Source organism: Protomyctophum bolini (genome assembly GCF_963924005.1).
Source record: "Protomyctophum bolini genome assembly, chromosome: 18".
NCBI lineage: Eukaryota > Metazoa > Chordata > Actinopteri > Myctophiformes > Myctophidae > Protomyctophum > Protomyctophum bolini.
Genome location: NC_137879.1, coordinates 36,073,161 through 36,216,612, shown reverse-complemented (window position 1 = coordinate 36,216,612; position 143,452 = coordinate 36,073,161). Strand labels below are relative to the sequence as shown.

General features: G+C 42.7%; 8 protein-coding genes and 1 pseudogene across 11 annotated transcripts in view; 8 read left to right on the top strand and 1 right to left on the bottom strand.

Annotated features, from left to right (window-relative positions):
- The window catches only part of LOC308333671 (piwi-like protein 1), a gene marked incomplete at both ends in the record, with an annotated part of 15,211 nt that extends 6,746 nt beyond the window's left edge, over positions 1 to 8,465 (top strand). Inside the window, 10 exons of the mRNA XM_080790126.1 lie at positions 52 to 166; positions 896 to 1,083; positions 1,542 to 1,614; positions 1,869 to 2,069; positions 3,016 to 3,119; positions 3,861 to 3,931; positions 5,563 to 5,716; positions 6,712 to 6,837; positions 7,665 to 7,812; positions 8,349 to 8,465. Coding sequence (XP_080646252.1) covers positions 52 to 166; positions 896 to 1,083; positions 1,542 to 1,614; positions 1,869 to 2,069; positions 3,016 to 3,119; positions 3,861 to 3,931; positions 5,563 to 5,716; positions 6,712 to 6,837; positions 7,665 to 7,812; positions 8,349 to 8,465 — 1,297 coding nt within the window. The remainder of the gene's footprint in view (positions 1 to 51; positions 167 to 895; positions 1,084 to 1,541; positions 1,615 to 1,868; positions 2,070 to 3,015; positions 3,120 to 3,860; positions 3,932 to 5,562; positions 5,717 to 6,711; positions 6,838 to 7,664; positions 7,813 to 8,348) is intronic.
- Positions 8,466 to 29,132: 20,667 nt separating this feature from the next.
- Positions 29,133 to 30,425, bottom strand: LOC308333669 (oxoeicosanoid receptor 1-like; annotated as a pseudogene). The gene is made up of 2 exons: positions 30,007 to 30,425; positions 29,133 to 29,829 (listed from the first exon to the last, which is right to left on the bottom strand). The product of its transcript is annotated as an oxoeicosanoid receptor 1-like (transcript).
- Positions 30,426 to 35,576: 5,151 nt separating this feature from the next.
- On the top strand, positions 35,577 to 46,296 carry LOC308332740 (uncharacterized protein). The gene is made up of 15 exons (XM_080788780.1): positions 35,577 to 36,155; positions 36,380 to 37,268; positions 37,676 to 37,956; positions 38,354 to 38,556; positions 39,025 to 39,295; positions 39,720 to 39,818; positions 39,916 to 40,083; positions 40,188 to 40,334; positions 41,691 to 41,942; positions 42,494 to 42,637; positions 42,729 to 42,969; positions 43,870 to 44,157; positions 44,509 to 44,736; positions 45,020 to 45,151; positions 45,560 to 46,296. Exons 1-15 carry the CDS (start codon positions 35,679 to 35,681, stop codon positions 45,928 to 45,930), a joined length of 4,191 nt encoding a protein of 1,396 aa, XP_080644906.1. The 5' UTR covers positions 35,577 to 35,678; the 3' UTR covers positions 45,931 to 46,296.
- A 1,055-nt stretch (positions 46,297 to 47,351) lies between these two features.
- LOC308332698 (oxoeicosanoid receptor 1-like) lies at positions 47,352 to 54,540 on the top strand. Of its 2 annotated transcripts, XM_080788718.1 has the most exons (4): positions 47,352 to 47,377; positions 51,750 to 51,851; positions 52,684 to 53,259; positions 53,674 to 54,540. In XM_080788718.1, the coding sequence occupies exons 3-4, from the start codon at positions 52,846 to 52,848 to the stop codon at positions 54,361 to 54,363; spliced, it is 1,104 nt and encodes a 367-aa protein (XP_080644844.1). In that variant the 5' UTR covers positions 47,352 to 47,377; positions 51,750 to 51,851; positions 52,684 to 52,845; the 3' UTR covers positions 54,364 to 54,540. The 2 variants fall into 2 exon arrangements, with proteins under 2 accessions (XP_080644844.1, XP_080644843.1); XM_080788717.1 differs by lacking the exons at positions 47,352 to 47,377; positions 51,750 to 51,851 and adding an exon at positions 51,894 to 51,941.
- A 2,486-nt stretch (positions 54,541 to 57,026) lies between these two features.
- On the top strand, positions 57,027 to 66,815 carry LOC308332742 (uncharacterized protein). 2 transcript variants are annotated; one of them, XM_080788783.1, is made up of 15 exons: positions 57,027 to 57,116; positions 57,984 to 59,037; positions 59,423 to 59,667; positions 60,397 to 60,602; positions 61,221 to 61,488; positions 61,722 to 61,802; positions 61,903 to 62,061; positions 62,152 to 62,298; positions 63,209 to 63,463; positions 63,843 to 63,992; positions 64,119 to 64,359; positions 64,826 to 65,110; positions 65,732 to 65,959; positions 66,139 to 66,270; positions 66,402 to 66,815. In XM_080788783.1, exons 1-15 carry the CDS (start codon positions 57,057 to 57,059, stop codon positions 66,749 to 66,751), a joined length of 3,861 nt encoding a protein of 1,286 aa, XP_080644909.1. In that variant the 5' UTR covers positions 57,027 to 57,056; the 3' UTR covers positions 66,752 to 66,815. The 2 variants fall into 2 exon arrangements, with proteins under 2 accessions (XP_080644909.1, XP_080644908.1); XM_080788782.1 differs by having other exon boundaries at positions 61,215 to 61,488.
- Positions 66,816 to 67,987: 1,172 nt separating this feature from the next.
- On the top strand, positions 67,988 to 87,291 carry LOC308332738 (uncharacterized protein). Its single transcript, XM_080788778.1, has 18 exons — positions 67,988 to 68,184; positions 69,634 to 70,009; positions 70,162 to 70,253; positions 72,023 to 73,121; positions 73,925 to 74,160; positions 74,799 to 74,977; positions 76,341 to 76,379; positions 81,090 to 81,357; positions 81,589 to 81,657; positions 81,751 to 81,909; positions 82,002 to 82,148; positions 82,416 to 82,673; positions 83,216 to 83,365; positions 83,504 to 83,744; positions 84,393 to 84,680; positions 85,546 to 85,773; positions 85,866 to 85,997; positions 86,839 to 87,291. The coding sequence occupies exons 1-18, from the start codon at positions 68,092 to 68,094 to the stop codon at positions 87,243 to 87,245; spliced, it is 4,461 nt and encodes a 1,486-aa protein (XP_080644904.1). The 5' UTR covers positions 67,988 to 68,091; the 3' UTR covers positions 87,246 to 87,291.
- A 1,281-nt stretch (positions 87,292 to 88,572) lies between these two features.
- On the top strand, positions 88,573 to 100,999 carry LOC308332739 (uncharacterized protein). The gene is made up of 16 exons (XM_080788779.1): positions 88,573 to 88,826; positions 90,041 to 91,055; positions 91,500 to 91,892; positions 92,118 to 92,290; positions 92,544 to 92,749; positions 93,644 to 93,911; positions 94,134 to 94,223; positions 94,318 to 94,476; positions 94,746 to 94,892; positions 95,187 to 95,426; positions 95,810 to 95,959; positions 96,076 to 96,322; positions 96,770 to 97,054; positions 97,642 to 97,869; positions 97,962 to 98,093; positions 98,523 to 100,999. The coding sequence occupies exons 1-16, from the start codon at positions 88,701 to 88,703 to the stop codon at positions 98,891 to 98,893; spliced, it is 4,230 nt and encodes a 1,409-aa protein (XP_080644905.1). The 5' UTR covers positions 88,573 to 88,700; the 3' UTR covers positions 98,894 to 100,999.
- Positions 101,000 to 101,888: 889 nt separating this feature from the next.
- On the top strand, positions 101,889 to 117,516 carry LOC308332737 (uncharacterized protein). The gene is made up of 16 exons (XM_080788777.1): positions 101,889 to 102,083; positions 103,731 to 105,381; positions 106,528 to 106,884; positions 107,387 to 107,556; positions 108,529 to 108,731; positions 109,704 to 109,971; positions 110,095 to 110,169; positions 110,263 to 110,427; positions 110,528 to 110,674; positions 112,082 to 112,318; positions 113,209 to 113,358; positions 113,469 to 113,715; positions 114,611 to 114,898; positions 115,492 to 115,719; positions 115,801 to 115,932; positions 117,063 to 117,516. Exons 1-16 carry the CDS (start codon positions 102,045 to 102,047, stop codon positions 117,413 to 117,415), a joined length of 4,710 nt encoding a protein of 1,569 aa, XP_080644903.1. The 5' UTR covers positions 101,889 to 102,044; the 3' UTR covers positions 117,416 to 117,516.
- A 2,481-nt stretch (positions 117,517 to 119,997) lies between these two features.
- On the top strand, positions 119,998 to 134,247 carry LOC308332741 (uncharacterized protein). Its single transcript, XM_080788781.1, has 17 exons — positions 119,998 to 120,221; positions 121,559 to 122,504; positions 122,797 to 123,168; positions 123,420 to 123,592; positions 123,976 to 124,178; positions 125,235 to 125,502; positions 125,777 to 125,866; positions 125,969 to 126,127; positions 126,563 to 126,709; positions 127,699 to 127,935; positions 128,048 to 128,197; positions 128,295 to 128,535; positions 129,171 to 129,458; positions 129,628 to 129,855; positions 129,950 to 130,081; positions 131,246 to 131,615; positions 134,158 to 134,247. The coding sequence occupies exons 1-17, from the start codon at positions 120,072 to 120,074 to the stop codon at positions 134,186 to 134,188; spliced, it is 4,185 nt and encodes a 1,394-aa protein (XP_080644907.1). The 5' UTR covers positions 119,998 to 120,071; the 3' UTR covers positions 134,189 to 134,247.
- Positions 134,248 to 143,452: the final 9,205 nt, after the last annotated feature.

Genomic DNA, 143,452 nt, shown 5'->3' with positions numbered 1-143,452 from the left:
TGCTTGGCTGAGTTTTGATCTTTCATACAAAACCTGCTTTTCTTTTTTCAGGAACCCTGAGGTCCAGACAGAGCTGAACACCTGGGGACTCAGCTTCGATAAGGAGCTGCTGACCATGAAGGGCAGAGTTCTTCAAGCCGAGAGGCTTTTCCAGGGTTCCCGTTCGGTGAGAAAGGAAAACATCCTGTCTTTGTACCGTTATTCAACTTCATGCACTAGTTCACCCATTTTGAAATTGTATTTACTATGCTCTGTAATCTTGAGTGTTGAGCAAAATAGAACTCGGAATGGTGCGATTGTTGACGCAGACAGTGGTGCAAAGTAACTACATACAAGTACAGTATAAGTACTTGAGGTAGTTTCACTTTACTGGTGTATTCAATACTTTTGCTTATACTCCACTACATCTCGGATACAAATAGTGTACTTGTACTTTTAGTCCATTATTTGAAAGCTGTAGTTACTTTGTAGATTTGGATTATTACAAAACATAAGTAAACCACTTCAGCCCTACATATATAAAATATAATATTAAATGGATGTGGTGTCAAAAATAATCGATTCAGCAATGCATTGCGATTCGCCTGTGCAGCAATGTCACATAATCACTAATGTGTGTGTGTGTGTGTGTGTGTGTGTGCACACACTTGTCTATTTGAAAATGGCCAATCTCCCATGTGTTGTGAGCTTGTAGAGCTGCTATTTTCAAAATATTTTTTTATACCTAATGCTAACTTGTGTGAAAGGGGACATTCTGCATAATGACTACTTTTACATGTGGTACCTAAAGTATATGTTGATGCCAATACTCAAGGAATTTGTATAACCTTAACGGACTTTTACTTGTAACAGTGTTTCTACATTGCTTGTATTGATACTTTTACTTTACGGGCAGTATGACTACAACCCGACTACAGCCGACTGGTCCCGGGAGATGAAGGGCATGCCCCTCATCAAAGCCCCCCCACTGCAGAAGTGGATCGTGTTCTACACCAGCCGCACCTCCAAGGAAGCCCAGTCCCTTGTGGAGACCATCGGCATGGTCTCTGGCCCTCTGGGCATCCGGATTGACAGACCTACCTTGTGAGTTACTGACAGCCGACCGACGCAACAAGCCCTCACTGGGACAGCATTTTCATGCCACACAAAAGCATAAATGTATCACACTATGACACCTTGTGGTGTGAAGACGTCATAAGATTTCTAGCCATGAGGGGAAAAGTGTCTCAAATGGGGTGAAACAAATGCTGAGCTCAGAGCTTTGACTCAAACGTAGATGTCAAGAGTGGCTGGAACTGATGTTTCCAGTTCGCTCGCGGGCTCCCCCATAGTTGGTGTCCGATGTGTCCTTGCGCAAGACTCTGAACCCCTAATTGCTCCCGATATGCAGGTTGGTGCCTCGCATGGTTTCCTCTGCCGTCAGTGTGTGAATGTAAAGCGCTTTGGATAAAAGCACTATATAAATGCACCATTACCATGTACTCGGCTTTGTTAAAAGCTGAAAGTTTTTTACTTTTTTATAACTTTTTTTTTTTATAAAGGGTGGCTTATGAGGACCGGCAGGAGTGTCTCCTCAGAGCCCTGCAGCAAAATGTTGTGCAGGACACCCAGATGGTAAGTAATAAAATGGACTGGAATTATTTTGCCCGACCACGAATATTACCACTTTACCAGAGGACACCGGGGCTCGAGGTGAGAACGTTTTGCATTCCACTAAACGATGGCAGATTATTATTACTGATCAAAATCTCTGCCGCAATGAATAATTATTGAAATTATAAGCTGTTCCCGGCTGACACTGCTTGGTGACCTGCTGTGTGTACCTGTAATATTACCATGGAACTGTTTTTTTTGGTCCATTCTCATAGGTGGTGGTGGTCCTCCCCAGTGTTAAGAAGGACAAATACGACAGCGTAAAGAAGTACCTCTGTGTGGACTTCCCGACGCCCAGTCAGTGTGTGTTGTCCCGCACCCTCGGTCGGCAGCAAGCCCTTGTGACCATAGCCACCAAGATTGCGTTGCAGATGGTCTGCAAGATGGGAGGGGAGCTGTGGACGGTCGACATCCCGGTTAGTCCCCCGTCGCACAATCCAAATGCTGATACAATGGGAGTCGAATTGGGGAACTATATAGAGCGGCGCAGTCCCTCCCCCTTTCAGAACAACGAACTGCCCCGGAAATGAAAACGCAATGCATTTCCCCATAGGCAGTTTTTATTTAATTTATTTAAAGACCTTTTAAGCGTCGTACGAAGCCAACTCTTGTCGTGACAAATCATGACGACACACACAATATTTTGGACCAAACAAATAATTACAAAGAAGAAAAACTACAAAAAAAGTGTTGTAACCTGCAGTTTTGTTCCATTTTCTAATTCTTTGTTTGGCCCGAAATATTGTGTGTGTTGTCATGATTTGTCACGACAAGAGTTGGCTTCGTACGACGCTTAAAAGGTCTTTAAATAAATTAAATAAAAACTGCCTATGGGGAAATGCATTGCGTTTTCATTTCCTGGGCCGTTCGTTGTTCTGAAAGGGGGAGGGACTGCGCCGCTCTATTGTATGCCTTGTTTCCATTGGCGTCCTTTGTACTTGCCAGCTCCTATTTGATCCGCACACCCTCCTTTACCCCTTTGCCCCCCCCCCCCCTGTGGTTGTGCCCCTCTTCGCACCCATTGGTTGCTGTTTCGCGGTTGGACAAAAATCCTCTCTCCCTACACTACCATTGAAATCAATCAATTTTCTCAATACTTATTTTAAACTTGGTGTCAGTAAAAAGGAACATCACAGGTGCAGCATGGTGACTGGGCATATCATGTTTGTTTTTTAGTTTTTTCTCCAAAAGAGATGTTTTAGCAAATTCAATTTAAACAAGGTGGAAAGAGCCTGCTGGTTAGTCAGCAAGGGACCAATCAGAAGGCTGATGAAGGCAAGGGTAAAAGGAAGTATCAAGCAGTAAACACAAATGCAGCTTCAACGTTTTAAACTTAATCACTGTTTTTTTGTTTTTTTGCAGCTCAAACAGCTGATGGTTGTGGGAATTGACTGTTACCATGACACCATTGCTGGAAAGAGGTCCATTGGTGCTCTGGTGGCTAGCCTGAACCAGGGCATGACCAGGTTAGTAATCATAGTATGCATGTGTAGTCTGAAGAACACCTCTGGCTGCAACTGGTGGTTGATGTTGGCCCCTCTGTCACTGCCTCTGTGAGCGCAGGGTAAGAGTGACTGTCAGTATGTTGACAAGTTGCGGTCACCAAAGCTAGCTTGAAGTTGCAGGTGTTGCTACTGTAGTTTGGACAAAGTAGAGTGCTGAAGAGCAATGGCACCTTCTCTGGAAGCAATATACTTTTCATTCATGTGCAAGATGTTTCTGATATCCATTTAGGGCCGTGCAGTTCAATATTGATATTCATTTTGCATCTACCGGTAGTTGCGTTTATTAATTGCCATTTTACTAGTTCACCTCGTTACGTTTATTAACGGCTATTTTACTAATTTCTGCTGTCAAAGTATGTGGCCGGTAGAGCGGCCGGATGGGAACTGCAAATTTGTGTTGGCTAGTCCTATGTATTCATGTTGACTAAGGGCCGATTCATACTCCTATTTTACCGCTGTTTCGGCGCTGTAGTGCCGAAATGATTTTGGCTCGTCAGAAATTTTCAGTAGCACCGAAGAGGCGACTTTAGGACGGTACCCGCCCCCCCCCCCCCCCGAACCTCAAATGACGTCAAATTGTAGGCTCTACAGCGCCGAACCGACTTTTATTCGGCTCTAAAATAGGAGCATGAATCGGCCCTAACTAAACAACTGCTTGATGATGTTCTTGTCCTAAAATGTCCAAGTGTCTGTGCTTAATAGGTGGTATTCCAAGTGTGTTCTGCAGGACCGAGGCCAGGAACTCATGGATGGATTGAAAATGGCCTTTGTTGGTATGCTCAGGTTCATTGAAATGTTCTGCGTTCACGTTGAAGTCTGACTGTGCTTGTTCGATTCAGCCTATAGCAGTCCGACTCCCATGCCTCCGTTCGACAGTGGTGGAAAAAGTACAAAAATATTTTACTTAAGTAGAAGTACTGATTCTCTACTTGAAAATTACTTAAGTAAAAGTACAAAGTGCCCATTAAGAAAGTTACTTAAGTAAAAGTATAAAAGTACCTCAAATAAAATGTACTTAAGTACAAAAATTTACCCGGCGTAAAATGTACTTAAGTATAAAAGTAAAAATTACAAAGTACAAGTACAAAGTACAAAATACAAAATTATTTTCAAAATGAATACAAAGAAATTAATTTCCAAAATTGTCATCCTGTCAAAAGTGGCTTTATTCCAAAAAATTAAATAGCATACAAATACTGAAAATACAGAACCCCCAACAGCATACATCGTGTTGGGAAAGTTCTTTTTTTTTTAGGAACTATAGTTCAGTTCACAGTTGTTGATTTTTAAAATGAACTAGTTCCGTTCATAGTTCATCATTCCAAATTTTGAACTAAAGTTCATCGTTTGAAAAAAACTATTATAGTTCTTTTTCGTTCTTTTTTTGCTTTAATTTTTATATATTTTTTACATTTTACAAAAATTGCTCTTTTGCAATGTGAAATGCCACCGAATTATTTTTCCTTCTCTATATGGGCTTTTGCATGCTTTTATTGTGAAGGCAAAAGTTTCTGAACGTTCTCAGAGCCTGCATCTCCGCATGCTGGGGTTGGCTGATCTACAAGCTCACAACGTGTCCGGACGCGACGAGTTGTGAGCTTGTATATCAGCTATTTTACTAAAACTCCACTACTGTGGAAGAGAGATGTCTTTTGTTGGCCGTTCGTGGCGATATTATGGACACGTACCTCCTCGAAGCGATAATAACCAACTAAGCTATTGGAAGCTATTTTTCGTGGCACATTATGTGTGTACAACAACAAGTTCCCTCAGTGTTTGTGTTAGGAGTTGGGACAGTGTCTGCTGTCTGTCAGCGTGCATGATCATGCAGTAGCTAGATGCGCGCTCCAGTGACGGCTGAGAAAGATTAGTTAATTTGTGTCGGATAAGGACTTATTGGTTGGTTTTCCGCTAAATATTAAGGCATGGGCGTAAGGCATAAGGCAAGGACAAAAATAAAAAATCCTTCTGCTAAGACTGTGTCTCGGTGAATATCCATGTTGAATGCGTGTGACAAAAAACACAGTGTGTGCGTCTTGCCGTCTTCAAAGCAGGCCAGGCAGCAGAACACAACTCCGCCCCCCTATTATCTGAGAGTGGAGCAGCCCTGTTCAATTCTCAACTGCGCATTCCTCCAGTAAGACAAATATAAGATTTTATTATTTAATTTGTAGCGAGTAACGAGGTGTCCGATTTTAAATATAGCGCATTAAAAGTACGATTTTTCCCTTGTAAATGTAACGAAGTAAAAGTAAAAATACAGCAAAAGAAAAGTAGTCAATAAAAGTACAAATTCTCCAAACTTGTACTTAAGTACAGTAACGAAGTAATTGTACTTCGTTATTTTCCACCACTGCCGTTCGATTTGGCCTATAGCAATTTCCTGAATTGAGTGTTTTTCCAGGTGCACTAAAAGAATACTACAAGTTCAATCAGCAGCTGCCTGCCCGCATCGTAGTGTACAGAGACGGAGTGGGAGACGGCATGCTGGCCAGTGTGGTGGACTTTGAGGTTCCCCAGATGATTGAATCGATCAAATCCATGGGGACCGACTACATGTAAGACCCAAACGTCTCCAAAGTTATACATTTTCCAGTGGTTTGAGTATCCCTAGCCTGGAACTCACCTATGCTTTTTATGGCATAGGCAGCTCCCGGCAGTATCCGCCGGGAGAATATATGCGCAGCTGCGCGACATGAGACTAATTACTTGGAGCGACAGAGAATTGTGTATGTCAATTTTACAAAGGTGCAGACAATCAGAAATCAGCAGAGAGTGGGCTACTCTATGCCGAATTGAAGTGGACTCAGACCCAGACTTTTTTTTCCTCTCTGGAAATAAAAACGTCTGGGTTTCCGAGGCTAGAGTATCCCTGGCTTTGCTTCTAGTTTAGTTTAGTTGCACATTTAGTTAACAACAATACTTTTATATGGAAAAGAACCAATCAAAGCCGGAAATGCAAAAAGAAACACAGAAGGGCTTGTGGAGTGGCCTTCCTAAAAAATCATTAAAGCAGCAGTACATCTACAGTATATTGGCAATAACTAATATAGAAATGTCTAATTATTGTAGTAATGCAATATTTATAGTGATGGTAATGGTTAACACTGATAAATCTAGATTTCCAACAATTGTGTCGCAGTAATATGAATAAAGCCAAATATTATCCACAACGAATAGATTATGGATATCCATAACGAAGACTATTTACATGCACCCGTGTGTATATGTGTATACTATGGGCTATCTTGCGCTACCCCTTATCCCTAAACGTATTCGCTTTTTTTTTTTTTTTTTACTTTTTTTAAAAGACATTTAAAATGGTTCAAATGGCCAATCTACAAGTTCACAACGTGTCCATGTAGATCGGCCATTTGAACCATTTTTAAATGTTTTTCAAAATGGTAAAAAATAGCCATGTTTAGGGATGATGGATAAGGACCCAGAATGTGTGTGCGTGTGCTGTTCACACATCATCATCACGTAATTATCCCAAGTAGTGGGCGTCCAATGTACTGCAAAACTACAAAGCTCATACGAAATTCTGTTCCAGGCCCAAGTTTACCGTGATCGTGGTAAAGAAGCGCATCTGCTCGAGGTTCTTTACCTACATGAATGGCAAGTTGGCCAACCCTCCCCCTGGAACCGTTGTTGACACCGAGGTGACCAGGCCCGAGTGGTAAGTTCTGACGGCAGTATCGCTACACAGTATGTTGATTTAGTCAGTCCTATGAGTAAAATTCCACTTAGTTAGTAGTCACATTTTAGTCGACTACATATCATAAGATTTTAGTCGACTAAATCAGCAGGTGATTTAGTCGACTGAATTGTATTTTGGCTGGCCTTGATGCCGTCGTAATGACTGATTTTACACTTGCACAAATAGCAGATCTACAAGCTCAACGCGTCACACTGAGACTCATTGTGAGCTTGTAGATCTGCCATCTTCAACATTTTTGTCGTTGACAAAATTGTCAATACATTGTCTTTTAGTCGTCATAGCTTGGTTTTAATTTAGTTTCCATTTAGTTTTCGTCAGTGAAAAAAGATAGTCGACGAACATGCCCACACATCTGAATCCCTAGATGACAGAGGCTGCCGGGACTGTTTCATTACCTTTTGACGCATACGCGAAAGTATTTGCGCCTTTTGATCCATGAAAATCCCCCTGAAAATAGTTCCATGGCTTGTTGTCGGACCGAAAAATATGCCACCGTTGCGATCCGGAACAACAGGGCGGTGAGAGCTGCTGTAGTTCAGTTGAAACTACCGTTCAGCCCAGAGCACGGGCCGATTTCGTCATAACGCGACGGCCTCGTCACCAGGTCTGCGACAAATCCGCTATTTCTTTTTAATGAAAAAAACGGTGAATTAAACGCATAAAACAAATGGCGGGTTTAGCATATTACGCAGGCCCAGAAACGTGGATTAAATGGCGTGGAAAGTGGGTCATGCAGTAGAACTTGTTGAATTAAACACCACTTGTTGCAATATGTTTGACTCCAGGTACGACTACTACATTGTGAGCCAGTCTGTTCGCCTGGGCAGCGTCTCCCCTACTCACTACAACGTGGTGTACGACACCAGCGGATTGAAGCCCGACCACGTGCAGCGACTCACCTACAAACTCTGCCACATGTACTACAACTGGCAGGTAAGATGCTCTGTCTGTCTCACCCACATGTACTACAACTGGCAGGTAAGATGCTCTGTCTCACCTATAAGCCGGTCCTTTCTCTCACCTAATCTTCTAGAAATGACTTGAGTAAAACAATTTTATAACCAGAGCTGTATTCACCTTTTGCAACCATTAATGGTCATTGTAACTTTAACTCTTTGTGGTGGCCGGGACAAAGAACGGGTCCGATGCCTCCCCAGGTCAGAATTCTGTCAAACCGTGGGGTGCTGCGGCAGCTTTTTGCTTAATGGGCCGGCTGCCTCATTTCAGCAGCCCCCCATGATAGTATTTCTTTTTCACAGTTACTTGAAATGGTCTGCGCCAGGCCTAAAGCTTGTACCTTTATATAATTGTGACATTTCCCAATGTTTACGCATACAACTACTACTGTACTTACCGGGGTGTATACATGGCGTGTTGGATAATATCTGGGAAAGACAAATATGACCTATAGTCAAGTTGTCTGTGGGGAATGAACATGACATCTTTCCCTGCATTGTGCTTATTTCCAGGGGATCATCAGAGTCCCGGCTCCCTGCCAATACGCACACAAGCTGGCTTTCCTGGTGGGTCAGAGCATCCACAGGCAGCCCAGCCACCACCTGGACGACTACCTCTTCTACCTGTAGAACCATGGCACTGGGCTTTGTGGTAGGGCTGGGCACTATGAAATGTTTTGCTGGGTAAGGGGCTCAATGTGGGGTGTAAAGTAATAGTAATATATATATATATAATATAACAATTTAAAATATTTTAATTTCAATTTTGAACCCAACGAAGCCCTAAGTGGGTGAATTTTTTTTTGTTTCGTGAAGCACGAGAGTGTTATATACTTTATAGGTTTTATTACGTTTCTATGTTTTGTGTTACGGCACCCAATTCTATTCATTTCCCCAATTATTGAGGATGTGTTTATCCTACCCTTTCATTTTCAAATAATTTAAGATGGTTAATTTATTTGGAGACTTCCATGCGGTGTATTCATGTTCACATTTTGGGTGAGATATTGAAGTTTATAATCACTAGTAGATTGTTAACACATTTGAGAGCTTCATGCAGTGTAGACGTGTCTTAATTGTCATTATATTAAGCCTGGCACATACGTACTCCACACGGGAATTACAGGAATTATGCAAAAGCAAGTGACAACGCCGGCACAGGCGGCCGGCCTGGTGAACATGCCGACACCAATAGTCTGCTGTTTCAGTGGTTCTCAAACCTTTTCAAGTCGACCCCTGCCCTGGGGTTGGGGGGGTTGGGGGCGGGGGGGGATGCCACTTTGAGAGCCACTGTTCTGTATTATCAAAGCGGGAGAGAACACAAACCGAATAAGACGAATGAATTCTATTCCCCGTTACTGTATAGAACCCCTCACTGCAATGCACATCATGCTTGTGTCACATAATTATGATTTCCATGTGACTCGCCCCAACGCATGAAACCGATCTTGTGTAGCTTGAGCCGTTGACGTGGAGTGTGTTTCAGGCATCGGTGCATGCTGTCCAAGCATGTTGCATGGGTATACACACACATGCTGTACAGTAGGGCCTATGTATTTTATTAGCTACTGCATATACAATGCATGCGTATACTGTTCCATGTATTTATTCTACTCTATGACTACTGTAGTAAGCCTATGTATTTATTCTACTCTATGGCATATGCAAGGTACAGTAGGCCTATGTATTTTATTCTAACTCTGATTACATTCTGTACAGTATAGGCCCATGTATTTTATTCTACTCTTATGACATACAATGTACAGTTGGCCAACTTGGCCTATGTATTTTATTCTACACTACTGCATGAATAAACGATCATTTTGTGCTGGCAAAACGTCGATTAATGTACTTTTCTTGTCCATTTTAAATATCTTATCAAGGTTGTACTTGTTACATCTTGTGTATACAGGTACATAAGAGTAACGCCCTAACCACACCAAAGGGTCACCATGCAACTCCTTGGGTCCAAACGGTTGCAAGGAGTTAACGCTATAAAACCGCCTTGACCCTTTGGTGTGGTTGGGGCTCAATTTAGTTTGGCTTCCTTCAGACAGTGGATACGTTTACATGAAGGGTGATCATTCCGAATAAATACTTCAGAATAAAATGCATCCGATGTAATGTTTTAACTGCTCATGTAAACGTAGCCAGTGCAGCAGCATAGATGACGTAACATTCGGAACAACAAAAATGCAGCAAGCACAGCAAATATCCGTTTGCTTTTGACAGACAGTTTGACATTTGCGGCCCAGTCAGTGTCAAGTTGATCTAAACTAATCGGTGCTTCTCAAAGTGCGGTCTAAAAGTCTGTTTAACCTCTTTAACTCTATATTATCAAATGTAAAATATCCAATGCATTACTACATAAAAACCAATACGATAGGTCACAGGGCTACTACAGAGGTCTAGTTAATGAGTAGTTTGGTCAGACATTGAAAATAGTTTTTTGATTACTTATACAGTTCGAATACCATTAGCTGGAATAGTTATTGAGACATGTCGGACTATGATCTGTCTAGTAATAATAGAAACGAGACTATGTAAAATTACTATCAAATCACACATGCCCAATTAGGGGCTTTTTTCCACTTAATTTTTATTGAAGAAAATGCAGACAAGAAAAAACAAACGAGACTATATGAAAAGAGAAGCAAAGACAAGGCTGCATTTTTCATATTGCAAAATACATTCACTGAAATCCTATTGCAATATCGCTATAGGCTGAGAGAGATCCCACTTTTCCCACTTTTTATAGAATTTATCCTCTTGTAGTCCAAGTATGAATGTTAGTTTTTCCATAGCATACAGTTCCTCAATGTCCATCCATTGATCTTTCGTTGGTGGGTCCTGTTGGCACCAGCGTCGTGTGATCACTTTTTTACTTGTTACTAAGAGGATCTTGATTAAATATTTATCATGTATTAGAAACTCTTCAGGGATATTTCCCAACAGTAGAAAAGAAACGGTCAGAGGTATCTTAAAACACAGCCCAATTTGTGGCTTTATTGCCGTAGTTAAAGCTCTAAAAGTAGTCTACAGGAAGTTAGTTTATTAAAAACTCAGAGGTTGCTTCAACAACTGGCCACGGTCCCTTAATTATTTGTATTTTAAAGATGAGAATGAAGAGATGAAGGGCTGCACCTCAAATAATTGCATTTGCAACCAAAGCCAGAGGCATAGAAGCAAGCTGCTGCCAAGGGTCAAGAGGGGTCTTTGACCCCTCAACCCGACCTCCTTGACTTCTCATATGATTAAAAGAATAATGTCAATAATAAAATATTAAACTACCTTGTGTGCTTTGGACTGGTTTTCTAGTGATATTTGACAGTGAAATTCACTAGCAGCGCTGGTTATAACAACTCAAAACATGCTGCTACAGTCAGACAAAAAAAAGTATTTTCCAGGCATGCAAGTAACATCTAGCATGCATCATGGCCATGTATCTCCCATCTGGAAAGAACGGGAAATACGGTAGACTCGACATTTCCCAGGCACAGGAATTTCAACACATTTCAACTAATTTCAGCTGTTAAAATTCAAAACATGCAATGCATGACCCGCTTTAAGTTTAATTACTTTAGTCTATATTAGTAGCTTAATGACTAGTAGGCCTACCAGTCTTTTTTTTATGTACAATTATATTTGCATTTAAGTAAACATAACATAACATAAGACGAATACCAATATGTTCTCAGTAGTGGGTTACATACAGTAGACCAGGGGTTCTCAACCTTTTTGGCTGGGGACCCCCGGAAATGCCTTGGTCATGTCTCGTGACATGAAAAGCATATAATGACGCTGTATGTATGTATTAGGGACAAAAGAATAATTTTCACAAACCGGCAACTTTCATTGGCTCATAAAAACTATAAACACTTAGAAGAAATGTACTACGATTATTTGTCCGTAGGCTATAGTTCCAAAGTTCACGTGTAGACGTTTTTGTGCATTTTTATCAAAGATCCTGGAAGGAGATACATTTTAACTGTTTTTCATATAATTAAAAATGGCGGGTGATCTAAAGGTCAGAGGTCAAAAGTCAGAACACGAAAGTTGTTCGGCATGAGGAGACAAATATGTGTATCAAAGTGTCATTGCTAATGGTCAAACGGTTCATGAGATATTCACGTTCAAAGTTGGCATTTTCAATTGAGTGCTATAGCGCCACCATTTGGCCAATCGTCATGGGCTTCGCATATAGTCACCGTTTGGCATGGCCCTCTACCAGATTCCTGCGTTTCACGAAAACTGACTGCACGATTCAGCCAGAACAGCTATTTTTGGCGGAAGAAGAAGAAGAAGAAGGAGAAGAAAAATAAACACAAAAACAATAGGTGACCAAAGCCACTTCGTGACTTCTCGGTCCCTTAATAAGTGACCAAAGTCACTTCGTGACTTCTTGGTCCCTTAAAAAGTGGGAAAAACATACAGTGAGGGGAATAGGCTATGGCAGGGATACTCAAATAGATTTACCTGTGGGCCACATTACAAAAATGGCAAGGGGCCAGGGGCCAGTAGATAAAATTACGACATTAATGATACTTGATAACTTCTCTCTTTCAATTGCTTTATTTTCGCAAAATGTATCAAAGTACAATGTGCATGCACACAATATGTAAATAAATAAATGTGTTACATTTTCTTGCATAAACACAAAGAGCTGTTTCCATAACTGCACAAATTATTGCACATAACATGAGTAGCTGTTATAATAACATAATAACATGAGTAGCTCTTTGCCTGCCTGCCTGCCTGTCTGTCTGTCTGTCCAAGAGTAGTTATTTGTCTGTCTGTCAATGAGTAGCTGTCTTACTGTCTGCCTGTCTATGAGTAGCTGTCTGCCTGCCTGTCTATGAGTAGCTGTCTGTCTGCCTGCCTGCCTGTCCAATTGTCCATGAGTAGCTGTCTGTCTGCCTGTCTGAGTAGCTGTCTGCCTGCCTGCCTAATTGTCCATGAGTAGCTGTCTGTCTGCCTGTCTATGAGTAGCTGTCTGTCTGCCTGCCTGCCTAATTGTCCATGAGTAGCTGTCTGTCTGCCTGTCTATGAGTAGCTGTCTGCCTTCCTGCCTGTCCAATTGTCCATGAGTAGCTGTCTGTCTGTCTATGAGTAGCTGTCTGCCTTCCTGCCTGTCCAATTGTCCATGAGTAGCTGTCTGCCTGCCTGTCCAATTCTCCATGAGTAGCTGTCTGTCTGCCTGTCTATGAGTAGCTGTCTGACTGCCTGCCTGTCCAATTCTCCATGAGTAGCTGTCTGTCTGTCTGTCTGCCTGTCTATGAGTAGCTGTCTGCCTGCCTGCCAGCCAGCAAGTTGGTTAACAGAAAATAAATTGTTATGGCTGAGTAAAATAAAATAAACACAATTTGCCTGAAAATAGATTACCCAGCTATGACCTTTTTCATGAAAAAAAAATGAGTAGTGATATGGCTGACTGAGTAAAATAAAACAATCTACCTGAAAATAGATAGCTATAAGTGAAGAGCAATTTCCGCAATTACCATTTCCGCAATTTCCGCAATTTCCATTTCCGCAATTTTCTCAATTTCCATTTCCGCAATTTCCGCAATTGCAATTTCCGCAATTGCAATTTCCGCAATTTCCATTTCCGCAATTTCCATTTCCATTTCCAACTATTAATGGCAGCTGGGTTTCATCATTCAAATAAAATAGAATTCTGTCCGTTTAGCTATAAAATTATGTCAGGGAATAGGGATACACAGTATATGTCTTTCATTTGCATTGCATCTCCCCCCCCCCCCCCCCCCAAGCTTTTATTTTCGTTCGAGTAATAGTACAACTCTAATAGTATTACTTATAATAATGTAATTAAAGATAACTTCATTCAGATTTATTTATTTTTATTTCATTTTCCAGATTTTTTTTTCTTCTTTTTTTTAGATTTTCATTGGTGGGCCAGTCATAATGGTCCCGCGGGCCTGATGTGGCCCGCGGGCCTGAGGTTGAGTATCACTGGGCTATGGTCCTGTTCAATTAGGTAGCCTATACTGTTGCATTATAGTTATACCTTCTTAAATTAAATCATATTGTGTATCTTGTCTGTCTGTCTGTCTATGCAGAGACGGTTATGAAGTAAAATAATAAATGTATGAGGAATTCAATGCTAAGATGATGTTACCACGCTACCTGCTGTCATCTATTGGAACGCCATGTATTACACTATAGGTTACTTGAAGTTGAGTTTTCCGTCAACATACTGTAATGTCATAAATGTTATCCAGTGGATGCTTAATTTACTACATTTATTTTATACATTGATTTATGCATATAGTGAAATCGTACCAAATATAGTGTACATAATGTAATAAAGAATATACAAAATATAAGGCAATGTGGCAGTAAGTTGCTAACCCGGACAAGTGGGATGGGGGGCCGGCCCCACTTGTCCCACACAAGCGATACTTCTGTCTCTCAAATGAACAGTTTGGATCTGGTCACCCTACCTTGAAGACCCCTGATCCCTTCACCTGCATGATGTATCTCAACAGGATATAGCATGAACACTCAAAACCAGAAAAACAATAACTAAAATTTGTGGGGCACTACTATATTAAAGTCTAACTCATGTTGATTAGGTGATGTAATGTTGTGTAAAACAAACGGTGACAAAACAAACATTAAATTCACCCTTTTTGCAAAAAAATATATCTTAATGACCTGGGGGTCTTTTATGTGTGTAATATGTGGTTTTAGATATTTTAGATTTTAGCAGTGAGCCCAGTGTCTCTGATGATCATTCTCTAAACAGTAGCCAGTTTATTGTTTATTGGTTATTTTTGAGAGTGTAGGAAATGTAATCTTGAGGTTCCGTAGGCTATAGACTTTAAGCATTAGTCCTATTGTTTTTAAATGGCCTGCTGTAGGCCTATAATGCATAAGTTATCATGAGAAAAAGTTTCTTGTTTAGAACATGATGCAGTGTCAGTTTATCATTTGTTTAACGACATACAGCTTTAGTCTAGATATGTTATTTGAATTGATGGTTGTATTCATGAATCCTTTGCTATATTAATCATCAATCGGATTAATTAATGCATGATGGTGTAATACTAGTCTTTGATGTTTGAACATTATATTGATTGATGAAGGTTGTAGGTTTTTTCGGGGTATTTCAAAGCGCACGGGAGGTCGTTGGTTATTTTTATTTTTTAGTTAATATAGTGTACAAATGGAACAAAGTTCCTTAGACTTTAAGCATTGGGGGCTTAGCCTATACTGTCTTAACTGGCCTGCTGCTTAAAAGAAGAAAAAAAGTTTCTTGTTTAGAACGTACAGTGTCTGTTTATCTTGTTTGCCGAAATACAACAGCATAGCCTAAGATTTAGACTCTCGTAGATTTATTTGTTCGATTTTGACTTTTTTTTTCTTTTCTATTCTTTATTTATTACAATCACATTATACAACCATTTTCAAATAGTGTTTCTTTGTTTATTCAAAAGAATAATACAAATAAAATAAAGCATATGGAAGAGATGGATGATGTGTACAGAAATTAAAGTACAATACAATATAATACTCATAGGGAGTAATTAAAACTGTGAGCCGTAATTAAAATAAAAACAGAACCAAAAAAGAGACATGAATAAGACAGAATCATTCAATCCTTGCCGCTACAAAATCTGGTCGGAAAGGAATAATATATTCCACCCAATTAGACCAAAACTTTATACATTACTCCTTCTGTAGTCTGAGAGAGAAAGTGATCTGTTCCATATTATACATATCATTTACTATATCTATCCATTATTTTATGGTGGGGGCCTCAGGAAGCAACCAGTGTCGTGCAAATACTTTTCTACATGCAGATATCAGAATACCGAATAGGTATACATCAGATCTTCCCATCTGGAGATTTGCATGTCCCAAAAATAATGTAGTAAACTCTAAGGGTAAATTTGCACCAAATATTGCATTTATGATTTTGACATTTTCAATCAGCGTTCATTTCCCTGTGGGGGGAGCACGGACACCAGCTGAGAGCTTCAGCTTAGTGCTCCGGACATGTACAAATGACAAATATAAGGTAAAAAAATAGGAATTAAAATTTCCAAAAAGGTAGCACATCCAAAAATTAAACAAGCGGGGGACAAGGTACTCACATTTCCATTTCTTTATTGGCAAACACCAAAAGGTTACGCTAACGTGTTTCGGCTATGCAGCCTTCATCAGAGCTCTGATGAAGGCTGACATTCATGACATTTTATTATAAACTAAAGTAGTGGTAGTATGGCTGTACAGCAGGTACATTATTTGAATGAGTTGTATAATTATATGGAGGGACAACATCTTGCTCTTCAATGAGCTCCGTTCTTTTATAGTGAGAGTAAAATGTTCAGAGGTCAACATGTGTCCACAAAATACACTGAATCCTGACCGTACTGTGTCTCTTTCCAAAGTGTATTGTTCTCACACACAAGTAGGCCTACACAATTATACTGTTTGTTTAAAAATCATGTACTGTTAATGTACTGTTCTCTATACAGTACTCTATATAGTACTGTTTGATATTGTGATTGAGTACAGTATAACAACAGCATCATAATAATAAGCAGAAATCTATAATGTAGATCAGGGGTAGGCAACTTTGACCATGGAGAGGGCCACTATATTTCCACACTCACTCCAGAGGGCCACTGTCATAGCACAAATAGCTGAAGCTCAAAACCTGTCGCACTGCGGCGCGTTTTGAGTTTGTAGATCAAGCTATTTTTTTTATTGAAATCCTGAATTTTCTTTTTAGAATTCAGAAAAATTACCTTTTTATTTCATTTCAAATGCATTTAATTATAGTTATGTTAACTTGACGAACTAAATCCAAATACATTGGACACAAAAAAGACTAACATTTAATACTAGTCATTAAGCATACGCGACTGAAGTAATTAAAGCGGGTCATGTTTGCATGTGTGGAATTGTAACAGCTGAAATCAATAATATATCAGTATTCTGATATTAACCTGAGGGCCACATTAAGTGATGGTGGGCCCCGGGGCCGCCAGTTGCCCATGTATGATGTAGATAGATTGATGCAATGGGGAAAAAAACATCAAAAAAAGATGGTCTCTAATAGACTCAAACTCAGGTCATCACCATACTTTTCTGTTCTAATAATTTCTCAGATAACTCTTGACCCAGTCAATAAGAAATACCACTAAAATGGATCATAATGCATGTTTATGTGGAAAGTTTCTCTCAAGGGTGAATTATTAGTGGCGTTTAAGGCGGGACATTTCAGAGACACTGATCACATCCATGGGAATTCTCTCCACTGTAATTCCCAGTATGATTTCTCTGGTGTGTTTTAAGGTGGGACAATTGAGAGAAGTGTTGTCCACACTGATCACATCCATAGGGTTTCTCTCCAGTGTGAATTCTCTCGTGTGTTTTAAGGCTGGACATTACAGAGAAGTGTTTTCCACACTGATCACATCCATAGGGTTTCTCTCCAGTGTGAATTTTCTGGTGGGTTTTAAGGTGGGCCAATTGAGAGAAGCGTTGTCCACACTGATCACATCCATAGGGTTTCTCTCCAGTGTGAATTATCTGATGTGTTTTAAGGTTGGACATTACAGAGAAGTGTTGTCCACACTGATCACATCCATAGGGTTTCTCTCCAGTGTGAATTCTCTCGTGTGTTTTAAGGCTGGACATTACAGAGAAGTGTTTTCCACACTGATCACATCCATAGGGTTTCTCTCCAGTGTGAATTTTCTGGTGGGTTTTAAGGTGGGCCAATTGAGAGAAGCGTTGTCCACACTGATCACATCCATAGGGTTTCTCTCCAGTGTGAATTATCTGATGTGTTTTAAGGTTGGACATTACAGAGAAGTGTTTTCCACACTGATCACATCCAAACGGTTTATCTCCAGTGTGAATTCTCTGGTGTGTTTTAAGGTGGGACAATTGAGAGAAGTGTTGTCCACACTGATCATATCCATGGGGTTTCTCTCTAGTGTGAATTCTCTCGTGTATTTTATGGCTGGACATTACAGAGAAGTGTTTTCCACACTGATCACATCCATAGGGTTTCTCTCCAGTGTGAATTTTCTGGTGGGTTTTAAGGTGGGCCAATTGAGAGAAGCGTTGTCCACACTGATCACATACATAGGGTTTCTCTTCAGTGTGAATTATCTGGTGTGTTTTAAGGTTGGACATTACAGAGAAGTGTTTTCCACACTGATCACATCCAAAAGGTTTATCTCGAGTGTGAATTCTCTGGTGTGTTTTAAGGTGGGACAATTGAGAGAAGTGTTGTCCACACTGATCACATCCATGGGGTTTCTCTCTAGTGTGAATTCTCTCGTGTATTTTAAGGATGGACATTACAGAGAAGTGTTGTCCACACTGATCACATCCATAGGGTTTCTCTCCAGTCTGAATTCTCTGGTGTATTTTAAGGCTGGACACATTCTCTGGTGTGTTTTAAGGGTGAGCTTACGAGAGAAGTGTTGTCCACACTGATCACATCCATAGGGTTTCTCTCCAGTGTGACTTCTTTCGTGTTTTTTAAGGCTGGACATTTCAGAGAAGTGTTGTCCACACTGATCACATCCATAGGGTTTCTCTCCAGTGTGAATTCTCTTGTGTTTTTTAAGGTTGTGCATTACAGAGAAGTGTTTTCCACACTGATCACATCCATAGGGTTTCTCTCCAGTGTGAATTCTCTGGTGTGTTTTAAGGTTGGACAATTGAGAGAAGTGTTGTCCACACTGATCACATCCATAGGGTTTCTCTCCAGTGTGAATTCTTTCGTGTTCTTTAAGGCTGGACATTACAGAGAAGTGTTGTCCACACTGATCACATCCATAGGGTTTCTCGCCAGTGTGAATTCTCTCGTGTTTTTTAAGGATGGACATTACAGAGAAGTGTTGTCCACACTGATCACATCCATAGGGTTTCTCTCCAGAGTGAATTCTCTGGTGTATTTTAAGGCTGGACATTTGAGAGAAGTGTTGTCCACACTGATCACACCCATAGGGTTTCTCTCCAGTGTGACTTCTTTCGTGTTTTTTAAGGCTGGACATTTCAGAGAAGTGTTGTCCACAATGATCACATCCATAGGGTTTCTCTCCAGTGTGAATTCTCTTGTGTTTTTTAAGGTTGTGCATTACAGAGAAGTGTTTTCCACACTGATCACATCCATAGGGTTTCTCTCCAGTGTGAATTCTCTGGTGTGTTTTAAGGTTGGACAATTGAGAGAAGTGTTGTCCACACTGATCACATCCATAGGGTTTCTCTCCAGTGTGAATTCTTTCGTGTTCTTTAAGGCTGGACATTACAGAGAAGTGTTGTCCACACTGATCACATCCATAGGGTTTCTCGCCAGTGTGAATTCTCTCGTGTTTTTTAAGGATGGACATTACAGAGAAGTGTTGTCCACACTGATCACATCCATAGGGTTTCTCTCCAGAGTGAATTCTCTGGTGTATTTTAAGGCTGGACATTTGAGAGAAGTGTTGTCCACACTGATCACACCCATAGGGTTTCTCGCCAGTGTGAATTATCTCGTGTTTTTTAAGGTTTGCCATTTGAGAGAAGCGTTTTCCACAGTAATCACATCCATAGGGTTTCTTGCCAGTGTGAATTCTCTCGTGTTTTTTAAGGATGGACATTACAGAGAAGTGTTGTCCACACTGATCACATCCATAGGGTTTCTCTCCAGAGTGATTTCTCTGGTGTATTTTAAGGCTGAACATTTGAGAGAAGTGTTGTCCACACTGATCACACCCATAGGGTTTCTCGCCAGTGTGAATTATCTCGTGTTTTTTAAGGTTTGCCATTTGAGAGAAGCGTTTTCCACAGTAATCACATCCATAGGGTTTCTCTCCAGTGTGAATTCTCTGGTGGGTTTTAAGGCTGGACATTTGAGAGAAGTGTTGTCCACACTGATCACACCCATAGGGTTTCTCTCCAGTGTGAATTCTCTGGTGTGTTTTAAGGCCGTCCAAACGAGAGAAGTGTTGTCCACACTGATCACATCCATAGGGTTTCTCTCCAGTGTGAATTCTCTGATGGGTTCTAAGGTTTGCCATTTGAGAGTAGCGTTCTCCACACTGATCACATCCATAGGGTTTCTCTCCAGTGTGAATTCTCTGGTGGGTTTTAAGGCTGGACATTTGAGAGAAGTGTTTTCCACACTGATCACATCCATAGGGTTTCTCTCCAGTATGAATTCTCCGGTGTGTTTTAAGGTCGTTTAAACGAGAGAAGTGTTGTCCACACTGATCACATCCATAGGGTTTCTCTCCAGTGTGAATTCTCTGATGGATTCTAAGGTTTGCCATTTGAGAGTAGCGTTTTCCACACTGATCACATCCATAGGGTTTCTCTCCAGTGTGAATTCTGTGGTGGGTTTTAAGGTTGGACATTACAGAGAAGTGTTCTCCACACTGATCACATCCATAGGGTTTCTCTCCAGTATGAATTCTCCGGTGTATTTTAAGTTTGGATATTTGAGAGAAGTGTTGTCCACACTGATCACAGCAATGGTGTAATTTCTTTGCCAAGCTCCTTTGTTCGTTCACCTCTGGTAGGTCAGGGCAGTCAGACTGGTGATGCGACACTGGAATGGAAACAAATACAAAGGAAAGATTGTTGGTAGGTAGAAAGACTTTAGAGAAGTAAAAGAACTTTGTGGATGTTCGACAAATCTCTGTCATGTAGCTAACTAACAGTGGCCTTAACAACTGTAGCAGGTACTTTCACCTGTTGCAGAAATTAACTAGATAAAGTGCCCCTCGGAGCAGGTTGTGGCCTCCTGGTGGCGCTATAATAGGCCAATGTGAAAAGGGTGCCATTTCTTCTCATGCCTTGGATGGCAATTGGATGATTTCAGGCATTTTTTGTTCCAAAAATGTGTTTTGCAAAAATCCACCTGTTGGTGGCGCTATAACAGGTCAATGTGAAAAGGGTGGGATATATTCCTCAGCCTAGTAGGAAAGTCAGTGAAAGATTTAACGTAAATTGCATGCTGCGTTCATGATTTCCAATGTTAGCCAATTAGGATGGAATATGAAATATGGGACAGATCCGTCTTGAACACATGACTATAGAGATAGTGTGTAACGATTTGCGTTACACATTTTTGGACGTTATATTTTTGGAAAGAATCTGGATGAGTAATATAAAAATGTGTTTTTCAAAAGTCGGCCTCCTGATGGCGCTATAACAGGCCGTTGTGGAAAATTTGGGTCAGAGGTTCATCGTTGGCATCCAAGGAGTGTGTGTGCAAGATTTGGCATCGCCCGGGTTAATGGTGCCGGAGATTAGCTGGTAACAGATTGACGGACGTGTGTGTGTGTGTGTGTGTGTGTGTGTGTGTGTGTGTGTGTGTGTGTCTGTCCATCCGTCCGTCCGTCCGCTAACAGCTAATCTCCGGCACCATTCCATGCCAAACTTTGCACAAACACACTCCCTGGATGCCAACGACAAACCTCTGCCCCAAATATTCCTCAACGGCCTGTTATAGGGCCACCATGAGGCCGATTTAGGCAAAACACATTTCTGTAGATAACTCGTACACATTTTATCCATACATCACACAATTCAGTATACACGTCACTATCTCCATAGTCATGTGATCAACACGGATCTGCACCATTTCCCATCTTCCATCCTGATTGGCGAAGATTGGCTTCCAAAGTTCACCGTCCGTTTCGAACAAAATGCCACAAATCACAAACGCAGTGTGCAATTTCCGTGAAATTATTCACGCACATTTCCACTAGGCCGAGGACGACATGCCACAATTTTTTTTCTAAATCAGCCTCACGGTGGTGCTATAACAGGGCAATTCATGTTTTTACTTATAACTGCATCGATCTGTATACAACTTAATAATAATACAATAATAATAAAAATGTATTTGTATAGCACCTTTCATGACATGAAATGCAGCTCAAAGTGCTTTACAGAGCAATGGAGAAAAAAGAAAAGAAAAGCAAGGCATAAACATTAAAAAACAAGAGCAGTAATGCAATACAGTGAGGACATGAATAACAAAAAAAATAAAAGATCAATTAAAAGCAAGGGTGTAGAAGTGGGTCTTGAGCTGTGCTTTAAAAATGTCTACAGAGGCTGCCTGTCGAAGGTACAGTGGGAGTTTGTTGCACGCCGTCTGCCCGTAGAAGCAAAAAGCTGCTTCACCGTATTTTTTTGTTGCCATTCTTTTAGGCAAAGCGAGCAGGCCAGCAGTGGAAGACATTATGGGGGCGGTTTGGTTTGGGACATATTTAGGCAGGCAGTCATGTAGATAGGAAGGTGCGAGACCATTGAGAGCTTTATAAACAAGTAAAATAATTTTAAAATCAATCCTAAAAACAACCGGAAGCCAGTGCAGTGAAGCCAAAACTGGAGTAATATGTTCTCTCATCTTAGTTCTAGTTAAAACTCTGGCTGATGCATTTTGGACAAGTTGTAATCCGTCAGTTGTTTTCTTAGGCAGTCCAGAAAAAAGACCAGAGGCAGTCAATAAGAAAGTTAAGGAAGTGAGGAAGAGAGAATTTCAGAGCAGCCAAAACGGTCAAACAAAGTACGGCATCTGCTCCAAATGAAAATTCTCTCACGTTTCCGTTGTCTCCTATAGCAGTTGTATGCATCTTTTTAAACAACTCACCACCACCACCAGGCCGCAGCACGGCCGCAACGTAGGGTATGTCTAGCTGCCACGAACGCGTTCAAAGAACGATCGTTCACGAACTCGTTCATATTTAGGGTGAACGTGAAGTGAACGTACTGTATTTCTGTTTGATGAACGTCATTGTGAACACGTTCATTTCTGGCGTGTGTGAACGTCACTTTTTCACGTTCAACTTTCGTTCAAGACTCTGTTTCAATAGAGCCTTCCAGGCGAAATCCCCGGCACTAAAACACACCCTAAACATGCCTTAATATTTAGCGGAAAACCCAACAATAAGTCCCTATCCGACACAAATTAACTAATCTTTCTCAGCCGTCACTGGAGCGCGCATCTAGCTACTGCATGATGATCATGCACGCTGACAGACAGCAGACACTGTCCCAACTCCTAACACAAACACTGAGGGAACTTGTTGTTGTTTGATTAAACAAAAATAGCTTCCAATAGCTTAGTTGGTTATTATCGCTTCGAGGAGGTACGTGTCCATAATATCGCCACGAACGGCCAACAATCTCTCTTCCACAGTGAATGAAGCGCAGTGATGCCTGATTTATTCTTCGCCGTACAATGTGTTCCGTGCTGAAAATAGCTGATATACAAGCTCACAACTCGTCGCGTCCGGACACGTTGTGAGCTTGTAGATCAGCCAACCCCAGCATGCGGAGATGCAGGCTCTGAGAACTTTTGCCTTCACAATAAAAGCATGCAAAAGCCCATATAGAGAAGCAAAAAGAATTCGGTGGCATTTCACATTGCAAAAGAGCAATTTTTGTAAAATGTAAAAAATATATAAAAATTAAAGCAAAAAAAGAACGAAAAATAACTATAATAGTTTTTCAAACGATGAACTTTAGTTCAAAATGTTGAATGATGAACTATGAACGGAACTAGTTCATTTTAAAAATGTTGAACTGTGAACTGAACTAGTTCCTAAACACTGCTAGCTGCGTCCTATACCAGGATGTTTGCCCACATTGCATACTCAGTAGAACATCTGCACCACGAACGGGCTGTAGTTGTGGCTACTGACACAGATGTGATCATGATGTGCATATATTACATCACACACATGGATGGCCTACAGGAGCTATGGGTAAAGAAGATGGATCTACCTACCTGCTCATGCCATTGTGGATGCCCTGGCAGTGAAGTATGATGTTGAAGCTTCCGATCTTTCATCCATACTCCTCAGCACCTACATACTGACTGGATGTGACACAGTGAGCTATCTTTACAGAAGAGGAAAAAGACGTGCCTACAAAGCTGCCTCTGTGCCAATACGGTGACTCTGGGGAAAGTCTGGATGTTACACAAGATGTCGTGACAGCGGCTAGATGATACATGGCTTCACTGTATGAGAGGAGTGACTTCAGTGGTAACTTGGATACACTGCGAGCCCATCTTTTTGGCAACATCAAAGGAGACATGCGTTGCCTTCCACCTACTGAAGATGCCTCCAAATTACACCTTCTCAGAGCGCTGCATCAGTTGGTTGTATGTAAGAGGGCACACATGTCTCAGCCAACCTACCCTGTGGCAACCAACTTTGGCAGAGAGCTTGTCAATGGTAAGCTGGTGGCAACAATGATGCTGAAGGATGCAAAACCTGCACAATACAAGCGCACCAAATATTGCCACTGCAAGAAAAGAAAGTGTGCCAGAGGATGCTCCTGTGCAAGAGCCGGTGTCAAGTATGTCATTGCCTGTCTCTGCACTGGGGACCCCAAAAGATGTTCACGAGTTGAACTCACACTCGAAGACAGCGACAGTGAGTGAGTTGATTAGTTAGTCGTTTTCATTTTCCTGATCATTTTCATTTTCGTGATATTAGACATGTCATAATCTTTATTTTATTCAGACAATGTTTAATTTCCTTTTTTGAGCTGTGCTCCTGGAAGGAGTATAGCTCCAAGCGTCATGCGGGAAGTTTAGCATGTATGTAGCCAATCAAGATCAAGGATAGCAATTTCATCACTATGACATCACAACAGAGACAATATATATTAGTATTCATAAATAGCACAGCTCACTTCACACTTCAAGTGTGATATTTCAACTAACATAAATAATCAGCTGTGCACATCTGTTTATTTTATAATAATAAAAAAAATACTTGTGTTGTTTTGAATTTGTTGTGTTACACTTTTATTTTGTGGGGGTACAGTTGTTTTCAAGAAAGAAAAGGCTCTGGGAATTTTGAGCATAAGGGTAATAAAGTCACCACAGTTCCTTTAATTTATTGTTGATTTTAATATTTGTTTTTGTGGAATGACTATAAAGATTGCTGAAAAGAATGAGACATTGGCTGGTGTCATAACCCATGGCAAAGTTGATTACTATTGAAGTAAAGATGAAAGTATTGGGGAAAATGCAAAAAACGGGTGCATTTTTGGTACCAAAAATGGCTATAAATCATTTGGAAAGGCTTTGTGAGTGTATTTCTGGACTTGGTGTTGTTCACATATGTGTTCTGTGTATCTGGGAATCATTTATTGACAGCCTACACAACCTACTGAGCACCTTAAGAAAATAAACCTAGTTTTTTACAATAGGCGAAAATGGGCAAAAAAATAAAGGCTTCGTTATACAAAAATGGCCATAACTTTTTTCCGCAATGTTTCCGGCAGAGCAGGCCTCTCATTCTGTGGACCTTAATGACCAAATTAATAGAAAAAACACCAAAAAAAAGTATAGCATGACATCACAGGTCCTCTAAAATTTTCGGTGACTGGATCCCCGACAGGAGCCCTCGTACAAGGTTTATTTGACTATGCATCCACCTCTTGGTACCACAGCACCTCAAAGGCCCTTAAAACAAGGCTCCAGACCTCCCAAAACAAACTGGTCAGGCTCCTACTTGGCCTCACCCCCCGAACCCACCTCACCCCTGCCCACTTTGACAGGCTGGGATGGCTTAGGGTCGACGACAGAGTACAGCATCTTGCAATGGGACTGGTCCACAAGATTCGATACACCAACAAGATACTCATGTACCTGTCTAAATACTTCCTTAATGTAAACGAAGTCCACACCCACAACACCAGAGTGAGTACAACAAACCATGTACAACCCAGATTCGGCACAAACAACTTACAAGGGACTAAATTATTTTCGCTCCTATGCCACCAAAATGTGGAACGCCCTACCAACAGTCATTAAGACATGTGAATCCCTTGACTCCTTCAAAACCGCTCTCAAAGGGCACCTACGGATGGCTGCAATTCGACACTGGCCTCTGTAGAATCTGAATCCCCCCACCACCCCCCCCCCTTTTCCCCTCACTGTAGGCCCTATATGTATCCTTTCCCTTTTTGCTTCCTATATGATGAATTCCTGTTCTGTTCTTTAACTACATAGAAGTGTCTATTTGTATGTCTCTAAATGTTTTGATGAATTGAACAATGTGGACCCTGTTGTAAACAAGTGTAATGCTTAATTGGGTCGTCCACTCACAGTTAACAGTCTTTGTATTGAGTTTGTGCTTAAAATGTACTGTCAATTCTACAAGCTGTTAATAAATATTTCAATCAATCAATCAATCAGACCTCTGAGACAGGATTGTATGGAGGCGCCACCACGCACGCACGCACACACACACACACACACACACACACACACACACACACACACACACACACACACACACACACACACACACTGTACACACACACACACACACACACACACACACACACACACACACACACACACACACACACATTTTCTGTCTGTTCTGTTTTCGTTTTGTATTCTCTTGTCTTGTTTCCTCTGATTTGTTTGTGATCATCTTGTATTTTTAAAATGGAATAAAAGAAATTAAAAACTTTATAAATATATATATACATAATACTGTTAGCCATAAGCCATGTCATTTTACTCACTCTTCTGGTTTCAGGAAATCGGATTCGGGAGGGTTTTCCACCACGGGCTGGTGAATGGATGATATTCCAGAACGATCTCTCTCTCTCTCTCTCTCTCTCTCTCTCTCTCCCCCTCCGTCTCTCTCTCTGGACAAGTCTCCACAGCTGACGGTCGACAACAGTTTGTTTTAGTGCGCCAGGTTCTAGCTCTACTGCTCTAGTCTAGACTTTACAAATATGAACAGAGAATACTTGTGCCAAGACTCGACATGTATTTCTGTCTACAATACTGTCTGGATGTAATGGATAACGTTGCTTTTCTGCCTCGCAAGTGAAGCCACAGTCAGCATATGAAAACCTCTCTTTCTCTCTCACTAGTCACTGCCTCACTTCTTTGTGACTTTGGCGCCGTGCAAAAACAAGGGCAGGGAAGCCCCTCCCCTTCCCTCTCGCAGTGTTGCAGTAGTGAAACTTCAATATAGCAGCAATCCACATCTGTACTCTACAGTTTACCCAAATACATATATACATTCCTCATATCAGAAGATAATGATTAATTTTCTTTACTTGGAGTACCTAGAGAGAGATGAAGGGCTGCACCTCAAATAATTGCGGTATTGACATTAATAATAATGTCAATAATAAAATATTAAACTACCTTGTGTGCTTTGGATTGGTTTTCTAGTGATATTTGACAGTGATATTCTGGTATATTTGGAAAGGATGAACAAGCTGCAGGGCATCAGAATCACATTCCAGTAGAATGGAGGGTAGGCCTATATGAGCATGCATAAAGTGAGTTTAATGTCATTTATTCGGGACCTTTCTGTTTGGATGTATGGGCTTTCAAGGCCAGAAAGTGTTTTTCTGCCACTCAGACGTTCTGCATAACTTCCGGGTATGATGTTGTCGTGTATTGGAGCCCAGACTTTAACAATAATACACATAAAATATAGAATAGTGGTAAAAGGCCACAGAGCCTTTGTCTATGTGAGACTGAGTGAAAGATGCCCTGGTTACCTAAAATATGTGGGGTGAAACCATTAGTGAACGCATCTGGGCTGCCTTAAGTGGGTATGCAGAAGAGACCATGACCACCCCCTGCCCTAAGCTTTTCCCCTTTGGAGAGAGAGAGAGAGAGCCTTTCATCTTTAGTATGTTATAATTGTTTGATCAAGTCATGAATATACATATAGGACACCTGTACTTACATCCACAACATAAGACCTGATTGATATGACATGTAGTTCACATCTAGTAGAAATTGTCGGTTAGGTGAAGGATATAGGTATGTCACATTAAATAAGCCATGATGTGAGAAGCTGATACTAGGGAGTTTACTGACATACGATCAGAGAGCCCGCAGGATCACTAGAACAAAGACCTTTTGTTGGGTTGGTGAATTATGACACAGGCTATGTTCCAAATAGTGACCCAGGGCAGAAGGTCTATATATTAATATGGCATCTGGCCGGACGAGAGTCAAGCAGGATAGGGAGCCAGGAGATAGCTAGGACAAAGGCTGGGTAATCAGTAACGTCTGATCATCGGTTGAGACACACACAGACACACCCATTTCTAAGAACACAAACACACTCTGACACACACACTGACACCTATACAAATCTATACACATGCACGCACATGCACGGGATTGGATGTATGAGACTCAGTATATAGGAGCCTTGTGGTAGGACGAACGGGGCTTCTCAGAGAATATTGGGTCCTGTTTGGTCATGATTGTGGCGAGCTCATTGGTGTTCTCAAATAAACTCAACATGAGAAAGAAAAGGACACTGCCTGGACCCTCTCTTTTTTAAACAACCTGCCTGGTATATCCTCCACCATTATGAACATTAATATACCACAATGTCATGTGCATAGTCTGCATACTCTCTATAGCTGAGCAATAACTCTATTCAGAATTATCTATGGGATATTGGAGCTATAATACTGCAACAGCATGTTTGTCCTAGTGAAGTCAACATGCCAAACAACTTGATGTGTCTCTAAAATGGTTATCTCCATACAACCTGTATACTGTGCACAATTTAGGCATTTATTTAGCAGACTCTTTTAATACAGAGCGATTTACAGTAGGCGAGAACAACACATTGTACATCAAATACATAGAAATGGGCTACATTGTGCACTGCACCGTAAGCCTACCGAGTGCCCATTTCTAACTGCAGACACTGGTACACTGTACAAATATCTTTGTTTATCTATAAATGCGCCACGTCTCTGTGTGTGTGTGCGAGCGAGTGAGTGTGTGTGTGTGTGTGCATCTGTAATCCATGTAACCCGCAGAGTTCAAATTTGACACACACGTTCCACACCACCACAGGGAGTACAGTGCCCGGTGTCGAGTCGGTCAGATACACAGTTGTCCAGAACCACCACAAAAGGCTCTGGTCAGGCTCTGCCAGTGGACCTAATGATCCTAAATTCACCTCACCTTTAGATTCCATGACGTCACATTGAGATTAGGCAACACACTTCATATCTGGGCATACAGTACCTGACACAACTCCATTATCGGAATAAAGGGACACAGACCAATATAGAAATCTCCATATATGGGCATATAAGGGACACAGACAGATGGGTGGAACGAGTACTCTGACACCTGAATATCTATGTTTATAAACATAGTCTATAGAGTTATTGGGGTCCGAGGCCTATAAATGCAAACCAAAGTGAACATGATTAAAAGCAGGTAAAACGTCAGGGCATGTCCTCACTTCCCCTGGCTAGTGTAGAGCTACTCTTTCATGGGCATCAGTTCATGCGGTGCGTTGCTCTGACTCCCAGACGCGGTCTGCCCCGTCTGCCCTGACTCGGCGCTCTCCCCCTCTGCGCCCGCGGCGCAGCAGCAGCAGCAGCAGCGGCGGCGCAGCAGCGGCGGCGCAGGGCCCCGGGCAGCGCGCCGACCAGCGCCTTCCGGAACATGGTGCTGGAAAAGCAGTAGATGACGGGGTCCAGGGCGGAGTTGAGGAAGGTCAGCCCGAACGAGGCCACGGTGAGCTGGGTGAGCGTGTAGAACGCGGCGCAGTCCCACGGCCTGTGGGAGCGGACGATCCACAGCCCCACCGTGGTCACCGTGCCCGGCAGGAAGCACACGACGAACACGGCCACGATGACGGCGCAGACGCGCATGGCCCGCCGCACGCCCCGGTGCGCCTTGACCATCGTCCGCCGGCGCCGCAGGATGCAGGAGATGCGCGCGGAGCAGAACAGCAGCAGCGCCAGCGGCACGAAGAACTCGAACACGGAGATGGCGCGGTGCACCGCCACCAGGACCAGGAGGCCTCCTTGTACGACGTGAAGAAGAAGCACTGCAGGGTCCCGCCGACGCTCGCCTTGACGTGGCCGTAGGCCAGAGCCGAGGGCCGATCACCAGGAGCCACACGGCGGCGGTGACCCACGCGGCCTGCCTCATGGTCATGCGGTTGAAGCGGTGGTGAGGGTGAACCACCTGGAGGAAAAAAGGAACGTGTAGATTAAGAACGAGCATCATTTTATGTTTAGAATCAGGGACTTGATTATAGAGGCTGTCGGCTACCAGGGGCCATGACGAGGCTCAATTACTATTTGGGGATCCTTGACTTTAAAAGGTCTGAGAACCAGTGCTTTAATTCTATACTATATCCACCTTGAAGTATCGGTACACCGCCACCACGGTCATGAGTCCGATGCTGGCCGAGCGGTTGGTGAACATCAGGAACAGGTTCATGCGACACAGGCCGTCCCCGAACACCCAGTGGCCCCGGAGCAAGGCATCGATCCTCAGCGGCAGGCTGACCATGCAGGACCAGGATGTCGGCGATGACCAGCTGGAAGAGGAACAGGTTGTTGGGGTTCCACGCCTTCAGCCTCCAGCAGAAGATCCAGAAGGCCACTACGTTTCCCAGCAGGCCGAGTATGACGTCGACGCTGAGGATGGGAGGCAGGATCAGGCCCTCGAGTTGGATTGCCGACCGGCGGGCAGCCGCGACCCCCGGAGGGGTTCTGGGTAGTGTAGGCCGGCGTGCCGGTTGTGTTGCTGAAGATGCTGCTGTGATCTGGAGTCATTCTGGCCGAGCAGTGAAGAGCAGTGTGATGGTGTCGCTTATATTACAAAATAATTACATGTAATTGTACTGTATGATACAATTTTGGAAATGTTTGAGTCCTTCCTCTTTTCACCACCTTCCTTATTTCCAGCTAGGGAGGTTCCTGTGCGCTTATTGCAGAAAATCTGTAAGGAACAAAATGTTGGACATTCTGTACAGATGTGATGTCACCGTTATAGAGTTCACTTGCAGTGTTTTGTATTTACGGAGATATACTATTGAGAATTGTTATTTCTTTAAAGATTTGATTTCAATATGTTCTGCCATTTGTGTGTATGGGGGAAAATATATTATGATTATTGAATGTTGTAAGAAAATTAATACTTCACTTGCAGTCCGTCTGTATTTCACTGGGTTCAAATCAGGTCAATGATACAATCATGATGCCAGTGTTATATTATGCTATTTATACCGAAAAATAGAATAACAGCATCAACTAAGACTGAATACGAAATAATTTATAAAAATAGTTTTGTACTGTCCTCGTACAGTAAGATCGTGTCTGATATTCAGCTTACAGTCAGTTTATATTTTGTGATCTTTTGTGATGATTCAAGATAATAGAAACTTAACTTTACACACCTGTAGCCTACAGTATATGCTCTGTACATTTCACCCAATCACCCTGTTCCCTATAGGCGTGCACATTTTCGGTTAATTGCATTGTTCAATTTTGAAAAAAATATAAAAAAAGAATTAACACTATACAGAACAAAAGATAAGTAGTGATTATATATGACTATTCCTTATTAATGCATTATGTTATTACACTATTTTAAAATAATATAATGTCTAATAACTCACCTGTCACGATGGATGCGCTCGTACGAAGGAACCAGCAATGAGTGAGTGTGTGAGGGAGTGAGTTTACAGTATGATATGACATAGGCCTACCTTTTAAATAACTTTGACCACTCCCATTTGGTTCGCCGTGGTGTGTAGTGCACACGTGCACTTTTGTGTGTATGCTGTGTTGTTACACTTGCCTGGCTCACGGCCATGCAACAAAAGAACACCAAACAGGGCAAACATTAAACAAAAGTTTATAATAGGATATTAGTGAGAATAAACAGACGATAACAGGTTTTAATCCTAAAGTAAATTGTAGTGCATTAAACATGGCTGCCAAATCCTCTATGCTTCATGAAGCCAATCATATGTACACACACACACACACACACACACACACACACACACACACACACACACACACACACACACACCTGGCTCCAGTGTGTGTGGTGTGTGACCAGATTCCTTATTCCATATTTTCAGTAGGCCTGGTGAATAAACCATAATGTAATTCACAGATACAATCACTTCATATTATTACTCTTATTTGTACAGCACGTGCGCAGTGCAAGAGGAAATGTCACAACACTGCTTGGCCCATTTGGGTCAGAAGCAAAAGGAAACGCATTGAACAAACGAGGTCAATTAGAAACCTCAGATTTTCCCAGATTACATCATATCATGGTCTGTTGCTATATGTGTGGTGCATTTCATTAGCAAAGCGGTGCTTTCCATGAAGCAGCAGTTTTATTGTATCGTTTTTCACAGGAAATAATGGGATCATGCTGTGCTTTTTAAAAACTGCATAATACCTAATGCTTTCTATAAAGACATTCAACTAATTAAAGTCTAACAATACAATACAATAAAAAATTGTTGAATAAAAATCAACATTATTTCAACATTCATATATTTGGTACTTTTACGTTTAATGCTCATTCTAAGATGCTATACCATTTCTCTCTGTATAAAACGTCTGGGTTTCAGAGGTGGGCTGTAGTGTGGACAGGTCAGAAATCTGCCTATACTACTGGACAGATTAAATTGGACATTGGAAACTACCGCCTTTTAGAGTTAGAACACTTAAATAGAAGCCATTGTTATTGCATGAATAAAAGAAAAATGATTGAAATATATTGTTTGAAATTACCCAAACCATGGGACATATTTGCATAATGAGTACTTTTACGTTTTGGTACTTTAAGTATATTTTGATGTCAATACTTAATTCCAGACTTTTACTTGTAACAAAGTATTTCTAAATTGCAGAATTGATACTTGAATGAGAATTGTGAATTGAACATTCTTCTTTCAAGCCTTGTTTGTGACACAGACTGGCTGGTATAGTCAGGGTGGCTGGTAGTCAGGGCCTGACCAGTACACAGACAGGCTGGTAGTCATGCAGGGTCTGACCAGTACACAGACAGGCTGGTAGTCATGCAGGGTCTGACCAGTACACAGACAGGCTGGTAGTCATGCAGGGTCTGACCAGTACACAGACAGGCTGGTAGTCAGGGTCTGACCAGTACACAGACAGGGTGGTATAGTTATGCAGGGTCTGACCAGTACACAGACAGGCTGGTAGTCATGCAGGGTCTGACCAGTACACAGACAGGCTGGTAGTCATGCAGGGTCTGACCAGTACACAGACAGGCTGGTAGACATGCAGGGTCTGACCAGTACACAGACAGGCTGGTAGTCATGCAGGGTCTGACCTGCAGTACACAGACAGGCTGGTAGTCATGCAGGGTCTGACCAGTACACAGACAGGCTGGTAGTCAGTGTCTGACCAGTATTGCTGCAGGAGGAGACACTCAGTCTGAGGTTGCAGGTGTATGAGAGTGCTTGTGCATTTCCATGCAGATTAATTGGCTATTGAACAGCAGCCATGGCAGTGTGCTGTGAGAAGCGAGGAAAGAAAAGCAGACATTAGAAACGGTAATTGTCAAATATAAACAGCCAGTAGGCTTAATAGGTGAATTAAACTAATAATTTCACACCATCAGCCATGTTTGGGACAACAGCACACAAAGTACGAAAAGCAACAATACAAAAAACAGCAAATGACACACTGTGGCTTTAATACATGAAACAAAGACCATGGCTCTTAACTTTACCATCAGCAAACAAACAAAAACAGTTCAAAGATCATTTGAATTCATAACAGAGGTGATAACTGTACTTGAAGGACCACTTCACCCATTTTAAACCTTATCTTATCATATACAGTATAGTTGTTCCTCAGACTAATGCTCCATTTATGTCTACTCTCTCAGAGGAAGGTTGTGCACATGCAGTTCGGTTTATACCAGTAGTAGGAGGTCTCCTCCACCCTCTGCACTGCAGAGGCTCGGCGGTGCTATATAAGGCAGGTCAAACAACAACTTTGTTACATTTTCCTGTGGTGCTGTGGTAGGTACAATTTACAATTTAGGCATTTAGCAGACGCTCTTAATCCAGAGCGATTTACAGTAAACAGGAACAAAAGACATGGCAATACATCAAATACATAAAACATAGTCATCATGATGAATCATACGTATGCTAGTAAGAACCTAACAGTGGTAGGTAGTACCACTCACATTGATAGTCTATTGTATTTTCTATTTTGACAGGCAGTAGGGAAGCTGAGAGGGGCGACACAGTGTTGGCGAGACAGATAAGACAGTATCTCAGAGGGAGAGAGACAGACAGCAGGACAGTTGAATTAACTGTGCTAAACAAACACCACCTAAATGGAGACAGCACATGCATGTATGCCAGGATCCTGTACCGTTTGTGGACTTTTCCTCTAGCTGCTTCCAACTGCATGCAGCCCCACAGCCTCTGCACTAAGCTGAAAGATGCAGGAGGATCCCCACATGATCCTCTGGATAATGGCTTTCCTCCTCAAAGGGGAGCAGTTTATGTCCAACAACCCCTGGCCCTTGTCTTCTGCCATCGATCACATCTACCGGTGCCCACCTCCTAATAAGGAGTAGTCTGGCGTTGCCAGACTGTTGCCTCTCGCAATTTTCCAAATGCTTCCATCATGAGATTGTGGAATAGTTGTCTGGCTACGCGAGACTAAATAAGGAAGGCTGCCTGAGACATATGGATGTTGCTGTGGCCCCTCCCATCCTTCACAGCTTGGGTAACCAGTGGTCTAAAGTCTGTGTGGGGTCCAGTCCTCTGCCTCTTCAGCATCTCTATGACCAGAGGACAGTGAGACCCAACTCACAACCTCAGCACCTGCTTTGAGGTTGTGCCCTCGGGGTAGGAGATATGGTGCCACTAAGCAGATGAAAATCATGAAATTGGCAAAAAGCAGTGGCAATTTCATCTGCTGATTCCGCTCTCCCATTATAGGCTCCCTATAAACGCAAACCCCCTAATACCTGATCCACCTCACCTTGGTCGAGCAAATGGACTTGCTTCCTCTTCCTCTATGAATATGAATATGCACATGCGCGCACACGCACGCACACATGCAGCATGCACTCTACACACACAAACACAGCAGGTGCCTGGATGAGCCAGACTGTTTGCTAATAGCTTCCATGGACATACACTATGCACACACCTAGAAGTACTTTGCTGGGTGTTTTAATTGTGACGTATATTTGTATTATATTGTCTTGTAATACAAAATGATTTTCCCTTGTGGATAATAAACACATCTAATCTAATGATCTAATCTAGACAGATGTGAAGGCTCTGGGGGAAATGCAGGCAAAGAGTTGTGGTTATTGAGTGAGACTGGTCATAACCACTATACTGTCAACATTAACAATGACAGATAGGCTATTTGCAACAACAACAAAAAAATGTTAATGTGTTAAAAAGCTATTTACGGTAACCACTTTTAACCCTATTTGCAAGCTCACATGTCTGCAGTCTGGCATTGTCTGGCAGTGGTTTGGCTCAAAATTGTGTACGTTTTGATTATTTAAAATGGAGGACCCTGATGTAAACAAGTCTTAGTGCTTTTTCTGGTTTCATCCATGCAGTTTTTGTATGGGCCTGTACCAATCAATCAATCAATCAATCAATCAATCAATCAATCAATCAATGTGTGTGTGCGTGTGTGTATGTATGTGTGCGTGCGTGTGTGTGTTTGGGTGTGTGTGTGTGTGTGTGTGTGTGTGTGTGTGTGTGTGTGTGTGTGTGTGTGAGGGGGGGGGGGGGGGGGGGGGTTGTCCCACTCCTAGCCCTGGTCCAGTGCAGCCAATGGGGGGCATGTGCGTCGATTGTTGTTGTGCTACGTCATATGGAAGCGACTCGTGGTACAACAAGCCAGGACCCTGGTTAGTTGGCGGGTTGAACCATCTAAGGGTTGAACATGAAAACATTTTCTCCGTATTTTCTCCTCCAAAACTTCTAAAAAAGGTCTCAAACAAACTGCAAAAGTGTCAATATTAATACCACCCATAGGGAGAACATGGAGAAAGAGGATTCTTCCGTCAACATTCCATCTACTTCGACATCTAAAGAGAACATGGAGGAAGAGGATACTTCCGTCAACATTCCATCTACTTCTACACCTAAAAAGAACGTCAAAGAGGATCGTGTCACCCCATCTACTTCCAAAGTCAACACGGAGGTTAGTACGAGTGTCTCGCAGTGGCCCGACCAGCAATGCAGTAACTGCAAAGCGGAGCTCAAGTACGACGCGGTGTACCGAGACGTCAACAGGGTGAGGATATCGACGCTCGTTGACATTCCGACCGCGGAGATACTGTTCCCCGACCTCTCGCCGTCCGACTTCATATGCATAGAGTGCGTTCGGGCGGTCAAGGCGAAAACCACCCTGACGGATAACGCCAAGAAGCGTACACTGCCAGGCCTGACATCAGCAGAGAGTACTTCTAATAACCGGAACACAGAGGGCTCTGCCGACAGTACACCTCCTACAGATGTAAGTCGTTACTTAAAAGTTATAACCCATCTCGTCTCCCTGGCTTTAGTTTCAATGATGTTTGTCCTAATTAACCTGTGTAACATTTGTGTTGCTTTGATGTTGTTTTATTATGCTGTTTGTGTTGATTGCATGCGTGTTTCATGTTCGAGTACAGCACTTTGGTTGACCTTCTGGTCTTTGTGAATGTGCTCTAGAAATAAAGTTTGATTTGATTTACACAGAAAGTGGAGGGCTCTGCCAACACATCAGCTTCTACACAGAAGGTTCCACATCCTAATGCCTTTAAAGTAAAGTTACTGGCTTCTGTCAATAGCAATACACCACCTGCTACTCCTAAGCAGAACACACCTTTACGCCTGGGGGTTCGGAATCCAAACGACACGCTACAGGGGCCTGTGCATTATGTTCTCGTTCCGAGGCTGGCTTCTTCTTCTGCTGCGCCCACTTCCAGTCAGAAGAAGAACAACACGCAGGGTTCCGTCGACGCGTCATCATCATCATCTACCTCTGCTCAGAACGCGCAGGAGGACGGTACCCTGCGTTGCATCGTTGTTCCGAGTGGGATGCTGGGGGATGCTACTCTCGCAAAGAAGATCCAGGCTTGTGCGACCGCCAATGCACGCTGTGTTCTTGTTCCACCAAAGTCGGGCAGCGCTGGAACGGCACCACCACCACCACCACCACCACCTACTCCTAAAGAGAACATGGAAGAGGGTTCTGTCAAGATACCACCTACTCCTACTGAACAGAACATGGAGGAGGGTTCTGCCAACATGCCACCCGCTCCCGAACAGAACTTGGTGGAGGGTTCCGCGGGGCGCTGCAGCAACTGCGATGCCATCATTCAGTCGGACAAGACGAAGAAGCACCTCAACAGGAGATCCATACGGTCGTTCTTTCAGCGATCCGACAAGCACTCTCCGAGAATGGTGTTCCCTCATCTGTCGCCGTCGGACTTCATATGCACGGAGTGCACGAAGGTAATGTGGGGGAAAACAAAGCGCGGCGGAAAGGGTGGAAAGCGTGTGTGGGCCGACCCCGAGGCGGCTGCGCCCAAACCGAAAAGCATGAGGACGGACGCATCGACTCATGACTCATCCGATCTCTCAGGTTATTATTATTATTATGTTTCATATTGTTGTTGTTGTTGTTGTTGTTGTTGAGTGCAAGATAATACACGTGTTTCCACTGCAGTCCAGTAATGAAAATGAATGCATTATGCAGTTGGAGTTTACAAATAATAGACATTAATTTAAACAACTGGTGCTGTCACAATGTTGTGACATGTCTTTCTTTTTTTTAAATTAAAATACATTTATTATTTTACATTTTCATAAACAAGTGAAAATGGCAGAAAAATGGCAAAATCTACAAGCTCACACCAATGCCGTGAGCTGGTGGATCGGCTATTTTTGCTATCGGTTAATATAAGAAAATGTGTAGGGCTGAAGTGTGTTTTTTTTAAGCATTGATAATTTGACCAGATCTGCAGTAAAACAGCCATTTCTTCCACTCAGGGTGTCCGTCCACATCAAGCGTGCAACAATTCCATCTACAAACGGTACTGGCTCCGCAAGCAGCGCCACCACCGCAAGCAGTAAAAGCGCCTCAACCTCCACCACCTCCATCGCTTGGGGCTTGGCACACCACCCGGCAGAGCGTAGCTGATAAACTGTCCGTGGTGATGAACCATTTGAGATGTCGGAGATATCGATCGGCATTAAGAAAACTGATTACCATTAGCGGACCTACGAAAACGGCTTTCATCAAAGTGTGTCAAGAACTCGTTGGCAAAGAGGTACGTGAGGGCCGAGTACTGGCAAAATCATTGTATCATTGCGTGACTCCCATGATATGTGATGGTTTGACATACTTTCAGTGCCCAATATCCAATCCATATGTACAAATACCTATATAAATTATAGATTGTACTGCATGCAACCGTCAGCACTGGGAATATGTCAGTGTGCGGGGGAGAAAGAGGCGGGGGGGGGGGGGGGGGGGGAAGGCATGCAGCAAATGTCGTCGGACTCGGGACGCGAACCCGCGACACGCTGTCAGGCTGGATTACCGGCCGATCAGGCTGATCCACACAAGCCATGCGACTGAGAAAATGTAATTTTCACGTTGAAATGTCATAATGAACGTTGAAAATGTGTTGACGACGGTTGTTTAAAAAGAAATCTTGTTCACAGCGTAGAACCTTGCACAGAGACCCCGAGGGACCCTGCAGGAAGAAACTCACTCCTGAAAACCTGTCCTCGTTTTGTTGGGAGGAGACGAACGCGTGGGTCGAGGAAAAGGCACCCGCTACCATGACGTGCCTGCGAGCCATGTTCCCGCAGGCACAGAACATCAGATGTCATGTCATTCGAAATCACGACAGCGACGAACAGAGGTGTGTGTAACCCCTCCTAATGATTAATTTATTCGATATTTAGATTTGTATATGCACTTTGACCTATACACGAGTTCCACGTGAAGCTATATGTATTTCTTTTTTTTTGTCAAATATGTTTTTATTGAACAGATAAATTATTACGAACATTAATATGAAATACTTTTTTTATGAAACAAAATGAAAGAAAAAAAAAGACAAAAAAGATAAAGAAATCCCTTAACCCTCCCACCCATATAATACTGCTCAGTGACATTGCATACTATATAATAAGATGATAGAAAGCTCATGGAAAACATCTGAAAAGAAAATGGCGTACAGTCAACCATATCAATGGTATCCTGTCTATTAATCGTTTCTACTCAGGTAATGGACAAGGGGCAGCCAAATCTTATCAAACTGTCTCTCCCTGTTTCTCAGGAAATACCTTATTCTCTAAGCTATATGTATTTCAATGTCGTTCTTAAGGATGATAACCGAAGAGGAAGCTCAACACCTGGTGGAAAAGAGGATCGCGATGGTCGTGTCCGTGGCGCTGAACACCGCCAAGCAAATGAGCAATTCGTTCTTCCAGTCTGCGATCGGCCTCGAGATGTGGAGGCAAGGCTGTCCTCCCAAGATGTTCACCATCATGAACAACCTCGGCATCTCCCAGTGCAGGCAGGTTGCAAAGAGAAACGCAGACCGAATGCAAGGTGACCACGATAGGGAGGTTAAGCTGTGGAAAGGGGAGCTTGAGGTGAGTATACAAACATACAGCCATAGAGAGAAGCAGTGGTTCCCAAACGCTTTCATAATTTCAAGGATCGCTTTCATAATTTCAAGGACCCCCAGTTTGACATGCATATTACACAGACACCGTTTAATGGGATTTCTATCTCCCTTATTGTCAAATCGATGTCAATTTAACTCTGAGAGTGTCCATTTGTACACTCTCAGGGTTACAGACCCATAAGGGTCCATTTGGTTCCAAACTATCATTTAGCTGGGGGGACCCCCCTGGAACTCCCTCAAGGACCCTTGGGGGTCCCCGGACCCCACTTTGGGAACCACTGCCATAGAGATTTCTTGTTTTATTTTCTTATATAATCACGTTGTGTATTACGGTATTGTTTTCATTCATTCAACGCGTCCGTTTCGTCTTCACTACTTTTTTTTTTTAGAATGAACTACATGCACGAATACACAGGTACAAGCACAAGTACAAGGTGTCGGCCATGGAGAGAAATCCGGCTTATTCTCTCACTTGGGACTGCGTCAAGGTATTACTTAAAAGGACATGCACATATTTGTTCATATTAGAATACATTTTGAAGGCATTGTGTCCTAGCAATCGAACCTCGTGTCTTCTCGTAACAGATAACGCACCATGCCAAACAAGAACAAATGGAACAAAAAGGAAGGAACAACAAGGCGATGTGGGCATTTCGCTTTGCCCACCAGGACCGCATACCTTTCAGCCACCTAATGGGGCCTCCGATAAAGGCAGCCGAGGTGTCGCCGGCCACAATCCTCCCGTCCAAACAGGTACACATCCTTCTTATAGAACACATACACGTGACCACCAGCACATGGTGACAATACAACAGCTCTCTCTTAGTCTCTCTCTATATATATTTGTTTTGTTTTAGACATATGAGGCACTGCGGCAACAGATGAAGATAATTGTGATGCGCATAATCGTCGACAACCTCACAGCCCTCAAAGGACTCCGAGGAGAGGTCGTGAGGCACATTCCCCACAAGTACTCGGAGGAGATGAAGGAGAAGAGCACTGTTGTGAGTCCAACCGTACAACTACTGTAACTGAATTGTAAATACAATGATATAATGAGCCACGCTCAAGCACAGAGAATGTATGTATTTTTTTAGATGCGTGTTTGCATTTGTGTGGGGAAAACGTGTTGGAGGGCTGGACTGACGCTACCCACCAGTTAACTTGACAGGGTTGTCTTTAGAGCCTAGGGATGTGCATGACTGACCAAAGTCGATTCTACTGCTATTAATTAATGACGAATATTCCATTATTTACAACCACAGTTATTTGTTAAATTCTTTAACACGGACAGTACTATGTATGTGCATCCTTTTACATTGTTGAACTAAACAATTAAGAAAACACAAACGGTGAATTTATTCTGGTATTGTTGTATGAATGTGTTCTTGCATAGCCACGCCGTCGCCTACATGACAATGTTAATGCAGAAGATAATACATATTACACACTACACTGTGGTGAGTGGCACACAGAACCCAGGAGTCAGGACAACAGTTGGCCTATATCAAGGCTCCGGCTTTGAACAGTTCCCTCTCTCTACCCCTAGGTGGGGCGGTTGGTCCGTCAGTCTCGGGACCTTGTCTGCGGCAGAGAGGGGAATTTCAATAGCGATATTATAATATAATGCACAGTGTCTTTCTTTCAACGCTGCAATATAATATAATATACAGTGTCTTTCTTTCCGTAGACTCCACTGTTAATCGGTAGTTCTGTATTTCTACTCAGCCTCTGGGGAGTCCTCTGACTCTGCCGCCGATGGCTGTGTACTTGGGTAGCGATCCTGTCACTCCTTTTCCATACTCCGTATAATTCTGGTTATCCTCTTCTTTCCTTGGTATTTTTAGTTGCCGCGCTACAGGTTGCACGCGCGCTCCGTATAAGCCTGGGGGGAATAAGACAGAGGGGTCAGCATGATAACTCACAATAGTGGCACCAGAGTGACAGTGAGTGAATTATAGTGGTTTCTCGACTCACCGCCCTAGCAGTCTATAACGACGTGCGACCTCACCCCCCGGAGTGTAATCTCCTCTGAGGCAGAGAGAGAGCTCAGTTTTGTAGCACCGGCCTCCCCTGATGGGCGAATACCTGTGACGCGCATCCCAGCTGGTCCAACAACAGGTGACGAGGTATATGTACCTGGCTTCCAAAACCACTCCCAGTGGTTGGTGTGTTCCTCTCCTGTCTCTCTCTGCCTCTGCTGGCCTCCGGGGGTACTCTTACCTGGGCGGTGACACCACAACACATACTAGGGATCCTCTGAAATGTAAAAAAGAAAAAAAAACCAAACTAAACAAAAATCTATAGTATGTGTGTGGTGTGTAAGAAAATATCCGTAATGCCCCTGTGCTCTTTTACAGGTCAATCTTGGTGCCATCCCTGTGAACTCGAGCACGGCAGAAGCAGTTGCTGACATAATGGACAACCTCAGTGAATATGTTCCAACGGTGCTGGAGAAACCCCACCCGATATTGTACTGCGGAGACGGCCTGAACACAGACAGAGTGAAGCCCAGCCGTAGAGTCGGGCCGGACGGAGCAGCAGCGGAACAGACATTCGACGGGCTCGTGGCAGCCCCGACAGAGTTTCACAAGGAGTCCCTGTGTTACCAGGTGACTTACTATGGGCGTGCTATCCACACTTTTCCTGTTGCTGTGTGTGCTCCAGTTCCTGTTGATTTCATTGGATATCATTGGTCATCTGACCAGTTTCATTGGCTTCCATTGGATCAAATCGACAGGAACTGGAGCACACACAGCCCAGGAAAAGTGTGGAGCGTCGCAGTCCCGCCCCCTTTCATGACGACGCCAGGCCCATAGGAAATAATTCCCCAATGCATTTTCCCCGTAGACATTTCAAAAAGTATTTATTTAAATACCTTTTTAAGCGTCGTACGAAGCCAACTCGAGTCGTGACAAATCATGACAACAAACACAATATTTTGGACCAAACAAATGATTACAAAGAAGAAAAACAACAGAAGAAGTGTTTTTTTTCTTCTTTCTAATTATTTGTTCAGGCCCAAAACATTGTGTATATTGGCATAACTAAGCTAAACTAAATTGGGCAAAAGAAAGAAAAATAATTGGCTACTTTAAAACAAAACTAAAAAAAACGAATGTTCCGCTATGATTGTCAATTATACTTCTCTCTTGAATCACAGGACATGATGAAAATGCTGCTGAGTAAGACCAGTCTGAGGGCGCGAGGATCTCTGTCTCACATCAGAAAACTGTTTGAAATCAAGAAAAATCTCAACTACATCAAACTGAAATTCCAACATGTCTGGGATTTGGATTTCGTCACGGTAATATCCGAGTTGTGGATTGTTTTTTTATTTTCTTCAAATTCGCATATTGTTCTGTAATATAATTTAAAAAAAATTGTGTCCCACACAGTTCGTGACCTCCGCCTACATCACTTTATACGCTGCTACCGAGTGCAACCTTGACACTGTTGATCAGCAGCCGTCAGACTTCCCCACAGACGCTGAGGCCCAAATGGAGTGGCTTAGTGGACTCGCACACAGACTGGTGGACTTGGTGTGGATGCCACCACCTCAAGAAGACATAAATACTGCTGCTGCCACTGCAAGTCTCTCTGAAGTACAGAAGAGTGATTCCTGTTTCTGTGGAGAAGGTATAGGCAAATTAAGAGCATGCCTTAACGGAGAATTCCAGACTTTTTCTTACCTTAATCTGAAGCCATTATATCCTAGAACGAGTGGCACGGGTGAGCAATGTCATAACGTCATCCCGAGTCCAGCGCAGCTCTGAGCACGCGCGGTGGGGTTTTGCTGTAAATCGCTTATTTTGATCGATCACTCTCTCCACAGTGTTTGTGCTTCGTAAAGTCTTGCGAAACGAGATTCCAACCATGATTTCAAGTCCCCTTTGGGCTGCCGTGAGTCCACTACAGCAGCGCATTTGGGACAAACACTGGGAAGAGTATTTAGTCATTGTGAAAGACTATGTCTAAAACAAATAGACAAATACATTTCGAGCGATCAAAACAAGCGATTTACCGCAAAAAGCACATGCTCGGAGCTGCGGGGGACTTCAGATGGAGAAATGAACCACTCACTCGTTCTAGGTATAAGAACATCAGCTTAAAGGTAGAGTAAGTGATTTCACTCAAAAAACCTTAGGTTTCGTTTTTGGCTGTGGGACCTAAGCCTTCGTCCAATCAGGATAGAGAGTCAAAAACGAAACCTAAGGTTTTTTGACCCCCAGGGGTTAACTGGGGACAGGGAGGAACTCCTTATATGGTCAGCACACTCTATAGTAGAGAGGATTATCACAACAAAACAAAAAAAATTGAATTAAGTGAAATCACTTACTCTACCTTTAAAGTAGGAAAACGCCTAGTGCGGAATTCTCCTCTTAAGTTATTAAGACCCTCTTCCATGGCCTGTGTGCACGAAACATTTGACGCTGAATGCTATACACATACATCTGCCTTGCCTTAGTTATATGTCATGACATGTAAAATAGTTTGAATAGTATATTCAAATTGAATCTGTGTCTACCTTCACTCTAGAAAAACCAGGCGAACCATTGGTGCAGTGCTGCAGCAACGTTTGTGGAGGTGTGTGGTTCCATGAAGGTTGTGCTCCGATGGACACGACAGCCGACCCGAGCGTCACTCAGGATTGGTTCTGCAGCCCAGAGTGTCAAGGCGACGGCACCTACATATACTGTCACTGTAAAGAGCAACGAGGGGGACAGATGGTACAGTGTGCACTCATGGACCAGTGCAGGAGACACGAGTGGTACCACAAGGACTGTCTGAGTCCGTCGGAACAGGGCAATGCCGACTCTGAGGAGTGTAAGAAATGACTCGTATATACTTCCCCAATGTCCTGTAGTGTTGTTGTATCAAACTGCTAACCAGTTAAATCGTACAAATGTATCGTTGCTATCGGGCAGAAACCTTGGATGTCCAAAACTGTTCAGGAAATGGAACAAAACGGGTCAGAAACGGTGAAAATAGAATGTCTCTACATGCTCACGTTGTGAGCTTTTAAATACTTCCACTTCTTTTGCTTGAAACTCGTGTTTAAAAAAACATAACGTTTAAATGGAGAGATGCAAGGTTTCTGCCCGATAGCGACAATGTACTGACAATGTACTGTATTCCTAAGTATATTCCCTAATACTGTTTCTTTCCCCATTACAGCTACATGGTACTGCTCAGAGATGTGCTTCATTGCGTCCGACGCAGACGACCATTTGCTCAACTACACGAAGGCCGTTGTGTGGGAGGGGCTTTACAACATGGCAAGACGAGATGTTGTCAGAGAGGGTGACGGAGAAGGCATGACCGACTTCTGGAAAATGGACATGGTTCTGTTCTGGGCTAGAAAACACCTCAAGGATTTCACCACCTGCCATCGAATGCTGACCGGTAGGTCTTAGAAGATGTAATGTGTTGCTATGTGCATTCGGTCACTGCAATACCGTCCTTGGCATTAATCAAGTCCAAAAAATGTATTTCCGCGTAGATAACGCTGGCTGCGTGGCATTGCAGCAGTTCAAACGGGACACTATATGATTACAAATATCAATATCCATAGTAGCTAATGTTCGGGTCTGGACACTTTATTTCATATTTTGTAATATCCATAGACATTCTACACGGATATACCACTGCACACGTTTGTTTACAAACATTCTGATGTGGTCTATAGGGATTGAGGGATTCTACCCGGAGCACATTAGACAAGACATGAAGTGGAACCGTGTGGCAAACCTTGAAGGAAAACCTGGAGGCAACATCGGCTTGGACTTGATCAGTGAATTCATGAATCATGAAGTGAAAGGTCTGTTACTGAACTTGTGTTATTAGTTAATTAGTTTCACAGGATGCAAATGTATTCGTAATAAGAACGTTTTTTTTTTTTTGTACCACCGCAAGGTAACTGACACTTTAATTTCTGCAGTTGTCACACAAAACCACAGACAGAGCCACATATCTACAGATAGAAAGACACACGCACGCACACACACAGGCACGATATGTGTTTTAATTGGCCACAGGTGATACAGAGTAGACATCAAGTGGTTTGACTTTCAGGCACCACCGTGTTGGAAAACATCTAGTCCAGAATTCCAAAAATTGTCTCAAGAGTTTATAATTTCATGGGGCCGCCTCGTAACGACCAGCACGACAGCCCTTGGCCCTAATTTCATAACCTCTGGTTAATAAGATGTAATTCTGTTTTTTGTAGATACCCTGGGACACGTGAAAGGCATCTACAACAATGAAAAGATGGAGCTCTGTACCAAGATGGCGGGGATGCTCGGGAATGACGTGGATCGGCTCTTCGTCACCGGAACCGGCCGCACCCTCTGGCCCGCGGTGTCTCTGTCGTCGTCGTCCCTGCTGAAGAAAAGGATGAAGGGTGACATTGCTCGCTTTGTGGTAGAGTATAAGAAGGACCACCTCTTCAGGTACATTCCCGGGAGAGCACACCGGGGCTTTGAGAAGTTTACGTACCAGCAGAAAATCAAAACCCCCAAGAAGATGGGGAAGATGATGAGGACTCTCGCACGGGACATGGACCTAGAGCAGCCCTTCACAAACTTTTATCGCATTTGACCCCCATTTGACCACCTGACCACCTAGCTGACGCACGCACCCCCACCAACGCCCAGTCCCGTTGTATTTTTGGCCCAAAATGATACTAATTACTAGTCCTAGAGATTGTCCCATATACAAATGAAAACAAGTACTGCTATTCACCTCGCATTTAGTGCTGGGACTGTATTAATACCTAAAGTTGAGTTTATTTCTATAGCACGATTTCATACAATGTAAGCTCAATTTGCTTCATATTAAAAAGACATCTAAAGTAAATGATGGCGTGTATTTGAAAAGTGTTTTTAGCTCCACTAGCCGCTCTATGGATGGCTATAGGTCAGTCAGTCCCTCTATCCATTCACCACTTTTTTCCAAAACGACATGGGGTATCCACACTTTTCCTGGGCTGTGTGTGCGCCAGTTCCTGTCGATTTGATCCAATAAAAGCCAATGAAACTGGTCAGATGACCAATGATATCCAATGAAATCAACAGGAACTGGAGCACACACAGCCCAGGAAAAGTGTGGATAAATAATAGGGTGAGCAGTTCAGTCACACGAGAGAGACTCTCGTGTAGAGTAGTAGAACCGCTGCTAGATAGTCGAATCGAGTAGTAGAACCGCTGCTCCTTCGCCTGGAAATGAGCCAGCTTAGGTGGTTTAGGCCCGGGCATCTGGTTAGGATGCCTCTCGGGCGTCTCCCTAGGGAGGTCCAGACCAAGGCGCAGGTTTGAGGGATTACATCGACTCACTGGCCTTGGAACGTCTCGGGATCCCCCAGGAGGAAGTCGCTGTTGTTTTTCTATTGGACAGATCATAGACTAACATGTGAAAGCTATTATAAAACACTGTACAAGTGATGAAAACAGGGATTTAATTATAGCCTACTCATTGTGCTCATCATTTCAGACCTGGCTCAAACAAGGAGTTAAATTTGTTCTCCTGCTATGCCGCAAAAATGTGGAACGCCCTACGAACAGTCTTAAAGGCGTGTAAATCCCTACTCCTCTAAAACAGCACTTACATTAAGTTACAGGTGGCTGCAATATTGTTTCTGTATTGGACGGATCATATAGACTAAAGAAAACGGATTTCATTATAGTCATTGTGCTCGACATTGTTTTACGTAGCAATGGCTCTATCTTGTGGATAAAATAAGACTGTCACTGTTTGTACTTTGCACAATAATGCATTTCAAAAAACGTTGGGCTTCAAGCCTCCAACTTGTCTCCGAGTGCTTGGCCTAGAACGAGACCTAGTTCGGGTTGAAACTTGAAAGAAACCTTAAACAGTTACTTTTTTATTTATTACATTTGTTTTGAAATACAAGCTTTTTGTGGGACACTTTTGTGTGTGAAAAACACTGAAAACAGGGCATTAATCTTTGTTTTCCAGGCTGGCGACGTCATATAAAAGCGACGCGTGGTCTAACAGGACCCCGGTGGAAAGTTGGCTACTCTAGAGGGTACTCTTATTTTGAAGATATCGTCACCATCATTAGATTTGCTCACTAGACAGTGCCGGCTAGGAGTGGGACAACCCCCCCCCCCCTCCCCCCGCACACACACACACGCACACACACACACTGTGCTCAGTTTAGATAAATTACATGAAATATAACAGTTATTTAAAACTTGGACTGGACCGAGTAGAGCAACCCCCAGCAGCTTCACATTCCTATTACACAATCACACTGGGAGCTGACCAGTACAACCAGTCTATAATGAATGAATTGCATTTTTATAGCGCTTTACACACGCACACACACACACACACACACACATTGTTTGATTGATTGATTGATTGATTGATTGATTGATTGGTACAGGCCCATACAAAAACTGCAAAAAGGATGAAACCAGAAAAAGCACTAAGACTTGTTTACATCAGCCAGTGTCCTCCATTTTCAATTAATCAAAACGTATACAATTTTGAGCCGAACCAGACGAGTGAGCTTGCAAATAGGGTTAAAAGTGGTTACCGTAAATAGCTTTATTATTTCCCTAACACATTATCACAATAATTTACCCCCTGAGGAATGAGGTTCCCTGGAACCCCTCACAAAAACTTTTTTTTGCAAATATCTGCCCAGAATAAGCACCATATTATGATTAAAAGGGACCCATATGTGTCATTGTTAATGTTGACAGTATAGTGGTTATGGCCACAGTCTCACTCAATAACCACAACTCTTTGCCTGCATTTCCCCCAGAGCCTTCACATCTGTCTAGATTAGATCATTAGATTACCGGTAGATGTATTTATTATCCACAAGGGAAAATCATTTTGTATTACAAGACAATATAATACAAATATACGCCACAATTAAAACACCCAGCAAAGTGCTTCTAGGTGTGTGCATGTATGTCCATGGAAGCTATTAGCAAACAGTCCGGCTCATCCAGGCACCTGCTGTGTTTGTGTGTGTAGAGTGCATGCTGCATTTGTGCGTGCGTGTGCGCGCATGTGCATATTCATATTCATAGAGGAAGCAAGTTAATTTGCTCGACCAAGGTGAGGTGGATCAGGTATTAGGGGGTTTGTGTTTATAGGGAGCCTAATGGGAGAGCGGAATCAGCAGGTGAAATTGCCACTGCTTTTTGCCAATTTCATCTGCTTAGTGGCACCATATCTCCTACCCCGAGGGCACAACCTCAAAGCAGGTGCTGAGGTTGTGAGTTGGGTCTCACTGTCCTCTGGTCATAGAGATGCTGAAGGGGCAGAGGACTGGACCCCACACAGACTTTAGACCACTGGTTACCCAAGCTGTGAAGGATGGGAGGGGCCACAGCAACATCCATATGTCTTCCTTATTTAGTCTCGCGTCGCCAGACAACTATTCCACAATCTCATGATGGAAGCATTTGGAAAATTGCGAGAGGCAACAGTCTGGCAACGCCAGACTACTCCTTATTAGGAGGTGGGCACCGGTAGATGTGATCGATGGCAGAAGACGAGGGCCAGGGGTTGTTGGACATAAACTGCTCCCCTTTGAGGAGGAAATCCATTATCCAGAGGATCATGTGGGGATCCTCCTGCATCTTTCAGCTTAGTGCAGAGGCTGTGGGGCTGCATGCAGTTTGAAAGCAGCTAGAGGAAAAGTCCACAAACAGTACAGGATCCTGGCATACATGCATGTGCTGTCTCCATTTAGGTGGTGTTTGTTTAGTAATTAGTACAGTTAATTCAACTGTCCTGCTGTCTGTCTCTCTCCCTCTGAGATACTGTCTTATCTGTCTCGCCAACACTGTGTCGCCCCTCTCAGCTTCCCTACTGCCTGTCAAAATAGAAAATACAATAGACTATCAATGTGATTGGTACTGTATATATACTACCTACCACTGTTAGGTTCTTACTAGCATACGTATGATTCACCATTATGACTATGTTTATGTATTTGATCAATTGCCATGTCTTTTGTTTTCTGTGTACTGTATATCGCTCTGGATTAAGAGCGTCTGCTAAACGCCTAAATTGTAAATTGTACCTACCACAGCACTTGGAAAATGTAACAAAGTTGTTGTTTGACCGCATGCCTTAGCACCGCCAAGCCTCTGCAGTGCAGAGGGTGGAGGAGACCTCCTACTACTGGTATAAACCAAACTGCATGTGCACTAACCTTCCTTTGAGAGAGTAGACATAGCTTAAATGGTGCCATCTTTTTATGAGCATTAGTCTGAGGAACAACTACTGTATATGAAGATAAGGTTTAAAATGGGTGAAGTGGTCCTTCAAGTACAGTTATCACCTCTGTTATGAATTCAAATGATCTTTGAAATGTTTTTATTTGTTTGCTGATGGTAAAGGTAAGAGCCATGGTCTTTGTTTCATGTAAGCCACAGTGTGTCATTTTTGTGTTTTTTTGTATTGTTGCTTTTCGTACTTTGTGTGCTGTTGTCCCAAACATGGCTGATGGTGTGAAATTATTAGTTTAATTCACCTATTAAGCCTACTGGCTGTTTATATTTGACAATTACCATTTCTAATGTCTGTTTTTCTTTCCTACCTTCTCACAGCACACTGCCATGGCTGCTGTTCAATAGCCAATTAATCTGCGTGGAAATGAACAAGCACTCTCATACACCTGCAACCTCAGACTGAGTGTCTCCTCCTGCAGCAATAGATAGATAGATAGATAGATCTTTATTTGTCATTGCAACGTGTACAACGAAATTAAAAGTGCCAACCAATCAGTGCATTATATCACAAAACAACATACTGTATACAAGCTAAAACAAAACACACATGACTTCTTGTTATTGCACAACCCCAGCAGCACTAATGCACAAACATGTACTTTCATCTGTTATCGCACAACAAACCCTTATTGTACTTTAAGATAGCAGATTAAAAAAAAAAACTAAAAGTGTCGCAGCAACAGATCATTTTTTAGCAGCATTGAGTGCAACTACCGCTGTGGGATAGAAGCTGTTAAAGCTGTTACCGTCTGCCTGATGGCAACAGTTCAAACAGTGAGTGAGCGGGGTGGGAAGTGTCTTTCATAATGTTCAGTATAATGTATCAATACTGGTCAGACCCTGACTACCAGCCTGTCAGTGTACTGGTCAGACCCTGCATGACTACCAGCCTGTCTGTGTACTGGTCAGACCCTGCATAACTATACCACCCTGTCTGTGTACTGGTCAGACCCTGAATACCAGCCAGCCACAGCCAGTCTGTGTCACAAACAAGGCTTGGAAGAAAAATGTTCAATTCACAATTCTCATTCAAGTATCAATTCTGCAATTTAGAAATACTTTGTTACAAGTAAAAGTCTGGAATTAAGCATTGACACCAAAATGTAAAAGTCAGATATGTCCCATGGTTTGGGTAATTTCAAACAATATTTCAATAATTTTTATTTTATCAATGCAATAACAATGGCTTCTATTTAAGTGTTCTAACTCCAAAAAGGCTGTAGTTTCCAATGTCCAATTGAATCGATGATGTCCAGTAGTAGGCAGATTTCTGAACTGTCCACAGCCCACCTCTGAAACCCAGACGTTTTATGGAGTAGATAGAAATGGTAGCATTTTAGAATGAGCATTATAGACCAAAGTACCAAATATATGAATGTTGAAATAATGTTGCTTTTTATTCCACAATTTTTATTGTATTGTATTGTTGGACTTTTATTAGTTGAATGTCTTTATAGAAAGCAGTTGGTATTATGCAGTTTAAAGAAGCACTGCAGCATGTTCCCATTATTTCCTGTGAAAAAACGATACAATAAAACTGCTGCTTCATGGAAAGCACCGCTTTGCTAATGAAATGCACCACACAACAGACCATGATATGATGTAATCTGGGAAAATCTGAGGTTTCTAATTGACCTCGTTTGTTCAATGCGTTTCCTTTTGCTTCTGGCCCAAATGGGCCAATTGCTGTGTTGTGACATTTCCTCTTGCACTGCGCACGTGCTGTACAAATAAGAGTAATAATATGAAGTGATACTGTATCTGTGAATTATATTATGGTTTATTCACCACGTAATTACTGCAAATATGGAATAAGGAATCTGGTCACACCACACACACACACACACACACACACACACACACACACACACACACACACAGCCAGGTGTGTGTGTGTGTGTGTGTGTGTGTGTGTGTGTGTGTGTGTGTGTGTGTGTGTGTGTGTGTGTGTGTGCGCGAGCGTGTGCGTGCGTGTGCGCATATGATTGGCTTCATGAAGCATAGAGGATTTGGCAGCCATGTTTAATGCACTACAATTTACTTCAGGATTAAAACCTGTTATCGTCTGTTTAATCTCACTAATATCCTATTATAAACTTTTGTTTAATGTTTGCTCTGTTTGGTGTTCTTTTGTTGCAGCATGGCCGTGAGCCAGGCAAGTGTAACAACACAGCAATGCATACACACAAAAGTGCACACACCACGGCGAACCAAATGGGAGTGGTCAAAGTTATTTAAAAGGTAGGCCTGTGTCATATCATACTGTAAACTCACTCCCTCACACACTCACTCATTGCTGGTTCCTTCGTACGTGCGCATCCATCGTGACAGGTGAGTTATTAGATGTTATATCATTTTAAAATAGTGTAGCCTAATAATAACATAATGCATTAATAAGGAATAGTCTTTTGTTCTGTATAGTGTTAATTATGTTTTAATATAACCTCATCGAGGCAATAGAACCTTTCAGTTTAGAAGGCTATTTCAAGGGATATTTTCAAAATTGAACAATGCAATTAACGAAAATGTGCACGCCTATAGGGAACAGGGTGATTGGGTGAAATGTACAGAGCATACTGTAGGCTACAGATGTGTAAATTCTATTATCCGAATCATCACAAAAGATCACAAAATGTAAACTGACTGCAAGCTGAATATCAGACACGATCTTATATGTTTAGGACAGTACAAAACTATTTTTATAAATTATTTCGTATCCAGTCTTAGTTGATCCTGTTATTCTATTTTCCGGTATAAATAGCATAATATAACACTGGCATGATTTTATCATTGACCTGATTTGAACCCAGTGAAATACAGACGGACTGCAAGTGAACATATGTTTTTAAACATGTTTATTAATTTTTTTAATGTTTTATACAACATTCAATAATCATATATATTTTCCCCCATACACACAAATGGCAGAACATATATTGAAATCAAATCTTTAAAGAAATAACAATTCTCAATAGTATATCTCCGTAAATACAAAACACTGCAAGTGAACTCTATAACGGTGACATCACATCTGTACAGAATGTCCAACGTTTTGTTATTTTGTTCCTTACAGATTTTCCGCAATAAGCGCACAGGAACCTCCCTGGAAATAAGGAAGGTGGTGAAAAGAGGAAGGACTGAAACATTTCCAAAATTGTATCATACAGTACAATTACATGTAATTATTTTGTAATATAAGAGACACCATCACACTGCTCTTCACTGCTGGGCCAGAATGACTCCAGATCACAGCAGCATCTTCAGCAACACCACCGGCACGCCGGCCTACACTACCCAGAACCCCTCCGGGGGTCGCGGCTGCCCGCCGGTCGGCATCCAACTCGAGGGCCTGATCCTGCCTCCCATCCTCAGCGTCGACGTCATACTCGGCCTGCTGGGAAACGTAGTGGCCTTCTGGATCTTCTGCTGGAGGCTGAAGGCGTGGAACCCCAACAACCTGTTCCTCTTCCAGCTGGTCATCGCCGACTTCCTGGTCCTGGTCAGCCTGCCGCTGAGGATCGATGCCTTGCTCCGGGGCCACTGGGTGTTCGGGGACGGCCTGTGTCGCATGAACCTGTTCCTGATGTTCACCAACCGCTCGGCCAGCATCGGACTCATGACCGTGGTGGCGGTGTACCGATACTTCAAGGTGGATATAGTATCTATTATTACAATTGTGAAGTTGCTAGCCAATGAAACGCGCCAAAAGCTGTGAACATAACATGTGGACATTGGTGGACATGTGCTGTTGCCCCAACAGGGCCAGAAACAAGGCCAACAGGGCCAGAAACAAGGCCTTTTAACCACGCTACTTACACACATACTCGCTTACAATTCGCAAACACTGCCCTGTGTTCTAATAGGCCCACCAGGCCCGCCCCCACACTACCTTTCACAAATTCTTGTAGAAGTACAGCACTGGTTCTCAGACCTTTTCAAGTCAAGGATCCCCAAATAGTAATTGAGCCTCGTCATGGCCCCTGGTAGCCGAGAGCCTCTATAATCAAGTCCCTGATTCTAAACATAAAATGATGCTCGTTCTACACGTTTCTTTTTCCTCCAGGTGGTTCACCCTCATCACCGCTTCAACCGCATGACCATGAGGCAGGCCGCGTGGGTCACCGCCGCCGTGTGGCTCCTGGTGATCGGCCCTCGGCTCCCCATGCTGGCCTACAGCCACATCAAGGCGAGCGTCGGCGGGACCCAGTGCTTCTTCTTCACGTCGTACAAGGAGGCCTCCCGCGCCATCCTGATCCTGGTGGCGGTGCACCGCGCCATCTCCGTGTTCGAGTTCTTCGTGCCGCTGGCGCTGCTGCTGTTCTGCTCCGCGCGCATCTCCTGCATCCTCCGGCGCCGGCGGACGATGGTCAAGGCGCATCGGGGCGTGCGGCGGGCCATGCGCGTCTGCGCCGTCATCGTGGCCGTGTTCGTCGTGTGCTTCCTGCCGGGCACGGCGACCACGGTGGGGCTGTGGATCGTCCGCTCCCACAGGCCGTGGGACTGCGCCGCGTTCTACACGCTCACCCAGCTCACCGTGGCCTCGTTCGGGCTGACCTTCCTCAACTCCGCCCTGGACCCCATCATCTACTGCTTTTCCAGCACCATGTTCCGGAAGGCGCTGGTCGGCGCGCTGCCCGGGGCACTGCGCCGCTGCTGCGCCGCGGGCGCAGAGGGGGAGAGCGCCGAGTCGGGGCAGACCGCGTCTGGGAGTCAGAGCAACGCACCGCATGAACTGATGCCCATGAAAGAGTAGCTCTACACTAGCCAGGGGAAGTGAGGACATGCGCCCTGACGTTTTACCTGCTTTTAATCATGTTCACTTTGGTTTGCATTTAGGCCTCGGACCCCAATAACTCTATAAACTATGTTTATAAACATTCAGGTGTCAGAGTACTCGTTCCACCCATCTGTCTGTGTCCCTTATATGCCCATACATATATGGAGATGTCTATATTTGTCTGTGTCCCTTTATTCCGATAATGGAGTTGTGTCAGGTATGCCCAGATATGAAGTGTGTTGCCTAATCTCAATGTGACGCCATGGAATCTAAGTCCACTGGCAGAGCCTTTTTTTCCACTTAATTTTTATTGAAGGAAAAACAGACAAGAAAAACAACAAACAAGACTATACGGAAATAAAAAGAAAAAAGAAAAGACAAAAAGCAAAAGAAACAAGGCTGCATTTTTCATATTACAAAATACATTCAATGAAATCCTATTGCAATATCGCTAGGCTGAGAGAAGAGATTCCACTTTTCCCACTTTTTATAGAATTTATCCTCTTGCAGTCTAAGTATGAATGTTAGTTTTTCCATAGCATACAGTTCCTCAATAATGTCCATCCATTGATCTTTCGTTGGTGGGTCCTGTTGGCACCAGCGTCGTGTGATCGCTTTTTTACTTGTTGCTAAGAGGATCTTGATTAAATATTTATTTAATATGTATTAGAAACTCTTCAGGGATATTTCCCAACAGTAGAAAATAAACAGTCAGAGGTATCTTAAAACACAGAATGGCCTCCAAGGTGGAGTGGATCTGACCAGAGCCTTTTGTGGTGGTTCTGGACAACTGTGTATCTGACCAACTCGACACCGGGCACTGTAGGCGTGGTGTGAAACGTGTGTGTCAAATTTGAACTCTGCGGGTTACATGGATTACAGATGCACACACACACACACACACACACACACACACACACACACACACACACACACACACACACACACACACACACACACACACAAACATGCTGTTTCAGTATTATAGCTCCAATATCCCATAGATCCTACATGTAATTCTGAATAGAGTTATTGCTCAGCTATAGAGAGTATGCAGACTATATGCACATGACAGTGACATCATACCCGGAAGTTATGCGGAACGTCTGAGTGGCAGAAAAACACTTTCTGGCCTTGACAGCCCATACATCCAAACAGAAAGGTCTCGATTAAATGACATTAAACTCACTTGATGCATGCTCATATACCCTCCATTCTACTGGAATGTGATTGTGATGCCCAGCTTGCTGGGAAGTGAGGACGCTGGCGTCGACTGTTCGCCGCTTCACCTCCCAATGTATGAATGAATGAACCATTGTAAAGCGCTTTGAGCACTTGGAAAAGCGCTATAAAATGCAATTCATTATTATTATTTTTATTGTTCATCCTTTCCAAATATACCAATAAAGTTGAAAGACAGCATTCTATTCCAATCCCATAATATGCAGTTCTGCATTTCAGTGGCATGGATGTAGAAATGTAATGTTTGGGTGAGGAGACAAAGACATAGAGTTTTATGACCTCTTCATTCTCATCTTTAAAATACAAATAATTAAGGGACCGTGGCCAGTTGTTGAAGCAACCTCTGAGTTTTTAACAAACTAACTTCCTGTAGACTACTTTTAGAGCTTTAACTACGGCAATAAAGCCCCAAATTGGGCATGTGTGATTTGATAGTCATTTTTACATAGTCTTGTTTCTATTATTAGACAGATCATAGTCCGACATGTCTCAATATACTATTCCAGCTAATGGTATTAGAACTGTAGAAGTAAACTATTTTCAATGTCTGACCAAACTACTCATTAAAGGCATGTAAATCCCTACTCCTCTAAAACAGCACTTAGCCTACATTAAGTTACAGGTGGCTGCAATATTGTTTCTGTATTGGACAGATCATAGACTAACATGTAAGCAACCAACACTGTACGTTGGAACTTTAAACAGGGATTTCATTATAGTCATTGTGCTCGACCATAGACTGTAAAAAGTGCTCGACACTCTGTTTTACGTATAGTAATGGTGCCATCTTGTGGATAAAATAAGACTGTCACAATATTCTACAAGTCGCATTTACTTGGTTAATTGAGAGGTCTCGGACTTGGGGATTCTTAACTTTGACTAGTCTTCTTTTATTTGTACTTTGCAGTTTGCACAATAATGCATTTAAAAAAACGTTGGGCTACAAGCCTCCGCCAACTTGCCTCCGAGTGCTTGGCTTAGAACGAGACCTAGTTCGGGTTGAAAGAAACCTTAAACAGTTACTTTTTTATTTATTAAGTTTGTTTTGAAATTAAATGGTGAAAATAGCCGATATACAAGCTTACAGCGCGAGCTTTCTCTACTTTTGTGGGACACTTGTGTGAAAAACAGTGCATTAATTTACGAAAAAACAGTGCATTCATTTACAAAAAAAAAACAAGTTTTTAGTCCCCCCCCCCCCCCCCCCCTAGGCTGGCGACGTCATATAAAAGCGACGCGTGGTCTAGCAGGACCCCGGCGGAAAGTTTGCTTGTTTCTACAAGAAGAAAAACAACTGTTTTCAATAGCCTACTGTGCAGAGTGCAGACTGTGTCATTGTGTCAATATTAACTTCACCAAACATGGAGGACATGATAGCAGACATGATAGCCTCTGCCTCTGAACAGAGGCATGATAGCCTCTGCGACATGATAGCCTCTGCCTATGAGCAGGGTTCTTCTGTCAACATAGCATCTACATCTAGTATGGTATGCTTCTGTGTTCTCTTTCACTGCTACTTGTCTTGCACTTTTTATTTGAATCCCTTCCAGGGCAACTTGAGACCCAGCATTCCATAGCAATTGTTTTTATGCATGTATAGTATACATGAGGAGAGAGGACAACCACAGTTCCCCTGTTTAAAGGCATTTCTATCTCTGGGACCCCCAATTTATTTTGTAAAATTAATGTTATTTTAACTCTGAGAGTGTAGAAATGGACCCCAACGGGTCCATTTGTACACTCTCTGAGTTACAGACCCATAAGGGTCCATTTGGTTCCAAACTATCATTTAGCTGGGGGCCCCCTGGAACTCCCTCAGGTACAATGTGGACCCTGTTGTAAACAAGTGTAATGCTTAATTGGGTCGTCCACTCACAGTCTTTGTATTGAGGTTGTGCTTGAAATGTACTGTAATTCTACAAACTGTTAATACATATTTCAATCAATCAATCAAACACCCCTGGGGGTCCCCGGGCCGGACCCCACTTTGGGAACCACTGATGTAGAACACTGAAAGCTTGTCCTCTGGAACAAGACTCAATAGTCACTTTTATGGTATTACAGGAATTAAGCAAAACCTAATGTGCACAAAAAGAATAGCTACTGTAGGTCCAATGTCCATATATATATATATAGATATGGACAAAATATACAAAAATATACAAAAAAATATACAAAAATATACCTTACTGATGGTGTAACGTACGGTGTAACCCTTGACTGTGATGTCATCATGCTGTATCTTACCCCCCCCCCCACCCACTTTATAATCTGTTTTAACTGCTGTACTGTCTTTGGTGTCTGGATTTCCCCAGTGGGATCAATAAAGGTCTTATCTTATCTTATCTGAACAGAGCACGGAGGAGGATTGTGGCAACAACATCCCATCTACTTCAGAACGGAACATGGGGGAGGATTGTGTCGGCTCAGAATCTGCTTCTGAGCAGAAGATGGACTTGGGTTATTCTGGTTCTGACCTGGCCACTACACCACCTCCATCTGCTCTAGCTTCTGTCGAGGCAGCTTCTACTTCTAAGCCGAACGTGGAAGGGACTAACGGTGTACCACTTGCCTTTAATGGTTCTCCACAGTATAACGACATGCCAATGCCACGTACGTCCGAACAGAGAGCAGAGGGGTCCTTTTCTAAGACGAGGCCACGCTGCAGTCTCTGCAAAAAGAAACTCAAACTGGTGAACAAAGGTTACGCGAGAACAAGGATATCGGTGATGGTTGATTTGAGGACTGCGCAAATACTGTTGCCCCATCTTTCACCGGAGGAGTTTGTATGTAGAGATCCGTGCCAAAAGTGGGTAACTTCAAAAACAAAGGCACTAAGCCTGTCAAAAAATGCGAAGCGTACGTGGATCGGTTTTTCTGAACGGAACATGGAGGAGGATTGTGTCAACAGCTCAGCGTCTGCTTCTGAGCAGAAGATGGGTTATTCTGGTTCTGACCTGACCACTACACCACCTCCATCTGATCTAGCTTCTGTCGAGGCAGCTTCTACTTCTAAGCCGAACGTGGAAGGGACTAACGGTGTACCACTTGCCTTTAATGATTCTCCACAGTATAACGACATGCCAATGCCACGTACTATGTCCAAACATTCAGTGCGATGCTGCAGTCTCTGCAAAAAAGAACTCAAACCGGTGGCCGGTGCAACGAGGATATCGACGATGGTTGATTTGAAGACGGCGAAAATACTGTTGCCCCATCTTTCACGGAAGGCGTTCATATGCAAAGATCCGTGCGCAAAGTGGTTGCGTTCAAAAACAAAGCTAATACGCCTGTCGAAACGTAGATGGAAGCGCACCTGGATCGGTTTTTCTGTGGAAAAATGCCCTCTGCCTCCAGCGTTTTGCAATAATTTTTTGATGGATCATGATTATACAACGGCAAACTCAGGTTATTAATTATATATATATCTGAAAGGATTGCATTATGTCTTTGGTCAGTCTTCTTAACCATAGTATTTTTTTGTGTGTTGGGGTGGTGGGGACTGGGGAGCAGAGCCTTAGATATAGACAGATTTACGCAAACTGCGTTCACTTCATGGGGCTTCAGTCCAATGGCGGCTCTCCTACATAGATTACGCATTGAGCGTGGGGGGACAACCAACTGGGCCCAAGTCCTGGACCGGAAGTAGGCAGAAATGCATTGGACTCAGGGCAACAGCCCAGCTTTAATGATCTTAAATCCCTTTTATTTTAAATTGTTTTGTAGTAATCGTACAACATAAACATTAAAGAGACTTAAGTTGTTACTGTACAATACTTTGCTCCATCACCAGCCCCATCTGCAGCTCCATCACCAGCCCCATCTGCAGCTCCAGCTCCAGCCCCATCTGCAGCTCCAGCTCCAGCGCCATCTGCAGCTCCAGCTCCAGCTCCAGCGCCCAAGAAGGTGCGAACAGTCAGCCGAGTGATTGCCGCTTTAAGAAGACGCAGAACTGTTGCTGCATTAAGACGACTGCTGGAACTGCCATCTGGTCCTGCTGCTTTCAACAAAGTGCTCCAAGAAAAAATACACGTAGAGGTAGGGTTGTCACCACCACGACATTTTAGTTGACGATTAATTGTCATACAAATATATGTGATTAACGATGTAATTGTGTTCTTTCTTGGCATTGAACATACGAAGACAAATCTGGATTCTGTTTGACTAGGCTTTGCAGTTGCACAGGGCAGATAACAACTTTAAACTAATGGCCATGTAATCTTTTTTGAGGAAATTCCATTTTTTTTGCCTGGCCACCTCTGGTAAAATAAGGATCATGCTGATGTTTGAAAATATACATACATACATGACATTTTTGTCAACATGGAAACAATTTTGATGATTATGCAACCATACAACAATCTCAATCTTTTGGCCTACGGTTTTGTGACAAAAACATGAACAGTTGAAATAGCCCGTCTACAAACTAACAATGCCTTCTGAGTTCGTAAATCTGCTATTTCAACTTTTTTTTTTTTGAAAATATACGAAACTTTGTCAACATGGAAACAATTATGAGTATGCAACCATACAACACATGCACCATGATACAGTGTTGGCTTGTAGAGTCTGTCTTGGGGCATTGATAGCAATTATTTTGCACCATATGATTGCTATAGGCCTGGAAATTGGGTAAAAATCCCTATCCCTGTTAAATCCTGTAGATGGTGGCCCCCAAAATATGAATCTTAACATTGAAATGATGTCATTATCTTAAAAGAAAGCTGTGTGAATATATTGATGTTTTCTTTTTTATATCGTTTACAGCTTAATAAGTTGGCCAGAGTTAAGGAGGGACCTTTTAAGAAGCAACTCACTCCTGGAAACCTGTCCTCGTTTTCTTGGAAGGAGACAAATGCGTGGGTCGAGGAAAAGGCACCTCTCACTCTTGGGTGCCTGCGGTCGATGTTCCCACAGGCACCGACAATCACAGGACGACATCAAGTTCGAACTTGTAGAAAAAAAGAGCAGAGGTGTGTAACCCTCTTAATTTAACGATTAATTTATTAGATATTCAGATTTGTATAATACATTTTACCTATGTACAGTAGTTTCACATTTAAGGCGCAATCAGTGATGCTGATGATCAGTATTTTTTTTATTGGGTTAAAAAAAAGGATGGAGGTGTGTAACCCTCTTAATGACATGATGATTTTTGGATTTGTGTATTTTCGAGCTCTCAATGAAGTCACTTAAAGATGCTCCAACTTTATTCCAAACGTGCGACGTACTTATTATATTACAAACTGAACACCGTTTGCACCTTTGTCAGGTTAAACTTGTAAAGCTGAATACTTGGACAAAAAAACCCCAAAAAAACATAACCCTGCTGCCCTGGCCTTGGAGTAAACTGCTTCAAGTTATGAACATGGAAAAAGGTTAAGAAAGTCCCCCAAACGCTATAATTCTAGTTAGTTCTGAGTGACAGCACTGTATAGACTCTAAAAAAAACGTGCTAATAATCAAGTCGGTACTTTTTAAAAGAACATGGCGCTAACCTTTGAGACTGATGTCTTTCTAATAATCACCAGTATAAAAAGCAACATATGAAGCCAACTATGTATTTATTTTGTGTTGGCGTGTAGGACTAGGAGAATGACCGAAGAGGAAGCTCAACAGCTGGTGGATAAGAGGATTGGAATGACCGTGTCTATCGCTCTGTTCACCAGGAGCTGCAAAAATACATTTGTCCAGTCCGTTATTGGTGTTGAGATGTGGAGGGAAGGCTGTTCACGAAAGGTGTTCAGGATCATGAATGGCCTTGGAGTCTCCCAGTGCAGAGATGTTTCCAGGAATCACATAGACCGACTTCAAGGTGACCACGATAAAGAGGTTAAGCTGTGGAAAGGACAGGTAGAGGTGAGTGAGAGGAGACCAATAGGATGTCAAACGAATACATATTGTAAAAAATAAATAAATAAGAGATTTGTAACAATATAAAACTTACTAATGTGATTCGAGCCGCTGCTTATGCAAACACAAACACACACACACACACACACACACACACACACACACACACCCCCAATGTGTGATTCAAATTGAATAATTGTTTTCATTAAACACCTGTCCATTCATCTCTTTACGTTTAGAACGATATAAGAAAGAGAACTCTAACCAAACTAGTAGTTCCTACTCGTTTGGCCTACTCTCTCACTTGGGACAGAGTCAAGGTATAATACTTTAATTTTCACGTCATTTTGGTTTATTATTACCATTTTGTTGATTGAATTCTTCCCTAGCAATCAAAAACCTCATGTCTTCCCATGACAGATAGCATCCCATGCCAAGCATGTATGTCTAGGAGGAAACAAGCCCACGATTTGGGCATTTCGCTTTGCCCATAGAAACCGCATACCTTTCGGCTATCTAAAGGGGCCTCAGAAAAAGGCAGTCGAGGTGTCCCCGGACAGCATCCTGCCATCGAAACAGGTACACATCCTTTAAAGAAAACATACACCTGGCCAGGCTGACCATAAGCTTGCTGTCATGAAAATAAATGATATTTTTTTTTGATGTTAGACATATGAGGCACTGCGACAGCGCATGAAGACAATTGTGATGCGCATAATCGTTGACAACCTCACAGCCCTGGAAGGATTGAGAAGCAAGGTCGTATGGCACATTCCCCATTTATACTCCGAGCAGATGAAGGAGAAGAGCAATGTTGTAAGTCGACAATCACTCACATTAACTAACGCAGTTCAAATCCCATGGAAATCCAACCCGTTTTTCTTTAGGTGACCGTTTCTGAGAACAGGAATCATGGCTTTAAATTGACACATATATTGGTTGTTCATTTTGACCCACCCGTTTTAGAGATATTGGCTTATAGAGTAATGTCTAGCAGAAAACACTCTTCTCTAACATTACACCTAGCTACATGTTTAAGCATCTATTTCATATTTACATGTCGATTTCAGACAAACTCTAGTTAGTATGTGAAGAGTCTGTCTGCTATTAGCCTCGGAAACCCAGACGTTTTTATTTCCAGGGAGAAAACAAAAGTCTGGGTCTGAGTCCACTTCAATTCGGCATAGAGTAGCGCAAACATTGCTCACTCTCTGCTGATTTCTGATTGTCTGCACCTTTGTAAAATTGACATACACACGCACACATGTACACACACGCTCCTCTCCCTCTCTGTCGCTCTAAGTAATTAGTCTCATGTCGCGCAGCTGCGCATATATTCTCCCGGCGGATCCTGCCGGGAGCTGCCTATGCCATAAAAAGCATAGGTGAGTTCCAGGCTAGTCTGCTATTGACTCATTTTGGATAAAATAAAATCAGTTTTTCTCCTCTCCTGAACAGTTGGTATTGCCGCCATGACTATCTCTGTATCAAAAAGACTCACAGATGTTGTATGTTCATGGGAACAAATTGTTGGACTGGGAGCATATCTATGTTTCCTGGGTTCTATGTTACCCGCTTAAAACCCACTTACACTCAGTATCCCTAACGTAAGCGGGGAACATAGAACTTGGGGAACATAGGGATGTACTACTACTGACGAATAGTAAAATTCCCCCCAAAGGAACCATGCCTATTCTCTAATGGGTGTTTTGTTTATTTCTTACAGGTCAATCTTGGGGCAGTCCCTGTGGACTCGAGCACTACAGAAGGAGATAGTGAGATAATGGGCAGCCTTATTGAATATGTTCCAACTTTATATACTCGTTTATGTTCCAAGGGGAAACCCCACCAAGTGCTCTGCTGTTCAGACGGCCTAAACGTCGACGCGACTGAGGAGCCCAGTCAATCAACGGCTCGACAGAGATTTGAAGGGCTTGTGGACGCGCCGCCAGAATATCACAAGGAATCCCTGTGTTACCAGGTGACAAACTATAAGTTGTATAAATGTACGAATGAAATTAATTAACTATCGCTAACTTATCTTATCTAATGTAATGAGGGCCTAGGGGTTCTAGGGGTTCGAATCCACCACGGTGCATGCCGCTACGCCGAGTGTTTATACAAATACGAAGTTGGTTCATGGGTGGGAAGTCGGGCTGGGAGGGTGATGTTTGTCGATGTGCTAGTGGCTGCTATGGCGGCGCCTGTCAGGTGCTACGTCCTCTTAGTGGGTGTTCCTCACTGGCAGGTGAGCCAGCAGTGGCGACACAGAAGGGACGATCAATTGTCTTAATGGATTAATCTGAAGAACAATGGAGTGTAAAAATAACGGCGATTATTCATCATCTCTTGAACCACAGGACATCACGAATATGCTATTCAGTGAGAAGAGTCTGGAGGCTCGAGGATCTCTGTCCCAGCTCAAATCAGTGTTTGCTGTGAGAGGCCAGTGTATTGAAGGGAGGGTCAAGGAAACAATCCAACATGTCTGGGATATGGATTTCATCACGGTAATATTGAGAAAATGTGCATTGCATTGCTTTAATTTCCCTCCAATTCATATAATGGTTTCTATGCATGTTCTGCAATACATCACCTGTACCAAAGACAAATGTTTTTCTTTGTTTCCTACGAAGTTCGTGACGTCCGCTTACATCACTTTATACGCTGCTACCGAGTGCAAACTTGACACTGTTGATCAGCGGCCGTCGGACTTCCCCACAGACGCTGAGGCCCAAATGGAGTGGCTTAGTGGACTCGCACACAGACTGGTGGACTTGGTGTGGATGCCACCACCCCAAGAAGACATAAATACTGCTGCTGCCACTGCAAGTCTCTCTGAAGTAAAGAAGAGTGATTCCTGTTTCTGTGGAGAAGGTAGGCAAAGAAGAGCATGCTTTTAGTTAAAGTTTAAGTTATACATTTTAATCTGGATGCTTCAGATGGTACAGACCTACAGTATAATTATTAAACGACTCCTTCGTGAGAAAAGGAAAAAAAATAACTCAAGTCTCAACCCAAAGCAGCCATTGTCTGAACATCTTGCCACCACTTTTGCACTGAAGGTCACGAGGGAGAGAATTGTTTAAAAAAAACACTCATGAACCATAAGTCGGTATAACATTTGCGAGGCAGGTCCATGGGATATGCATGAACATAATTAGGCAAGTGGAAAATCTTGACACTTGACTCCAAAATGTACATCTTTGTACATACTTTGTAATTCTGTGGAATATATGTCGGACAGTACATTGTATATCAAATTTAATCTCTGTCTACTTCACTCTAGAAAAGTGTGTGTTTTTTTTTTGTCCAAATTTAATCTGTGTCTACGTTATTTTAGAAAAACCAGGTGAACCATTAGTGCAGTGCAGCAGCAACCTCTGTGAAGCCGTGTGGTTCCATGAAGGTTGCGTGCGGCTGAAGACAACCGACCCGAGCGTCACTCAGGATTGGTTCTGCAGCCCAGAGTGTCAAGGCGACGGCACCTACATATACTGTTACTGTAAAGACCAACGAGGGGGACAGATGGTACAGTGTGCACTCATGGACCAGTGCAGGAGACATGAGTGGTACCACAAGGACTGTCTGAGTCTGTCGGAACAAGACAATGCTGACTCTGACGAGTGTAAGAAATGACTTGTTGTTCTTTCTGGTGTCCTGTAGTGTTGTCCGCCCTAGACTCCTAGGCTAGAATAATATGTGACTTGTAACTTGATTTTGACTTGACCATCTGTGACTTCAGACCTGGAGGTTTTATGACTGGACTTGAGCCCTTGACCTTGATGAATTAAAAAAGTAATACCACCAATGCAGGTAAAACATTAAGCTATTGTGTACTAAAAAATCGACTGAAACTAGAATTACCTGAAGTAAATGATCTGATAATGATCACAAGTAAAGTTCTGGAGACTTTAATTGACATCGCTGCTAAACCAGTTAAATGTAACGGATATATCGTCGCTATTTGGGCAGAAAACTTGAATCTCCAAATTGGTTACCTTTCAGGAAATGGAACATAAATGATCCGAAACTGTGAAAATGGAAGGTTCTACATGCTCACGTTGTTAGTTTGTATAGTACACTACTTTTGCTTGAAACTCTTGTACGACGAAGTAGGGCATGAAGTGTTTTTAAATATGGACTATTATGGATACAAGGTTTCTGCCCGACAGTGACGGTATATTCCTGAGTACATTTGAAATATATAATGTGCTTTACAAAGTGCTTAATACCGTTTCTTTTACAGCTACATGGTACTGCTCAGAGATGTGCTTCATTGCGTCCGATGCAGACGACCATGTGCTCAACTACACGAAGGCTCTTGTGTGGGAGGGGCTTTACAACATGACAAGACGAGATGCTATCAGAGAGGGTGACGGAGAAGCCATGACAGACTTCTGGAAAATGGACATGGTTCTGTTCTGGGCTAGAAAACACCTGAAGGATTTCACCACCTGCCATCGATTGCTCACCGGTAGGACTTATAGACAATGTTGCTATGGGCATTTTGTCACTGTAATACTAGTCTCTCAAGACGGACTGTTGCCTCGGAAAACAACAGGGGAGGCGCTGTTTTCCAGAATATTTGACGATGGGATTCTCAGATTGCTTGTAATACAAATGTCATTAATCAAGGGCATCTTGTCTGAATAGGGATTGAAGGATTCTACCCAGAGCACATTATACAAGACCTGAAGTGGAACCGTGTGGCAAACCTTGAAGGAAAACCGGGAGGCAACATCAGCTTAGACTTAGTCAATGAGTTCATGAATACTGAATTCAAAGGTATGTATACTGATTACTGAACTTATATTTGCTAAATAATGTCAGTTATGTAATTTGTATTTGAGTGTCACATTTGAGATAGTTCTCATTAATACACTCATGTGACATACTGAGCTATACTTCTGTTGTAGAGTCCTTGGCACGTGTGAGCTACCACTACACCAATGACATGATGAAGCAGTGTGGAATGATGGCAGGAGCACTTGGAAGTGAGGCAGATCGGCTGCTCGTCACGCCGGGAGCAGGAAACGGCAGCGGCCTCACAACGTCCCTGCCCTCGTCGGACGCCTACAAGAGAAGAAGACAAGCTGACGTTGCTAAGTTTGTGGCCGAGTATAAGAGGGACCACCTCTTCAGGTACATTCCCGGGAGAGCACACCGGGGCTTTGAGAAGTTTACTTTCCAGCAGAAAATCCCAAACCCCAAGGTAATGGGGACGACGATGAGGAATCTCGCACGGCACATGGACCCGCAATCATGAGATTATCGTCCAATTACTAACGCAAATAAACGGCACTATTCACCTCGCATTGTGTTGGGGAGTGTATTCATTATGTAAAGTCAAGTTTAATTGTATAGCACAATGTACGTTAAATTTGATTCATATTAAAAGACAACAGTAAGATGGAGTGTATTTGACTCATACATTGTTTTAGCCCCACTAGCACCTTGTGGACGGCTATGTCGGTCCCTCTCTGTCCATTCACCACCTTTTACAACAAAAAAATTGCCCCCCCATGGCCTTTAATTCCTTCAAGCACCACCTTTTTGGAAAGTCAAACTTTACACTTGCACATACACATGTTATCTCAAAGTTGAATGTGCATATTGCCATGACATTTGGCAAGCAAATTCATGCTCCCTAGATGAACATATAGCCTATTTAATGAATGCATTTTCTGCTCGCCACTTGGCTTTTGTCCATCAGTTTGTAGAACAAATGCACAGGAAACCGGTTTCCTCTTAACCATTAGGCTAAATATGAATTAATCAATCAGACCAGAGTTTGATGTGAGTTGAATTACCTGGACAAGATTAGAATGTACAATTTGTAAAGGTCATGTTGTGGACAGATCAAGTTTATGTAAGTGATGAAAACGGGGATTTCAGGCCTGTTGTCCTGTTAAAAGGGTGCTCTGTTTTACCTAGGTCATGGCGCCATCTTGTGGATATGAGTATATAGCTTTAGAACTTATTGGTGCTGTCACAATAGTCTACTACAGTCGCATTTACTTGATTAATTGAGAGGTCTCCGACGAGTCTGACCTGTGGATTCTTTGTCTTTTATTTTACTGAACCTTTTTGCATAATGCATTTCACCAAAGTTAGGGATTTCTTGTCTTAGATTCGATTTTTGTGTCCAAAACCGTTAGTTTTTAAAGTTTGCTTTGAAATGAAATGGTGAAAATAGTCTGTATACAAGCTCACAGCGCGAGCATTATTACTTTTGCGGGATCACTCTTATGTCACAACTCACAACGGGGCATTAATTTCAATAGTATCTGTCAAAGTTATACGGAGATACAAGGTGTATGTATAATTCCTTGGTTCAGTTGGTTTCATGTATTTATTTATCGATTCTGACATTTTCTGTCAGCATGGATAAATACATCATCTACGAGAGTTACAATTTTGGGCTAGTCGGTTGAGTTGTTTTCTTTTTTACCCGACGTCATATAGAAGCGACGCGTGGTCTAACAGGACCCCGGCTGAAGTTTAGTTTGCTTCTACAAGAAAAACAATGTTTTCTCCTCCTAACTAAAGCTGCAAACATACTGTGCAGACTGTGTCAATATTAACATTCCATCTGCTAAAGAGAACATGGAGGGTTCTGCCAACGACATGATGGTGATGGCATCTACCGCTGAACAGAACATGGAGGGTTCTGACAACATAGCATCTACATCTAGTATGGTATGCTTCTGTGTGTTCTCTTGCACTGCTACTGTTTTATCGGATAGGCTACTTCTGAGAGAGACCGTACATAATGTAACATTCGTCTTCACAAATGTGATCATAATGTGGTCATATCACATTTGTATATGGCCGTTTTTTGCCCAATGAGTATTTTTCGTGCAAAACTAATGCTTGGAGTGGGTTCAGAATCACCCTAGCCCCAGCTGCCCCACCCTTAGCCCTGGTCCAAGGCTTACAGCGAGTCAGAGAGGGACTCGCTGTAAGCCTTGGACCAGGGCTACCCCACCCTAGCCCCGCAAGCAGAACCCGAATGTAGTAAAGTTTCTGATACTTTGTTTACTTGCTTAAAGTCCAAATTTCATAAAAGCTTTATGTAGGGTTCCGAGAGGGGCTAACCCCACCCTAGCCCTGGTCCATAGCCCAAATGCCAATTCTACCTGCAGGGCAGAATTAGCATTAGGGCTATGGTCGGACCATAGAATAACCCCTAGTTTGACATGTCACATGCTATACTTAAAGCATAGCTTTTTATAGGTTTTCAATGGTACTCAAGTTCAACCCCTGAGTTTACCCTGATCCAAAATGTATATAATAATCAATTTTTAATATTTTATTTGGATGACACAAAAACGATTTACTATTGTAATTTATTTTGGGTCACGGACAGTCACGCCCCTTTTTAGCTTAGATTGACTGGACTAAAGCTTGTCCTCTGAACCAGACCCAATAGTCTCGTTTATTGGAATTAAGCAAAAACGAATGTGCACAAGCTGCCTCATGCTATACAGACACAGGAGATAGGCTCCTGTCCCATGGGCCTCATGGCTCGGCAAGGCTACTACTTTACAAATGGAATAGCTAATTTTTTCCACCTGATGGTGTAACCTTTGTGATGTCTCTCCATCATGCTGTATCTACTGTACCATACCCCCCCCCGCTCTGTAATCTGTTAACTGCTGTACTGTCTTTGGCACCTGGATTTCCCCAGCGGGATCAATAAAGGTCTTAACTAGCAATTATGGGAGTCACAGGGCCCGGGGTCAAACTGTCTACTTTCCAATACAACATGGTAAAATATGTGACTCTACTGGCTCGCAGACTGATACTGTTGAATTGGAAACAAGCACAGGTTCCAACTCACACTTCACTGATGAAAGATGTTATGCATTACTTACAATTGGAAAAGATTAAGTTTGAATTGAGAGGGAGTGAACAGTGACACTTGTCATTGTTTAACTGTTTTTTGTTTTTTCATGTTTATCACACTTATGTCTTTTTTATTATACTGTATGTGGAACATTTACATTGCCTGTTATTTTTTTTCATTTTTATTTAACTGAATTACTTATCATTGTCTAATCTGAAATTGTCGTACAAAAATGCCTAATAAAAACAGTATTAAAAAAAAATAAAGGTCTTAACTCTTACCTTCTCTTATCTGAACAGAACATGGAGGAGGATTGTGTCAACAGCCTCCTGTTGACACAGTTCATGAAAGATTCTGCCAACAACGACGTGCCATGTACGACGTCCGGACAGAGCGCAGAGGGGTCCGGTTCTGAGGCCGTGCGACGCTGCGGTCTCTGCAAAAAAGAACTCGTATCGGGGAGTAAACGTGCGACGAGAAGGAAGATATCATCGTTGGTCGATTTGAGGACTGCGAAAGTGCTGATGCCCCATCTTTCACCCGAGGAGTTTATATGTGTAGATGTGTGCCAAAAGTGGTTGTATTCAAAAACAAAGTATATAAATTGGAGACGTAAAGGCATCTGGAGTATGCGCACCTGGATTGGTTTTGATTCTACAAAAAACACGAACTCAGGTAGTATTCTTATTTATATGATGATGATCATTTTCTACCAGGAAATAACAGATTACAGTAACAATGTGTGTGCTTTTAGTCTTCTTAACCACATGAACCCTGGATTAGTAGATTGGGGAAGACATTTTTAATTGTAATTCCAACTGCTACAGAGAACTTGGAGGGTTCTGACAATGACATGATGGAATCTACCGCTGGACAGAACATGGAGGATTGTGACAACATAACATCTACATCTATTATGGTATGCTTCTGTGTGCTCTCTTTCACTGTTACTTGTTGTACTGTTCAACTTAAATGTTATTCATTTTCTATGAAACACTCCGATCGGTGGCAATTTCATCATAGCATTATAATGTATCGGAGTACGAAGCACCTCCCGACCGATGGCACAGAGCGCAGTTGAAAGCATACGTACAGAAAATGACCACCGACCGTATTGGATTTTTTTTTTTTTTTAACTATACGAATGATATGGGTACTTCTGAGAGACTGTACATAATTGTGACATCTGTGGCCATGGGCTAAGCACTTTATATTTGAAATCTGAACGGTAAAGATGGAGTGCCACAATCTTTTCCCACCCTAAAACATGATCATCGGGTATTATTATAATATAAGGAGGAAGAACTTTTTCCAAAAAGTGTACAGTATTCGTTAAAATCATGCTTTTATGTGGACACGCCCACCAGTTCATTAAGTATGCCTGGTTTGCCAGTTGTATGATAAAGGGGGAGGGGTTAGGGGAGGGGCTGATAGTGTGGTGTCACTATATTACTGTTTATTTCATTGGCCCGTTTGACTGTCAAGGATTCAGCCTCCAGGAAGAAACCCTAAATACAAAGGGAATACATCATTGCACATAAAAACGACCCCAGGGTGTCCAATGAAGTACTGTCACCTCATAAACACATGGAAAATACACAAATTGTTAATGTAGATGTACACGGACCAAAAGACAGATTCACGTCCAAGGCTACTTGAGACCCAGCAAAAAAAAGCATACCATAGCAATTGTTTTTGTGCACTGTGTGTGCACATCAATCTTTGCTTAGTTCCATACTGTACCTGGGTCATTCCTACTATTCGGTTGCATTTCAACTTTTACAAAACACAATTTATATATTTTTTACATATTGTCCAGCTTAATTATGCATTATTCAAAATGTCTATATAAATATCCATTTACACTGTAACAAATGTGCCAAATGTTGGACATAACAGGGAGGACATTGTATGTTAAAGATAGCCATTACTCATGTAATGAAGAATATGGCATCACATTGTGATTTAATATATTCATCAACCATTTCTGATTTCCTCTATTTAAGTGTAACACATCAGAAATGCAACCTAAAACATTGATAAAAAGGCTAAACAGTGATACATTTTGTGTCTGAATTAATTTGGCTAGAGAAATAGTCGGGGGACATTTACAGGTGGATTTGCATCCGTATAATGGGGACAGTAAAGTCACTCTGGAACTAAATTGATTTCAAGATTTTATTTGGTGAGAAGCATTAGAGTTATTCTGTATAATATAAGAATTCCAAATTGTGTTTTTGTTTGAATTTGATTACCGGTAGATATATTTGTACAGTAGCTGAAGCTGAATATACAGTACATGATGGGGGACATGGCATTTTAGCATACCTCTACTCAAATCAAAGGGATTTATTTATTTCACACTGAGGTACAAATATGTTTTTTTCTATAAATCCTTTAATAGTATAAAATACGCTTTTTGGAATTACTGTGTTTTTGCTTATTTTACACAAGATATGCTGGATTATGTCCTGGGGATCACAGAATACTAGGGTGACCCACCTGTCCTGTACACACAGTTGAGTCCTGATATTCCTTATTGGACAACTGCAGCTTTCCAATTAGCCACAATTTGCAACACTATTTAAAAAGAATAATGGGATGAATCTAGTGTTGCTATAGTATAGAGGGTATGCACATGACGTCATCATCAATCAATAAAGGTCTTATCTTATGTCATCTGAACAGAACATGGAGGACGATCGTGTCAACAACATCCCATCTACTTCAGAACAGAGCACGGGGGAGGATAGTGGCAACAGCTCAGCATCTACTTCTGAGCAGAAGATGGACTTGGGTTCTGGTTCTGACCTGGAACGCTGCAGCAACTGCAAAGCGATATTCTCACTTTTCAAAGTGAGAATGTCGTCGCTCGGCGACGCGAAGAAACTGTTCCCTCATCTTTCTGGGGCATCGGACTTTCTGTGCATGGACTGCGTCAAGATGGTCAAATCAAAGACAAAGTCAGGCGGCTTCAACAAAAAGCGCACATGGGCCGGGAGTGGTTCTTCTTCTGTCGACAGTACACCACCTCCTTCTAAACGAGACAAGACGAATGTTACTGTGGGTGGTGGTGGTGTTCCAGCGCTGCCTCCTGCACCTACATCTACGCAGAACACAGAGGGTCCCGTACGCTACGTTGTTGTCATTCCAAAAAGAGTACTTTCTGAAGCTGCTTCTGAACAGAACGAAGACTCTGTCGACGTTACACAACCCTGTAAACCGAACATGAACAGAGATGCCGTCGTCGGACCATCTGCTTCTATGCTGAGAATGGCAGGTTCTCTCAAGAAACCACCAACGCAGAACATGGGAGCTTCTGTCGAGGCAGCATCTACTTCTAAACCGAACGTGGAAGGGACTAACGGTGTTCCACTTACTTTAAATGATTCTCCACCGTATAACGACATGCCAATGCCACGTACGTCCGAACAGAACACGGAGGGGTCCGGTTCTGAGGCCGTGAAACGCTGCAGTCTCTGCAAGAAAGAACTCATAAAGTCAAGAAAAGGTTTAAAAAGAATAAGGATATCGGCGTTTGTTGATTTGGAGACTGCAAAAATGCTGTTGCCCCATCTTTCACCCGAGGAGTTTATATGTGGAGATGTGTGCCAAAAGTGGTTGTATTCAAAAACAAAGCCAAAAAAGAAACAAAGAGGATACACTAAAGGATACACTAAAGGATACACTATTAGGCGCACCTGGATTGGTTTTCCTGATAAAAAATACCCTCCAGCGCCTTGCAAAGAAATGAGGATGGATCATGATTCTACAAACACAAACTCAGGTAATTATTATTAACAATCAAAAAAAATAAAGAAAAAAATAAATTATATATTAATATTTGTATTAACTAACAAAAAAATCATACAGGAGAGACATACAGCAAAGGTCGTCATAAAACGGGACTCGAACATGCAACGCGCTGTCAGACCAGAGCCTATGTGGCATGCACCTGGACCGCTAGGCCAGCGGGCATCCCGTATTAACTATTCTTATTATGAGGATGGTGATGATTATTTTCTGCAAGTAACGATGTGTGTGCTTCTTCGGTCAGTCTTCTTAACCACATGAACCCTGGACTGGAGTCTTTATGATTATTATATCAAAATAGCAGATTGACAATCTTGTAACGTGTTTGTACGTACGACAGAGTATGTAGGGCTTAACGCTGTTAAGAGGTTAACCTTTTAAAATGTCCACTAGGTAGTCACATGAGCCAGGATATAAACCAGTGACTCAGCCAAAAATAAATGCATTGGCCGTGGCTCAGTGGTTCAGGCACCTTGGCCGGTAGTCCGATCCCGACGGCCTTTACGGCATGTCTCTCCCCATTTCCTGTCAGCCTACTGTCTGTCCCTTTAAATATATAATATTAAATATATATTTTTTAAATGCATTATACATTTGGAATTTACCAGCCATACAAACAACATTTGAAGTATTTGAATACGAATTATTTGGAGATGGGGGGTCCGTGGCCAAATCCCCATATAACTTTAGGGGTCCTGACATCAAACTATCTGAGCACCACCATTTTTAGAACCGTCCTCCGGTCCCTAATGGGTTAACGCCATGTTGTCTGTCCAGTGTCCACATCAGATGGTCCATCTGCAGCTCCAGTTCCATCTCCAGTGCCATCTCCAGTGCCATCTCCAGTGCCATCTCCAGCACCCAAGAACAGGGGAGGGAGGGTGGGGAAAATCAACGGAGTGATTGCCAATTTAAGACGAGGAAAACACGTTAGAGCGTTAAGACGACTGCTGGAACTGCCAACGGGTGCTGCTGCTTTCAACAAAGTGTGCCAAGAAATCATACGCAAAGAGGTATAGGGTTGTCGGTCACCATCGTGACATTTTATTTGACGATTATTGCCATACAAACATTTGTGCTTAACGATTTAATTGTGATCTTGGCATTGAGCATACAGTATGAAGGAAAATCTGTTTTCTGTTTGCCTTTTACTTTAGGCTTTGAAGTTGCACGGGGCAAATATCACCTTAAACTAATGGCTTAAGTTATTTTTTGAGGACATTGGTGGCACTCTGGTGTAAGAGCCTTATTGTGCACCTCCTATAGGCCTGGAAATGGGATAAAATACTTTGGAGAAGTTATAGAAAAGTTTGAAATAATCATTGATATTGAAATCCCTGTCCCTGTTAACACCCACGCAAAACTTTAAAAAAAAAATCACTTTCACCTAGAAACTTTCATTCACACTTTTTATAATTCAGCTGACTGTGGAGACACATGCTGGAGCTTTTTACTTTGAAATGTTTTATAGTTTCTGAGTTATTTTACTTAAACGCCCAATGCATTCTCAATGGCAATAACACAAACTTTGGCACCGCATATTAAATAAAAAACCAAATGTGTTAAACCCTGTAGATACTGCCCCCCCCCCCCCCCCCCCCCCCAAATCATAATCTTGATGGATTTTTTTTTAATAAATATATATTTACAGCGTATTAAGTTGGCCAGAGATACGGAGGGACCTTTCAGGAAGCAACCCACACCTGAAAACCTGTCCTCGTTTTCTTGGAAGGAGACAAATGCGTGGGTCGAGGAAAAGGCACCTCTCACTCTTAAGTGCCTGCGATCGATGTTCCCACAAGCACAGAAAATGACTGGGCAAGGCTTACGGTACTTACTTATACATTTTACATGCATGCATTTGACATACATCTACATGTTGTCTCAGTAAGACAGCCCTCCCCTATCCACAAGGAGGAGCAGTGCACCAAAGCATTATGGGAATTGTAGTCCAGGAAGGAAGTGAGCCCAGTGTCCATGACATCAGAGACACCGGGCTCACTGCTAAAATCTAAAATATCTAAAACCACATATTACACACATAAAGACCCCCCCAGGAAAGTGTTCTAAATCTTCGAAACGTCTTTTTTTGGGGCGAAGTGTCCCTTACTTGTAAAGCTGAATACTTACACCACAAGGCAAAGCCATGGCACATAACCCTGCTGTCCTGGCAGGGAAGTGAACTTCGTCAAGTTATGAACATGGGAATTGTAATATACATTTTATTGATAGTACGGTACAGCGACTCTGATGACTTTACTTCTTTTAAGGGGTGTCTGGTGCAACGCTGTCTTTTTTTATATATTCAGCTCTGTGAGCATGTCTCCGTTTTGTGCACTACTGTACTGTTTTTTTTTTTCTAGTTTTTTTTTGCTAGTTTAGTTATAATCATTTCTTCTTCTGTTTTCTACATGAATATAACCACATTATATCCAAATGGGAGGTAAATGCTGCAATTTGTAAAAATGGCAAAATATGACTCTTAACGTCGCTGAAGTGGGACTCATAAAATGTCCCTGGGACTCATCTAAAAGACCATCCCTGCATCCCGGGACTCATTACATTGAAAACCTATTTACATCACTGTTTATTGGTATTAAGAAATGTAATAACACACTACTCTCCCACATCAGGAGGGATTTGCCTTTTAGATGTTGCACATTTCTGAAATGCAACAAAGGTCGCTTGTCAAGTTGCATTTTTCAGTTTTCAAGTAATTTATTGGAAGGACACAAAAACACTGCTACGCAATGTCCTTGACTTCTTTCAGTAGTTCTGTTGGTTGCTTATAATGATGAATTTAAGCTTTTATTTGAATGCTGCACTCAATTCCACTTCAATCTTTGAAAGAGAGCATCTGTAAGCCTTCATAAAGCGAACACAGTTTGTGCAGCGCATCCAGATAGATGAGCCCTTTCTTCCCCCCCCCAAAATTGAACTAGCAAAAGGAGTGAGTGAAGTGGGGTGAAACGGAGTTCAGTGTCATTTAGATACAGATACACACCGCCGCCCTTGTCACTTGCCTCAGTTTGGCACATGGCCACGGTGACAAGAACAGGACGTGTGCAATGTTTGAGCTCACCAATGCGTGAAGTTGTGAACACAATGTTTGTGTTCTTGTGTGTGTGTGTGTGTGTGTGTGGTTTTCAACCAGCCTTCTAAAAGCTCTTCTCTCAATTTTGTGTCTTTGCAGGAAGTTTGGGGAGCGCCCTCAGCCACAGCGCCTGACAAGGTGAGAAAAGATACACACACTGCACATACACAGGCATATACGCACACGTACACACACACACACACACACACACACGCACGCACGCACGGCCAACACCTTTTGTATTGTTCTGGGTTCCTTTTCAAGTTCTTTTTTTCAAATAAAAATTCTGTGTTCAACTACCAGTAAGACGCCCTAAGGGCGTGCACGCATACGCCTGGGTGACGGCAGACTGCTGGGCGAGCGCTGGCGCTTTGGCATGGGGGGGGGTCAGATCAACATATGGAATGAATTCTGTACTGGCCATATATGGAGCTTGTCTTGTGAGTGTACAGGGTTTGATGTGGTCAGATCAAGGAATGTCAGAACAGGTCAGCTCCATATATGGAGATCTAAGGGTTTGATGAGGGCCTATCTAGGGCCTTAAAGGGACATTTCACCGCTGGATGAAACTGCACTCAATGCCCATAAAGCTTTAGTGCACTTCCCTTCCTTGTGGAGAGGGGGGAGGCTGCATGGAGGTGTGACTTTGTAGTCCAGGAAGGAAGTGAGATCCCATACTGACCTACTGTCGCAATTAAACCATTATGTCCCATTAGAAATGGTTCAATTATATATACATGAAATAAAGGTAATGGGTCGCACACACCAAGACTGCATTTTAGTTTTTATTCTTGCATGATGAATCAAACGTTTGTCTTCGATCCATCATGCAAGAATAAAGAATAAAATGCAGTCTTGGTGTGTCCAGTATATGATCTGAACGGGTAACGCACCATAAGTCAAAGTGTGGTTGTCACAAGAAAGGTTATCCAGTGTTATACATGAACATCAAATATAATGGCTGCAACTACAAGTGATTCCATTCCATGCTCAAGCTCTTACCTTATTTTCTTCAGCAAGAATTGTGCCATGGCACAAGGTCAGATACTGTAAGCTCCAAACATCTGACCTTGGAGGTGCCCTGTTCATAACATAATCACGTACCTGCCTGAGCATACATAAGGCTGTCCTGTAGCCTTTTGAACTGGTAGTCATTAGAATGTGTATATTAGCAAGGCAATAACCAGCATGCCTTGCTCAACGTGTGGAGACGATTGAAGCACATTCTCAGACAGTAACTAATCCTCGCAAAACACATCCCATAACCGTAACTACATAAAACCTTTGTAAAGGAATGCCTAAACGAATCCACGTCTTGTCTAATTGAATGCCTATAGTAAACCTATCCATTTCTAATTAAATGCATAAAGTCAACCATCTCTAATCTCATTTAGTACCTACATTTTGCTAAACCATCTCAAAATGAATCTTCAAACTCATCTCTAAAAACTATTGCCAAAACGAATTCATGTAATTTAACTAAACAATCTCTAAACTAATAATCTAAACTCAACCAGCTGTGTCTGTTAATGCAGTGCATCATGGTCAACTCTATTCTAAGCGCTACATAAGAAACGTATCACCATTATGAAGAAACGGCATTGATGTTATATTATTTTTCTTCATGGTTCTGAACAGCAGTGGAGCGTTTAGATTTCTCCATCCTCTGCCCCTGGTTGTTCCAAGTCATTTGGAGGAACATGGTTTTGAACATAGAAAGCTCATGGTCTCTGTGGTTTGCCTCTGGTGTGTCTTTTTTTTTCGGGCTCTCTCTCCGTCGTTTCCCTCCTATGTGTCAAGTACAAAGTGTGTGCGTGTGTGTGACGTGCATGCGTGCGTGCGCGTTATTGCGCGTGGCTCTCAGCAGGGAAAATAAGGGGTTGCTCATTGCCTGGAACAGCCAGGCGTGGTTTCGGAGGAAAATAAGGCCCCAGCACCTTTTGATGTGTCCCCATTCTCATTCATGTGCTGCCAGTCTGTTGGCTTCTACCAACCCCTCCGTTTGTCTGATGGACTCGATGGCCAGAAGAATTACAGCTCATTTTCACCAGCCTGCCGAAAGGCGTGTGTGTGTGTGTGTGTGTCTCTGTCTCTGTTCAGTCCCCCCCCCCCCCCCCCCCATAATTGCTGCGATGGGTCTGCACATTCACTCACACGCACTTGTCCAGTTCTCTCCCCTGCCGAGCGACCAGTCCATGATTTTCGCTCCGGCAGCTGTGTAGTAAGGTAAAAATCTGCAGGGTCCTGACTCCTTTTTTTGGGGGATTTTAGGGCAGCGAAAACTGTGGGTCCTGAAGGGTCGCCCGGTCAGGCAGGCTGCTCAACTGGAAATACAATTCATGACACACAACGCAAGTGCACATGTATGCAAAAGAAAATTATCCGAGTGCGCATGCGGATAATATACAAAGAAAGACAGACACAGTCGCTCGTCCACACACACACATACACATTACAACACACGCGTGACAAACCGCCTCCCCTGTTGCTTGCGAGAATAAACCCTTGAAGTGGCGGCTTTTCCCCCAAAAGAGTGACGTTCAGCTCTGCAGAATACATCGCCTTACTGGAAGAAACTCTTATGGAACAGCATCAGACGATGAGAACGAACTGAATTGTTAATTTGTTATACTGGTCTAGAATGTGGCCATATGTTGATGACGCATTTTACCATCTAAGGCAAGCAAATATGACTTGTTGAATATTTTGATATTTGCATTTGTATTACAAGCTGCTGAGATAAGATTTGTTAAGGACGTTTTTCTTAAGATACTGTATTATTTTCATGACCTAAACATATAATTTGATTATTTTCTGCCTACTTTTAATGGTTTATTTATGGTTAACTACTGGCTGAATTTGCCAAAATGACGTGCAGTAAAATGAGTTCAGGAGTGTAGGATTTTATATAGTGCATGTACCTTTCACCTTTGGTCACAGCTGCATTGCCTCTAGTATATGAATTCATGTCACACACAATTTAACACATCCTAGGCTCTGGATTAATGTTCTAATCTATATTGTCGTATGTTGGCTTAAAATCATAGGCCAATCAAAGTCTAATAGTCTCTATCACTTTAGAATCCAGAAAGCACCCTTTAATTAATAGGATCTCTCTTGTAAATGGTTATTGAACGAAATGTCTGTTTTGTGTGTTGAATGTCTGACAGTTTGTTGGTTACAAATTAGCACTCCGTTATTTACTCGGTTATTTTATTTACCATGGGCCATAACGACATAAGCTACTATGTGGTTGGTTGGTATGTGGTCAGAGTTTCAGCGAGTAACCAGCCATCGTTTTGACTTTCATTTCTGTTATACTGACCTATTTGGCTGATAAATGACATTTAGTTTAGTTCGTGGAACTAGTTTCCTGTCCTGTTTACTTTGCACGCACGGCTCTGCTGTCCTTTGCAATCTCTGACTCAGTATTGCGTGCCAGTTGTCTTATTGCATGTGGTTCTCTCTCTTGCACATGTATGTGTGCAGTGCACTTGAATAAGGGGGATGAAATCCCCACATTAGTGTTTCCTGCAGGAAAAAGCTTTGGCATGGTGCTGGGCGTGGGGGGGGGGAGGGGCTTATGGCGCGCGGCCTTAGGCCGCGCGTCGAAAATTTTGATTAATTAATTAATAGGATTAATAAATTAAGATTAATTCGTATTATTGCTCTTGTATTGCGATTGGAGACACTGGGGGGACACTGGGCAGGCACTGGGGAGGCACTGGGAAGGCACGGGGAGACACTGGTCAGGCACTGGGAGACACTGGGGAGGCACTGGGGAGGCACTCAGGGGCACACTGGGGAGGCACTCAGGGGAACACTGGGGAGACACTGAGGGGACACTGAGGAGGCACTGAGGGGACACTGGGGAGGCACTGAGGGGACACTGGGGAGGCACTCAGGGGGACACTGGGGAGGCACTCAGGGGGACACTGGGGAGGCACTCAGGGGCACACTGGGGAGGCACTCAGGGGCACACTGGGGAGGCACTCAGGGGAACACTGGGGAGGCACTGAGGGGACAGTGGGGAGGCACTGAGGGGACACTGGGGAGGCACTGAGGGGACACTGGGGAGGCACTCAGGGGGACACTGGGGAGGCACTCAGGGGGACACTGGGGAGGCACTCAGGGGGACACTGGGGAGGCACTCGGGGGGGGGGGGGGGGGACACTGGGGAGGCACTGGGGAGATATTGGGGAGGCACTGGGGAGACCCTGGGGAGGCACTCAGGGGCACACTGGGGAGGCACTGGGAAGGCACTGAGGGGACACTGGGGAGGCACTCAGGGGGACACTGGGGAGGCACTCAGGGGGACACTGGGGAGGCACTCAGGGGGACACTGGGGAGGCACTCGGGGGGGGGGGGGGGGGGACACACACTGGGGAGGCACTGGGGAGATATTGGGGAGGCACTCAGGGGACACTGGGGAGGCACTGCGGAGACACTGGGGAGGCACTCAGGGGGACACTGGGGAGGTACTGGACATTTCATATCACACACACCATGATTCACTAGCCCCCTTAAAGCCCCCTTTTTTTTAATTTTTTTTAAAAATATGATAGCTTGGCATGGCGCAAATAATTCCAGGCATGGCGCAGCGCCATGCCAAGAACATTGTGCAGGAAACCCTGAAACGGGAGTAGCAAAGGCCGTTTGGATCAGGACTCAAACCCGCAAGAGTCCAATCAGTATTTTACATCCGTTAGCTGTAAAAATCCATAGATTAGCCGCACCGTTGTATAGGCCACAGGGTTCAAACAAAGTATGGGAAAAAAGTAGCGGCTTATAGTCTGGAAATATGGAAGTACTTTATACATGAAGCTAACTATGTATTTTAATGTGCAGGGCAATGACTGAAGAGGAAGTTCAACAGCTGCTGGATAAGAGGATTGGAATGGTCATGTCCATCGCTCTCTTCACCGGCAGCGGCATAAATACATTTGTCCAGTCTGTCATTGGTGTTGAGATGTGGAGGGAAGGTTGTTCTCAAAAGGTGTTCAAGATCATGACTAGCCTTGGCCTGTCCCAGACCAGATTTGTTTCCAGGAATCACATAGTCAGACTTCAAGATGACCACGATAAAGAGGTTAAGCTGTGGAAAGGACAGCTAGAGGTGAGCATACAGTATATGGGGAGCAATATGATGTCAAATGTATACATGTTGTAAAGGAAAAGAAAATACATTTGTAACCATATGATACCAACTAACGTATTAGTCATATTACCGTATGTTATAAAGAATAATGTAGTTTTGCAAAATCTTGCCACGTTCAAGGGTGTGTGTGTGTGTGATTCAAATTGAATAATTGTTTTCATTAATCTCCATTCATCTCTTTACATTTAGAGCGATCTAAAAAAGAAAGGTATAGCCAATCGTGTTCCAGCCTACTCTCTCACTTGGGACCGAGTCAAGGTAGTACTTTAACTTTCACGTCATATTGGTTTATTATTACCATTTTGTTGAATGAATTCTTCCCAAGGAATCAAACCGTCATGTCCTCAACAGATCGCATCCCATGCCAAGCATGGACGTCTCGGAGGAAACACGCCCACAATTTGGGCATTTCGCTTTGCCCATAGAAACCGCATACCTTTCAGCTATCTAAAGGGGCCTCAGAAAAAGGCAGTCGAGGTGTCACCGGACAGCATCCTGCCGTCCAAACAGGTACACAATCCTTTAAAGAAAACATGCACATGACCACCACCTTGCTGCTGTCACCAACATAAATATGATATTTTCTTTCTGTTTCATGTTAGACATATGAGGCACTGCGACAGCGCATGAAGACAATTGTGATGCGCATAATCGTTGACAACCTCACAGCCCTGGAAGGATTGAGAAGCAAGGTTGTGTGGCACATTCCCCATTTATACTCCAAGCAGATGAAGGAGAAGAGCAACATTGTAAGTTGTAAGATCTACAATCACTCACAATACTGGCATATCCCATGGAAATCCAGGCTGTATTTCTTTAGATGCTGTATGTTGTGTTCTGCACTTACTTACACTCACTTACCCTAACGTAAGCGGGGAACATAGAACCTGGGGAACAGGGACATACTGATGCCACCCACTAGCTGACAGACTCTGCCTTCTTTAGACTGAACTATGCCTATTCTTTAATAGGCGTTTTATTGTTTTTTTTTTTCTTCTTTCTTTTCTTTTTTACAGGTCAATCTTGGGGCAGTCCCTGTGGACTCGATCACAACAGAAGGAGACAGTGCGATAATAGGCAGCCTTATTGAATATGTTCCAATATATCATATTCGTCCTGGCTCCAGGAAGAAACCCCACCACCAAGTGCTGTGCTGTTCAGACGGCCTAAACGTCGACGCGACGGAGGAGCCCAGTCAATCAACGGCTCGACAGAGATTTGAAGGGCTTGTGGACGCGCCGCCAGAATATCACAAGGAATCCCTGTGTTACCAGGTGACAAACTATAAGTGAACTAGAACTGCACTCTGTCGATTGCCTACTTGCTTGTTGTTGCACACAAGTAGGCCATAAATGGTCCATGGTGACGTAATGACGATATGTTTCAGTGTCGGGAGGATTAAAGGTTTATGCGCCTGATGGGCGGGAAAGGAACTGGTTGGAATAACGTGTTCCTTCCACGCGCTACGTCCAACCAGGGAAACTCCCCCCTGTCAGGTGTAAAAGGAGCAACTTGGACACTCGGGCATGAAGGAAGCATGAGTTCAAGTCCGTTGCTCTCCCCTTGTCCCCCATATATGGGGACTAGGTTGGTGGAGGGTGTGTAGAGCCCAGGATCACATTAGATGATTGACACAGGGGTGAAAAATGGGTTACAAAATCGTGGGATAAAAAAAATAAAAATAGAAACGGCAGTGGCGTCACAGAAGGGAGGATCAATTGTCTTAATGGATTAATTTGTGTAAAAATAACTGGGTACATATATACAAATAGGTGTCTAGTTTTTGCAATTATGTTTATCATCTCTTGAACCACAGGACATCACGAAAATGCTGTGCAGTGAGAAGAGTCTGGAGGCTCGAGGATCTCTGTCCCAGCTCAGATCAGTGTTTGCAGTGAGAGGCCAGTGTATTGAAGGGAGGGTCAAGGAAACAATCCAGCATGTCTGGGATGTGGATTTCATCACGGTAATGTTCAGAAAATGTGCATCGCATTGCTCTAATTTCCCTCCAATTCAAGTTTCCATGCATGTTGTTCACATGCATCACACATCACCTGAACAAAATATGAATGTTTTTTTGTTTGTTTTTGTTTCCTATACAAAGTTTGTGACGTCCGCTTACATCACTTTATACGCTGCTACCGAGTGCAACCTTGACACTGTTGATCAGCAGCCGTCAGACTTCCCCACAGACGCTGAGGCCCAAATGGAGTGGCTTAGTGGACTCGCACACAGACTGGTGGACTTGGTGTGGATGCCACCACCTCAAGAAGACATAAATGCTGCTGCTGCCACTGCAAGTCTCTCTGAAGTAAAGAAGAGTGATTCCTGTTTCTGTGGAGAAGGTAGGCAGATGAGAGCATTCTTTAGGTTAGAGGGGGAAGAAAATTAAACAAACGCTTCATTAGAAAATGAAATAAATAAACGACAAAAAAAGCAGCCTCTCAGTCTCAACCCAAAGCAGCCACAGCACTGAACCGAGGGAGAGACCTGAATTGTTTTTTTTAAAACATTCATGAACCATATTGGGACATGCATTATAAATTTACACAATTACATTTGTGACGATGGATCCACTTAAAATTGGTCAAGGCGACCAGCAACATGACTCTAAACTTTTACCCAGTTCTGTAGTGATACTTTGATATTTGGAAATGGGTGCCGTTTCAACTTTTGCCCATGGCAAACACTTCGTTTCCCATAATCCCTTATGTGAGCAAGGGGAAAATCTTGACATTTGGCCCAGAATGTACATCTGATTCTGGACATGACATAACAGTCAAAATTCACCATTCATTCATTGTGGAACTTTGTCCATTACTGCAATGCAGCGAAATTATTTTTAATATTTAGTTGTTCTGCCTTATATCAATGCATTTTAAGTGGTATTTTCCAATACCTTTTTTTAATTTCTTATATAGCACGTTGAACTGCCTTTGTGAATTTAAGTGCTATACTAATTCACTTCGCCTTATATGTCTTCTTCACTCTAGAAAAACCAGGTGAACCATTGGTGCAGTGCTGCAGCAACGTTTGTGGAGGTGTGTGGTTCCACGAAGGTTGCGCTCCGATGGACAGGACAACTGACCCGAGCGTCACTCAGGATTGGTTCTGCAGCCCAGAGTGTCAAGAGGACGGCACCTACATATACTGTTACTGTAAAGAGCAACGAGGGGGACAGATGGTACAGTGTGCACTCGTGGACCAGTGCAGGAGACATGAGTGGTACCACAAGGACTGTCTGAGTCTGTCGGAACAAGAAAGTGCTGCCTCTGAGGAGTGTAAGACGAATTACTTGTTCTTTCCGATGTCCTGTAGACAGTGTTGTCTGCCTAGAATAATACGTGACTTCAGACCTGGAGGTTTTATGACTGAAACTTTTATGAATGAAAAAAGTAATAGAAATGTAAAGATGAAGCTATTGGGGCTGTATTTTGCTTGTCTTAAGTACCAGGTCTTATTCCCTAACTTGAGTAAACTGAAGACCTGGAGGCGTGATCAATGCCATTTGGCTATTCTGAGTGGCCAAAGAGCATTGATCACGCCTCCAGGTCTTTAGTTTACTAAAGTTAGGGAATAAGACCTGGTACTTGAGACACGCAAAATACAGCCCATAGTGTGATAACAATAGACTAAAACTAGAATGACCTTGATCTGATAATGATCACCAGCAGAGGGAACAAAGTGTGAATTAAAAGTCACATGATATGTTTTCACACTGTACACTGCATAAGCTACTCTTTCATAAACAAGAGTTTGGACTGGTGGTTGTGGGACTCAAGGTGGACTTGACCAACAGACCAGTTAAATCTAACAAATATATTGTCGCAGAAGCCTTGTATTTCCAAAACCGTTACCTTTTCAGGAAATGGAACAAAAATGATCAAACACTTTTAGGAAATGGAACAAAAATGGTCAAACAGTTAAAAATAGAAGGTCTACAATGCTCACGTTGTGAGCTTGCCTTGGATATCGCTATTTTCACTACTTTTGCTTGAAACATGAAGTGTTGCAGGAAAAAACCCCAAATATCGACTATACCAGGTTACCAGGTTTTTGCCTGACAGCGACGCTATATTCCTAAGTATATTTTAAATATGTCCTTTACAAAGTGCTTAATACTGCTTAATACCGTTTCTTTTACAGCTACATGGTACTGCTCAGAGATGTGCTTCATTGCGTCCGATACAGACGACCATTTGCTCAACTACACGAAGGCTCTTGTGTGGGAGGGGCTTTACAACATGACAAGACGAGATGCTATCAGAGAGGGTGATGGAGAAGCCATGACAGACTTCTGGAAAATGGACATGGTTCTGTTCTGGGCTAGAAACCACCTGAAGGATTTCACCACCTGCCATCGATTGCTCACAGGTAGGACTTGTAGAGAAAATGTAATGTGTTGCTATGGGCATTCTGTCACTGTCATACCAATGTCTTTAATCAAGTGCATCTTGTCTGAATAGGTATTGAAGGATTCTACCCGGAGCACATTAGACAAGACCTGAAGTGGAACCGTGTGGCAAACCTTGAAGGAAAACCTGGAGGCAACATCAGCTTAGACTTAGTCAATGAATTCATGAATATCGATTTCAAAGGTATGTTACTGGACTTATAATAATTGTCTGTATACATTTCACGTGTATTGGGAGATAAGATGAGTCCACTAGATGGGGTATACTTGTTTGTTTGTCATGTTTATTTCGAATATACCAATATACAGAAACAATTCCTTGCATTTCACCAGGAAAACTAAAAAAAAATTAGTAACAAAAAACAAAAAATAGCAAGAAAAATTAATAAAAGGAAAATAAATAATAAATACTGATGATGATCATTATACTTTCCAACACTACTTCTAAATCGCGTAATCACTATATATAGCTTTCCCATCTGAGGAGGTTTGTATTGTTTACTTTTACTTTAGCTATTGGAAAATAGCAGATCTAACATTCATACTTGTACTACAAGAGGATAAGTTCTACAACAAGTGGGAAAAAGTGGGATCTATTCTCTCAGCCTAGCGATAACGCATGAGGATTTCAATTAATGTATCTTGTAATATGAAAAATGCCATTTTTGTCTTTCTCCTTTTTTTCGTATTGTCTTTTAAAAAGAATTGTCTGTCTTGTAGGTCTGCTATTTTTTTGAAAAATCTTTGAATATATATTCTTTCGGATCAAATGTTATTAACTCAAATCTTTGCTTCTGGGGGAGGGTCCCTGGAACAACATATTTTCAAATGGCCAATTACATATATTTTTGGGGGTCCTTGACATGAAAATGTTTGAGAACGACTGACACAGAAACATAGGTTTCTCAGAAAACTGTCAGGATTTAGAAGAGATTTGTAGAATCGGCCCTAAGATTTAAATGGGTTAATACAACATCAAGGTTCAGACCCATTTGTGACATAACTGAACTGTACTTCTGTTGTAGAGTCCTTGGCACGTGTGAGCTACCACTACACCAATGACATGATGAAGCAGTGTGGAATGATGGCAGGAGCACTCGGAAGTGAGGCAGATCGGCTGCTCGTCACGCCAGGAGCAGGAAACAGCAGCGGCCTCACAACGTCCCTGCCCTCGTCGCACGCCTACAAACGCCTACACACGCCCAAGAGAAGAAGGCAAGCTGACATTGCTACGTTTGTGGCCGATTACAAGAGTGACCACCTCTTCAGGTACATTCCCGGGAGAGCACACCGGGGCTTTGAGAAGTTTACTTGCCAGCAGAAAATCCCAAAACCCAAGGTAATGGGGACGACGATGAGGAACCTCGCACGGGACATGGACCTACAAGATTGTCCGATAGCTGTTCAGTCACAGTGTTCACCTCGCATTTAGTGTTGGGGAGTGTATTCATTCTTATGTAAAGTCAAGTTTAATTGTATAGCACAAATTTTGTAAGCTCAATTTGCTTCATATTAAAAGACAACAAAAAGTAAGTGATGGAGTGTATTTGACTCATACAGTGTTTTAGCCCGACTATCAGCTCTATGGCTGGCTACAGTATGTCGATCCCTCTCTGTCCATTCACCACTTTTACACTTTTTTTTTGTCCCCCATGGCCTTTCCTCGAGCACCACCTTTCAAACTTGCGCACACAGGTTTAACACGTTGACTCAAAGTTGAATGTGAATATTGCCATGACATTTGGCAAGCAAATTCATGCTCCCTAGAAGAACATAATATTTAATGAATGAGGCTGAATGTGTGAGCATTGCTGCTCCGTTCTTTAATGCTCACCACGTATAGGCTACTGTACATATTCTTTTTGACTTCCAACTATTCACATGATGTTTTTCATAGTGGGTATTGTAGCCTATATTTGTCATTAACTGTTTCGATAAAGTACATAAGGACCACAACTACAAGCCATAGTGCTTTCTTGGGAGCAATTCCTCTTTAGTAGACCTTGTATTAAGAGGAAACCTGTTTCCTCTGCATTTTTCCTGCAAACTAAAGTATTCAATCAATAAATCAATCATCATAGTCATACCATAGGGATGTGGTTTGATGTGAGTTACCTTGCCTGAACAAGTTTACGATTTTAGCCAAATGCCTAAATTGTAATTATGTCATGAATGTTGAGTGACTTGTTCCTCTATTTGGACAGTGGATGTCAAAGCTAAGTGATAACGTTTCAGGCCTGGTCCTGTTAAATGAGTGCTCTGTTTTAGGTTTTACATAGTCATGGCGCCATCTTGTGGATACAATTGGTCCTGTCACAATATTCTATTAAGTCACGGGTGAGGTCTCTTTTATTTAAACTGAACCTTTTATTTGACAAGGTGGCGGTGCATAATGCATTACATAATTTTAACCAAGTTTTGGCTCCAGCCTCCCTCCAGTCTGCCTTCCAGTGCTTGGCTTAGATTCGATTTTAGAAAGAGACCTGGTGGAAATTAGATTTTTATCGTATGTAGGCCTATGTCCAAAACCGTTACTTTTGAAAGTTTGTTTTGAAATTAAATAGTGAAAATTAGCAGATTTTACTTCTGTGGGACACTTTTATGTGACAACAGGGCATTAATTTACGAAAGAACGTTAAAATACGGAGATACAAGGTTTTTGCCCGACAGTAGCCTCAGTCGGTTGGGTTGTTTTGGTTTTACCTTGACGTCATGTGGAAGCGACGCGTGGTCTAACAGGACCCCGGCGGAAAGTAAAGTTGGCGGCTAGGCTATCAATTTTGCTTTGGCGGTTGAACGTCTTGCTGAAAAACATTGGTTTTAATTTCTCCTAATTAAGCTGCAAACGTATACTGTGCAGACTGTGTCAATATTAACAGCACCAAACATGGAGGAGGATTGTGACAACATTCCATCTGCTAAAGAGAACATGGAGGGTTCTGCCAACGACATGATAGCATCTACCTCTGAACAGAACATGGAGGGTTCTGACAACATAACATCTACACGTATGGTACGCTTTAGCCATGGTCATGGCGGAACTTCACCCTGTTTTGAGCATCGTGCTACATTTACGACGTTAACATCTACATACACGTTCAGATTTCAAATATAAAGTGCTCAGCCCCTCGGCTACGGATGTTACAATTTATTTTGGGCGGGTATTGGCACCCGTGCCTTCCGTATTGTTAAATAAAAAGCATTTTTAATCCGATTGCCGGCCATTTTCTCAAAATGTTATAACGTATCCGTGTGCAATACACCTCCCAACCGATAGGGTCGCGTATTTGAAAGCATTGATTGATTGAAATATTTATTAACAGTTTGCAGTTTACAGTACATTCTAAGCACAAACTCAATACAAAGACTGTTAACTGTGAGTGGACGAAACCATAAAGAATTACACTTGTTTACAAGAGGGTCCACCTTGTTCAATTCATCAAAACATTTAAAGACGTACAAATAGACACTTCTTTATAGCCAAAGAACAGAACAGGAATTAATTATAAAGGAGGTAAAAATGGAAAAGAAACATATACAGTGAGGGGGGAAAGGGGTGGGTGGTGCATGGTGGGGGGCATACAGAGAATAACAATCAAATTTTCCACCCATTGATAGTGTTGCCTTGACTCTAGTCTACTATGGTTGACTCCGTCAATTGAAGGAAAAGAGGGCGCTGTTTTTCCTTCTTTTCTTTGATGATGGGCTCCCAGATTACCTCCATCATGGTTACATAGGGGTGTAACGATACTAGAATTTAGCGAGCTGTTATTTTTAGCAATTTTAAGAAGAAAAAGAGGGGTTTAATTACTTTTTAATATAATTTAATTTAATAATGTCCATTACCCCCCCCCCGTGCCCGAAAAAAAATACGTTTTAGTTACTCCACTGCGCCCTCTACAGATCCTGTCAATCTTGTCAAAAAATTCCATTGACCAGATTTTCACGACCAACCGTGTATTTTATACGTGTGGTAGGGGGCTCAGAGTGCGTCCGTCCACTAGGGAAAGTAGTCTTTCTACTCCACAAAACCGTCTTTTATTTGTATTGCTGAGTAGCGAAAGTGTTCTTTTTATTTTTGCATCAGTCGACGGGCACTGCAGCCTTTCATGCGTGCGCAGGAAGTTGAAGGTACCATAGCGTTAAGGAGATGTTCTCCTCCTAACCAGAGCTATATAGTTTCACCATCTTGTCTTGTCTTGTCTTGTCTTATCACTTATCTTATAGGATTGTGGCAACAGCACAGCATCTGCTTCTGAGCCGAAGAAGGGCTTGCGTTCTGCTTCTGAACGCTGCGGCAACTGCAAAGCAGAATTCTCACTTTGCAAAGTGAGAATAATATCGCTCGTCGACGCGAAGACTGCGAAAATACTGTTCCCTCATCTTAAGGCGGCGTCGGACTTCATATGCATGGAGTGCGTCAAGATGGTCAAATCAAAGACAACGTTTGACGGCAGAAAGCGCACATGGACCGGGAGTGGTTCTTCTGACGGTACACCACCTCCATCTAAACGAGACAAGACGAAGGGGCCCGGTGGTGGTGTTCCAGCGCTGCCTCCTGCACCTACATCTACGCAGAACACGGAGGCTCCCGTACGCTACGTTGTTGTCATTCCAAAAACGATACCTTCTGCAGCTGCTTCTGAACAGAACGAAGACTCTGTCGACGTAACAAAACCCTGTAAATCGAACGTGAACAGAGATGCCGCCGTCGGACCGTCTGCTTCTATGCTGAGAATGGCAGGTTCTCTCAAGAAACCACCGACGCAGAACATGGGAGCTTCTGTCGAGACACCATCTACTTCTAAACCGAACGTGGAAGGGACTGTTAAGGTGCCACCTACGTTTATACCAACCACAAAGGCCTCTCTACCATATGTTGTCGGTGCCAGGCTGCCTACTGTGCTACCTATCGATTGGAACGTGAGGAAGTCTGCCAATGGCATGCAATCTACGTCTGAACAGAGCGCTGAGGGGTCCGGTTCTGAGGCTGTGCGACGCTGCGGTCTCTGCAAAAGACGAGTTGGAGGGAAATGTAGCAAACATAGATTGAGAATAATTAATCTGGTTGATTTGAAAACGGCGCAAGTACTGATGCCCCATCTCTCACCAGAGGACTATATATGTAATGATCCGTGCGAAAAGTGGCTAAAGACAAAAACAAAGCCATTGGGTAAATGCAAAATAAAGCGCACCTGGACTGGTTTTTCTACTGATCATGACTCTACAAACACAAACTCAGGTTGATTATTATTATTATTATTATAAAGAACTATATATTTATAGTGATTGATTTGTGCTTTTTGGGTCAGTCTTAACTACATGAATCCTGGACTGGAGTTATTATTATTTAGATTAGTCACATGATCATTGATATGAATTATAAACCAAATAAGTCCAGCACGAAATTGCATTTGGAATTGTTGTCCCCAACAAAAGTAGTTAATGTATCATAATTGTTTTAACCACTTTTAACCTTTATTTTTATTTTGTATACTTTGACCTGGCTTTTCAAAAATGACAGATATATAAGCTCATGTAGATCTGAAAAAAAAAAAAAAAACGTGAACATTTGTGCAAATCTGTTTGCACAACCTTTCAGAAAACGGTTAGAATACTTTTTCTTAAACCGGCCTCACATCTTAATGAGCTAATGCTATTATTGATGTTGTCTGTCCTGTTCCAGTGTCCACATCAGACGGTCCACCTCCAGCGCCCAAGAAGGACACGCCGTCTGCGTCCAAACAGAGCTCGGAGGGTTCCGCTTCTAAGATCGTCGTTATACATTGCAGTCACTGCAAAAGAGAAATCCAGAAAGAGGGACTTCCCGGACATCAACAGGGCTTCAAGAGAATAAGAATATCGAGACTGCTCGATTTGAAGTCTGCGCAGGTGCTGTTGCCCCATCTGTCGCCGGAGGAGTTCATATGTAGAGATCCGTGCGAGAAGTGGATAAATACCAAAACGAAAAGACTAAAACACAAGAATATGCGCACCTGGACCGGTTTCTCCGTGAAGAAATACCCCCTGCCTTGCAAAAAGATTCGGGTGGATCAGGACTCTACAAACTTGAACTCAGGTTGTTGTTATTATTTAAATAAATAACTGTGTGTGTGTGTGTGTGTGTGTGTGTGTGTGTGTGTGTGTGTGTGTGTGTGTGTGTGTGTGCGTGCGTGCACGCGTGCACGCTTTAAACATTATTTTATACTTTGACTATTCAAAAATAGCAGATATTGAGCTTTTACACCTGCAATTTTTAACTCAAATGTTAATGGGTTTCATGCTATGCATGTTGTCTGTCCAGTGTCCACATCAGATGGTCCATCTCCAGCGCCCAAGAAGGTGGGGACGAACCTCAGCAAAGCGGTTAACTACTTAAGAAATCGACATTATCTTGCTGCATTTAAACGTCTGATGGACGTGCCAACTGCTGTCAGAGCTTTCAACAAAGTGTGCCAAGAAATCATACGCAAAGAGGTAGTGTTGTCACAACCATGACATTTAAGTTGACGATTGATCAATTATTTTTGGCATTGAACAAATTATTGTCATGTTAAAGTGAATGATAATTCAAATTCCACCTATCGTTTTATAATGTACCAAGTACGATTTACTTTTAGGGCAAGAGGGCATGACCAATTGGGCAAGTAGAACTTGCCTGACGGGCAAGTGCCTCTGAGACCTTAGTGTCAACGCCTGATGTTTCTTTTAATCTATATATTGTTTACAGCGTGTTAAGTTGTCCGGAGATATGGAGGGACCTTTCAGGAAGCAACCCACACTCGAAAACCTGTCCTCGTTTTCTTGGAAGGAGACAAATGCGTGGGTCGAGGAAAAGGCACCTCTCACTCTTAAGTGCCTGCGATCGATGTTCCCACAGGCAAATAAAATGACTGGACAATTTGTAATTCCAAATCGTAAAGAAGAAGTAAATAGGTGTGTAACCCTCTTAACGAAATTAAGATTTTTTTTTAATTTGTATATTTTAGAAATGGGAAGGGCTCTATAAATTGCTTTTAAGACGCTCCAACTTTATTATTTACAAACTTAACACCGTTTTGACCTTGCAGTTTCATTTTTTTTAGGTTAACCCATTCAGGCCTGACGTCGAAATTTAAAAACAATGTTTTCTAAATTATGACAATTCTCTGAAAGATTTGAGTCACATTTTAACGATTTTTCAAAAATAGCAGTCCTACAAGTTCTAGCTTGTAGATCTGCTATTTTTCAATAGCTAAATTATAACATAATGTTTAAAACACAAAGGGGTTCCCGCCCAAAATGGGTTAAAGTTTTAACTTTATACTTGTAAAGCTGAATACTTATGCCACAACCCACAAGGCAATGACACATAACCCTGCTGTCCTGGCCTTGGTGTGAACTACTTCAAGTTATGAACATGGAAAAGGTTAAGAAAGTGCCAAAGAATATACAATAATTATACCACAGTCAGTTCAACCTTTCCATTATGATTGTATGAGTGACAGACAGTACTGTATCTCCTATAGCTTCCCTCTGAACACATACCCACTCGTAACCTACTGTAACAACTGCCACTGCCAGCCTTTGGTAGCAAACAACTATTTGTTTTCTTCACATTCTAGTCTTAAATATGAACTGGAGTTCACACAAGTTTCTTATACATTATTATTGTATCATGTTAAAAAGCAAGCGTATTTCACTTCCACTGTAAGAAAAACGTTCTAATAATCATGTCAGTACTGTTTAAAAGAACATTGCACTAACTTTTGAGGTTGATGTCTTTCTAATCATCACCAGGTATTACTTTATAAAAGCAACACGAAGCTAACTATGACTTTTGATGTGTAGGCCGATGACTGAAGAGGAAGCTCAACAGCTGCTGGATAAGAGGATTGGACTTGTCGTGTCCATCGCTCTGTCCACCAGGAGCTGCAAAACGACATTTGTCCAGTCTGTCATTGGTGTTGAGATGTGGAGGGAAGGCTGTTCACAAAAGGTGTTCAAGATCATGAATAGCCTTGGAGTCTCCCAGGGAATAAAAGTCTCCAGGCAAAACATAGCCAGACTTCAAGATGACCACGATAAAGAGGTTAAGCTGTGGAAAGGACAGGTAGAGGTGAGTATAGGGGAGCAATACGACCATAAAAGTAAAACGATATAAACACATATGCATATAGTAAATGGTGAAGAAAAAGAAAGTCGTAACCATATAAAACTGTGTGTGTGTGTGTGTGTGTGTGTGTGTGTGTGTGTGTGTGTGTGTGGCTGGCTTGATGGTGTGATACAAAAATGAACAATTGTTCAAATTAAACTGTCCATTCATCTTCATTATGTTTAGGAACAACTAATGTTACCAAGGAAGACGTTGGCGCACAACACTCGAGCCAATCGAGTTCCTGCATTTTCTCTCACCTGGGACCGAATCAGGGTATTACTTTAACTTCTTACGTCATATTGCTTCATTACCATTTTGTTGAATGAATTCCTCCCTAGTGATCAAACCTCATGTCTTCCCGTAACAGATCGCATCCCATGCCAAGCATGAACGTCTGGGAGGAAACAAGCCCACCATTTGGTCATTTCGCTTTGCCCATAGAAACCGCGTAACATTCATCCATCGACGAGGGACTCCGAAAAAGGCAGTCGAGGTGTCACCAGACAGCATCCTGCCATCCAAACAGGTACACAATCCTTTAACCCATTCTGACCTGAGATCAGATTCTAAAACTGAAAATTACAGTTTTCTGAAAATGTCAGTCGTTCTTTTTTTAGATTTTTCAAAAATAGCAGACCTACAAGCTCGCCACTCGCTTGAGCTTGTAGATCTGCTATTTTTTAATAGCTAAAGCATAACATGATGCTAACACCAAAAGGGGTTCCCGCCCCAAAATGGGTTAAAGAAAACATGCACATGACCACCAGCTATTTTATTTGTATTCTTTTATGTTAGACATTTGAGGCACTGCGACAGCGCATGAAGACAATTGTGATGCGCATAATTGTCGACAACCTCACAGCCCTGGAAGGATTGAGAAGCAAGGTTGTATGGCACATTCCCCACAAGTACTCCAAGCAGATGGACAAGAAGAGCAATGTTGTAAGTCGGCACGTACAGATGTACAATCACTCACAATACTAACACAGTACACACAAGTCCCATGGAAATCCAGCCTGTATTTCTTTTGATGCCGTATGTGGTGGATCCATGTTTTCTGGGTTCTACGTTCCCCGCTTACAAGCGGGTTCCCCTAGAACCCAGGGAACATAAGGATGTACTGGTACTGTACCAGCTGACAGACCGGGCCTTCGTTACACTAGCAGGGCTAAAGATAGTGAAATTCCCCCATAAGAACTAGGAACATTTCTCTAATGGGGCGTTTGCTTTTTACAGGTCAATCTTGGGGCAGTCCCTGTGGACTCGAGCACAGCAGAAGGAGACAGTGAGATAATGGGCAGCCTCATTGAATATGTTCCAACGTTGAATGAGAAACCCCACCAAGTGCTGTGCTGTTCAGACGGCCTCAACGTCGTCGACGCGACGGAGGAGCCCAGTCAATCAACGGCTCGACAGAGATTTGAAGGGCTCGTGGACGCGCCGCCAGAATATCCCAAGGAATCGCTGTGTTACCAGGTGACAAACTTAAAGCGCTTGAGTCGTAGGCTACATCGGTATGAATGAAGAATACATTTTCTGTCGCATAATTTATCTAATAATGAGGGCCTGCAGTCGGTGTAGGGGTGAAGTATACCACCAACCATGGAGTCTAGGGGTTCGAATCCACGGTGCATCCCGCTAGGCCAAGAGTTTATACAAATGCCACTTTGAGGGTGATGCTTGTAGATGTGCTAGTCAGGTGCTACGTCCTCCCAGTGGGGGCTCCTCATCAGTGTCACGGAAGGATTCATTTTTTTAACAGATTAATTTGAATAAAAGAATAGTGTAAAAAATATCTGGGTACAAAAGAAAGGTTGTCTAGTTTTGGCAATTATATTTATCATCTCCTTGAACCACAGGACATCATGGAAATGTTGTTGAGTGAGAAGAGTCTGGAGGCTCGAGGATCTCTGTCCCAGCTCAAGTCAGTGTTCGCAGTGAGAGGCCAGTGTATTGAAGGAAAGTGCAAGGAAACGCTACAACGTGTCTGGGATGTGGATTTCATCACGGTAATATTTTCCGAAAATGTGCATTGCATTGCTTTAGCTTTCCTCAAATGCATATCATTTTCAATGCATGTTCTCCAATACACAAATGTTTTTTTGTTTATTCGTTTCCTACAAAGTTCGTGACGTCCGCTTACATCACTTTATACGCTGCTACCGAGTGCAACCTTGACACTGTTGATCAGCAGCCGTCAGACTTCCCCACAGATCGTAAGGGTAACGTCCAAATGGAGTGGCTTAGTGGACTCGCACACAGACTGGTGGACTTGGTGTGGATGCCACCATCCCAAGAAGACATAAAAGCCGCTGCTGCCACTGCAAGTCTCTCTGAAGTAAAGAAGAATGATTCCTGTTTCTGTGGACAAGGTAGACAAAATGAGAGCATGCTTTAAGTTATTTATACAACTGGCTGCTTGTCTCAGCGGCGCAAAGGCTTTTTTTGGTCTGAACGTGGCGTATAGGGCCAAGTCTCCCATTGTCGTAGAGGCCATCCGATCAATCATGAAATCTCGCCACTAACAAGCCACCTGTAAAATGTTTAATGTAAGTTAGATGCTACAGACTTACAGTATATTAAATAAACCCTTCTTATTAAGTGAAACAGCAGTCGGCCCGTAGAAGCAGAAAGCTTCTTCACCGTGTTTTTCAGTTGCCATTTGTTTACGCGTCATATACAGTGTAATATCTTGAACTACCTTTGTGAATGTAAAGTGCTATTCTACTAATACACTTGCCTTGCCTTATATGTCAGATAGTTGAGTGTTTTTTTACTTTTTTTATGTCCAAATTTAATCTGTGTCTACGTTATTTTAGAAAAACCAGGTGAACCATTAGTGCAGTGCAGCAGCAACCTCTGTGAAGCCGTGTGGTTCCATGAAGGCTGCGTGCGGATGAAGACGACCGACCCGAGCGTCACTCAGGATTGGTTCTGCAGCTCAGAGTGTCAACGAGACGGCACCTACATATACTGTTACTGTAAAGAGCAACGAGGGGGACAGATGGTACAGTGTGCACTCATGGACCAGTGCAGGAGACATGAGTGGTACCACAAGGACTGTCTGAGTCTGTCAGAACAGGGCAATGCTGACTCTGACGAGTGTAAGAGAAACTACTTGTCATTTCCAATGTGTTGACCGCCTAGACTCTGAGACTTGTATTAAACTTGATTTTGACTCTGACCATCTGTAACTTCAGACCTCGAGGGTTGTATGACTTCAACTTTGACCTTCGTGAATTAAAAAGTAATGCAAAATGCTTGTAAAAAATTAAGCTATTGTGTACTAAAAATAGACTAAAACTAGAATTAGTAAATGATCTGATAATGATCACCAGTAGAGGGGACAAAGAATTGTGAATTAAGAGTTGCATGATATATTTCCACACGATTCAGCTACTAAAGAGTTTGGACTGGTGATTGAGTGATTGGACTTGAGTTCTGGAGACTTAAGTTGGACTTGTGGTTAATTGACTTCACTACAGATCTGCTAATCAGTTAAATAACAAATATATATAGTCTCTAATGGCCAGAAACCTTGTATGTCAAAAAACCGTTACCTGTGTGTTGAAAACATAAAAAGTTGAAATATTGAGATGCAAGGTTTCTGCCCGACAGCGAAGGTATGTTCCTGAGTTCATTTGAAATTCATGCTTAACGAATACAGATACTGTTTCTTTCCCCGTTACAGCTACATGGTACTGCTCAGAGATGTGCTTCATTGCGTCCGATACAGACGACCATGTGCTCAACTACACGAAGGCTCTTGTGTGGGAGGGGCTTTACAACATGACAAGACGAGATGCCATCAGAGAGGGTGACGGAGAAGCCATGACAGACTTCTGGAAAATGGACATGGTTCTGTTCTGGGCTAGAAACCACCTGAAGGATTTCACCACCTGCCATCGATTGCTCACCGGTAGGACTTATAGTGAAAATGTAATGTGTCGCTATGGGCATTCTGTCACTGTGATACCAATGTCATTAATCAAGTGCATCTTGTCTGAATAGGGATTGAGGGATTCTACCCGGAGCACATTAGACAAGACCTGAAGTGGAACCGTGTGGCAAACCTTGAAGGAAAACCTGGAGGCAACATCAGCTTAGACTTAGTCAACGAGTTCATGAATATCGAATTCAAAGGTATGTTACTTACTACTGAACTTAAATTTGCTATACAATTTTACAGTTGTAAATTTGTTGAGTGACAAATTTGACATCTACTTCTCATCTTCTAATCTGGGCTTTGCATTATGAAACAAACCCCCTTTTTACCAAGACATTGGTTGTGTTCCGAATTCAGTCACCCATACGCTTCTCGCTATATAGTGGGTCAAATGAACACGTCGATTAAAAAAGTAAGAAGAAAAAAAAAACATTTTGACTTAGTGACCATCGTCTGTATACCGTACATCCACGGTGCATTGGGGGCTCAAATGAGTCCACTATATAGGGTTTAATATTAATGATCACGATACATTTCAGACGCTACTTAAAAATTGCTTAATACAATAATAATAATAATAATACAACCTGATGTGACATACCGAGCTCTAATTCCGCATTCTGCAGAGTCCTTGGGACGCGTGAGCGACCACTACACCAACGAAAGGATGGAGCTCTGTGGCATGATGGTGGGAGCACTCGGAAGCGCCGCGGACCGGCTTCTCGTCGCGGTGGGAGCAGGAACCTGCAGCGGCCTGCCCACGTCCCTGGCCCCGTCGCACATCCACAAGAAGAGCAGACGAGCCGACGTCGCGCAGTTTGTGGCCGAGTACAAGAAGGACCACCTCTTCAGGTACATTCCCGGGAGAGCACACCGGGGCTTTGAGAAGTTCGCCTACCAGCAGAAAGTCAAAGCCCCCAGGAGGATGGGGAACACGATGAGGAAGCTGGCTCAGGACATGGACTCAACAACATCAGTGACGGATGTAAATATGTGAGTCGCTGCCAACACAGGTCACATTGCATTTAGGGTTGGGAACAGTGTTTATTTTATTGCTACATGTGTGTTGTGTGATCTCTCCTGCAAGGACGCCTGCTTGACCACATTTACACAATGGACCACTTACCAGTTGCTTGGTTTGACAAAACCAATCCTCTTTATATCCAGTACCATTTTAGTCCATTAAAGGACTGAGACTATACAAATGTCTTCTAAAAGTAGTTTTCTGAAAAACCTTTCCATGTCAGTCATTCTCAAACATTTCAAGCTACTAAACATACTAGCTAAAGTATAACATAATGCTTGAAACACCAAAAGGAGTTCCCGTCCTGAATGAGTTAATCCTTTATTTTCTACTTTTTTTTCTTTTCAGTTGTCTCGTATATTTATAGTATTCAATAATTATATTGAACTTGGTCTGGGTAAAAAAAAAGAACATATTTGGCGCCGTATACTTGGGCATAAAGAAGGAGGCAGTGGTTGGTCAGTCAGCGACCAACCAGAAGGCTGACAATTATGCAGTTAGCCTACCGGTATGTTCTAGTATTTTGTGATTATTAAGTTTACTAAGCTTACTTTGTAGTTTGTTCTCTGGGTCAGGCTGAACTACAGCAGGGTAAAAACATGGAGCTGATTTTGTAGTTTGTTTTCTGGGTCAGGCTGAATTACAGCAGGGTAAAAACATGGCAAGCTGCATAAGGCTGACCATATAAGTATAAGTACACTGTGATGTTGTGTAGTCCATTCGTTCCCAAAGTGGGGAACCCCAGGGGTCCTTGAGGGAGTTCCAGGGGGTCCTTGAAATTAAACCCACTGCTAGAGTCGTAAAATCTTCTCTTATGGGGGTTCTTGGCATATATGTTCTAATGGGTGTCAATTTGGGGGTCCTTGACATGAAAAAGTTTGGGAACCACTGTTGTGTAGGCAACACTGCAGCTAATCAAATTAACCCATTAAGACCTGAGGCCCATTCTACAAATGCCTTCTAAACAGTTTTATGAAAAAAACACACATTGGCGCTTACTGCTCACACACATGTCAAGGACCCCCAGAATTATAGGTATTTGGCCGCTGACCCCCATCTCAAAATGTTGTATTTGGAACCCCAGAAGCAAAGACCAAATGTTTGAGTTAAAATGCTTGAAAGTGTTCAAAAATAGCAAATCTACAAGTCCATAGCCTGGGACAAAGTGACACGCTATATATCTGGTCTTTTTGAGGGCCTATGTCAGGCTTTTAGTGTGCGTGTAAACACAAACTTTGTCCTAACACAAACATTAAATGCCATTGATAATGAATGGCCAGTTTTACGTCATAGTTTAACATTCAAAGCTGGACATATAGAATGAGACGATGTATGATAAGAGCGCCCTTCACTTCACACGTGTGTGAATCTCTTTTTTTAATTGCAGCCCAATGTTTAAAATAATGATACTACTACTATTGGCTACTATATATGGTATTTATTGGCACACTGGCTACACCTCGCATATATCTTATTCTATAGCTGCAGCTGCGTTGCTTACTAGCCTTCCATGTTTTTAAACCTGCTGTAGTTTTGAACCTGAAGTACAAAATCAGCTTCGGGTGTCATGCCATGATTTATAATTTTTTGTTTTCATTGTGATGTTGCTATTTTTCAGTGAAGCAAGTCATTCTGATTGCTTTAACAAATCATATTTAACATATTGTTGCTGTTGGGAGGAAACAACCTACGGTAACTCCATTTCTTTTAGGTTATTTTTTGCATAAATCAGTGCTATTGAACACCCTTTACGCCTGTGTTGTTTTGAAATGTATTGAACCAATGAAAAGTAATAAAAAAGTGCTTGGGACAAAACCTCTTAAATCCATGGGACCCTCAAACTGTCTGCTAAAACAGCTCAATCCACCACCTCTCCCCCTCTCATGGAAAGTAATTGACAATATATTGCTTTGTTTTCAAAATATAGGGTTTTCTTAATTTCCTGAAAAATGTACATTTTGGAGTTTCTTCCCAACAGCAGATATATCATATTTATGCTCTGATGAAAGCTCGTAGGCGTAGCAGAAACACGTAAGCGTTTGTTTATTGGTGTGCGCCAATAAAAAAGTGGAAATGTGAGTACTATGTCCTCCATTATTTGAAATTATGTTCTACCTTAGGATTTTTTTAATTTTAATTCTTACTTTTTAAGTATAGGCCTATGTTATGACTTTTATGAAGATTTGTTTAAAAAAAACCTAAAATGCCTTATTTTGTGTCCCACAAAAGTAGTGAAATCTCTCGAAACTGCAGTCTCATTAACAATTTAATTAAAAAAGTTACTTAAATACTATGCAAAAACATAATAAACCTGTAGAAAATATGTAGTAGGGGTCAGGGTACTAAAAAAAAGAAAAAGAAAATGTCATATTTTATTTTAAACCCTAAAATGAAAAACAAAACAAAAAACAAACAAAACAATCGTGTCTTGGACCAGTAGTAGGCCTACAGTAATGGGTGAATGTAATGCACAATCTATGTAAAGCACCTTGGATAAAGGCTCTATATAAATGCACCATGTACTGTTAGGACACAAGAGTGTGTGTGTGTGTGTGTGTGTGTGTGTGTGTGTGTGTTTACATTGGTCACATTTGGGGTAATGAATTAAACGGATCAGCACTTCAATTCTACTTCTGCAGGGGAGTACATTGTAATTGAATTGAGTACAGCTAACCTGACTCTGCCACATGGGGGCGGTATTGGGTAACCATGTTCCCTAAGACAGCAACAAACAAACTTGTGTAGCAAGCTTCTTGGATCTGGCAGCGTCAGGTTACAGCTATAGGGCAGGCCAAGATACATTTTAAATTTGATATGATCATGTCCAGAAAAAAAGAGAAAAGTAGGCTACAATACATTACAAATACAAACAGCAACGTTATTGATGCAGTTATTACGTGACGTCATATGGAAGCGACGCATGGTCTAACAGGACCCCCGGAAAGTTTTTGTCTTGAACGTCTTTTTGAAAAGCAAACATAGTTTTTGTCCTGATATATGCAAACATACTGTTAACTTATACTGGCACAACATGGAGGATGATCGTGACAACATTCCATTCCATCTGCTAAAGAGAACATATGGAGGGTTCTGACAACGACATGATGGCATCTCTGAACAGAACATGGAGGGTTCTGACAACACAGCGTCTACATCTAGTGTGGTATGTTTCTATCTAGTGTGTTCTCTTTCACTGCACTACTTAATTCCCTGTTCTCTGTCTTGGACTTTTTAATCCGATCGGTGCCCGTGGGCATTTCCTCATAGTTATTAATGTATCAGAGACTATAGCGCTCTCCTCTGGTCCATAGCCCTATTGCCGTTGCCATTGTGGACTGGTTCACAATTCACATGACAGTCATGTTTCAGTCATGTTCCCTCACTCCTCAGTCCCTACTAGCTCATTCTGTAGCTCAGCTCATCTCGGAGCTACAGAATGAGCGCAGGTCATAAGTCTAAGTTAACATTACTCGTGGTGTTTCCATTCTTGGCTCGCGGACCTATACTCGCTCTTAACATGTACCTACGCAAAATCTAAGGTGCTTGCGTTGTTGCCCCACTTATCCGCTTGGCCTACGCCCTGCGTTTGAAAGTTATAGGAGCGTTGTTTTCAATAAAAAAAGGTGTTTTGATCCAATCTGTCTCGGAATCTGGCATCCATCTTGGATTTCACTCCATTGTAAATGCGCAACAGAACATTGGCCGCTAGGGGCGCGGCTAATGCGCTGTTGCTGAGTGAAATGCCAGATTCCGAGACAGAGTGGATCAACACCTTTTTTTTATTGAAAACAACGCTCAGTTCGGGGTTCTCCCCAGGTTGGCAACATGGCACCAGGATTGCAGCTTATAGCTGACTGCTCGAAATAGCTGCAGGGCGGGATCAATAGGTCGTACTCCGAGGGACAGACTGACAGAGCCTTCTAATAGAAGAGTTGCGATATTGAGGGGGCAGAAACCCAGCGCTCGAGCGCTGTTCATGCAGCCTGGAGAGGGTCAGAAAGACAAGCTGGAGTTGGAAATACGTTGTTTTCAACGAGGGCGGAGCTATTTTAGGCATGTGTGCAACATGCCAACTGTTTTAAAGTATTGGACAGTGACAACTAAAGTCTCTGTCATGTTTATGTTGTACGATTACTACGAAACAATCTAAAATAAAGGGATTTAAGATCATTAATTAAAGCTGGGCTGTTGCCTGAGTCCAATGCATTACTTGTCCCTATGTGTTGTCCCCATGCATTCTCAATAAAAGTCTATGTGGAGAGCCGCTATAGAAGTTATGCGGGAATGCTTACTGAGTGGCAAAACACTACTTTCTGGCCTAGACAGCCCATACATCCAAACAGAAAAGTCCTATCTGGTTCCATTAAATGACTTTAAACAACATTAAATTAACTTTGTCACTCACTTTGCCACTCGATCTGCTATTCACTTTATGCATGCGCATACCCTCTATTCATTGGACTGGCCCCATGAAGTGAACAGAGTTTTCGTAACTCTGTCTTACTATATGGCTCTGAGGAGGGACAGATAGACACACAGACAGAAAGACACACACACACATTCACTCTTGGGAGCACTTGGCACCGCAAAACAACAACAAAAAAGTCCCAAACTGTCATCATTCATTATGATTGTCTTGTGATCCAAGGCTACTTGAGACCTACTTGAAAACAATTGATGTGCACAAAAAAAAAACTGCTGGGTCCATCTATGTATCTTTTATTTTTTCCCCACCTTACCTAAGTTGACTGTGATGTCTCTCCATCATGCTGTATGCTGTATTTACCGCCCTCTAATCTGTTTTTAACAGAGCACGGGGGAGGATTGTGTCAACAGCTCTGCATCTACTTCTGAGCAGAAGATGGACTTGGGTTCTGGTTCTGACCTGGAACGCTGCAGCAACTGCAAAGCGATATTCTCACTTTTCAAAGTGAGAATGTCGTCGCTCGTCGACGCGAAGAAACTGTTCCCTGACTTCCCTCATCTTTCTGGGGCATCGGACTTTCTGTGCATGGACTGCGCCAAGATAGTCAAACCAAAGACAAAGTTAGGCGGCTTCAACAAAAAGCGCACATGGGCCAGGACTTGGAGTGGTTCTTCTTCTTCTGTCGACAGTACACCACCTCCATCTAAACGAGACAAGACGAATGTTACTGTGGGCGGTGGTGGTGGTGGTGGTGGTGTTCCAGCGCTGCCTCCTGCACCTACATCTACGCAGAACACGGAGGGTCCCGTACGCTACGTTGTTGTCATTCCAAAAAGAGTACTTTCTGAAGCTGCTTCTGAACAGAACGAAGACTCTGTCAACGTAACACGACGCTGTAAACCGAACATGAGCAGAGATGCCGCCGTCGGACCGTCTGCTTCTATGCTGAGAATGGCAGGTTCTCTCAAGAAACCACCAACGCAGAACATGGGAGCTCCACAGTATAACGACATGCCAATGCCATGTACGTCCGAACAGAGCGCAGAGGGGTCCTGTTCTAAGACAGTGCAACGCTGCAGTCTCTGCAAAAAAGTATTCAAAAAGGGAAAAAAAGGCTATCAAAGGCAACGGATATCAGTGATGGTTGATTTGAAGACTGCACAAATACTGTTGCCCCATCTTTCACCAGAGGAGTTTGTATGTCATGATCCGTGCCTAAAGTGGTTATGGTCAAAAACAAAGCCACTGTCAAAATGGAAGAATGGGAAGAATGGGAAGCGTACGTGTATCGGTTTATCTGAACAGAACATGGATGAGGATTGTTTCAACAGCTCTGCGTCTGCTTCTGAGCAGAAGATGGACTTGGGTTGTTCTGGTTCTTCTGACCTGACCACTGCACCACCTCCATCTGAACGAGACAAGACGAAGGGTCCCCCCACAGAGGGTTCCGTACGCGACGTTGTCATTCCAAAAACAATACCTTCTGTAGCTGCTTCTAAACGGAACGAAGACGCAGGTTCTGTCAAGAAACCACCAACGCAGAACACGGGAGCTTCTGTCGAGACAGCGTCTACTTCTAAACCGAACGTGGAAGGGACTGTTAAGGTGCCACCTACGTTTAAACCAACCACGAAGGCCTCTCTACCATATGTTGTCGGTGCCAGGCTGCCTACTGTGCTACTTACCGATTGCAACGTGAAAAAGTCTGCCAAGGGCATGCGATCCACGTCCGAACGGAGCGCCGAGGGGTCCGGTTCTGAGGCCGTGCGACGCTGCGGTCTCTGCAAAAAGGAATTCAAACCGAAGAAAGGCGGTTATGAAAGAATTAGAATATCTAAGTTGGTAGATTTGAAGACCAAGCAAATACTGTTGCCCCATCTCTCACCGGAGGAGTTTATATGTAGAGATCCGTGCGAACAGTGGGTGAATTCAAAAACGAAGGCATGCTCTAAAAATAAATTGAAGCGCACCTGGACAGGTTTTTCTACTGATCTTGCTGATCTTACTGATCATAACTATCCAAACACAAACTCGGGTAATTATTATTATTATTATTATTATTATTTGTGTGTGTGTGGTGTGTGTGTGTGTGTGTGTGTGTTTTCTGCTTTCTGCAAGGACAGATTACAGTAACAATGCTTAATCACATGAACCCTGGACTGGAGTCATTATTATTATTATTATTATTTTCAGAAATGCCAGATTGACAAGCTTGCAGGACGTTTTTTGTCCACTAGATTAGTCACATGAGCATTGATATGAATTATAAACCAGCCCAATTATAATTCAGCCCAAAAACAAAAATGTATTATGCATTTCTGAATGTCCCAGCCATACACATCACTTTGAAAGGATTGTTGTAATACAATTTCCGTATATAAACAAGATTTGTTCCCCCCCCCCATAAAGCATTAAACATTTTTTAACCAGCCGTCCCCAGCAAAAGCAGTTAACCCATTCTGACCTGAGATCAGATTCATACGAGGTTTCCACTGGGACACACACACTGGTCCGATTAACCCATTCTGACCTGAGATCAGATTCTAAAAATGTCAGTCGTTCTTCGATGTTTCAAAAATAGCAGACCTACAAGCTCGTAGCGCGCCACTCGGTGGCGCGCTATGAGCTTGTAGATCTGCTATTTTGCAATAGCTAAAGCATAACATGATGCTAACGGTTCCCGTTCAGAATGGGTTAATATAGAAATCACAATCATTTTAACCATTATTTTATACTTTGGCTATTCAAAAATAGCAGCTATATAAGCTCATACACTTTGTGCCACGTACCTTTTTTGTACTTAATTTTTAAATCATGCATACTTCAGAAAACTGTTAAAAGACATTTTTTAAAACCGGCCTCGGGTCTTAAAACCCATTTAGACGTCGAAATTTAGAAAATGTCTTGCTCAATATTTCATGTCAAGGACCCCCCCCCCCCAGAATTATCTTTATTGGGCTTGCGGACCCCCCATCAGAAAATATGTAGTTCCAGGAACCCTCCCAGAAGCAAAGATTTGAGTTAAAAATGTTATATTCCACATTTATATGATTTTTCAAAAATAGAAGATCTACAAGCTCGTAGTGCGGCACTACGTATAACATAATGCACCAAAAAGGGGGTTCCCGCCCAGAATTGGTCAATGGGTTAATAATGCCATTCATTGATGTTGTCTGTCCAGTGTCCACATCAGATGGTCCATCTCCAGCGCCCAAGAAGGACACGCCGCCTGCGTCCGAACAGAGCTCGGAGAGTTCTTCCGAGAGATGCAGTCACTGCGGTAAAGAACTCTCGAAGCCCGGCGAAGGTTTCAAGAGAATAAGAATATCTCAGCTGCTCGATAAGAAGTCTGCGCAAGTACTGTTTCCCCGTCTCTCGCCAGAGGCGTTTATATGTTTGGATCCGTGCAAACAGTGGGTGAACTCAAAAACGACGATGACAAAAGCCACAAATAAGCGGACCGTTTTTTCTATGACAGAATACCCTCTGCCTTGCAGAGAAATGAGAATAAATCAAGACCCCGCAATCACAAACTCAGGTTATTATTATTATTATTATTACTATTAAAAAATAAAGGTTTAATTTTGCGTCACTATCATTTTAACCACTTTAACCATTATTTTATACTTTGTCTATTCAGAAATGGCAGATATACAAGCACTTTCCTGGGGTCTTTATGTGTGTAATATGTGGTTTTAGATTTTAGCAGTGAGCCCAGTGTCTATGATGTCATGGATACTGGGTTCACTTCCTTCTGGAACTACAATTCCCATAATGCTTTGGTGCACTGCTCCTTGTGGATAGGGGGAGGGCTGTCTTACTGAGACAACATGTAGTCCAGGAAGTAAGTGAGCCCAGATGTCCATGACATCAGAGACATTGGGCTCACTGCTACAATCTAAAATATCTAAAACCACCTATAAACCACACAGACCAGGAAAGTGTTCTAAATCTTCTAAACGTTATTAACATTTATTATTTTCCCAGAATCGTGAAGTGTCCCTTTTAATGGGTTAACGGCTTTCATGTTGTCTGTCCAGTGTCCAAATCAGATGCTCCGCCTGCAGCGAACAAGAAGCGAACCACAAAAAGCATGGTGATTGACTACATAAGAGGGGGACATTATTACAAGGCAATAAGATGTCTGGCGACAGTGCCAACTGCTAGACAAGCTCTCAGCAAAGTGTTCCAAGGAATCATAAACAAAGAGGTAACGTGGTTGCACACTGGCCGCGTTTTTCGGAAAACCGATGGAGAAACGCTGCAAAGAATCCAAATTCGCATCCGATTCACGCCCGGTGTGTGGAGACCTCATGCCATTTTAGTTTTTAGCAAAAGGCTGATGCACACCTCAGAAGGCTAGTGACAGGTGCGTAGGGCAATAGAGCATACATTAAAAAGGGTATGCATAAGGAGAAGAGACTGGAGCAGCACGGACATTTAGAGCCTTTTATTAAGGTGCTGAGTATACAAAACGACTAACTTTCGACCTTGCGGTCTTCATCAGAGTCTAAATGTCCGTGCTGCTCCAGTCTCTTCTCCTTATGCAACTTTGATGTCCCTGCACCTGTGAAGCACCGGATCAGCCGTTTAAGGCTTGAGGCGCGTTGGTAGACTCCCTTTGTAATTAAAAAGGGTATCTTTGAAAGACAAAGAAGAGGTCCCGACCGTCCCGCACACTGTCGGACACTTCGATCGGTCGATTAGACCTTCAGGACAGACAATTTTCTTTGTTTTTCAAAGATACCCTTAGTTTTTAGTTGACGATGTGTTTCTGGCATTGAACATATGAAGACAATATAGGATTCCTGTTTGCCTTTGAGGCTTTGAAGTTGCACAGCTAGGGCATGATATGAAAATGACTTGAATAAAACAAAGAAAGGACTGACATGTTTACGTTACATGCTTGTAGATCTGTTGCTTGCTCGCGTCTGTCTTGGGGCATTGGCACACTGGTGTAAGAACCTTAACAATACATTTCAATAAAGGCCTGTTGCTATAGGCCTGGAAATGGGGTAAAACATTTAAATTAATTGGGAAAGTTTGACATTTTCATTGTTAAAAATCCCCGTCCCTGTAGAAGTGTAGAGAGTAGCTGGCCCACGAAATATTAATCTTAGCATTGAAATGTCATTTATCTTAAAAGAAAGCTCTATTCATTTTGTATCCATTGTAATTACAGCGTATTCAGTTGTCCAGAGAAAAGGAGGGACCTTTCAGGAAGCAACCCACTCGAAAAAACCTGTCCACGTTTTCTTGGAAGGAGACGAATGCGTGGGTCGAGGAAAAGGCACCTCTCACCGTTCAGTGCCTGCGATCGATGTTCCCACAGGCACAGAAAATGACAGGCCGGAAAACGACTCTAAATCGTAGAGAACCACTGAGGTGTGTAATGAAATGACGATTTGTAGATTTTAGAAGAAGCAGAAATGGCTTCCGAGTGCTCTGAGGAGAGGAGACCACGGAGGTGCCACCCTCTTAATGATATGGGGATTTTTTTAATTTTGTATATTTTTGAAATAGGAAGGGCTCACAAATCATTTTTAAGATGCTCCAAATGTATTCCAAACGTATTAGAAACGTAACACCGGTTTGACTTTGCAGTCTTTTTCATATTAAAGTTTAAAAACTTTATAAACCTCTCTCTCTCATTAGCAGGCAACACTGCAGCACTATCCCTCTCTCTGTTTCTGGCGCCCCCTACTGGTACTAGTAGTCATATACACTGGTGCTCATTAAGGTCACATACATGGGTGAACAACACATAGGTGTACACGGACATTGCTGGTTGTAGGAGTGGTTGCACCACTGAAAAAGCTCAATTCTTACGCCTGCCAGGCAAAGCCAATGAGGCCCATGACACAATAACTCTGCTGCCCTGGCCTTGGGAGTGAATTACTTCTTTAAGTTATGAACATGGGAAAGGTTAAGAAAGTCCTCAGTTCAACGTTGCATTGTGATTGGCTGAGTGACAGTATCACTCTGAATACATATCTACTCGTAACATAACTGCCACTGCCAGCCTTTACTAACAAACAAGTATTTGTTTAACCAACCAATACGTAGTTAAATATTCCACAGTTACATTCTTGATCTTGATCACTAGTGGTGGATATAGGATCCCCCCCCCCCCCCCCCCCACACACACACACACACACAAATTTCCTATACATTATAATTGTATCATGTTAAAAAGCAAGAGTATTTAACTTCCACTCTAAGAAAAAAAATGCTAATAATCATGTCGGTACGTTTTGAAAGAACACAGCACTTTTGAAATTGATGTCTTTCTAATAATCACCAGTTAGTACTTTTATAAGAGCAACATGTAAGCTAACTATGACTTTTGATATGTAGGACAATGACTGAAGAGGAAATTCAACAGCTGCTGGATAAGAGGATTGGAATGGTCATGTCTATCGCTCAGTTCACGAGGAATTCCAGAAATACATTTGTCCAGTCTGTCATTGGTGTTGAGATGTGGAGGGAAGGTTGTTCTGAAAAGGTGTTCAAGATCATGAATAGCCTTGGAGTCTCCCTGGCCTCCCTGGCCACCATGGGACACTTAAAAAGACTTCAAGATGACCACGATAAAGAGGTTAAGCTGTGGAAAAGACAGGTAGAGGTGAGTATATAAGGGAGCAATATAACCATAAAATATATATATAATATATATATAAATGTATACGTAGGCTATAGTAAAAAAAAAAGTTGTAAACCTTTGTCCATTCATCTCCATTACGTTTAGAACAAAACGTTACCAATGAACAAAAATCGAGCCAATCGAATTCCAGCTTTTTCTCTCACCTGGGACCGAGTCAGGGTATTACTTTAACTTCTACGACATATTGTTTCATTACCATTTTGTTGAATTCATTGTTCCCTAGTAATCAAACCTCATGTCCTCCCATAACAGATAACATCCCAAGCCAAGCATGAACGTCTGGGAGGAAACAAGCCCACCGTTTGGGCATTTCGCTTTGCCCATAGAAACCGCATAGCATTCATCCATCGACGAGGAGGAGGGACTCCGAAAAAGGCAGTCGAGGTGTCACCGGACAGCATCCTGCCGTCCAAACAGGTACACAATCCTTTAAAGAAAGCATGCACAACATGACCACCAGCTTGCTGCTGTCGCCAAACATAAATATGATATTTTCTTTCTTTTTTTTTTATGTTAGACATATGAGGCACTGCGGCAGCGCATGAAGACAATTGTGATGCGCATAATTGTTGACAACCTCACGGCCCTGGAAGGATTGAGAAGCAAGGTTGTATGGCACATTCCCCATTTATACTCCAAGCAGATGGACAAGAAGAGCAATGTTGTAAGTCAGATGTACAGTACAATCACTCACATTAACCCATTCTGACCTGAGATCAGATTCATACCAGGTTTCCACTGGACACACACTGGTCTGATTTAACCCATTCTGACCTGAGATCAGATTCTAAAAAATGTCAGTCGTTCTTTGATTTTTGAAAAATAGCAGACCTACAAGCTCGTAGCGCGCCACTCGGTGGCGCGCTATGAGCTTGTAGATCTGCTATTTTTCAAAAGCTAAAGCATAACATAGTGCTAACACCAAAATGGGTTCCTGGCCAGAATGGGTTAACTAACACCAGCAAATGCCATGGAAATCCAGCCTGCATTTCTTTAGATGCCGTATGTTGTTCTGGACGGTGGACCAAGTTGTTGTACTGGGAGTGTATCTATAATAATAATAATAATAATAATAACAACAATAATATTAATAATGTATTCGTGCTTTACAGAGCAATAAAGAAAAATGAAAAGCAAAGTCATAGAACATTAAACCTAGCGGTGAATAAGGCAATACCGTCCGCATTTTAAAAGCCAGACTAAAACGAGTGAAGAAATAGGTCTTGAGCTGTGCTTTAAAGATGTCTACAGAGGCTGCCTGCCTGTCGAAGGTACAGTGGGAGTTTGTTCCACTTCCACGCCGTCGACCCGTAAAAGCAGAAAGGTGCTTCGCCGTGTTTGTTTTCAGTTGCCATGTCGAGCAGGCCCAGCAGTGGAGGACCTACGGGGGCCGGTTTCTAAGATTGAAAGAAGGAAGTTCAATTCAGAATAATAACCCCCAGGATCCTAACTGCAGTGTTACTTTTTACAGTCGGGTTACAGAGTCTTATTTCTTATTGATTCTTTCCGTTCACTAGAACCAATTCTGAGAACTTCTGTTTTCATCCTCATTTAGCTCGAGATAGTTCTCCCTCATCCTGCATTTAAATGCTCGATGCTATGTTTCCTGGGTTCTATGTTCCCCCGCTTAGAACCCGGGGCACATAGGGATGTACCGATGCGACCCACCAGCTGACACCTCATCTACACTGCAAGCGAGCGACCGACGAAATCTCAACGGAATACCCGTTTTTCAACGAGACTGTCGTGACGTACCGCGGGCACCAACGCACCGTCGTCCACCCCTCCTATATTCGCTCGCAGAGTGTATATTTGAGCGAGGTTTCGCAGTCCCAAAACACTGGTTGAGATCGACGCGCTACTATTTATTGGTTATTTGATTGGTTCAGGCTTTGTCGCAACGCAATGACCGACACGCTCCATATCGGGACAGATTTTCGCGTCGTTACGCTCGCTCCTTGCCTGTGTAGATGAGGCGTTAAGACTAGCAGGGCTAAAGATAGTGAAATTCCTCCAAAAATAACTTAAACTTAAAGTTTCTCTAATGGGGCGTTTCTTGTTTTTAATACAGGTCAATCTTGGGGCAGTCCCTGTGGGCTCGAGCACAACAGAAGGAGATGGTGAGATAATGGGCAGCCTTATTGAATATGTTCCAAAGTTTTTGGAGAAAACCCACCAAGTGCTGTGCTGTTCAGACGGCCTCAACGTCGACGCGACGGAGGAGCCCAGTCAATCAACGGCTCGACAGAGATTTGAAGGGCTTGTGGACGCGCCGCCAGAACATCACAAGGAATCCCTGTGTTACCAGGTGACAAACTATAAGTGCTTGAGTTGTATAACTGTATGAATGAAGAATCAGGGTTCCCATGGTCATGAAATTCCTCGTAATATTAAAATTAGAAGATCATTTCCAGTCCTGGAATAGGTTTGGAATTCATCAAGGGTCCTGGAAAAATAGTTGGCTATGCATTGTTTTTGGCACCCAGAACTTGAGGCAAGTAAATTGACCCTATGGGAGCCAACCCAGGGCATAGCCAGGAGGGGAAAGAAGCGTACCACCTAATGTAGACGTGCTGCGGCGCGACAGCTTGGCTGACAACACTGCAGAGCTCAAGAAGCTGATGTTGGATAGGACATTTTGGAGGGCAGCGATCCAGGAATCCCGAGTTGGTGTTGGCTAGACCTCACTCTCACAGCAACTAACTTGGCTACTGATTATGTTAATAAAAGACGTAATATGTAACATACGTTGTTTTTCGCCAAACGGGCAGCGTGATTGCAGCCTAATGTGTACCAGACAGTACGCGACAGAAATAAGATCTACAAGCATTTGGTGCAAAATATGGAATAGAATTATAGCATTCTATTCTATGCTTTGTTGTTGCACATAGGAGTAAGATACTTATTGCACTAAATGATTGTTATATGGGCCTGGAAATTATTGGGCTAAATATTCTGAAAAGGTTTTGCAAATTCATTGGTAAAAATGAGTGGGAACCCTGAGTATTATCGCATTACATAACTTGAGGGGGGGGGGAAGTAACAGTGCACCACGGAGGTTGTCAGAGGTGCTACGTCCTCTGTCACAGAAGAGGGAGGATTAATTTGAAGAAAGGAATGGTGTAAAAAAAATAATAACTGGGTACAATAAAAAGGTTGTCTAGTTTTGGCAAATTATATTCATCTCTTGAACCGCAGGACATTACAAAAATGCTGTTGAGTGAGAAGAGTCTGGAGGCTCGAGGATCTCTGTCCCAGCTCAAATCGGTGTTCGCTGTGAGAGGCCAGTGTATTGAATCGCAGGTCAAGGACACGATCCAACGTGTCTGGGATGTGGATTTCATCACGGTAATATCCATTGCTTTAACTTTCTTCAAATGCATAATAATCTTCCATGCATGTTCTGCAATAAACATCACCTAATTTTCTCTTCTTCTTTTTTTTTCTCCCTACAAAAGTTCGTGACGTCCGCTTACATCACTTTATACGCTGCTACCGAGTGCAACCTTGACACCGTTGATCAGCAGCCGTCAGACTTCCCCACAGATCGTAAGGGTAACGTCCAAATGGAGTGGCTTAGTGGACTCGCACACAGACTGGTGGACTTGGTGTGGATGCCACCACCTCAAGAAGACATAAAAGCCGCTGCTGCCACTGCAAGTCTCTCTGAAGTAAAGAAGAGTGATTCCTGTTTCTGTGGAGAAGGTATAGGCAAGATTTCTGGCACTCTTATTTGCCAGAAAAGTTATGAAGTCTGTGTGCTTGACTATAGGGTTTGACTGGATTGTTACAATTCCTACAATGCCCAAAATGCTTTCGTGCACTTGTGGTTGGGAGACACCCCTTACTGCCTGGGCACACTTGAACTTCCATGCACGGCCAAAAGAAGCTGTTTGCCTGGGTCTCTTCCGGGTTTTTAGACTGCTGGTGGATGGAAATGAAGCTCCACCCACACGGGAGATTGCCGCGTCGGCCAGATTCCCGGAAAATCTCCCGTGTGGGTGGAGCTTCATTTCCCATCCACCAGCTGTCTTAAAAACCCGGGAAGAGACCCCGGCAGACGGCTTCTTTTGGCCGCGCATGGAATCTTAGGTGTGCTTACACCTTTACTGAGACATGTAGTCTATAGGAAGGAAGTGAGAGCACATTGTCATGCCAAATTTTGGTCATGAAAATGGCATGACAAAAAAAATTCTAGAAACTCATATTGCACGCAAAATCCCCCAGGAAAGTGTGTTTCTTGTGTCCTACAGTAAATATCATTAAAATAAGTTGGTCTGGTTGCAAAAGGGCTGAAGTGGACCTTTTAAGTGAGCGCTGTGATCGATTTGATCTGAAATGTACCTCTGATTCTGGACATATCAACAATATTGGATAAAGAAATGTCTGCACCTTTTGCGGAACCCGGTCCATTCCTGCCATGCAGCTAAATTATTTTTATTGTTTTGTTTCCATGATTTTAAATGTTTTTTTTTGTCTTTTTCTTAGTACCTTGAACTACGTTTATGAATGTAAAGTGCTATTGCCTTATATGTCAGATGGGCCTATAGTAGTTGAGTGTTTGTATGTCAAACTTAAATCTGTGTCTACGTTATTTTAGAAAGACCAGGTGAACCGTTGGTGCAGTGCTGCAGCAACATCTGTGAAGGCGTGTGGTTCCATGGAGGCTGCTCGCAGACGGAGAAAAGAACCGACCCGAGCGTCACTCAGGATTGGTTCTGCAGCCCAGAGTGTCAACGAGACGGCACCTACATATACTGTCACTGTAAAGAGCAACGAGGGGGACAGATGGTACAGTGTGCACTCATGGACCAGTGCAGGAGACACGAGTGGTACCACAAGGACTGTCTGAGTCTGTCAGAACAGGGCAATGCTGACTCTGAGGAGTGTAAGAAATGACTTGTTCTTTCTGATGTCCTGTAGTGTTGTCCGCCCTAGACTCCTAGGCTAGAATAATCGGAGACTTGTAACTTGATTTTGACTCGACCGTCTGTGACTTCAGACCCATGGAGGCTTTATGACTGGGACTTGAACTTTGACTTTTCATGAATTTAAAAAGTAATTCAAATGCTTGTAGAAAGAAATAAGCTATTGTGTAGTAAAAAATAGACTATAAACTATTAGAATTACCTGAAGTAAATGATCTGATAATGATCACCAGTAGAGGGGACAAAGTGTGAATTAAGTGTCCCATGACATATTTTCACACTAAACTACTCTGTTGTAAACAAGTTTGGACTGGTGATTGAGTGACTTGGACTTGTGGTTAATTGACTTCACTACAAATCTGCTAACCAGATAAATAACAAATATATCCTCGCTATCGGACAGAAACTTTGTACTGTCCAAAACCGTACTAAAACCAAAACCATAAACCATGAAAATAGAACGGTATATTTGAAATAGTACATTCGAGTGCATGTGAAATATAACATGCTTAACAAAAGGCGCCGCTTGATACTGTTTCTTTCCCCATTACAGCTACATGGTACTGCTCAGAGATGTGCTTCATTGCGTCCGATACAGACGACCATGTGCTCAACTACACGAAGGCTCTTGTGTGGGAGGGGCTTTACAACATGACAAGACGAGATGCTATCAGAGAGGGTGATGGAGAAGCCATGACAGACTTCTGGAAAATGGACATGGTTCTGTTCTGGACTAGAAACCACCTCAAGGATTTCACCACCTGCCATCGATTGCTCACCGGTAGGACTTAGACAATGTCACTATGGGCATTCTGTCACTGTAATACCAATGTCATTAATCATGTGAATCTTGTCTGAATAGGGATTGAAGGATTCTACCCGGAGCACATCAGACAAGACCTGAAGTGGAACCGTGTGGCAAACCTTGAAGGAAAACCTGGAGGCAACATCAGCTTAGACTTAGTCAACGAGTTCATGAATGTCGAATTCAAAGGTACGGTAAGGTACTTATATTTGCTAAACAATGTTTCAGTTGCAATTTGTTGAGTGACACATTTGACGTAGTTTTCATCCTGATTATGTCAAGGCTTTGCATTATGAATTGGTTGTGTCCGAAACAGTCAATCATACGCTACTCCCCGTCTCCCTCCCTATAGTGTGTCAGATGTAGAGGACTATATAGTGAACTCGTTGATTGAAAAAAAAAGTGTGAGATTGGTAGAGCTTGGTTAGTGACCAGATTCGTCTGTCTGTACATTTCACGGTGCATTGGGGGGGTCAAAATTAGTCCACTATCAGACGCTACTTAAAACACATTGTGTGCCCACACAACACTTTCAAAATAGTAACCCAGGGTGCGCACTTTTTACATTAATCTTTTTTTGATTATTATTATTTTTTTTTTTGCTAAGACGTCCACAGACGTCTTGGGCACTACATAGTGGGATTTCCCAGGACGTCTGTGGACGTCTTGGGCACACAACCTGCGTAATCCAGCAGTAGGGAATGATTCAGACACGGCTATGGTCTGAAGCTCTCCCATCTGAGGAGGTTTTTGTTACAAATCGTCTATTCCAGAACTGTCTGGAATTAAGAGTAAATTGTGGAGAAATGGCAACGAAATGATCGCAATAGAGCGCCGCAGGCCCGCCCCCTTTCAGAAAAGCGAGTGGCCCAGGAAATGAAACCCCAATGCATTCTTCCATCGGCACTTCTAATATAATTTATTTAAAGACGGTTACGATCAAATAATTGATAAGACGAAAAACAAAACAAATAGTGTTGTCTCCTGACTTTCTTTTCTTCTTTCTAATGATTTGATCGGCCCAAAACATTGTGTTCATTGTCATGATTCGTCACGATCCGAGTTGGCTTTGTCCGCGGCGTAACCGTCTTTAAATAAATTATATTAGAAGTGCCGATGGAAGAATTAATTGGGGTTTCATTTCCTGGGCCACTCGCTTTTCTGAAAGGGGGCGGGCCTGCGGCGCTCTATAGTCAAATCACATGGAACCATTGTATTTGCAATTGGTTGGTGAAATGAAAGTGGAATACGGCCTTAGGCTCCCCCGAGGTTCTGACCCCTGATGTGACATACTGAGCTTGTATTTCTGTATTCTGTAGAGTCCTTGGGACGTGTGAGCGACCACTACACCATTGAGAGGATGGAGCGCTGTGGAATGATGATGGGAGCACTCGGAAACGCGGCGGATCGGCCTCTCATCGCGCTGGGAGCCGAAAGCGCCTGCAGCGGCCTCACGACGTCCCTGCCCTCGACTCACATCCACAAGACGAAAAGACGAGGTGACGTCGCCAAGTTTGTGGCCGCCTATAAGAAGGACCACCTCTTCAGGTACATTCCTGGGAGAGCACACCGGGGCTTTGAGAAGTTCGCCTACCAGCAGAAAGTCAAAACCCCCACGAAGATGGGGAACACGATGAGGAAGCTGGCTCAGGACATGGACCAACGTCAGTGACGCAAGGGGACAACACGTGAGTGCCACGCGGCTCACATTACATTTAGGGGTTGTGTTGGGTTATAGTCACCGTTAGTGTATTAATACACTACAGTAGAACATTTCATATACAGTACATATACCTGATACAAGTGCAGTTCAATGCGCTTCACAGAGGAGGTTTCGCCCATTTTAGACCTGAGAAAAGATTCTACAAATGTCTTCTAAATCATGACAGCAGGAGGTGCTGCTGATTCCTCAGACTGGCGTGGGTCACCGAGAGATGACTCAAAGTCAGTTGTCAGAGTGACTTTCACCACTGGCAGGGTGTGCCGCTGGCCCTTGTGAAACATGGATTCCCGACGCTGCACGCAGGGGCTTGCTGCGAGCACAGCCCGGAACCCGTACGGTGTGTGGTCACCTTCTCCACGTGCTCCAGAGACATGGCCGCACGTGTGGACAGGTCCGTGTCCCTCACCACCTCTGGCTCTTCTGTGGTGGGGCGTGGGGTGTGAGAACGTTCCTCAATGACACGCCCACTTTGCAAGCTTTGAAGACAGACATTGTACACCCGTGCATAAACAAACACCACACTCTGTGAATGAAGGGAAGGGAGAGAGAGACAACTCCAGGAATACCGGAAGACTCGGCCCCGGTGCTTGCTCGTTTTTCCTCCCGGAATTGTCACCAGTGAGGGGGATGACTTTGTAATATGCTATTGGCTGTTTGTATTCTTTTTGGAAAAATATAAAAAGATACTCCTGTAGAAAGGCTATATTATTTTACTTATATTTACCCTATAAACAATTTAGTGTCATTTAGTATAAGGTTTTGCACACTCAAATGGTACCTCGTCAGATAATCCCCACATAGCCTACAACAACTTCTGTGAATAGACTTCAATGTAGTAGCTTTTCAAAAATTATATTTGTACTTAGGCTGTCTGCTGTCATGAAAGTTTATAGTTATAGAAATTCAAAGTCCAGCCGTCTGCTGTGTCCAGCCTCTCCCACCCCTCACTGGGGAAAATTCTGAGAGGAAAACATAAACGGGGCGAGTCTTCTTGTTACCAACTCCAGCCTCGGGTTTCATGCCAAGATTTATACATTTTCTTTGTCATTGTGACGTTTATATTTTTCAGTGAAGCAAGTCATTCTGATTGGGCAACTAACATCATATTTAGCATATAATATTTATGCTCTGATGAAGGCTCATAACCGACGCGCGTAAGCGTTTGTTTATTGCTAGACAATAAAAAAGTGAAAATGTGAGTTGAGTACTATGTCCATTATTTGAAATGATGTTTTACTTTGGGATTTCTTTTTAAATTCTTACTTTTGAAGTATACTGGATGTTGGGTCTAGCACTCCACTGAGAAAACCCATCGTTGATGCGCAACCTATATTTCTTATTTAAATCATATTTAGCCTAATGGTTAATCACAATCTTTGAAACTGTTGACGTTGTGGTCAAAGTGGAATCCATAATTGTTGGGTGATTTTCGTCATGGAAACGATGAAAACGATGGGAAATCGCTGCTCACCTGTCTATTTTGTTAAAATAATGATGTATACAGTGTATAGTATACTATAGAAGTAGGACCTGGGCACAGCACCTTCAAGCACATCAACATGATGATTATTGATTAATGTACATATTTAGGTATTTCTTACTTTACTATCTTTTTTTTTTACTTAATTATTTAGTTTTTGCTACAATGTTGAAGAACCAAACCCCCTAAAACTATTCTTGTAGGCCTAGGCTAGGCCTATACCAGACCGGTAAATAAAGTAGAAGAAAGTTCTCAAACTATTTGACAATTTTGACCCCATAGGCCTACAAGATTTGTGTTAATGTTTGTTTCACAAATATTAAAAAGAAAATGTATGAGTTTTTGAAAAGAGGATCTACAAGTGGGAACTTTCTAATAGCCTATGGGTTAAAGTGGTTAAATAGATTTAGCTGATAGCCTATATCAAAATCATGTAATTTAGCATGGCATTGGGGAGTCCTTGGAGCTTCCATGCAGAGTAGACATGCAGGGACCTTCTCTTTCTGTGATTCTGTCTCTCTAAAGGCTGAACAAGGTCCCCAGAACATAGACTAACGTGTAAAAGCAACAAACACATAGGCCTACCGGTACAACTTAAGTACAACCGTACATAACACAAGTGATGAAATGAGGCATTTCATAATCATTCATTATTAATCATTATTCATTATACATTTCAGACCTAGTCTGTTGTAGCGCTGTTAGATGGGTGCTCTGTTTGAGTTTTATGTAGTAATAGCGCCATCTTGTGGATCAAGAGCGTAGGGACTGATGGAACATATTGGGCTAATTAGAGGAATACAATACTTGATTCTTTACTGTGTGTGGGACACTCTTATATGAAAAAATAATAACGCATTAATTTACGAAAACAACTGTTCAAAATGTAAAAGACGGAGCGAGTTACTTTTTGCCCGACAGTCAGACGAGTCAATCAGCAATTCTGGCTTGGCTTATTTTTTGTCGGATTGTTTTGTTTTGTACGTGACGTCATATGGAAGCGACGCATGGTCTAACAGGACCCCCATAAAGTTTTTGCTTGGCGCTTGAACGTCTTTTTTGAAAAACATATTTTTTGTCCTTATATCTGCAAACATACTGTGAACTTATACTGATACACAGAACATGGAAGAGGATCGTGACAACATTCCATCTGCTAAAGAGAACATGGAGGGTTCTGACAACGACATGATAGCCTCTTCCTCTGAACAGAACATGGAGGCATTGGAGGGTTCTTCTGACAAGACTGACAACATAGCATCTACACCTAGTATGGTATGCTTCTGTGTGTTCTCTGTCACTGCTACTTTACATTTTTATCCGATCGGTGGCCATTTCCTCATAGCGTTCAGGGAATCTAAGCTTCATTAATGATAGCGTTATAAATAATGTATCGGAGTGCAATACACGCGCGGGGTCATGGCTGTTTCCTTAGCCCTGAAACATTGTCATCATAATCATGGCTAATGTTTCCTCCTCAGACCTTCCCTGACTCAATCGGATCAATCCCCAACATTTTTGAGGGGCATATGCCCAGCTTTGTGTGTTTGTGTGAGATTATTTGATTGGCTGAGCACGGAATATGATGTATGCCTCATTTGTTTTAATCCAAATTAGTTCCCTATGTGTTCCCTCAACCCTGTTGCCTCATACCAAAATAGACCTTATGTTCCCTCAGCCCTTATATGTTCCTCATATTTCCTTCCTTCCACAATGTGCTGTTTATTGGGTCACCTGTCAAAACATTTAAACTGCATTATAATGCGCTTGTAGGGCATTATAACACTTGTTATAAAGGTTTATAATAAGTATGACAACTTAAAACAAGGTTTGTAACGTGCTGTGATGTAGGCTGGTCATATTGCATTATACTTATAAGCTCAGTGGAACAGCACATTATAGCTACCTAATAACTTAGTGTCTTTGTTATAAGTTGTTATGCATAGTTATGAACCTTTATAACTACTGTTATGAAGCATTATAGGTTGTGCATTACCTATTCTAACGCATTATAAATGTGAATACATAATGCAGTATAGACCCGACCTTTAAGTAACGTGTTGTTGCCCACCCATGGCGTAGCCACAATTTGCAATACTAGATTTTTTTTTTAAATAATGGGCGGGACCTTGAATCTAGAGTTGCAACACCCTCCATTGAAAGCCCATTCATCCAAATAGAATCTGCTTCTATTAAACAACGTTAAACTCACCAACATTGCAACTGTAAGGCAAGCTTGAATTATCCTCTTATCCAAGTGTTGGAGTTTGGAAGCAATCGGTTGCATTAACGCATCGTGCTGCTGCTTCCTGTATTATGTGCAAACGGTGGTAACAGGTGCACTTCTAAACCCCCCCCTCCCACACACACACACACACACACACACACACACACACACATGATGTAATACGAAAAGCTCGTCCTCTATAAGGAACATCAGGACTAAGGAACATCAGGACTCAATGGAGTCACATGCATAGTATTCCAGGAATTAAGCAAAAAAAAAACGGATGTGCACATTACAAAAAGAATAGCTGGGTCCGTCCATATATATTCTTTTTGCCACTTTACTGATGGTGTTCTCCATGCTGTTTTTGATCTGTTTTTAACAGAACATGGAGGAGGATTGTGTCAACAGCTCAGCATCCACGTCCGAGCAGAAGATGGACTTGGGTTCTGGTTCTGGTTCCGACCTGGAACGCTGCAGCAACTGCAACGTGATATTCTCACTTTGCAAAGTGAGAATATCGTCGCTCGTCGACGCGAAGACCGCGAAAATACTGTTCCCTCGTCTTCCGCCGTCTGACTTTCTGTGCATGGACTGCGTCAAGATGGTCAAATCAAAGACTAAGTTAGACAGCTTCAACAAAAAGCGCACATGGGCCGGGAGTGGTGCTTCTTCCGTCGACAGTACACCACCTCCTTCTAAACGAGACAAGACGAAGGGGCCTGTGGGCGGTGGTGGTGGTGGTGTCCCAGCGCTGCCTCCTGCACCTACATCTACGCAGAACACGGAGGGTCCCGTTGTCATTCCAAAAACAATACTTTCAGTAGCTGCGTCTATGCTGAAGATGGCAGCTTCCGTCAAGATAGCGTCTACTTCTAAACCGAGCGTGGAAGGGACTGTTAAGCTGCCGCCGACTTTTAAACCAACCACGACGGGCTCTCTACCGTATGTCGTCCGTGACGGTGCCAGGCTGCCTACTGTGATACCTATCGATTGGAACGTGAAGAAGTCTGCCAACGACATGCAATCTACGTCCGGACAGAGCGCCGAGGGGTCCGGTTCTGAGGCCGTCACGCGACGCTGCAGTCTCTGCGAAAAAGAATTTGAATACGATGCACTGCATAGAATAGTGAGAAGAGTAAGAATTTCTAACCTGGTTGATTTGAGGACTGCGCAAGTACTGTTGGCCCATCTCTCACCAGAGGACTATATATGTACAGACCCGTGCGTCAAGTGGGTGAATTCAAAAACGAAGCCATGCTCTAAAAAGAAACTGAAGCGCACCTGGACAGGTTTTTCTATGGATCGTGACTCTACAAACCCAAACTCAGGTTATAATTAACTCTCTCTCTATCTTCTGTTTGGGTTTAAACTCCAAAATGTTCATTTTTCAGGAAATGAAAAGAAGAAAACCTTGTGTTTTTAAAACAAAGCAATACTGCCCGTCTGCCACATCAAAGTTGGTATTGTGATTTCATATATCGTGAATTACTTGCAATAGAGGGGAAGAGGTGGTGGAGTTAGCTGCTTTTGCAGTTTGAAAGTCCAATGGGGCTAAGAGATTTTGTCCAAAGCACTTTTTAATACTTTTCATTGGTTCATGCCATCCATGTTTCTTTCCAGTGCCCATATCAGATCGTCCATCTCCAGTGCCCAAGAACGACATGCCATCTGCGTCCGAACAGAGCTCGGAGGATTCCGCTTCTAAGATCACGTGCAGTCACTGCAAAAAAGAACTCCAGAAAGACGCATACGGGTCCCTGCCGAGAATACGAATATCTAAGCTGCTTGATTTGAAGTCTGCGCAAGTACTGTTGCCCCATCTTTCACCCGAGGAGTTTATATGTCGAGATCCGTGCATCAAGTGGGTAAATTCTAAAACGACAAGAATAAAAAACACAAATAAGCGCACCTGGACTGGTTTTTCTATGAAAAAATACCCTCTGTCTTGCAAAGCAATGAGGATGGATCGTGACTCTACAAACACAAACTCAGGTTATTATTATTATTATTCAGAAATTGCAGATTTACAAGCTCACAATGTGTTGAGTCAAGTGTTCAATCTATTTTACGTATGACCAAGTATGTAGGGCTTAACAACACAGTTAAGAGATTAACTTTTTTAATTGTCCACTAGATTAGCCACATGAGCCAGGATATAAACCAAATAATTCAGCCCAAAAGCCATACATTTAATTTTCCAATATATAAACCAGTTGCCTAACGCCATGTTGTTGTCTGTCCAGTGTCCACATCAGATGGTCCATCTCCAGCGCCCAAGATTGGGACTGGGAAAGTCAACCAAGCGCTTTACTATTTAAGAAAGAGACAGTATCTCACTGCATTAAGACGCCTGCTGGAAATGCCTGCTGCTACAAGAGCTTTCCACAAAGTGTGCCAAGAAATCATATGCAAAGAGGTAAGGTTGTCACGATCAAAAAAACGTTTCCAAGCCTGGAAAACGTTTTGAGTTGACATTGACATTTGATTTGGTTTAAAAATGTCTATCATACATGAAATAATTTTGTAACACTAATGGTAAAGTGTGGTCCTGTGCTGCACCAGCTGTGTGAGAGTGGCATAATGTGTACAGGATGCCGTCATGCTAACGAAGATCTGTTGTTTGCTCAAATCTGTCTTGGGGCATTGATAGCACATGTAAGAACGTTACTTTGCACCATATGATTGCTATAGGCCTGGAAATGGGGTAAATACTCGTTAAACCCTGTAGATAGTGGCACCCAAAATATTAATCTTAACATTGAAATAATGTCATATTTTGTTTTTTGATATTGTTTACAGCGTATGAAGTTGTCCAGAGAAAAGGAGGGACCTTTCAGGAATCAACTCACTCCTGAAAACCTGTCCTCGTTTTCTTGGAAGGAGACAAATGCGTGGGTCGAGGAAAAGGCACCTCTCACCGTTCAGTGCCTGCGATCGATGTTCCCACAGGCACAGAAAATGACAGGCCAAAAAACGGCTCAAAGTCGCAGAGAACCACGGAGGTGTGTAATGAAATGACGATTTGTAGATTTTAGAACAAAGCAAGGGCTCAGAAAAAAACCTTTAAGATGCTCCAACTTTAATCCAGACATACTTATTATTATATTACAAACCTAATTAAAAGACTTTGCAGTCGTTTTCAGATTAAAGTTTTAACTTTATACTTATTTCATTTATTTTGAAATAAAAATAAAAACACTAGACGATAGTCCCTTGAGTTGCAGCAACTCGTTTCAAGGGGGTCCAGTAACACAAAACAAACAATTAGGACATACACAAAGCAAAGGCTCTTCCCCATCACAAACCCACCACAAACCACTACATCAGTATACTCGTAAACCCAGAGGTTCAAGAAAAAGTATACAATAAAAATTAAAAAACTGTTTTTAAGTATGTGGGATCATTAAAATTTGAACCCTCACTTACCTAAAGGTAAGTTAAGTTAAGGTAAGTTAAGCCTTTGAGGCAAAACCATGACACATAACCTGGCTTTGGAGTGAGCTGACTCAAGTTAGGAACATGGAAAAGTCCCCAAAATAATTTGGGGACTTTAATTATTAATAATTATCATACCACAGTCGGTGAACGTGTTCACAATCCGAGGTTACGTGTTCCCTCTGAACACGTACCTACTCGTGACAACTGCCACTGCCAGCCTTTAGTAGCAAACAACTATTTGTTTTCTTCACATTCTAGTCATAAATATTAACAACTGGAGCGAAGGATATGATGTGTGCGAATTTCTTTTCTTTTTTTCTAAACCAATTCTTAGCCAACGTGGAATTAATCGTAAATATTCCACGGATACATTCTTCATTTTGATCACTAGTGGTGGAGATAGGAATTTAATTCACAATTTTGCTATATATTTTAATTGTATTAAGCAAGAGTCTAATAGTATTTAACTTCCAAATTAAATAAGGAGAAGCAAAATAATCTAATAATCATGTCGGCACTGTTTAAAAGAACATGGCACTATTTTTTTTAGATTTATGTCTTTCTAATAATCACCAGTACAGTAAAGCAACATGAAGCTAACTATAACTTTTGATGTGTAGGACAATGACCGAAGAGGAAGCTCAACAGCTGCTGGATAAGAGGATTGGAATGGTCATGTCTATCGCTCAGTTCACGAGGAACTGCAGAAATACATTTGTCCAGTCTGTCATTGGTGTTGAGATGTGGAGGGAAGGTTGCTCCGAAAAGGTGTTCAAGATCATGAATAGCCTCGGAGTCTCCCTGACGAGATTGGTTTCCAGGAAGCGCATAGTCGGACTTAAAGATGACCACGATAAAGAGGTTAAGCTGTGGAAAGGACAGGTAGAGGTGAGTACGTAGGGGAGCTCATATTGTTAAAAAAAGAAAGTTGTAAGTTACAACTTTCGTTTTATATGGTTACAACTTGTTAGTCAACCATATAAAACGAACTTGTATTTGTGTGTGTGTGTATAGTATATGTGTGTGTGTGTGTGTGTGTGTGTGTGTGTGTGTGTGTGTGTGTGTGTGTGTGTGTGTGTGTATATAAATAGCTTGATGGTGTGATTCAAATTGAATAATTGTGTTCATTAAACACCTGTCCATTCATCTCCATTACGTTTAGAAAGAACTAAAGATACCAAAAAAGATTATCGCACGCAAGTGTCTAGCCAATCGAGTTCCAGCTTACTCTCTCAATTTGGACAGCGTCAAGGTATATTACTTTAACTCTTACGTCATATTGGTTTATTATTATTACCATTTTGTTGATTTGAATTCTTCCCTGGCAATCAAACCTCATGTCCTCCCATAACAGATAACATCCCAAGCCAAGCATGAACGTCTGGGAGGAAACAAGCCCACGATTTGGGCATTTCGCTTTGCCCATAGAAACCGCATACCTTTCAGCGTTCTAGAGGGCCCTCCGAAAAAGGCAGTCGAGGTGTCACCGGACAGCATCCTGCCGTCCAAACAGGTACACATCCTTTAAAGAAAACATGCACATGACCACCAGCTTGCTGTCAAGGAGGAAACCACCTACCTAACTACATTTTTGAGGTTTTTTATTATTATTCTTTTCATAAATCAGTGCTATTAAACACCCTTTACGTCTGTGTGTTGGTTGAAAAAATATTAAACCAATGTAAAGTATTAAAAAGCTCTTCGGAAAAAACCTTAACTCCATTGGACTCTCAAACTGTCTGCTAAAACGGCTAACTCCACAACCTCTCCCGCTCTCATGCAAGTAATTGACAATATATAAAGTCAAAACACCAACTTTGATGAGGCAGTATTGCATTGTTTAAAAAAATATAGTTTTTTTTTAATTCATTTCCTGAAAAATGAACATTTTGGACTTTCTCCCCGACAGCAGAGATATGATATTTTCTTTCTTTTCTTTTTATGTTAGACATATGATGCACTGCGGCAGCGCATGAAGACAATTGTGATGCGCATAATTGTCGACAACCTCACAGCCCTGGAAGGATTGAGAAGCAAGGTCGTATGGCACATTCCCCATTTATACTCCAAGCAGATGAAGGAGAAGAGCAATGTTGTAAGTACAAACATTGCCTAATTGTTGGACTGGGAGTGTAATCATCTCTGTTTCTTGTGTTCTAGTATGTTCCCTGCTTACATGCAAAAGAACTGTAGGCGACCGGGCATTCGCTATACGTGCACCGAGTCTTGCAGGCTTGCCGAGTCTGTGCCCCGTTTTAAATCACTCCTTAAGACTCATTTTTACAAAGCTGCATTCAACCCCCTACCCATGTGATTTGTGTTTTTTTTTTTATTGATTTCTTCTGTTGTTTTTTGTGCATTTTTGACAATGTATTTTATTCTATTGTGTGCCTCCTTGCTATGTATTTACATATGTTTATCTGTTAAAGCACTTTGTGACTGGTTCTTAAAAGGTGCTATACAAATAAAGCTTTATTATTATTATTATTATTATTATTATTATTATTACATAGGGATGTACTGATTCCACCCACCAGCTGGCAGACTGGGCCTTGTTTAGACTAGTGGCGCTACATCTAGTGAAATTCCCTCCCGAGGAACTATGCCTTTTAAAATAGGCCTCATTTAGACTGCAGTCACATTCAGTCAAATCTGATTCTTTTGGCCCGACCGTGTTCACACTGCCGTTTGCAAGTGACCAGATCTGATCTGCGTGTTCAGACTTTGCAGCCAAATCCAGCCTGAGTCAGATCTGTGCCACATCCAGATTGGAATCTGATTCGTCTTTAAATGCAGACAGGTCACATACTGTACAAGTCACATTAGATCAGGTTGTTGCATTCGGACTGAGACGAATCGCCTCAAATCAGATTTGAAACCACCTCTGAATGTGGCTCAAGTCACATTGGAAAAAAATCTGATTACATGTGATGTGACTTGTATGTGACCGGTCTGCATTTAGACATGTTTAACCCATTCTATCTGGATGTGGCACAGATCTGATTCAGGCTGTATTTGGCTGCCCGTGTAAAATGTAAACGGGGCCTATATAATGGGCTCCTTTTTTCTTTTTTTTCTCCACAGGTCAATCTTGGGGCAGTCCCTGTGGACTCGAGCGCAGCAGATGGAGACAGCGAGCAGATCATGGGCAGCCTTATTCAATATGTTCCAACGACGAAGGAGAAACCTCACCAAGTGCTATGCTGTTCAGACGGCCTCGACGTCGTCGACGCGACGGAGGAGTCGACGTCGGCTCGACAGAGATTTGACGGGCTTGTGGACGCGCCGCCAGAATATCCCAAGGAATCCCTGTGTTACCAGGTGACAAACTTTTAAGTGCTTGAGTCGTATAATATAATGCACGAATGAAGACAAAAAACTTTATTTATCATCATCATCTTATACTTTATTCATCATCTCTTTGAACCAACAGGACATCATGGAAATGCTGTTCAGCGAGAAGAGTCTGGAGGCTCGAGGATCTCTGTCCCAGCTCAAATCAGTGTTCGCAGTGAGAGGCCAGTATCTTGAATCGCAGGTCAAGGAAACGATCAAGCATGTCTGGGATTTGGATTTCATCACGGTAATATTGAGCTCTGCCATTGCTTTAACTTTCCTCAAGATTCCATGCATCGCCTGAACCAAAGACAAATGTTTTTGTTTGTTTGTGTCCCACACAGTTCGTGACCTCCGCTTACATCACTTTATACGCTGCTACCGAGTGCAACCTTGACACTGTTGATCAGCAGCCGTCAGACTTCCCCACAGACGCTGAGGCCCAAATGGAGTGGCTTAGTGGACTCGCACACAGACTGGTGGACTTGGTGTGGATGCCACCACCCCAAGAAGACATAAATACCGCCGCTGCCACTGCAAGTCTCTCCGAAGTACAGATGAATGACTCCTGTTTCTGTGGAGAAGGTAGGGAAATGAGAGCATGCTTTGTAAGTTATTTAACAAAAGTCTAATCTAGACGCTACAGACCTACAGTGTATTAAACAAACACACCCTTCATAAGCGAAAGGTTTTCTTCTAACAGCGCCTTAGTAACTTACAATTACTTTGCTAAGTTCACTGGGGCGGCAGTGGCTCAGAGGTTGAGGGAACCGGATGGGAACCGCGAAGTTCTCAGTTTGATCCTTGGTCTCCCCCAGAGTTAGTGTCGAAGTGTCCTTGAGCAAGACTCAAAACCCTTTACTCTCGATGTGCTGGTTAGGTGTTAGTGCCTTTCATGGTACTTCCATGGTGTGTGTGTGTGTGTGTGTGCACATATGATTCTGGACATATCAACAATCAAAATTCACCACTTTTTGTCATTCTGTGGAACCTGGTCCATTGCTGCCATGCAGCTAAATTATTTTTAATAATTCGTTTTTCTTCCTTATATCAATGCTTTTAAATGGGGGGGGGGGAGGGGGGGTTTGTCTCTTTTTTTTCAATATCTTTTTGTTGAACTGCCTTTGTGAATGTAAAGTGCTATACTAAGAAACTTGCCTTGTCTCATGTCAGATAGTTGATTGTGTATCAACATTTTATTCGTGTCCACTTCACTCTAGATAAACCAGGTGAGCCGTTGGTGCAGTGCTGCAGCAACCTCTGTGAAGGCGTGTGGTTCCATGAAGGCTGCGCGCGGACGGAGAAAAGAACCGACCCGAGCGTCACTCAGGATTGGTTCTGCAGCCCGGAGTGTCAAGGCGACGGCACCTACATATACTGTTACTGTAAAGAGCAACGAGGCGGACAGATGGTACAGTGTGCACTCGTGGACCAGTGCAGGAGACACGAGTGGTACCACAAGGACTGTCTGAGTCCGTCGGAACATGAGAGTGCGGCCTCTGAGGAGTGTAAGAAATGACTTGTTGTCCTGTAGTAACATAAAAAGTTGAAATATGGAGATACAAGGTTTCTTCCCGACAGCGACGAAAATAGCAAAATATATATTCCTTTAGTCAATTTGAAATGTTTGTAACATGCTTTACAAAATTATTAATACTGTTTCTTCCCCCATTACAGCTACATGGTACTGCTCAGAGATGTGCTTCATTGCGTCCGATACAGACGACCACGTGCTCAACTACACGAAGGCTCTTGTGTGGGAGGGGCTTTACAACATGACAAGACGAGATGCTATCAGAGAGGGTGATGGAGAAGCCATGACAGACTTCTGGAAAATGGACATGGTTCTGTTCTGGGCTAGAAAACACCTGAAGGATTTCACCACCTGCCATCGATTGCTCACCGGTATAGGACTTAGAAAATGTAATGCGAGTGTCGCTATGGGCATTCTGTCACTGTGATACCAATGTCATTAATCAAGTGCATCTTGTCTGAATAGGGATTGAGGGATTCTACCCGGAGCACATTAGACAAGACCTGAAGTGGAACCGTGTGGCAAACCTTGAAGGAAAACCTGGAGGCAACATCAGCTTAGACTTAGTCAACGAGTTCATGAATGTCGAATTCAAAGGTACGTTACTGAATTTATATTGGCTAAATCATGTCCCAGTGCCCACCACCACGGAGGTCGTGGGTTCGAATCCACCGTGGTGCAGCCAGCTTTGTCGATTGCCTATGCCGTGTTTGGGGGAGGGGAGCCGGGCGGGGAAAGTGATATATCGGATATCGTATGGCTATCTGTTGTTAGCTTAGACACTGGACTGGATCTAATAAGGGTTGAACGGGGCGATATCCTGGCATGTTATTAATTAATTCCGCCGGGAATTGTGTTAACTGTAGATAAACTAGAGTGGGGCACCACAAAGTTATTAGTGCAGCTGGTGAAAACTAGACTCGCCCAGCAGTCTGCTGTCACCCATGTGGATGCGTGCACGCATTGCTTCTCGCCCTCAGGCGTCTTACTGGTTATCATGACATATTATATCATTATAAATTAGTATTATGTAATTTGTCTATATTATTATTATTGTACGACGGGTTCTCTTCCTCGCTCTCGTTCTTCTGTGAGAGGCACCGCCATTGTCGTTTTTTCCTTTCAGCCGAACCGTGGGCTTGGTAGAGCTTAGTTAGTTGACCATCTGGACCCTACATTTCACGGGATAAAACTGTGTCCATAGTGGACACAGTTTAGGGTACAGTTTTAGGGTATAATAATGATTACTATACATTCCGACACTTCTTCAAAAGTGGCTCAAGACGTAGAGCGGCCGATTTGTGAAGCGGAAGGTCTATAGTTTTAAAATGTAATGCATAATCGTTGTAAAGCGCCTTGGTTGGTGAAATTAAAGCAGGCTCCCTCTGGGTTCTGACCCTGATGTAGCCTCGGAAACCCAGACGTTTTTATTTCCAGGGAGGAGAAAAAAAAGTCTGGGTCCGAGTCCACTTCAATTCGGCATAGAGTAGCGCAAACGTCGCTCACTCTCTGCTGATTTTCTGCACCTTTGTTAAATTGACGTACACACGTACACACACACACACACACACACACACACACACACACACACACTCCTCTCTCTCTCTCTCTCTCGCTCTAATTAATTTGTCTCACACGCAGCTGTGTCTAGAGTCTCCCGGCTGATCCTGCCGGGAGCTTGCCTATGCCATAGAAAAGCACAGGTGGACCCCAGGCTAACCCTGATGTGACATAACTGGGCCGTAATCGTGTGTTCTGTAGAGTCCTTGGGACGTGTGAGCGACCACTACACCAACGAAAGGATGGAGCTCTGTGGGATGATGGTAGGAGCACTCGGAAGTGCGGCGGATCGGCTGCTCGTCGCGCCGGGAGCAGGACACGGCAGCGGCGGCCTGGCCACGTCCCTGGCCCCGTCGCACGTCCACAAGACGAGACGGCGGGCTGACGTCGCTCAGTTTGTGGCCGAGTACAAGAGGGACCACCTCTTCAGGTACATCCCTGGGAGAGCACACCGGGGCTTTGAGAAGTTTGCCTACCAGCAGAAAGTCAAAGGCCCCAAGAAGATGGGGAACACGATGAGGAGGCTGGCTCGGGAAATGGACAAACTCACATCGGCGGCGGACGGAAATGAGTGAGTGCTACACACAGTTCACATTGCATTCAGGGTTGGGTTAGTGCAGGGGTGTCCAAACCTTTTTTCAAAGGGGGCAAAATTAGAAAATATTAAAACACCCACGGGCCAACCTTACTATATCTCCTGACATAATGTAGTGACATACTACACTAGTCTATAACAAAGTCACATAATGTAGCGTCGGACTAGTCTATAACAAAGTCACATACATGTGCATTGCATTTAAACGATTCTATTGAACTCATCATATCATCATCAATATTTCATATCAATGGTCTTTTGTCGGGTGTGTGCTGTGAACAAAATGTGTCTCTCAGCCTTTTTTCAGCCATATGTCACATTGCCAAATGTAACCAGAGGAGCAACGTAAAAATAATAATACAAGGAACAAGGAACACTGACAAATTATATTCTGGGAAATGCCCAGGTTAAAAAGCCTTATGGAGGGGAAAGGAACTGGTTGGAATAACGTGTTCCTTACTTCCTTCCACGCCCCTGTCAGGTGTAAAGGAGCAACTTGGACACTGAGGCATGAAGGAAGCATGAGTTGAAGTCTGTTGGTCTCCCCAGGTTGGCGGAGGGTGTGTAGAGCCCAGGATCACATTAGATAATTGACGCACGGGTGAAAAATGGGTTACAAAATCACGGGATAAAAAATATATATTAAAAAAAAAGTAAAAATGTCATACGGCCCGGCTGCGGGCCGTATTACATTTATCCCAGGGCCGCATTTGGCCCGCGGGCCACACTTTGGACACCCCTGGGTTAGTGTATTACGGTAATACACTGCAGCAGAACATTTCATGCATACAATGCATGAAATGTCCAATGCGCTTCACAGAAGAGGTTTAAAGAAAAGTACATGAAGAAAAATAAGTTATTTATTTTTCTTCATATACTTTTCGTTACACCTCTTCTGTGAAAAGCAAAGTACTAAAAAGCTAGAGTAATCCATAGACCTTAAGTAAAAGCAATGCTAAAAAGGTCTGTCTTAAGATTTTATTTGTATTTTATTTACTGTACATTACGTATAATCAATTGTGTTTGTACAATGTCAAAATATTACATTGTACAAACACAAATTATTATGTGAAGCACATTTAGTGTGCTTCATATAATTATGCAGTATTATTGTTATACAAATTTTGGGGCTTTTTGAAAAATATGGTCTTGCTCATATTTACAGTAGCACACGTAAATAGTGTGGCTCCATTTATAGAACAAAGCGGAGATCCGGGCACACTATGTTAAAAGGAGGAAAACTCTATTGAACCGACATGTTTCGACCTATACGGTCTTCATAAGGGCACCTTTACATTTATACTTGGACACATTTACATACATTATTGCAATCAGATGCAGTAAAACCATAGAGTATTAAAAGGATAGAGACTGAACTGGCGCGAAGCTCCGGCCCCCTCTGCTATTCATGTCAGTGGAAGTTGCTCAGTGGCGTTTTGAAGCACCCGGAAGGCTGCCGGAAGGACCGTCTTATTTCCGCATTTTTTTCGCTGATTCAGCATTTGGGCACCAAATTTTGGTGCCCAAATGCGGAAGTGCAGCTTGGGCTTTAACATTGAGCGCTCGGTTGCACGGGGGTTTCCTCGTCAAGAATCCACGGGTCCGCCTGCAGTCCTTCCTCTTACCACTAGGGCCCAGCGCTTCAACATTGGAGGCACGGTGGTGCTGTCACTGTCAGCTGCTGCAATCCAGTTTTATACATTGGTTCTCATGTGAAGGACCTCCAATGTATTGCCAGGGACCCCAATAACCCATTCTGACCTGAGATCAGATTCATACGAGGTTTCCACTGGACACACACTGGTCTGATTAACCCATTCTGACCTGAGATCAGATTCTAAAAATGTCAGTCGTTCTTAAAAAAAAAATTAAATAGCAGATCTACAAGCTCATAGCGCGCCACCGAGTGGCGCGCTATGAGCTTGTAGATCTGCTATTTTTCAATAGCTAAAGCATAACATGATGCTAACACCAAAATGGGTTCCCGTTCAGAATGTGATAAGAGAACATTCATATTCAAACTTTCAAGTTTATCCCATTCAGGACAGGAGGGGGTTCCTGTTGCTATCTATTCTACAGTATATAGCAAAAAAGAATAATCGACCCTCGGTCATGAATGGGTTAATCCAAACCTTTTTGATTGATTGATTGAAGTATTTATTAACAGTTTTCAGAATTACAACAGTACATTTCAAGTACAACTCAATACAAAAACGTCTACAAGAGGGTCCACCATGTTGACCATTTGTCACGGTTTAGTAGATCTAATCTACAATCTACGGAGAAATGGGAATAGTAAATCGTGTAAGGAAGTGATCTTGGCGCTATATTAATTTAGCTGGGGACGTCGTCCTGGAACCTCTGGGGGTCCCCAATCCACACTTTGAGAACCTTTGTTGTTACTGCATGAAATGCATATACTTGAAACAAGCCATGTTGAAACAACCATGGACTTCATCCACATCTAAAAGGCCTCTTTTTTTTGTCCTTTTTTTTTCTATTTTTATTTTTTAACCAGGACCACCATTGATCAATCAAGAGACTCTTGAGGCACAAAGACGTGTGATGTCTCCTGTAAGGAAGCCTGTTTGACCACATTTACACAATGGACCAGTTATCTGACCGAAAAATCCACTATCTTTGGATTATTATTATTATTATTTTATTATATATTTTCCATTGTCTCGTATTTGTATTTAAAGTATAAATACAAATATATTTCTTTGCAAACTCAGCATAAACCACCAGAAGGAGTTGGTCGGTGGTTGGCCAGTCAGTGACCAATCAGAGGGCTGACAATTAGAATTAGGCAGTTGGCCTATGTTATATTTTGTGATTATTAAATGGGGAATAAACCCTAAACTTACTTTGTAGTTTGTTCTCTGGGTCAGGCTGAACTACACAGCAGGGTAAAAACACGGAGCTTACTTTGTAGTTTGTTTTCTGGGTCAGGCTGAACTACAGCAGGGTAAAAACACGGAGCTTACTTTGTAGTTTGTTTTCTGGGTCAGGCTGAACTACAGCAGGGTAAAACATGGAACTTACTTTGTAGTTTGTTTTCTGGGTCAGGCTGAACTACAGCAGGGTAAAAACATGGCAAGCTGCACAAGCCTGACCATATAAGTACACTGTGATGTAGGCAACACTGCAGCTAATGAAATGTGCAAGTCTGCAAGTCTGTATATCTGTTATTTCTTTAATAGCCAAGGTATAAAATAATGGTTAAAGTGGTTACACTCTAAAATGACACAGATACTGTTTATGGTATTGGCAGCAGACCCAGGGCTCTAGTCTGGGCACCTGTCTTACTCTTTTAATCTTCTGTAGTTTTTTTATATTTTTTTTGTGGCTTTCGCCTTTATTTTATATTTTAGGCTTGTTGTAGGCTGACAGGAAATGGGGAGAGAGATTGGGGGGGGGGGGGGGGGGGGGGGTGACATGCCGTAAAGGCCAAGGTGCCTGGACCGCTGAGCCACGGCCCAGGCCCTACTGTAGTTTTTAACCTGACTCGGAAAACAAACAAAATAGTCAGCCGAGATTTATACTTTTTTTCATTTTTTCATTGTGATGTTGATATTTTTCAGTGAGGCTTGTCATTCTGATTGCTTAACAAATCAATGGAGTTCATTTCAGTTATATATAAATGTATATATACATGTATATAATATGTTTTGGGCTTACACCAAATGTGATCTTGATATTTGCCATTAGAAAGCAATGCTTTCGGCATAACAAAATAAAAGGTCATTTAAAAAATGGTCGAGTCAAATTTTATAAAATACACATTTTTACAGTATTGGATATTTTGTCTTGCCATATACAGAATTAGTTATTTTGGCTGGTCACTCTATGTTAATGACCTCAGCATGTGAGATACAGTGAACATGATTTGATTATTATTATTATTTATTTTGTTTATTTCTAACTTGGGTCAGGCTTTTAGTTTTAAACTTTTAATCCATAACTTAAATTGATTGAAGTATTTATTAACGGTTTGCAGAATTACAGTACATTTCAAGTACAACTCAATACAAAAACTGTCAACTGTGAGTGGACGATACCATAAAGTATTACACTTGTTTACAAGAGGGTCCACCATTTTTCAATTAATCACAACATTTAGAGATGAACAATCATCATAGAGGAGGTAAAAGGGAAATATATATATATATATATATATATACAGTGAGGGGGAAAGGGCTGGGTGGAGGATTGATATTTTTGTGGTATGTCACATCAGAGACCAAGGGCTCCATTTTCGTCACCGCTAAACCCCTTATCCCTAAACTTCTTTGCCTTTTTTTAACTATTTTGAAAAACATCAACTAGCCAATCTACATTGACACATTGTGATTAGCTTGTAGACTGGCCATTTTAACTATTCAATAAATGTTTAGCAAAGAAGTTTAGGGATAAGGGGGTTTAGCGGTGACGAAAATGGAGCCCCAAATGTTTACCATCCTTTCCAGGTAGAATCTCTGCTTGCCCTATAGGGAGAGATTATGACCTTCGGGCAGTACCTCCAGTCAGCCAGTAGGTGTCCTACCTGACACAAAGAAAATAGTAGTAGGGACTAGACCACTGCCAATGTGTCTCAGCAAATAGACATGTTACCTCATGATGATGTAAGATGATAAGAGTGCCCATCACTTCATACGGGTGTGATTTTTTTAAAACTGTTAACCTACAATGACATGCCCCTAAATAGGGACACCAAGTTGAAAAAGGCTAATGCATGTATAGTCGCAGACAGGAACAGTGTCACATGGACAGGCCATTGATTGATACTAGGCACTCTGTAGCACTTGTTGAGTGGTTCAACCACTCCAAGGAACAGCAATGTCCGTGTTCACCTATGTGTGTTCACCTATGTGACGTTGGTTAATGAGCCAATGACTATGAGTAAAGGGAGGTGCGCTGTTGTGCCAGAAACAGAGAGAGAGAGAGAGAAAGATAGTATTAGTGCTGCACTGTTGCCTGCTAATGAGAGAGAGAGAGGAGAGGGGGGGGGGGGGGGGAGAGGGGAGTTGCACCACTCAGTTCACACGGGTGTGATTTTTTGTTTTGTAAGTGAAGACTAGCCTACACTCCTTTCTTCTACTATTCAAGTTCATTACTCGACGCACCTCTCCATAGGTGTGCAAAAGGCAATTTTTCCCCCCTTCAAACTCAGCAGCACCAACCCATTTTGGCCGGGAACCCTTTTGGTGTTTTAAGCATTGTTATACTTTAGCTATTGAAAAATAGCAGATCTACAAGCTCATAGCGTGGCTCCGAGCGTGTAGATCTGCTATTTTTGAAAAAATCGTGAAAATGTGGCGCAAATTTCGAAATACATATTCTTTCAGAGCAAACATGTTTCTTTTTATGGAAATGGCAGGCCAATCCAGAATTGCACAACACAGTGGTGTTTCATTTGGTTGAAATACATTTCGTTTGATTTATTTATTACCTTTTACCTTATAGAAACAGGAGATAGGCTCCTGCCCTTATGGGCCACATGGCTCAGCAAGGCTTACTTAAGCATTGCTCTCGAGATTAGAGAATATATGTTCAGTAACAGCCAGCTCTTTAGTAAAGAAAATACATTTACTGGTGTGTCACAACATTTATCTAATCAAGAGAGAGAGAGAGAGAGAGAGAGAGAGAGAGAGAGTGCCCATTTATCAGCTTCAGTTTTATATAGTTCAAATTCCAATTGTGTCGGTTTTGCCACTTCCAATTTCACTTGTTGTTTATCCCGTATGAGTTCACTCTCCTGATTTGATGCAATTGGTATCCCGACCTGAAACTGTATTTTCTGTTTACCAAGACAGTGAATCTTACCAGATGCTGTTACTGGTTACAGGTATGTTACAGGTTGATCAGCTGCTGCAACTACTTATTGATATTTATGAAGACAAACGCCCTCCCATCCTTTATGAATTTATGACTCTGGCATTGGAATACATTTTGTATTTTAATCATTTTAAACAATCAGAGAAGTCACATGCATGTTTATGTAATTCCTTAGGACTACTGTACATTCAAATGATCTGATTTGAACATCACATTGACATTAAAAGCTATTCTACATGCGACAACAAATAGTATAGTTCTTTCTTACAATTATTGCGTGTTTTATTAATAAAACAAACCAAATTGGAATAACTGTAGATGACAGTATAAAATGCCTGTGGAATCCGCCTCTATTATGTAAATTGAAAAGTATTTCGATATCAAAGTTCGACTTCAGTTTATTGTCACATCACAGGCTACACCAGGTATGAATGAGAGGCTGAAATTCCCACAAATTTCAGCTACATTTGAACAAAGCAATAAAATGTGCCCATAACCTCTGTTAATCTGTAAAAGTGTCACAATGTTTTATTCAGTATATTATAGTACCTGAATGTTATTGAAAGCATGGGTCTAGAAGTAATATTGTTTTATGGATGTAGATACAATTTATGATCTCCATGAGATCATAAAACTGGGCACTTTTATTCCCACAGAACAATCCAAGAGGGCCAGTTTAGTACGACGCTTGTCTGTTATCGAGAAATAACTGACTGGCCGATCGCCTTGTGTTGTTAGTGGTTGATATGGGCACATTTAAATGTAAACTCACTCACCCACAGAGTTAAGTAAACACACTCAGAAGTTTTGACAAGGTCTTCCTCCTGGAGTTACTGGACAGCCTATAGTTCTCTGTGGATGTCCACACCACTCTTTTGTTCCTGTCTACATGACCGGAGGACAAGAGCAGCCAGTCTCCCACTCTGTTGCACGACTAGAGGACAAGCAACACTTGAGACATCAGCATGAAGATCCTTTGGATGTCCATTGTCTTCACTGTGGGTAAGAATGAAAACATTATTGCTGCAAGCCTGCGACTGACTGTCACTGTGACCGTTCAGTCTTTATCTGTAGTAATTATAGTAATTGTAATTATTGGTATGTTGTTAAGAGATTATGAGATGTGTCCTACTGTGCTGATTCTACATGCATATACCGACACTGATTAGAAGTTTAGGATTGGTTTTAGAATTTATTTCAAATCAAATCAAACTTTATTTATAGCACATTTAAAACAACAGAAGCTGACCAAAGTTGCTGTACAGGTTAAAACAAACGGAGCATCAACAGCGCACAGACGAGTAAGGACATCATAGTAAAACTCATATTTAAGACAATCAAGTGCAAATAAAAGCCAAGGAAAAGATCTGAACACCTCGATAGACTTGGGCAGATCGGATAGGGAAAGGTAGATTGTTCCAGAGCGCGGGGTCTGGTCTGTTTTATTGAGGCGAAGGCACAGTCGAAGGCCCCACCTGGTCCGTTTTATTGTTAAGTACAGTTATAAGTACAGTTTTATAGTGACTGATTCGGGTCAATCAGTGACCGATTTGCGGTATGCTGAGGACAGACTTACATTGAGACAGTACACAGTATACGAATATTTTCACTGTGAATATTGATTGAGTTTACATTATACAATATTTTTTTTTGGATCATAAGATTCATCCATAAACCCTATAGCCTACTGTTGACCGGGGGCCCCCCAGGTCTCTACACTAGGATCTGTAGTATTTAGTTAGTTGACCGGGGCCCCCCAGGTCTCTACACTAGGATCTGTAGTATTTAGTTAGTTGACCGGGGCCCCCCAGGTCTCTACACTATAGGATCTGTAGTATTTAGTTAGTTGACCGGGGGGCCCCCAGGTCTCTACACTATAGGATCTGTAGTATTTAGTTAGTTGACCGGGGGGCCCCCAGGTCTCTACACTATAGGATCTGTAGTATTTAGTTAGTTGACCGGGGGGCCCCCAAGTCTCTACACCAGGGGTGCCCAAAAGGTAGATCGTGATCTACCAGTAGATCACAAAGGCTGTGCAGGTAGACCACATGACATGCCCCTGGCCTAAAATATAAATAATTTAAATTAAATAAAAAATAGTTAAAGTGGCATATGCCACTTGAATTAAGGTGACTTGATTGATTTACATCAAAAGGGGCCTGCCTCAAACCCACAATGCAATACTTTGTTTTCGACAAATTACGAACGCCACGTGCTGAAAGTGTATACCACCATAACATCTGGATTGTTAGTTTAACCGCAGCAGCCTTGCATCTTTATTGTTGGCATACAGTCTTAAAAATAGGGGAACATTCGGCAAAAACCAACATTCATCAGTCATCCAAAATGGAAGAACAAGAAAGCGGCATTGAAGGAAATTAAGGACACATGAAGTGAAACTATGCAAATATTAATATTCCATTACATGGGTGTTGTGTTGTCTGCATCATTCAGAATAACACAGCATTCCAGTCTTGCAAACGTACGTTATTAAAATCTTTATTCAAAGTGAGTGGCATATTCAAAGAGGGTGCATAATGCAATTCATGCACACACACACTCACGCACACTCACTATAACTGATCTAACCTAATGGATAGATGTCTAATGTTAAACCTAACCCTAAGCATAAAAACTTGGGGACACCAATTTTTGTGTTCATATTTGACATGCACTCGGGCCTGTCTAAGGTGCACGCTCACACACACACACACACACACACACACACACACACTCCAAAGCCCCCACAGGTAGATTTTAAACTATTTTCAGCAATGGGATAATATAATTTTTGGTGGGTAGATCTTGTTCTGCTGGTCATTTAGCAAGTAGCTCTAAAGTAAAAAAAGTGTGGGCACCCCTGCTCTACACTATAGGATCTGTAGTATTTAGTTAGTTGACCGGGGGCCCCCAGGTCTCTACACTAGGATCTGTAGTATTTAGTTAGTTGACCGGGGGCCCCCAGGTCTCTACACTATAGGATCTGTAGTATTTAGTTAGTTGACCGGGGGCCCCCAGGTCTCTACACTAGGATCTGTAGTATTTAGTTAGTTGACCGGGGCCCCCAGGTCTCTACACTAGGATCTGTAGTATTTAGTTAGTTGACCGGGGGGCCCCCAGGTCTCTACACTAGGATCTGTAGTATTTAGTTAGTTGACCGGGGCCCCCCAGGTCTCTACACTAGGATCTGTAGTATTTCCCTACAGCAAATCGCTTCACCCTGGTATAGGGTTCAAGTAGTTAAACTATTTAAAATGTAAATATATTAATGGACTAAAACTAAACACATTTTGCACAATTATCTTAATCACCGTAAACACTGTAAACACTGTAATTAACTAATTCACTCTGTAATTAACTAATTCACTCACTTTCACTGTCATGACATATTTTATTTATTTATTTTAATTAAATTCATTATTTTGTTTATTTCAACTTCACTTAATTTTATCTCTCCCTGCCCCCCCTCTCTCTCTCTCTCTCTCTCTCTCTCTTCCCCTCACACACGCACGTCGCACACACACCTCAGCCAGTTTAACTCGAGGATCAACATATATTACTAATATAATCGAAACATACTCATACTATATTCCCAGTACTGACACTCTTGCCTATATCGCCTGTGATCTTAATACCACTAGGTATACTGCCATTATCGCTATTCGCAGTTATACTGACACTACTGCCATTATCACTATTCCCATTACTGACACTACTGCCAGTATCACTATTCCCAGTACTAACACTACTGCCATTATCACTATTCGCAGTATTGATGACACTATTGGCATTATCACTATTCCCAGTACTGACACTACTGCCAAGTCTGCCATTATCACTATTCCCAGTACTGACACTACTGCCATTATCACTATTCCCAGTACTAACACTACTGCCATTATCACTATTCGCAGTACTACTGGCACTACTGCCATTATCACTATTCCCAGTACTGACCCAAATATTTTTTTTTATTTGACTAACTACACTACCAGTACTTCCAGTACTAATACTAACTACACTACCAGTACTCCCAGCGCTAATACTACCATCACTCCCAGTACTCCCAGTGCTAATACTACCATCACTCCCAGTACTCCCAGTGCTAATACTACCACCACTCCCAGTACTCCCAGTGCTAATACTACCGCCACACCCAGTACTCCCACTGCTAATACTACCACCACTCCCAGTACTCCCAGTGCTAATACTACCACCACTCCCAGTACTCCCAGTGCTAATACTACCACCACTCCCAGTACTCCCAGTGCTAATACTACCATCACTCCCAGTACTCCCAGTGCTAATACTACCACCACTCCCAGTACTCCCAGCGCTAATACTACCGCCACACCCAGTACTCCCACTGCTAATACTACCGCCACACCCAGTACTCCCACTGCTAATAATAGCGCTATCACCACTCCCCCTACTACCGCCACCACTCCCCCTACTACCGCCACCACTCCCGGTACTACCAACCCCACTCCCCCTACTACCAACCCCACTCCCCCTACCACCACCACTCCCCCTACTACCAACCCCACTCCCCCTACTACCAACCCCACTCCCGGTACTACCACCACCACTCCCCCTACTACCAACCCCACTCCCCCTACTACCAACCCCACTCCCCCTACTACCAACCCCACTCCCCCTACTACCAACCCCACTCCCCCTACTACCAACCCCACTCCCGGTACTACCACCACCACTCCCCCTACTACCAACCCCACTCCCCCTACTACCACCACAACTCCCGGTACTACCACCACCACTCCCCCTACTACCAACCCCACTCCCGGTACTACCACCACCACTCCCCCTACTACCACCACCACTCCCGGTACTACCAACCCCACTCCCCCTACTACCACCACCACTCCCCCTACTACCAACCCCACTCCCGGTACCACCGCCACCACTCCCGGTACTACCGCCACCACTCCCGGTACTACCGCCACCACTCCCGGTACTACCGCCACCACTCCGGGTACCACCGCCACCACTCCCGGTACTACCGCCACCACTCCCGGTACTACCGCCACCACTCCAGGTACTACCGCCACCACTCCAGGTACTACCGCCACCACTCCCGGTACTACCGCCACCACTCCCGGTACTACCGCCACCACTCCCGGTACTACCGCCACCACTCCGGGTACTACCGCCACCACTCCCGGTACTACCACCACCACTCCCGGTACTACCGCCACCACTCCCGGTACTACCACCACCACTCCCGGTACTACCACCACCACTCCCGGTACTACCGCCACCACTAACACTACTACCGCCACCACTCCCACTACTACCGTCACCACTCCCAGTCCAATCACCACTAACACTACTACCGTCACCACTCCCAGTCCAATCACCACTAACACTACTACCGTCACCACTCCCAGTCCAATCACCACTAACACTACTACCGTCACCACTCCCAGTCCAATCACCACTCCCACTACTACCGTCACCACTCCCGGTACTACCGCCACCACTCCCAGCGTCCCTCCTCCTGTGCTGGTGTGTGTGAACGGAGGAGAGCTGTCATCTTCAGTGTGTATCTGTCCTCCTCACTGGAGCGGACACACCTGCTCTGTGGGTAAGTATAATGATATGGACCACTAGCAGTACTCTGTGGGCGGCTGTGGCTCAGGAGGTAGAGCAGGTCGTCCAATGGTCCCTGGGCCGGCTCCTCCTGTCCTACATGTCGAAGTGTCCTTGGGCAAGACACTGAACCCTGCATTGCCTCCAATGAGTCGGTCGGTGTGAGCTCGCCACCATTGGTGCAGTGTGAATGTGGGAAGTGAGGAGGACGCTGGCGTCGACTGTTCACCGCTTCACCTCCCAGCGTATGAATGAATGAACCGTTGTAAAGCGCTTTGAGCACTTGGAAAAGCGCTATGAAAGTGCAATTAATTATTATTACTAGCAGCCTCTGATTGGTCCATTGGTTGACTGATGGTGAGTGT

Excerpts from the sequence above, each read along its gene's own strand:
- LOC308332740 (XM_080788780.1), top strand. The coding sequence starts at position 35,679 with ATGGAGAAAGAGGATTCTTCCGTCAACATTCCATCTACTTCGACATCT. Across the intron at positions 39,819-39,915 it reads TCACTTGGGACTGCGTCAAG|ATAACGCACCATGCCAAACA; the intron begins GTATTACTTAAA and ends TTCTCGTAACAG. Across the intron at positions 45,152-45,559 it reads CATGAATCATGAAGTGAAAG|ATACCCTGGGACACGTGAAA; the intron begins GTCTGTTACTGA and ends TGTTTTTTGTAG.
- LOC308332698 (XM_080788718.1), top strand. The coding sequence starts at position 52,846 with ATGACTCCAGATCACAGCAGCATCTTCAGCAACACCACCGGCACGCCG. Across the intron at positions 53,260-53,673 it reads CGGTGTACCGATACTTCAAG|GTGGTTCACCCTCATCACCG; the intron begins GTGGATATAGTA and ends TTTTTCCTCCAG.
- LOC308332742 (XM_080788782.1), top strand. The coding sequence starts at position 57,057 with ATGATAGCCTCTGCCTATGAGCAGGGTTCTTCTGTCAACATAGCATCT. Across the intron at positions 59,668-60,396 it reads AAGAAAAAATACACGTAGAG|CTTAATAAGTTGGCCAGAGT; the intron begins GTAGGGTTGTCA and ends TATCGTTTACAG. Across the intron at positions 61,489-61,721 it reads TGTGGAAAGGACAGGTAGAG|AACGATATAAGAAAGAGAAC; the intron begins GTGAGTGAGAGG and ends CTTTACGTTTAG.
- LOC308332738 (XM_080788778.1), top strand. The coding sequence starts at position 68,092 with ATGGAGGGTTCTGCCAACGACATGATGGTGATGGCATCTACCGCTGAA. Across the intron at positions 74,978-76,340 it reads ATGACTGGGCAAGGCTTACG|GAAGTTTGGGGAGCGCCCTC; the intron begins GTACTTACTTAT and ends GTGTCTTTGCAG. Across the intron at positions 81,658-81,750 it reads TCACTTGGGACCGAGTCAAG|ATCGCATCCCATGCCAAGCA; the intron begins GTAGTACTTTAA and ends TGTCCTCAACAG.
- LOC308332739 (XM_080788779.1), top strand. The coding sequence starts at position 88,701 with ATGGAGGAGGATTGTGACAACATTCCATCTGCTAAAGAGAACATGGAG. Across the intron at positions 96,323-96,769 it reads TTCCTGTTTCTGTGGACAAG|AAAAACCAGGTGAACCATTA; the intron begins GTAGACAAAATG and ends ACGTTATTTTAG. Across the intron at positions 98,094-98,522 it reads CATGAATATCGAATTCAAAG|AGTCCTTGGGACGCGTGAGC; the intron begins GTATGTTACTTA and ends CGCATTCTGCAG.
- LOC308332737 (XM_080788777.1), top strand. The coding sequence starts at position 102,045 with ATGGAGGGTTCTGACAACACAGCGTCTACATCTAGTGTG. Across the intron at positions 106,885-107,386 it reads CCCCGCAATCACAAACTCAG|TGTCCAAATCAGATGCTCCG; the intron begins GTTATTATTATT and ends TTGTCTGTCCAG. Across the intron at positions 113,359-113,468 it reads GGGATGTGGATTTCATCACG|TTCGTGACGTCCGCTTACAT; the intron begins GTAATATCCATT and ends TCCCTACAAAAG.
- LOC308332741 (XM_080788781.1), top strand. The coding sequence starts at position 120,072 with ATGGAAGAGGATCGTGACAACATTCCATCTGCTAAAGAGAACATGGAG. Across the intron at positions 127,936-128,047 it reads AGGAATCCCTGTGTTACCAG|GACATCATGGAAATGCTGTT; the intron begins GTGACAAACTTT and ends TTGAACCAACAG. Across the intron at positions 130,082-131,245 it reads CATGAATGTCGAATTCAAAG|AGTCCTTGGGACGTGTGAGC; the intron begins GTACGTTACTGA and ends TGTGTTCTGTAG.